Source organism: Opisthocomus hoazin, chromosome 18 (assembly GCF_030867145.1).
Source record: "Opisthocomus hoazin isolate bOpiHoa1 chromosome 18, bOpiHoa1.hap1, whole genome shotgun sequence".
Classification (NCBI taxonomy): Eukaryota; Metazoa; Chordata; class Aves; order Opisthocomiformes; family Opisthocomidae; genus Opisthocomus; species Opisthocomus hoazin.
The window spans coordinates 11174436-11297579 of record NC_134431.1 but is presented as its reverse complement, the minus strand read 5'-3'; the positions used below and the strand labels follow the sequence as shown (position 1 = coordinate 11297579).

General features: G+C 44.5%; 1 protein-coding gene across 3 annotated transcripts; it reads left to right on the top strand.

Moving 5' to 3' along the window:
- The first annotated feature begins 1539 nt into the window (after window positions 1-1539).
- Window positions 1540-94728, top strand: NFATC2 (nuclear factor of activated T cells 2). 3 transcript variants are annotated; one of them, XM_075438732.1, is made up of 10 exons: window positions 1540-1690; window positions 10027-11053; window positions 12426-12594; window positions 29545-29747; window positions 31888-32060; window positions 42561-42701; window positions 57375-57430; window positions 58345-58471; window positions 60060-60755; window positions 88627-94728. In XM_075438732.1, exons 1-10 carry the CDS (start codon window positions 1540-1542, stop codon window positions 88680-88682), a joined length of 2799 nt encoding a protein of 932 aa, XP_075294847.1. In that variant the 3' UTR covers window positions 88683-94728. The 3 variants fall into 3 exon arrangements, with proteins under 3 accessions (XP_075294847.1, XP_075294846.1, XP_075294844.1); XM_075438731.1 differs by having other exon boundaries at window positions 1676-1690; window positions 10030-11053; XM_075438729.1 differs by lacking the exon at window positions 1540-1690 and adding an exon at window positions 84115-84202 and having other exon boundaries at window positions 10106-11053; window positions 88627-88692.
- Window positions 94729-123144: the final 28416 nt, after the last annotated feature.

Sequence of the window (123144 nt, the reverse complement as noted above, 5' to 3'; positions counted from 1 at the left end):
ATGTAGAAACTCATCTCAAAGCACAGGAAAAGTCCGAGTTCTTGCCCTCTGGACTAGCAAAGGATGGAGCAAAAGGGTGTGATGAGAAGGTGATTTGTCATTACTTGGCTGGGCACATTAATGACAAAGGTGACAAGGTATAAGCCTAAATGTAGAGATTCTGGTTCATGTGTGCTATAAAACAGACTTTCTGTGACCTTAGGCAAGCAACTTAGGGTCATATTTGTGATGGAGCTAATGCTGTCATGCTAACAGGCTCAGCAAATAAAAAGAAGTTGATGTAAACACCCAAATTCTTTTTTAATGATCTTGGTCCCTCTGCCTTTGCCTCCCTTCCCTGTCTACAGACTAAGAGCTTTTTTCAAACTCACAGACCCGGTGACAGCCATCCGTACGCTAATAAAGGGGAGCATACAAGCAGGTAAGAGAGGGAACAGAGTCTGCTGACCACAGATGCTCTAAACACACACATTTAGGATCTCCAGTTGCCCACAAGTGAAGTCATTGCTGGTTGTAGCAGCCGTCAGAGGGGTAGAAAGGAGTTGGGAGGCAGCAACCAGCACCCTGGGAAGGGCCTGGGGAAGACGTTGATGAATAGAGTCAATGTGGCGAAGGTGGCCGAGGGGACCCGGGGAAGCTGGCAGCACGGGCAGTGTGGTCAGCAGGGAACGCAGCGAGAGCCTGTTCTGTGAAACGCTGTTTGTAAGCAAGGCAGGAGGAGAACAGAGGCCTTGTGCCCGATGGACTTGATGTTCCTGAAGGTGCTCCAGTTAAGAGAGCTTGGCCAGTGACTGCAGAAGGAGATGCACCCAGAAACCTGCCTGCTGCTGCCTTAGCAGCAGCCTGCGATGGGAAGCAGGAGCACGTGGCGCGGGATACACAAAGCCTGGAGAAGGCAGGGGCAGCACTGGGGCTGCGTGGAGCTGGTGGGCACCCTGCGAGCCTCAACAGCAAGGGGCCCGACCGCGGAGGAGGAGGAGGCTGCGTTCCAGACTGCGCGCCATGCTCAGCCTGGGGTAGCAGGGCAGAGGCAGCGCAGCGGGCGGGGTTTCTGGGGGCTCTCGTCCCCGTGCGCGGCCGTCACTTCCCTCGCAGCCCTGCTTCCACCCTTCCCGTTCCTCTTACCCCCGCAGGCACCCTCTCCCCCCCGAGGGCCGCCGCTCTCTCCCGGGCCTGCGGGGCCGGTGCGGTGCGGCGCGGCCCGGCCGGGCTCCTCCTCCGCGGGGGCGGCCCCGGCGGCAGGTGGCTGCTCGGAGCAGGAAGCTGCCACCGCTCGTCGCGCCAGTCCCCCTCCCGTGCCGCCGTCGGGGGCAGCCGCGCCCGTCTCAGCGACCCGCGGGACAGCTTTTCGGCTCGTTTCCCCCCGGTTTCGGTTTTGTTTTTTTTTTTTCCTTTCCTCCCGTCTAACTCCTCGTCCCCTGCGCTCGAAGGATACCGGCGGGTTCCGCGGCGGCTGTCGCGCTCAGGGCTGCTTTCGGCAGGCGGCCAGCCCCGGGCGAGCCTCCCCTCCCCGCCGCTGCCCGGCGGGCTCTGGCCGCGATGAGCGCCGCCGCCCCGGCTCCGGAGCCCGACCCGCGGGAGGGCGGCCCCGGGCATGGCCCCGGCCCCGGCCCGGCCCGGGAGGGCAGCCCGCAGGAGGAGTTTGACTTCTCCATCCTCTTCGACTACGACTACCTGAAGCCGATTGAAGGTTGGTGAGGAGCCGCCGCAGCAGCAGCCGGTGCCGCGCCCCGACGGGACGGCGCGGCCGCCTCTGTCGGACCGGGCGGCTCCGGGGGCCGGGCCGGGCGCTGCCTGCGCCCTCCGGCAGCCCCTCGGGGAGCGGTGGAGACCCGGGGTGCTGCCGGGCCCCTGCCCTGCCCGGCCTGGGGCCCCTCGCCGGGTCTGCAGCCGGGCGTGTGCCCCGGCGCGGCGGGGGATGCCGAGCGGGGTCTGCTCCACGGGCTGCGCTCGGGGCTGGGCTGTTCGGGTTTTGCGGTGATGCTTCAGGCATCAGGCGCTTGAGAACGGGCACTGTCGCTGGTGGCAAGCAGCTTCGGTCCCCTCTGGTGATGCAGCGTCTGAAAGCAGCTGTGGGACCTTCCTGTTGTTTACCGAGTTGGATACATGGGTATCAGAGCACAGCTGGGAGAAACGAAGCAAAAGAACTTAGCTCGGTTGGTCTCCTTGTGACCACCATCATCGTGGCAGAGGGTGTTGTGGAAACTCAACAAAGCAGCTCAAGCAGCAGGTCTAGGAGCCCCAAGGAGTTGGTTACCTGCCGTGAGTCTGACCGTCCTGCTTGGCCGGCCAGGAGCTGGGGAGAGCCAGTTTCCACTTTGGGTCCAAGCACCATAAGCTTAAGTTAAAGTGAAAAAAGGGAAAGATTTGCAGACTGTTCTACTTTTCTGAGTCTATGCAAGTCTGTGATACTAAAAGAACTGTGACAAGTGTTCCCTGACTTTCTAAATGAGAATTCTATCTGTTGATGATACTGAAAAGCAATACTTGCTATCTTGTAAAATACAGATTGGTGTAAACTAGACAAAGCTAAAAGAGACAGGACCCAGAGGAAAGAATTGCTGGGATATTGTTTCCAAGATACATTCGTTTTGATTCCACACACTTGAGAGAGGTGGCATTTCTCTAGGGCGTTTGAAGGAAGAGGTGTTGTGTTCCTAGGGAGCAGTGTGGGAGGAGGCCTGCTAGGCCTGAGTTGTGGTATCATTAGCGAAATGGAGAGTTGTTACTGAGTTTTGTTCTTTGTACACTTGTTTAGATACAGAGATGTGCACCATCATCAAAGCTGCGTGAGGATGGTTAATATCAAATGTACAAAGCTGAATTTTCTTTCAAGGTTTAATGTAGATCAAACCATGCTAAAATAAATCCACGATGGGGAAAGGTCAGTGATTTTAATGAAAATACATTAAATCTCAGCGAAAGCTTCAGATGCTGGATTTTTTTCGCATCTTTAGAGTAGAGAGTACTGCTGTGAAGCCTTAAGTGAGAAGTTCCACAGAATATAATAGTACGTAGGTGGGGGGTAGAAAGTTTAATCTTCAGACCACATAAATGCAGAGCAGTGTGTGCTTATAGTAGAAGTAACTTCCTTCTTGAGCCTGCTTTCTCCGCATTTGAATGACTGGAAACCATAATTAGTTGTAATTTTGTTTGTTCCAAAGATGGAAATCATTAGCATAAAAAAAAAGATCACAACCATATATACCAGCACAGTAATCTGGAGAACATTCTTGCTCACTTTGAAAAGGCACCAGCTAGAGTCTGTAAGCAATCCAGCATACATCCATGACCTTTAATGTACAAAAGATTAAAGCATGTTTAGACAAGAACAGAAAATGTTCAAATTTTGAGAAAGGGCTTTATCCACATGCCGGTGGTAAATGATGCTCGTTGTTCATGTGTGATTCTGGCCTCGTCTGAACTGCAGTTGGGAAAACAAGTTCTTTTCAGTGCAGGGTTCAAAATGGAACCAAAACCATAGGAGTGTCTGTGGATCCCAGCACTTCAGTCTGGTTCCTACATTCAAAGCTCATTTGAAAGAGGCTCTGGTTTCCTCAGAGTCTGTCCGGCTCCACCCACCGCTCGCAGCTAGTCCTATAATAACAAATCTCTGTAAACATGCTAAAGGTGATTTTTAATTTTTTTTTAAAATTTTTTTTGGGGAAAAAAAAATTTGGGTCTCTAGTTTATTTCTGTTTATTTCTGATAATTTTTTAAAAGGTTGAGATTTGACAGTATCCACCTAAGCTTGTGTTTTAAAAGTAGGATCTATATCACAACTTGTTGCCATGGAAATGCCAGAAATACCCTTACTGAAAGGGGCTGGCATTCAGTAGTGCTTATGTGTGCCTGAGACGACAGGATCATGGACTACTATAAAAGCAACAGGGGAAAAAAGGGTACATAAGAATCCCACGGTCAATATTATTAATATTAGATACTCCTCTCTGAGCCAGTCATTTCCAGAAGCAGGAGTGCTGCACAAAGTGCCGTTTTCCATGGGACTTTTACTTTACCCTTACTTGCTGGACTTTAATTAGCTATCTTCTGCTCAGCATTTGCAAACCAGAAACATCTGCCTTCAGCAGACTGTGAGCTCAGGGCAGCAGACTGTGAGCTCAGGGATGTGCCCAGGTGAACAGGCTTTGGGAAGTGTGGGCAAAGCAGGCATCCTGCGCTGGTAGGTTGAAACTGTGATTTCACTTGGCCATTGAAGATGTTTTCTGTCTCCTTTTGGAAAAAATACGTTGGATGCATTCCCTAGGGAGATGCGTGTGGAGGTATTGCTAGTGGTATCCCAAGTTTTGGCTGATTTCAAACCTGAAAGGCGCTGAGTATCCTTGTTTCGTGATGGAGAAAATGGACAGAAGGTCAATGAGTATTTGAACTAGCTCCTACAAACAGGACTCCCAGATGAGTAAGTTCTGATAACTGCTTTGTGTAGTATTCCATAGTACCTGTTGTTGGCCTTTATGAGAGACAAAATACTGAAAAGCCAGACGACGGCTCTGCTGCAGCAGCTCACTTTATGTATTTTTGCTCTGTGGTCACTGTGTGATGATCCACTGATAGGTAAAGCTGCCACATAATTTTTAATATTTGAGGTTATCCCTTCGGAGAACTGATCCTCTAAGGGATGTTTTGAAACTTACAATCCAAACAAAACCCATCTTTAAATAAGATTTCAGATAAAATCCTGCCCTAAGACAACAGGTGAGAATGCATATGGGAAAGAGTACTTTCTCGTAGGCTCAAGCCTTTGGTGTAGCTCAGCAGACTCTTACATTGCATCTGGTGATACGAATCTACAAGGTCTATGTATGCATAATATAGAGAGGGAAGGCGGGGAGCATCTATAAATATTAATATTCCTCTAAATGCTTGTTTTTATGTAGACAGGCTTGCAGGGACAGTGCCACGTCTTGTAGGTATCAAGTGCTGTATAATTTGCCTTGTTCCTTCTTTTTCTCCCCAATACAAAGCTATTAAAAAGAAAAAAAAAGAAAAAGCTTGCAGCTCCGTCCCTGGGACTGGCTCAGTAACACAGGAGGCAGTGTTCAGCGGCAGCCCTGCAGTGAAGAAACAAATATGCACATGTAACAGAGAATACCAGATTTCACTCAGGAAACCAACTTTCACTTTGAGCTTTCAAGCAGCTAGTGTAAATAGCAGACGACTTGGCTTTTGAAAAATGCAAAAAAGCTCTGGACTGGCCCCTTCAAATGACAATAAGCAAATTAATTACAAAAATTTGGACTCTTTTACTTAAGCAAATAAGGAACTCCATTTAAATCCCAGGAGCTGCACTGTAGCAAACGGATGTGAGGTCAAAACCAAACTTCTCCCCCTGCCCTCCCTTGGCCCGCACATGCTGCCTTTAGCTTTTCCTGGATGATGATTTGTATAAGCCCATTGTGGAAAGCAGTTGCTGGGGTAATCTGTTATGCCCTAATTTCATGCTAATTGGCAAGGTCACATTTGGCTGACTGAATGGCTTTGAAGCTACTGCCTTGTTTAAAAAACAGCGGAGGGTGGGCCCTCGCAAAGCCATGTGTGCACACACTGGTGTGTGCCTGTCCAGCTTGGGAGATCTCCAGAGCCCAGCAGGACCTACTGTGGGTTTTCAGAGATGTGTGAAAAGGAGTTGTTTAAAGCAAGGTTAAGTCCTTTGAACTTAAATACCTTGATCTTTTTCACCTGTGTTTTAACTGGTCTAGCTGACCAGTCCCAAGGGCAGCCCTGAGCATTCCCACCTGGGGAGGCTGCCCAGCCCCAGATGGTTGGTGGAGTTGCCTGTCTGCAGGAGCTGGATTGCTGTTTCTTTGTAGTACGGTAGGATGCAGAGCCCTGCTTCCATTCCCTGTTGTGGGAAGAGGAGAGATGGTCTTGTGAACTAGTAACTGGGTAAAGGCTATGGAAAAATGGGGGGAGTAAGAGCTGTCAGCTTGGAAGCAGTTTGGGTGGGATCCTAGGGGGTTGGAGGTAGGACTTCCCTGGTCATGAGGGTTGGGTGAGGCAGGGGAATAGGCTGTTTGCTGACAGTAAAGCTGACTGAGAACGTGAGGAGGTGCCAGTGTTGCTGGGTGTGAAGCTTGCTCTCTTTTAACCCCCTTTCAAACAAGAAGGATCTTTTGGTACTGAATCAGAGGATGATTCAGCAGTGAAACCTCAGGCTGGGAAATGCCCGAGTGACGGGAGGGGGGGGGGAGCGCTGTGGCTGCACGTGCAGAGGGCTGTCAGAGGAGCTGTGCTGGAGCTGCCGTGCTGCTCGCCGAGATGTCTGTCAGAAGAGCAGCGGAGAGGACAGTCCTTTGCAGGAGGATTTCAGTCTGTGTTCTGGGTACAGCATGCAGGGACACATGAACTCTTAAAGGTGGCACAACCTTGGGTGCAAAGCTGTACCTCTGGGACATCTGAACAAAGGTTTCAGAGCTGCTTCAGTTCTTGAAAACACCTTTGCTAGGCTGATCCATCATGTAATTATTCTCTTGTAAGGAGTACAATGGCCTCTCAGCTCCTTGGGGAGCCCAGCTGGTGGGCTGTGGCAGAGGGCGAGCAGTGTGAGGTTTGCTGTCCTCAGCTCCTGCCGCCCTAAACAAACTCACCCCGGCAGCTCAGGGAGAAGCATGGGTGTTGCTGCGGCCATCTGCCCGGAGCCATTCCCGTGCCCTGGGCGGCTCCACGTTCCCACAAATCTCTGCAAATGCAGAGAGAAAGCAGCTGGGCTGCTGGGGAGCAACCTCTCTGTGTCCCCCGCTGCCCTCAAAGGCAGCTTGACATTGTTTATAAAACCAGACTCCCGTGGTGCTTGTGGGGGGACGCTGGGATGTTGGCTCGGGTCTGCCCCTTCCTCGAGCGGATTCAAACCCCAGCCTGCCTTAGGCAAGTTCGCTTGGAGCGGGGTAGCCAGTCCCGTCCTACTGAAGCAAAAAGCAGATTTTCTCCTGATTTTGAAGGAAGAGCCATTTACTTCCAGAGAGCAGCACTTGCTGCTTCACTCAACCGCCCCTTTTCCCTTGCGTTGTAGCATCACCGGCATTCCCATGGTGACAGACCGTGACGTCACCGGCGTGGGCAGTAGCACCCGGGACAGTGATTTCATTGTGCCTCTGAAGTTAGGCAGGGCTGGGGCTCGGTCAGGAGAGCTCCCCAAACCCCCGGAGCCCCGGGTCCTGACGAAGCCGTGCCGATGAGTCAGGGCCGGCAGCCTCTGGGCATCTGTGCCCGGCGTGGTTCCCCGGGCACTCGTCAAACCCGCCGAGGTTTTCTTGTCTGCAGTCTTGCCCGCTTTCCTGTGCCGCTGCCTGCTTTCTTGATGATTTTCCATGTGGGGGGAAACTAAATATTTTTGCTCTGCAGAAGGCTGTGGGTGTTGTCTGCTTGGCAAAGGGCGCCTGCGAGCGCTGGGTGAGCAGTCCCGGTCTGCACGGCCAGGGAAGCGCTGCGGAGGAGTGCTCTGCAGGGTGCTGCCTGGAGGCACGGGCACGCTGCGGCTTGTTGTTGGGCGCCAACGTTGTTGTAAATATCTGGAACATGGATCCTCTTGGAGGGTGAATGCCGGGGGTGAAAGTGCTCGTTTAAACACAGTGTTTCAGGGAAAAGCAAAGAAAACTTGGGTTGTCTAAAGCCCAGTTTTTAATAGGCAGAAAGTGCAGGTGGTGCTGTGTGTCTGTTATTCAGAAGACTTCAAAAATTACATGTTCACGTGCAAATATATGTTTGCTTTCCCCATACCCCTCAACGCAAATCTATACGTGCCACCTTTGCTGCTCAACACATGTTGTGAGGAATTGTGATTTTTTACCTGTTGTCTGTGTGTCTGGCACAGATAATGCGGTTTAATGTGTACAGTGGGGGCAGCTCTCACTGTAGGTGTGTTGAGTGGGGAACCGAAACGGTCCCCTATTTCTTGATGGGATGCTGTTCAGCCTGGAGAGCTTTTCTGTGACTGCTGGTCACTGTGTGAATCTCGCCTCAAGTCCTGGCATCAAGCCGCGCTCTGCTTGGTGCTGATTTTGCTCCCTTGCATCAGCTTAGATCAGAGTGATTCTTCTGAAAGCGGTGGGAGTGATGTTTTGTGTGACTGTGGAGGGGTGTGTTGCTCTACTGAATGCAAAGGAGTGATGAATCATATTCAAAGTGAATTGTAGCATCAGTGTCTAGGCTTGATGTGTCAGAGTTTGAGTGATGTGAATGACGCGATATTCCTGTGAATGCCAAAGCTCTGATATCTGAGATCAACGATGCTAAAAATATGTTCGGCTCAAAATTTGGTTGCTCATTGCTGTTTTCCCCATCCCCAAAACAGCTGTGTGCTGGGATTAAAAGCCAGAGGGAACCTTAAGAAATCTGCAAGCTGGACTCTCCTGGTTGTCTCCCATCCCATCACATTCTGTGTGTTGGTTTGTTTGGTCAGCTGTCGGGGTTTCCTGCTAAACATGAAGGCTCGGCAGTTCCTGCTACATTTTTTCTTTTTGTGGAGTTTTCTCCAGATTGTGCAAAACATTGAGCACAAAATGTAGTAGTCAAAAATCAGTGGAGGATTTTGTTTTCACACTAAGAAGTGTTTAAAACTGTAAACAAACAGAAACCCCCTGAAATTAATTCACAATGTCTCTGTGTGCAAAAGTTCCACAAAGACCTTTTGCTGCTTTTGCAGAAAGCACAGTCAGCTTCTACCTGGCTTTACGTACAATATCATTTGCTCATGGGAATGCTGCCTCATGTAGTGTAGGAGTTGGAGAAAATGCCAGAACAGTTATTTAAATATGTGAATGAAACCCTCTGTGCCCAGGGGTGAGCAGATAGTGCGAATTAATCTCAAACTGTGGAGCTGTTTCAGATATTTTCCGCTGGATACATGGAAATCTTTAATAAGATAGAAATCCTGATAGTATTTTGCATGCTTATGTGTAACGACAAATACTATTCAGCTCCCAGGCTGGGGAAGCTACAGGAGCTGATGTACATTGAGGGGCCCGTCCCAGGGATGCCTGGCATGGCTCTGCTCTCTCGGATGCCGCTGGCATTAAGTACCCGATGGGCTGCTGGAATGAGGTCAGAACTGGGCTCAGCGATACTGGTGGGAATTCTATGTTGCTAAGAAGTGTCCCTGTACTCTGCAACCTGGAGGTAGTTTGCCAGACTGAGAATCTCTGAAAATTGAGGATTTTTAGAACTAGGAGAGAGGGTTGCACTGAACATTTACCTGTAATTGTATTTTTTATAACCTCCCTCTATCCAAAACGTTCCTTGAGCTGAAACTGGGAAGTGATTGCCTGTAACCGTGGGGCTGGATCCTGTCTGTCTGTCTGTCTCTCTCTTTTCTAACAAATATTTGTCAATGTTTTCTGATCATCTGGTGCTTTCTCATGTGAAACCTGTCACCAAAACTTGTTGACATGATATGGAGCCAAACAAATCATCACACAGAACTGACTTTTTAATTTGAGAGCTTGAGCGCAGCTTTGGTTTCATGAAGCCTTTTCTGGCTGGACTTTGCTGTGTGAGAAGGGTTTCTCTCCCTTCACCAAAAGCTGTTCCTCAACCTTTTGGTTTTACACAGACCTATTTGGAAGTGGTTTTGTGATGTGGTGGTCTCAGTCCAGCTCCTAGTTGACAAAGTTGACCGAAGTCACAACACCCCAATTGGCACTAAGGGGTGTATTTGGCAGAAGGAGCAGGAAGGCCAACGCTGAAGCAGGCAGAGGGGCTGATGTGTCGCCGATCCTTCGAGGTGATCCCTCTAGCTCAGGGCTCAGGTAGAGGGAGCCCAGCCGGGTGGTGTGGAGGTGTTTGCAGTGCTTCTGTCCGTGCTGCGTCTGCTCCGAGCACTTGAGCTTCCCTGGCTGTTAATCCGGTACTTTTCACAAGCATTAACTGCAGTTAAAAAGAATTAAACAAATATTTAGCTAATATCAGATCACAACCAGTTTAATAAATATGCTTTTTTTTTTTTTAATCCGTGATTGCTCAGCTTCTGTAATAATATTTATAGTCTTAAAGAGACCCTTCTTTTTCCAGAAGAACCGACTCCACATAAAACCAACAGCCCACCCTCTGGAGTTACATACGCTCATGATGTCTTGGACTGTGGCCTCAAGCCATGCCCCCTGCCTTTTTCTAGCCTTTCTGCAGATCCCATGGGCAGATATGGACAGCCAGATAGCATAGGGACAACACCTACGCACCCTGCCAACGCTGCAGGGGCCTCTGCTCCAAGCCCTAGGATTGAAATTACTCCATATCATGAACTGATTCATTCAGGGGGTCCCTTCCGCAGCAGAGACACAGATGTTCTTTTGGTAGAACATCAGTCCAACTCAGCTACCACTAGCCCAAGGGTTACCCTGCCTGTCCCTGGCTTTGAGGGCTACAGAGAACCACTGTGTTTGAGCCCAGCTAGTAGCGGCTCCTCTGCAAGTTTCATTTCAGAGACAAATGTATCTCCTTGCACATCACCATGTGTTTCACCAAATAATGGTCCTAGTGATGACCTTTGTCCACAGTTTCAAAACATCCATACTCATTATTCTCCTAGAACCTCTCCAATAATGTCACCACGAACAAGCATCACGGAGGAAACCTGCTTGGGACGACATTCACCATCACCCTGTCCCAACTCAAGGTCTTCATCACCAGGTGCAAAACGGAGGTACTCTTGCACTGAGCTCTACAGTACTCAGCTGCCTTCCACTTCTCCACGACAGTCAAGGACCCCCTCTCCACAATCCTCTCCTCGCATCCCCTTGAGAGAAGACAACTCTTCAGTTACTTACACGCAGTTGCCCAGTGTTTCTCTTTCCATGGATGCTATGAACAGCCTTCCTACGGATCCTTCCTGTGGTGTTCCCACGAAAATTTGGAAAACCAGCCCTGATCCTTCATCAATGCATTCCCAAAAAAACAGCATTTCATGTCACGTCTTTCAGACTGTTGACTTCCACGGGCCTTGCGAGCAGGAGGACAGGAGAAATTCAGCCCCGGAATCAATTTTGTTGGTACCTCCATCCTGGACAAAGCAACTGGTGCCTGCAATACCTATCTGCAGGTATGTAATGCTTCTTGTGGCTGTGTATTTTCTCATGGCGTGATGTTCTCTGTCATGTGTAGTAATCCCTAGGGAGTGTTTTCTTGGGCAGATCCTGCTGCAGACCAGAGCTAAGTGCTTGGGGACAGCACTGGTCAATGGGAGCCCAATCCATTGTGATTCTGAGAGATGAAAAAAATCTAAATTTGGAAGAAACATCAGCAAAGTGGTTCATTGATAGCACAGCATACAACAAATTCATATTTACAAATTATTTGTCTACAAAGCAGATTGCAGACAGCCTTCGACAAGGGCTAAACACGCTGGTTCCATCCTGCTGCTTTTAAAGAAAATGGTTTGAATGCATTTCTAAATTCAGAGAATGTCTTGATTACAAATTTCCATCAAGGACGAAAATGCTTTAAATATTTCTGGATTCAAAATAGAGCATGCTGCTCCAAGGCAGACTGAGCATTCGGTCAACACCAGATGACTTATTGTTGGTTGTTAATTTGTTAATTGTTGTTTGAGCCAAATCTCAGCCGTTGGCACTACCCTCATCAACTCCCTCCATTGTCTGGCCCTGGCAGCACGCAGGTCTGCACCCCGCGCGGTGCACGTGTGCCAGGACGGAGGTTGCCAAGTGCGAGACAGCACTGGTGGGCATGGCTGGCACCCCGTCAGCCCTGCCGTCCCACTCGGCAGCAAGGCTGTCCCCACGCTGACGCTGTCCTGTGCTGCTCCCGACCTGCTAAACGCAGATTGGGAGTGAAAGAATGCGGGCCATGACTTTCCTTGGCTGGTTAGATTGGTCCTGGCAGCAGTTTGTACTGACAAAATAAGAGTTGTTTAAATTCCAGTTCAAGCTCCAGTTGTACATTTCAATGTATTAATTTCATGATATAAACCCTTATGTATTTTGGTAACAGGAAAACTGGTATCAGGTAAGAATATTTAGCATTTTGTTCATGTGCATTTTAATATTTATGGGAATCATAAAGATTATTAATTTACTTAACTGATAAGTAATAGTAAATGGAGTTAATATTTCACAAGATATGTTCTGTGATCAAAGTTTAAGATGCACAGGAAAAGCTAGATGAAAATGAGGGATCTTTGAAAAATTATAACTGCTACAGATAATTTCTGTTTATGAAATAGAAATATTCTGTTCTCTTTGCAAGGAGATGAGCCCACAAAAATTAGTACGTTCATCCTGAAGTTCGGCAGGGTTTGTAATCAAGCGTGAGCAGGACAGCATATTCTCACTGAAATTAACAGCAGACTCCTAAACGTTCCAGCGAGAGCAGCCCCAGTGGGGCACTTGAAGGAAGAAGTGATCGGGGCTTTGGGAAATAAAGCGCTAAAGCTGATGTCGTCTCTCCCTGCCCAGTTTGCCAGTCCAGTCGCTCCCGCCCCTTGAGTGGCCGCTCTCCAGCCAGTCTGGCTCCTACGAGCTGCGCATCGAGGTACAGCCGAAGCCCCACCACCGGGCCCACTACGAGACGGAGGGAAGCCGAGGGGCCGTCAAGGCGCCGACCGGAGGGCACCCCGTCGTCCAGGTAAGGGACTGGGGAACGGCTCCGTACAGGCAACGTGTGGCGTGAGTTTGGTTTTGAAAGTCTTGCTGGGGGCTGACCCTGAGCGAGGGGGAGCGTGTGGACCTGGATGTGCTGGTAGATGTGCGTAAAGTGTCTGGAGTTGAACCGTAGTGAAGTCTGAGACGTTTGTGAAGTTGGTTTGCATTAGCTTGTGAAAGCTCAGAACTTCAGGAAAATATTTGCCATCTGTTCTGTGCTGTGTGTTAAGCTGCCTGTGACCCGACTCTGTCGTGAGGTGTCCAGCTGTCCTGAACTTCAGCTGAGCCCAATTTATCTTGAGAACAGACTAGGGTTTTTTGTGAGGATCAAAATGTACAAACGTCAAGCCTGGCTTTCAAACTCGGTGTGGCTCAGTGACCTACCAAACTCAGATTTAAAATAACCAGCAGATCACGTTAGATCTGCAGCACCATGTCCTGGTGCCGGCAGTGAGCGAGGGTTTTGGAGCCCTGCCCCCCCAGTTCCCGCAGAGCTGGTCCATGCGGCAGGGTTGCTGCCTGCCTTTCTGGCTGTATCTAACCTCAGCTCCTCTCTGTTCTGTACGTCCAAACTGTGCACGACTCCTACACGTTCACTTGAGGTTTGAAGAAAGGCAAAGCCATCTCCATTAACCTCGATGGGAGCTGGGTTAGGAAGGTATGGATGTTCAGCTGGAGTTTCCCCCAGAGTTGACAAGTTGACAGCTGGCTTTTGCCAGAAATGTCTTTCATGACTCTGCTTTTTCCTTTGCAATTAGTTCCGCGCCACCCCCCACCCCCCCCCCCCCGTCGTCATCTGGTTACGTGGTAGAGCTTCTAAATTTAAGCCCGTTTAAATTTAGGTCAGAGAATTTCACCCGCGTGTAATTCAAGCACTCGGTACCTCCAGTTCAACCTAATGCCTGGTTTATATGTAACGTACTGACATCGTGTCCCACCTTGCATGCAGTTCTGCTCGTCATCTCTGGCAATGCTGCCTTCTTTTTGTCCGGGATGCACAGCACCACAGGGAAACATGTACTAGCTGTAGTAGCTGTGTGATAAGGAGGCAGCAGGGCGAGATAATTACATAGTAGGGGGAAGGATTTCAAGAAAAAGTTTGGCCTCTATAAAGCTGTGAATATAGACGTGTTTATCAGCTTTGTAATGCTATAAAGTGTCAGTGAGTTTAGGCGGGATCTCCCTCATGATTTGGGCTAATGTCATTATAGAAACAAAATTTTCTGTCTCTTTTGAGGTATCATTTATGTTGCCCTAAAGAGTCCGATTCTGGTCCTAGCTATGCTTGTGAGAAGGGAAGTCACTCTGTTGAAACGGGCGAACCAAATCCAAGCTGACAGGGATGGAGGTGACAAAATTTGGCCCTTTGCTGACCTGAGGGGTGGATGAGCTGAACCCTCATTGTGCTGTGGAGGGTGAAGGGCTTTTCCTTCACTGTTCAAAGGGTGATGTAAAGTAATGGCTGAGTAGCTGCGCTGGAGCCATTCAGGGCCGCATCAGTCTTCTCACTCATTTCCTCCTCATTCCATCCAGAGCCCTTCAGGAAGGAAAGCCAGGCTTTTGGTCGAGGTTGCAAGGTGTCGGGGAGATATTGCTGGTGAGGTGGTGTGGCAGCTGCACAGATGGGCCACAGCTGCAGCTTTCACTGTGCAGAGCCGGGGTGCATCCTGCAGATGTTCCTGTCACACTCGGGACTTGCTATGGCAAGCAGGAGCCAGGAAAATGTCGAAGTTTATGCTTAATTTTAAGCATGCGATCAGTACCACTAAGTTCACTGGGTTGGCTTGTGCTTAACTTCGAACATATGTTAGGTATTCCTCTGCAGGCTCAGCCCCTTTTAAAATCAAGCCATAAATTGTTAAATCAATGAATTTGTTTACTTCGGTTGAGCTGGAGTTACATGTATGGACTGGATATTAGAGTAAAGGATGCAGGATAATAATAAATAGCAATCACATTTGACATACCTTAATATGTGCAATCATTTTCGTTTATGAATTTGACAAACTCGTAGCCCACTGTCGTGTGTTTGAAGCTACATGGATGTATGAACTAGGTGGCCAATCAGCACTTGCTCTTTTCTCCGTTTGCTTACAGCTGTGGTATCATTTGCCTTCCCGAGATATTCCTGTCAACCGGATGTTTATTGCAGTGAAGGAGTTTCTTGTGACATGGGGAAATAGAAGTGCTTTGTTTCCTTCCTGTAATCAATATCAATCAAAGAGGGATTTATATTTTCTGTTGGAGACAGGAACTGGTATTCCTAGTTTTATCATTATTTGCCATCAAGCTTAAGGATCTTAAACTATAAATTCAAAGATCCATGTTAGTTTCCCAAGCAGATGTGCCTTTGCACAGCTGTGCCTGCATATGGGGAAAATATGGACAGCTTCTTTATGAAGGTTTATTATAAACCTGGAAGTATTCGTTGGATTTGTGTTCGCTTTAACATAACGAGGTTCATATGGGTGCAGAGCAATGAGATGGTTGCACCTGTATGGTTTATGACATCTGAAACTTGGGAAGCCTAGTAAAATCTAAAGCTCTCATGCCATAAGTTATTTGGCTTCAAGGGTTGGTTTTTTCTCTTTTTTCCCCTCAGTGAATTTTAACTTTAGTATTCTTCTCAGATGCAAAAAGTACAGAAAAGAGAATATGAAACAGGAGAGACTTTTAAAAGGTAGATGCTGTAGGGGAAAGTTTGCGTGAGTTAAAGGCAACTTGTTGTAAGGAAATGAAATGAAATTAGTTTTCAACAAGTGCTGTCTGTGCTGGAGCAGGAACAGCGGTGTTGACCCAGAGGTGACAGGGCTGGGGTTCTCCTGCCGGCTGCAGACCTGGCGCAGGCTTCCCACAGCCCTTCTCCAATGGCAGACTGGAACACACCACCCTTGGGATTGTTCTGGAGCACCAGCACCTCTCCATAGCAACTTTTCTGAAACCAGTGCTGTCTCTCAAATGCTTGGACTTAAATTCTGAGAAGCCAAGCTTGCCCGGAGTGGGCCACCAAAGCTGTGGGATTTATACTGAGGCTGAATGTCCCATTCATGTCCCATACATTTTACAACCATTTTTGATAGACTGCTATTCCGCTGTTTTGATTACCTTTTCAAAAATATAATGTGGTTTTAAATTTTTTTCTGATTTTTCTAATTTTCCATTAAATTAACCCTCCAAGTGACTAATTATCCAGCTGAACCTTCTGGAGGAAGAGATGCTGGCTAGTTTTTGTAGCATGGTGTCAGCCTGCAATATTTATTTTTTGAAAACTGTGTTTTGCATGCAAGTTTCTTCTTTTGGGTTCTCTGAAGCTGCAGACCAGCAGATCTCATATCCTCCAGGCCTTATCTTGTGGTTTATCTTTCTGATGCTGCTTCCTCTTCTTCACGTGTCTAGCCCCGAGAGTTTGTGCACAAGACTCTGCACCAGTTGTGCACTCCGAGTATGGCAGGAGAAGAGTCTGGTTAATCAAAACCTCTGGCTAGATGGGCCACACGGAAGAGGGCACTTAACTTTGCCTAGGGGAGGAAGAGAGAAGCCATGCATCTCGTGGAGTGTTCACACCATCTAACTTCAGAGACCATCTACAGCCATGTGGAGAAGCGTAGGCTCCCAGTTTAGGTGTTCTGAGTCACACGTGGGAGGAAACTGCAGCTTGCTGTTAACTATAGAGAAACTCGGGCTTCTGTTTTAGGGATGTAATTTGAACGCCAGTGTTAGTATCCCCTAGATGTTAAGTCACTGAGAACAGCGAGGAAATCCTGTGTAGCAAGGACAAAGCTGAAGTTTGCATGCACCTACCACCTTGCAGGTCCATCCGGTCACTGCGGAGGAGGGGTAGGTATGACTATCTTGCTGCTTTCTAACTCTTTTTCACTGATGTTGAAGGACAGCTGCTTACTTGTACCCAACTGCTCCAGTCCAGGCTTTGGAAGAGACTGTCCGTCAGGAAAGGCAGTGACTGCTCCCGTGCAAAGAGCTGATGGATGTGATTGGGGTAGAGGTGACAAGCCAAACACAAACCTAGCTCTGTCCAAGTTCACCCCACGGCCCTGCCCAGAGGGGTAGAAATCTCCATCTTTGCATGCTTTTAGGCAAACATCTGTTAGGAAGGATGTGGATATATTTGAATTCTGCTTGGGACAGGACATGTGAACTGGGTGATTCCTCAAGATCTCTCCCAGCATTGTTTTCAGTAATCCTTCCAGGAACTCCCACCTCTTAGAGGAAATTAAACTCTTTGGGTTGGCGGCATTGCGCGCTATCCTGTTGTCAAGGGGAAACAGGGCATGTGGTACTGCTTGTGTAGCACTGGATGCTGTCATAGGCATCTTTCACCTGCTGTCCACGGTGGCAAAAAGAACCTCTCAACTTCAGGAAGAGACAGATTTTCAGCTCTTCAGCAAAGATTGTCCTGTCTTTGAACTCTTTAAGGCAGTGATGAGAAGGAAAGGCCTTTTCAGTAGCAAAGGTTGGGTTTCGATGAGCTTCACCCCATGACCAAGCAGAGTCTATGATCTCTTAAAAGCCCTAAAAATATTCTTTTGAGGATATTCATTAAACTGAGTAGTTCTGGTTTTGTCCTATGGCTTTGCATGAAGCCAGATTTTTTTTCAAAATGGAAACGATATTTCGCACAACTGTGTGATATTTCAGGGAGTGGTAAGCAGAACCTTTGTCCGTCCTTCAAGGGAAGTGGAAGGGCAAGGAAAAGCTTTTAGGGAAGATGAGCAGTCAATTTATGCAAATGATTGTCTACGTACTCTGGGTAGCAGATCTGTGCTGGTTTCATTAGAAGTGGTTGCATTTACATGTGTTGCAGCCCGTGGGTATAAAGGAGACAAACCCATTTCATATTGTAATCTTCCTGTATTCTGAAGTCCTCTGGAGTCCTTGGAGGTAACTGGTGCTAGATAAAAGGGTGATTTACTGCTGCATTCACTTCATATAATTGAGAGCAGTGACACAGGGCGTCGATTTCAGATGTGTGTCTGCCATGGGCTGTAGAGAGGCTGGGGTGTATTATTTTGTTAAAAATCTGTTTATGAGAACGCAGCTAAGTCTTGGGGTCAAAGAGTAAATATAAGCCTTTTTCCTTTTTTTTTTTTTTTTTCTTATAATTTCTATTTTTTTCCTCAAGCGCCTGTGTGTTTTGAACTTACCTTTCTGTAAACAGTCCTTGGGGAACCTGTTTTTTCACACGGCCCTTCAGCACAGTAATTTGTAGTCATTTTCTCAAAGAAGGATGCCTAACTGGCATTTTTGGTTTTTTTTATTGGCATCTTAGCAAATCCTTCTCTTGATATATTGCTTCTCTAATTTAGCCTCACAAAAGGCTCAAATACTTCTGAATGAAAACCAGCCCATAAGTAATCAGTAACTCATTTGCATGTCTCGCTTTGTTTCTCTCACTTCCACTGCGTTATTAACTCAGTTCTTCATCAACAAACCTGCTTTTTTTCCACTGCTCGTGTCAGATAGTCAACTCTGTTCAGCGCAACCTGAGGCTGCAGTGTTTGAAAGCAGCTGAGGTCATTGGTCACTTGGACCGCAGTTTTCCAAGGCACCACGTTGCCCAGAGCACACACTGCATCAGTGGTCCCTGACATGGGGTGCGGAAAAACTCACTCCTCAGCCAGAAAGGCTGCTGCTTCCTGCAGTTGGAGGTTTGGGATGCTCGAGCAGACGGGCACCGAGCCAGCTGAGCCTGCGACCGGGGGCAAGGGTTGTTCAGGACCTTTGCAGAGAGCCGTCTCGGTGGCTGGAGTGGCTGCTGCCTTCCACCTTCAGGTAGCAGCTTGGCTGTTTGGGCACTTCCCTGAGAAGCGGAGCCCCGTGCTCAGGCCCTCCGCTGCTGGCAGGGCTCAGCCTGTGGCTCGCAGAGGCTCCTAGACACCAGGCACCGATGTGTGGCAGAGATGTGGTCCCCTGCGGAGAGGAAGGCAGCATCCCTGTGACCTGCCTTGGCTGCCACTAAGTTCAGGGTCTTCGTTTAGTCAAATGCGGTGGGTTAAAATGAGTAGTTGCTTGAAGTCAGAGCATAAGGGACTCGTCCTTCCCCATCTCCCCCCACAGCAGGAGGGGGAGGTATCTCAGGTGGACCGAGGCTTCAGTCCCTGCCTGCTGCTGCTGTCCTGAAATCACCAAGGAGGTCCACAGGGTACCCCTGGTCTACCATGCACCTGCATGTGCTGGTCCCCTCCTTGCTTCTCCAGTGCAGGGCAGCTCTACAGAGAGGGGCTCCTCTTCAGCAGAGCTGACCCAACTTCCCCCTGGGTTTTAACTTTCAAAATTTGGATGACTTTCACTGCCTGTTTTGTTGTTTTTTCTTGTTTGTTTGTTTGTTTGTTTAATTAAAAAGAAGCTGGAATGGTAGAGTTGTTAATGGAGCACACAGGAGCTGCTTTACAATAACAAATGTACGTTCCACTTTCCTTTTATATTTGAATTTTGCTATATCTGTTTTCCTGTGGTTTCTAAGTCAGAGGAGATATTGTTCTCTCGGCTAGGCCTCCCATGGGGGCCTGACTTTTATCTGGATATGACTTCCAACATTCGACTAATTCCCTTGCATATTAGTGAAACCAGAACCTTTGATGGAAACTCAATACCAAATCACAGCTTGATGCTGTGATTCACACTCTCACAAGTAGGGCTGGGCTGGAGATGTGCTCCTGCGGAAACCCAAACCAGCCTGCCCAGGAAGATTTACTGCTGAGGGCACGTCGGGGGAGTGGAGTTTGTCCTTTTCTGCCCATCTTCCTAACTCCCCCTGTTCAGCGAAGGGGAAGTCCTAGGTCCAGGATGAAACCCTGTGTGTTTGCACTTCCGTGGGCAGGCTGTGCTGGACTTGTGCTGTGTAACATCTTTGTACCATTCTTGTGGCCTTCGCTTCCCTTTTCTAGCAAGCGGGAGCCTTGCGCTTGCTCCTGACTGCTTTTGGCCCTTTGTCCCCAGCTCAAGAACAGCGTATGACAGGTTGACTGCACATTTCATGCCTGGTTTACCTGCAGGACTACCGGGCTTGTTTGCGCAACTGGGATGATTGTAGGTGCCTCGTAAGCTTTGGGCTGTTGGGTCGCGGATATATTTACTGTGGTTACGTGTGCTATAGCAGGGATAGAAGTGCAATTCTGAAAATGCAGATTTTAGGTACAGCTGAGAAATTCTCTTCAAAACTTATATGCCACGAAATGTAAGGGTAGGTCAGTCAGTACCCCTCACACTGCACTGCTAGTGTACTGGTAGCATGGCTGTACCTTGAGATCTGTCTATCTGAAAGCTCAGTGGAGCCACTGAAGAAATGAAATTACTAGATAAATCACAAGTAGTGTAGGAAAATGTGGATGAGCCTGAAATTTGCTTTTGTTTAGATACAAGACTGGACTGAAAACCAGGGAATATCAAGTATGGTGTCTAATAAACCAAGATTGGAGGAAGCGCTGACCTGTATGCTTTCTCTAACTAATGCAAGAAGAGAGCTGCTGGATAACAGTGAGGATAATTAGCTGCTGGGAGAATTTAACCAGAGATAAGTTTCATCCACTGTTGCTTAAAGTCTTTAACCTGGGTCTGCATCCCCATGTGTGAAAGGGAAGATGTTATGCAGACGTTAAGGCTGAGCGAGTGCAGCTCACCCCTAAGAGATGGACAGGCGGGATCGCTCTGTGGTGCAGTTGGGATGCAGCTGGGGTGCAGAGGTGCAGGGCAGATGATCAGTGAACCGTGTACCTCAAGAGAGCTGGGGGATTTTCCCATGGGCCAACCCACTTTGATTTAGAGATGAATGAAAAGTTCTCATTGAAACTTTTGAGCCCAATTCAAAATACATTGCTTGCGATGGAAAGTAATTTTGGCAGAAGTGAGGGGGGGGAGAGTATACCAGCTGTTTTGAGTGTGATGCCTGTGAGATGCAGCCAGCCTGTTTTATTCCTTGGATTAGGAGTATGCCTGGATTAGGCAGATGCAAGATTTAGGCTACTATTTCGTGTGTGCTCTCCCTGCAGGACTGTGCATGGGGGAGTCAGTGCACAATGAAACAGAGTTCAAACTTACGGCTGTTTGCCATGAATGTGGACACTTCCAGCGCAGCAGTAACGCCTGCCTAACTCATCCTGTTCAGGGCGTGCTCAAGTGTCCGCAGGAGAAGTTCACGCAGGGCGGATAGCGTCCTGTAAACTCACATCTGACCTGTCTGTTCATTGGCTTCACCATCCAGCTAAGCCTCTAGTTCCTCCCTCCCTCTCTCAAGACCGATGTCTGTTGAATTGGAGGAGCCTCGTGCGGAGCAAGGACATGCACCTGGATCTCCTGCATCCGGGGGGAGCATCGTGCTTGCTGGGCTGACGGCTGCTCGGGGGGAAAGGGGCTGGACTCCTCCTGCCTGCTGTTGCTCGGTGAAAATTTTCTAGGGCCTCGTTTTCATTCTGAAGCAACTGTTGAAACCCTGATGCTTCCAGCAGTCTGAAGTTATTCTCCCTCTGAGCATGCCTGTGGGTTTCAGCCTGAGAAAGAAACTGGGGAGGAGAGAGGCTCCTGGGATTTGCTTTTCTTTCTTCTGTCTTTTTTCCTTTCTTTTTTTGATTTTTCCCAAAAATGCTTTTTGGGCAAGATCCTTTCCAGAATCTGGCTGATGTTCAGTCAAATAGCCAGTGCCTGAGCAAAGGCATGGTACAGTTACTGGACCCAAACCTGCCTCTCAGGAGGCCCGGCACTAAGCCCTGGCAGAGGGCTCAGCTGTGGGGATTTGGTTCAATGCAGTCAAATCAATCATCTCGGGCTCAACTGAGTAACTCCAGGATGCTCTTGCTGCTACCACTGTCCCATCCTTGTCAGTGTGGTTGCTCTCAAGCTGTGTGCCACATCTCGGTTGCACAGTGTGATGCTCCCGGGGCAGCACCTGAAGCATCGCTGCCTCGCCTGTCTGCCGGGAAGGATGGACTGACTGCGACAGGGGAAGCTGCAAGGTTAGGTGATAAGAAAGCATCTTCGCTTGCCAGTCTCTGTTCTGCCCCAGCTGGGCTGAGGCCAGTGCCCACGGCTGGCCAGGGAATGACTTTGCGAACTGGTGGCAGAGCCCTGTGCCGAGAAAATCCCCCAGTGCGAATCTGTCAAAATCAGCAGATTTGCACCCTCTGATATACTTGTGGCAGAGAGAGTTTTGTCATGCTGGGGGTAGTTTAAATCTTTTGTTGTGAATGTGTGTGGAAGCTCTTTAATTACACAGCTGGTTTTCTTAGTAGGAAAAATTCATATTTTCACCCAGCTATGAAAATCTGATCTCCAGATCCCCATGTCTGTACATGTGCAGTAGTCAGATGTATAGTGCCGCCTCTTTTAGTTTTTCAGCTAAGATAATCAAAGATTCTTGAAAACAGGATCAGTTCTTCATAGGGGTAGGGAAACTGAGGCACAGAGAGGAAACGACTTGCTTACACTGCAATATAAGGTCAGTGTCAGGACAGTTGGGGACAAAAACCCCCCAGCTGGTTTCTCCCAAGAGCTGCCTTCTCTCTTCAGACCTGTACTTTCACCCCATGTGGAAGCAGAAATCCCAGTTAGACACTGAGAGTCTGGTTGTCATTTACTGTAAGGAGCAGCAGAGCAAAGGAGATTCAGCCCTTGGAATTTTGTCAAAATTGTCACCAAAATAAGAAACACTTAAAACTGAATATAATAAAAACTCGTCATTTAGCAGAATCAGATGTTCAAAGGATTATCTTTGGAGTCCTTTGTAGACTGCTTCGGTAAGGAGCAAAAAGAACTGAGGCAGAGATTTCCTTCTGGTTTGCGTTCTTTTGCTATGTCCCAAGTACGTTAAATTGAACAAAAACATGTGACAAGACAACTTGGTTGCTCAATGTCAGCTCTAACTGAAGCAGGCGGGCAAGTCGCTACATGATATGGTGTTTGGATGAGGTCTTAATTAGTGACAGCTATTGATACGCCACTCTCCCTGAGACAATACAGTGACATTTTCCATCTTGGTAGGGGTATCGTTGAATAAAGGCCTCCCCCAAATCCTTGAAATTATTGCAGTTAAAGAGTATTAATGATGAGAATTAATGATCAAATCCAAGGTGCAAAATTGCTTCCTACCAGGACAGGAGCTGAACAGGTGGACAGAAAGGCTGTGCCAAGCAGGGACTATTCCGACAGGCACATCTTCCTCTTGTCCGCTGTTGAGTGTCTGAAAACGCTTGCTGGCATGGAAAACAGCCTCGGGGCTGATGAAGAGTCTGAGAAGACGAGCAGTTTGTGGTGTCAAAAAAAAGCTTTGAGAGACAGCTTTAAGGCTGCAGCCTCTCGCCTTTTCTAGAGGAAGGTGGGCGTTGGGCGAGCTGGGGCTCCATCCTGGGGCAGCCGGCGCTGCAACCGCGTGCCGCTCCTGGCGAGCCTTTCAGTGCGTTCTTATCTGCTTGTGTACAGCAGGAAAAGGGAAGCAGTAGGAGGAAGCGATTTCTCACGCGGCTTTGTATTTGCTTCTAATTAAACATTGCCAGCCAAGCCCTGTTTTCCCACTTTTCGCTGCTGGCTGTGGCTGGGCTGCCTGAATCGCCCCGGTGCTGTTCTCAAAGCTGACCACACACATGCACACCCCGATCAGGGGGAAGCTGGAGTGACTTCCACAGGGAGATAGCAAGTAATATGCAGTGGTTAATGGACTGAGCCTTGTGTTACACTGAGCTGAAACAAGCAAGCGAGCTGATTACTTTCAAGCAAATAAAATCACCAAGACTAGTGGATTCCTTCACCAATTTTATACTTTCTTTCTGGCAGTAGCTTGTGTTGTCTAGACAGGAAGATGTGTGCAATCAGCTTTAAAGATGCAGCTTTATATCTCCCAGGGGAGAAAGATCTAAATTCCTGACAAGCAAAGATCTGTTGGGATGAATGGGAAACAAATTATTCCCTTCTACTCTCTAAGGCAGTTGGCGTCTGTATCGCACAGGGCAACGTTCTCTCTGGGGATGCAGTGTTACCACCTGCTTGTGCCGTTTGCAGACCAAGGCAAGGCACAATGCAGAGGTACAGGGACCTCGAGTTTCTCACTGCACTTTGGCTGCTCGTCCCCTGTGGGACCCAGCAAATCACTGCATGTCTCTGCACTGGCTTCCCCATTTAAGAGTAAAAAAGTTATCATACTTATCTCCGGGGAATCCTCCTTCCTCTTGCTAATAATGGAAGTCTCTATAAAATATAATAATCTTTAAACTTCAGTAAACATGTCCTAATTGCAAAGATCTGAATTCTGAAGGTTTCACTAAATTCCCTCTGTATGTACATATGTTGTAACTGTAGGTGACCACCTACAGAATCTTTGAGGAATTTGCCTACCTTTCTGACTCTGCTGTCAGTGTACCACTCGGTTACCAGACAGCATAACTAAGCAGTGTTGCAGGCTTCACTTGTGCAAAGAGATTTGCTGTTCATGCAGCACAGCAGAGGTGAACCTGTGGTTTTAAATCCTCACAGCCAGAGGCGATGTCAGCTGCGCAAATACAGGGTTTGGTTCGTCTGAACACTGGGGTAGGGACTAATTTAGATTTGAATTTCAAACTCCCACGTTAAGTTCTTGTATATTTGGAGCTTGGGGCTCAGTTTGCAAGAAGACCTGAGTTTTCAAATAGTGCAGGGGAAAAGAAAGTGTTGTTGCATATGCCTAATGTGTGGTCTCGATGGCTGTGGTTGCCGATACCGTCACAGGAGTAGTGTTCAGGCAGGTAACTGGGCTGCTGATACACAGCCGCTAAAGGCACATCTGCTTCTTTTTTTGCATGCAGAATCACACACGTGCCTTCCTGAAAATGGCTTTTAAATACCCCTCCCTCCAAAATTTGACTGGTATTCATGCACGAATGGAGTGCAGAATGAATGAATTTTATTTATGCAGAGGTGAGCCGATGATTTTAGTCATGCCACACATCGCCATTTTGTTTAGAATCATAGCAGCAAACCAAACAAGAAGTCTCCTTGTTTTCTGAATGATGTTATTTGTTTATCTGCCAAAGTGCTTTGCATTTCTTCAGGTCACAGACCAGCCCATGTCTGGCTATGTTAATATTATAAGAGTAACTTTGCAAAAGCGAAGTTTAAGAAAAATCTTTCAACTGAAAGAAATAGGATCTTAAAATCCCAAAATAGACTATGGAAAGGTACACATCATGTCTGGCTTCTCTTTCCCTGTGTGGCAAATGTGACTCAAAGGAGTTGGGTTTTTTCCAGCTCGATCTGTATACAGTTTGGGGGAGTTTTATTGTGAATAGGTCACCTTATAATACACAAAAATATTTCCTCCCAGAGTTCTGTATTCATAAATCTTTCTCGATTCTCACTCTCTTGAAACTGAAATCCAGATGATTTCATTTTCTTCACGGAAAGAGAAGTGAAAAATAGTGAAGGAACACCTTGGCGTGGGGCTGGTCCTCTGTTCCCGTCCTTGCTGGAACTCCTGTTGCAGGGCATCATGCCCTCGCCGCGGGCAGCTGCAGCGCGAGCTGCCCTCTCCCTTCCCCTCAGATGAGCAGAAGAGTAGGACTAAAAAACTGAGACTTTTGACTGGCGTGGTTGTTGCTAAGGGAAGAAAAAATGTATTTCAAAGTTATTATTTAAAAAATGATGAAGTCTTCGCTTGTCCATAGGGTTCTTTCAGGGTCACTTTTGCTCCTTCTTTGAGCTGCCAAAGAAAAGATCAGTTTTATGGTTAAATCCTAAACTAGCCGCCTCACGTAGCAGAGGTGAGTTTTTATCGAGATGGACAGTCTCTCATAATTAAATTTTGAAACAAAGCCTTTAATGTGTTCTTTTGTTCTAGCTCACAATGAATTTTTCTGTATAAAAATGCAGGAGGAAATATTAACTCATTTAATAGTAGGGTTAGCATCACTCCTCACCTGTTATAGATGAACAGAGAGGTTGTATGACATGACCGAAGCTATGTAGTAAATTAGTGGCAGGGCTGAGTGTAGAACTCTGAATTTAAAGTTCCTGGAGCATTTCTGTAGCTGTCCATCTTCATTTTTTGTTCCTAAGTCATCCTGATGTGTTCTTAGCAAGTGAAGGTAGATGGAAATGCTTACGGTAAATGATCACTGGTATTATCCTTTAAAACATAATCCGTTGACTCAAGATAAGGACACTGCCTTTTAAATGGGGATCCTTGGCACTTTGACATATATTTTTCTGTCTGTGTTTGCATTTTATAATGCTATTTTGATTTCACAGTGATGTCATCCCAAAGCATTGCCACAATGTCATAAATTACCAAATAAGTATGGTACTTTCTTCCACTGATCAAACAATTGCTATAAAATCCGGTCCTGTGGAGGACCAGAAGGCCTTTTACTATGTGTTTTATACCCCCTTGTCCAGCAGACAATACAAACATTGCCATGTGAACAGACAATCCATTCCTCTCTCCTGTAAGTATGTATACATTTATACAGGCACACACCCACGGACAGACGTATTAGGCCATGAATAGTTTTATCTTGGGAACTCATTCTACACATGAGCAGAAACACCACTTAAAATTGCTTTTAAAGGTGGCCAGTGTTAAAAACTCTGTACATAGCCAAGTCTGTTACAGCTGCTACTGACTGTGCTCACTGGGGGCAAATTTTCTTTGGTAATTTATTATCTGTTTTTCTGTTCCAGTCTCCCACCTATAACTCTGGGATTTTGTTCTGCCCGGACAGAGGGCAAAGCGAGAGCTGCTTTGCTCTTGCTGTAATGACTGTTCCATTCCAAAGGATCCTCTTGTCAGTTTAGCTGGATCCACAAAGAATTACTCTGTCAGGCATGACAATAAACATGCTCAGTACTTAAAAACTACTCTTATCCCTCTCCCCTTGTAAAGACAAGATGGCTTTTGGTCATACAATGGCTTTTCACTGAAGGCAAGGAAATCTTGGATTTTGAAAGTACCGTACTTAGGATGAGTTTCAGTACGGCTCCCAGAGGACCTGGGCTCAATGGGCCTCTGTGGATAAACAGGGGGTGATTCCTACGTTCTTGCCTGTTCCCAGTAGATCTATCATTTTGACCTCTGTTGCTTTTGATCTTCTATACACTCTATACATTTCTAAATCTCCCCGTGGCTGCCATTGTATTTATCACATTCTTGGCAACGCTGCTTCTCCAATACCAACCCTTGTGCTTGGAGTCCAGCTCCACTCCTCCTCCACCTCACTCCCAGAGCCAACTGGCATGTTTGCACAAAGCCTCATACCCTGTTTTCCCTCCTCACAATCTCCTGAAGCACTTGTGCGAGTGAGTTATCGTAGGTGTCTGAGCTGCAGCTGGGCTGGATTCTGTAATTCTTTCTTGCACAAGCCCTGCTTAAGGCCTGTTGACTTCAATGGAGCCATTCATGTAAGTGGAGGCTGCAAACTCGGGCCCTTCGGTTGTAAGGTCTCTGGGGCATAGACCCTGTCTTTGTATGGCTTGCAAATACGTGCTAGATGAGTAATGATAGCTCAGAAGAGTGAGTGTCGCTTTACATTTGCCATACTGGAGGAAGGTTGCCAGGATTGCATTGATGCTGCACGTAGTCCCCTTCCAGGGGGGAATTAATCCTTCTATGCAAAGATACCTCTTGGTGGCTGGTGAAAAGGAAAAAAAAAAAGAAAAGGTTTGGTCATGAATATCGTTAGCTTAATCTTCCTTTTCTCTGATCTTCCAGTACTATTTGCTTTGTATGGCTTCATCAAGGTTTTGTATGTGGACGGAATAATTGAAAACAAATTTGGCATGTCTTGGACCATAAAGTTCCCGTTCAGCTAGACCATTGGCTGTGTGGTAGATAAATGTCTGGTTTTCATTTTTGGTTATGTGAGAAATTTAGAATGGTTTGATTTGTAATTTTGAGTGTTAATGAAAAAGGAGAAATTTCCATCTCCTGGCCTATGGAGGCATTCTGGATTTCTTGCTTCTTTGGCAGCAAATGCTGTTTATGAAAGTGTTATTTAGTACAGAATAGTCTGTTTATGTCCTTGAACCCTAGAGGCCCCAGTCTGTAAGGTCAGCTAAGACTTCCTTGTGCCAGGCACTGTACAGTCACACACCAAAAATGCCATCGGTACCTGTACAGATAGTATTTTAATGCAATGCAAGAGGAATGATGAGTTTCTAAGAGCAGTGAATCAGCACCAGTCCACAGAAGTGATTTCAGGAGAAGAACAACATATTTCCTTTTAAAAATGTTTAAGAATTCTGCAGACAGGGAGATTTGTAGCGAGGAGATGTAGATATTAAAAGGGAGCATCCTCCCTGGAGGAAGAGGCTGATGGGCAGAAAACACGATATTGTGAATATTTAAGAAGCTGATGCTGGTGTTTGGGGCTGGATTTGGGAAGTTTGGGAATAGATGTTGATAAGTGATTAGAAAATGAGAGGTGAGAGGGCAAAGAGAAGAGCAGAGCATCAAAGATGAAGGCAGATGAAGCTTATGTCTGGTGTGAGGGATGCAGAAAGCTGGAGAGATGTTAAGCTTGGGATGACTTGAGCAAAGTGGGGGGCTGGAAGGACCATACTTCCAGCTGGATTTGAAATGGATGTGAGCTGGGCAAGACTGCGTGTGCCAAGGCCAGAGAAAGGGATGCGGCAGGGGTTATTAATTTCTGAAATGTTTATACATAGTTTAACATTTCGGTTCTCAAAATCACAGAATCACAGAATAGTAGGGGTTGGAAGGGACCTCTGTGGGTCATCTAGTCCAACCCTCTTGCCAAAGCAGGGTCACCTACAGCAAGCTGCACAGGACCTTGTCCAGGCGGGTCTTGAATATCTCCAGAGAAGGAGACTCCACAGCCTCCCTGGGCAGCCTGTTCCAGTGCTCCGTCACCCTCAGAGGGAAGAAGTTCTTCCTCATGTTCAGACGGAACTTCCTGTGCCTCAGTTTGTGCCCGTTGCCCCTTGTCCTGTCACTGGGCACCACTCAAAAGAGTCTGTCCCCATCCTCCTGACACCCACCCTTCAGATATTTGTAAGCATTTATAAGGTCCCCTCGCAGCCTTCTCTTCTTCAGGCTGAACAACCCCAGCTCCCTCAACCTCTCCTTGTAGGGGAGATGTTCCAGTCCCCTCATCATCCTCGTAGCCCTCCACTGGACTCTCTCCAGTAGCTCTTCATCTTTCTTGAACTGGGGAGCCACAGACACATTTGCTAGATACTTCATGTTTAGGGGGAAAATGCCCCATATTTTTTAACTGCAGTCGAAGTAGAAAGCACAAGCTGAGCTGAGGCAAAGTCATTTCACTGAGCATTAGTGTTTGCAAGTTGGACATCACATAGGGCCTAATCCAAAGTCCGCTATGTCAACAGACATTTCCATTAGCTTTGATAAGGTCTGGAGAAGGTGCATATGGGAGCACCACGTATACCTGCAGAAATGCAAGCAGGAAAATTTCTTCTGTCATTACTGTGTTTCCTGCTGACGGGAAGCAGGAATCGCTGCCCAAGGCTGCAGGTGCGGGGAGTCATCTCCGCTTGGCAGCTTTTTCCACCTCACAGAGAAAAATCTTTTCAACCCCATTTGGGCATCAATCACTGCAAATTAAACAGCATACTCAAAAATGTACCTTTTGAGGGGATTCATCAGTCTGTTTTGGAGACAACCAACAAATTTCTGATAATGGAGAACTTGTTTGGAATTTTTTCTTCTTGATATATTCTTTTTTTCTTCCTGATACACTTAGTGTTATAACTATTTATTGCATGTTTTCCATTAGCTGCCTTCCCTAGGTATCATGGATTCCAACAAATACACTTAAGAGGATGTCTGTCTCTGAGAATAGGAAAGAGTCTGTTCTACACATATCTTTACGTCTCTGTGTATCTCCATATCTGTATATATGTGTAGATCTATTTCGCTTCCTGACATGAAGGCATTGGAAGCCCAGTATGTGATAATAGATTTTTAATGTCTTGCCAGCTTCACGGTTACATGGAGAACAAACCCTTGGGTCTTCAGATCTTCATTGGCACAGCAGACGAACGGATACTTAAACCTCACGCTTTCTATCAAGTCCATCGCATTACGGGAAAAACTGTCACCACCACCAGCTATGAAAAAATCATTGGCAACACCAAAGTTTTAGAGATCCCACTGGAACCCAAAAACAACATGAAAGCAACGTAAGCATATTTCTCTTTATTAGCAAAGTTGGGGAGGATTAAATTGGCATGTGAAGTTCTTTCTGTTATGGAAAGGAGTCACTTAAATGAATAACGATGTCTGGTCTGGAGGGACTCCCCTTTCTAGTGCACCAGGATGATATATGAGTGTAAGACCCTTTTTACAAAAGCATGAGCAGTTACAAGCACCTGGGTTAAAGATGCTTGAAGAGTTACCATTCGTTGGTTCACCATGCAGGTTTTTTTGCTCTTTACTCCAATTGCTGCGGTGACTATATTGTAATATTTGTCATCTTAAAAGTCAGAATGGTTTTGTAGGGCACTAAGGAACATGAGACTTGAATCTGAAGTCCTTATGCTGAAGTGATGCAATGAGACTCAAGGAGCAGTAGACAGCAGAGGAAAGGTGTACGGTTCATTTCACGACATTCAATGGAATAGAAAACATCTCTGCTGAACTCAGCCAAGTGCTTTGGCCATGAAATCGCGCTCTCTTATTGTAATACGTTAACAGAAAAGCAAGTACAGGCACATCTTTTCTGTATTACTCCTTCCAGTTTTATGGAGGCAGAGGGATGAAGTGGGCACCAGTCTGGAACTTCAGGCTTGAATGTGTGCCAGGCAGCATGAGAGTGATTGCTCTGCAGAGGGAAGAGCTATATCTCCATCCTTCAGAGGATACTGACAAAATTGGCAGAGCAGCTATGTTTTTAAGCCCCCCTACTTCATCGCAAAATCCACATTCTTTATATATCTTTTTTCAGAAAATGTACCTCATTGCTCCATTTCCTTCAAGCCTCTCCTTCCCTCTGCACCCAAGGAAATAAATAAATGTCCACATCTTAAACATAAGCAGCCAAGTGCTGAATGGAACATGATTGTCTGCTCCTAACGAGTAACCCTGGAGTAATAAACCCCTGCACACATGCAATGGCAAGGAACAGTGGGGGTGTAGGAAACAGCTTGGGGTTTATGCCTCCCAGAATGTGATTTTAATTCATATTGTAAGAAAAAAAGCACTGTGTCTTTAAAACTGATGTCAAAATGGGTTGACAGTGCCCATGTAATAACAGTGCTCCCTCCAAGGACTGTTGCTAAGCTGAAGATCTCAGATTCTGTAACTATTAATTGGCACATGCTCTAATGTTGACAGACGTGTTTGCTAGATTGCACTGGGTTCTTAAGAAGTTAATCTGCACTTACACACACCAATATTAAGCCGCAGTGCTGGTTTAAGCAAGCCTAATCCTTTCATTGCTGTTCAGGCCCGTCCTGCTCCCTGCATCCTCCTTTTGCATAGGGACACGGTGAATGGCAGCAGAGAACCATTTTCTGCACTGCTATGGCCTTGGCTGGGAGCAACATCCCAGAGCTTCAGAGGATGACCTGGTCACCTGGACCAGGGCTGGAAAGCCCAGTTCTAGCAGTAGGACCTAACTTGTCTGAAAGGAGGGGAGAGCAGTTTGTTTCCTGCTTTGGAGTAGAAATCAATGCTTGTGTTACAACCTGTGGGGAAAACAGGCCGGGGTGGTGCACACAATTGGCTGGTTCAGCTGCTGTGATTCCCCGCGGAGCTGAACTAATTTGCCCACGTGCAGGCAATAGCTGCTGCGCAGTCTCTGGCACTGAGCTGTTGCAGAGCTGGCGGTGGGAGGCTTTAATGCTCTCTAGCTCGCGGAAGGCTCCGGCGCAGGCTCAGCTTATTGCCTGCCCCCGTGTGCACTCCTGGTTCACTCTCCCTGCCCTGGGGGGCCGGGGCGGGCTCTGCCGTGTGCACTCTCGTGCTTAACACAAGAGGGAAATAAAACTTGGGGTTAGAATGTTTGGAGAGTGGCTTCAGCTGTCCCCAGAATAAAGGCCAACCTTAGCCCTCGGCTGGGACGTGCCTGGGACACGCTGAGCCACCGGGCCCAGACCCCTCAGAGAGGGGTCCAGCAGCGTCCCTCACTCGCTGTGTGTCTGGGATTTCTTCCCCTGTAACTGCTGAAATGACAATATCTAGATCCTCAGCAGAACAAGTATTTGGAGCTGCTCTTAACCCGGAGATCAAAGCAAAACAGCTTAATCCTCGCAACTGTTGCCTATTTCCAAGCTGATTGAGAGCAGAAATGTTAAGCTAAATGGTGTGTGTGTTTGGCAGCATTGACTGCGCGGGGATTTTGAAGCTGAGGAACGCAGACATCGAGCTGCGCAAGGGAGAGACGGACATTGGCAGGAAGAACACCCGCGTCCGGCTCGTATTCCGCGTGCACATCCCCGAGTCCAACGGCAGGATCGTTTCTCTGCAAGCAGCGTCGAACCCCATCGAATGCTGTAAGTATCCCCTGAGATTTGCTCCTTCTCCATCTCTTGCAGCAATGATCATCTTGTCCCTCTGCTCCAAGCTAGCACAGAGGGGAAAAACCTCACATGCTCAGACAGGCAAACGCAAGGTGCTCTGCTCTGCTCCTCCTGCGCTGGCTGGGTCTGCGCCACCGTTTGAGTGACCTGCGGCTCTTGCCTATATACCCTCCCTTTCCTGAAATAAGCTTTGGCACCAGGTGGCTCTTCACGGTGCTTAGAGCTTGGGAGGACAGTGAGGGACTTTGGGGCTTTTGCAAATTTTATTTATTAGTGTGGTGCTGCTGGGTCTTTCTGGCTAACAGGTCTTGTCTGGGAGCAGGGAGCCCACGTGGGTGTGCGTATATACATACATTCTTCCTGTTTGTGCATGAGCATGCAAGCCGCCTGCCTTCCTGGGAGTGTTTTTATTTTGAGTGGAGGCATAACCAGAACTGCTTATCCACAAGCTGGCAGGTGGTGGGAGATTTTGAATTCAAACCTGGACTGGAGCCTAGCACTGTGGCCAGTCCTGTCTGCCAAAGGAGTCACCGCAGTCCTCTGAGCTGAGCTGTGGCAGGAGCACAACTCAGATGAAGAAACAGGTTTGATTTAGAGGCTCAGGCGCTTCCTGGTTATTGTTTTTTCTAGATGTCAGTGCTAAGGGCTGTGCAGCTCAGGAGGCTGCAGATGAAGGAGGGAAACCCCGGGTTGTTCTGGTATTCCCCTGAGGGAAGAAGAAAACTTGCAGTTTTGATTTCTATGGGGCAAATCCTATAAGCTGTAAGCTGAGAAACCTGCACCTCCCACTCATTTTAACGTACTGGATCCTGAGAAAGAGAGGCCTCCGAGGTGCCCCCCGTGTCGCAGTCATTTCTGGAAGGGCTCCACCCACTTTGCTGCTTTGTGTGCATCCTGTGATGCTTTTTGTTGGTAAATGGTGCCTTTTCAGCGGTTTGGGGATTTCACAAATACCAAATGAACAGTTTTCCTCTGCCTTTGGTGAATGACTCACCCCTTTAGCAGAACCTGTCTTGCCATAAATCATGTGAAGAAAGTCATTGAAGAGTTTCTCATGTGTGAGTTTTATTTATTGAGATGCAGACTTTACTTAAATAACAACTGCTTAGAAGAAGAGAGGAGCCAATTTTGGATGGGAAATCAAGAGAAATTGTGACTAGTGAATTATTGATGGCAGCTTTGGAAAAAACAGTAGAAATGAATAGACAAGGCAAAGCGAAGGTGAGGATGATGGATACGTGTGATGTCTTGGCAGTGTTTATGAGAAGATACCAACTATCAGAGCATTTTGGCGGCTGAGTGAAGTCTCTGGGCACAGTGATGAGGAGGGGAGACTAGCGGGAGGAGCCACCACCTTTCTCCACAGGAAACAGTTACAATCCTTTATGGGACCAGATGGCTGAAAGAATAGTGGCCTCCACCCCAGACATGTCTCTGCTGAAACAAAGGCCCATTTGCTAAAGGAAACGTTCAGCAAACTCCAGCTTCTGTGAGTAGGGAGGGAGTTGCGGCAGAGAATCACCTGGCTTCTCCTTCAATTTCTTTTCCGAGTGGAAACAGCCCATTTTGGCCAGCAATGGGGAGCTACTGGGGTGGGGAAACGCACAGTGCAACTCATCCATCCACTGTGCAGAAACATGGCATGAGCCCAGAGCAGAGGGTGGATGGTCCCTGGGCCGTGCAGCGAGCCCTGCAGATCACACCCCACTTATGCAAATGCTCCTACAGGAAAAGCAAGTATCTCTTTCAGAAAGAGTTAGCCTGGCATGTCTAAGACTCTTCCACAATTGCACATTGTATTTGTGCCCATCACCAAAGAGTGTTCAAGCAGAAGTCCAGTCATGGTTTACAGAATAAGACTGCATTTTCCCGAATTGTATGCGCATACTTCATTTGCCTGTGCAATGACTGCTATTTGCAAGGCTTGTTTAAGATGTCTAGGCATTTATTCTGAGATATGTTTGCTTTGATGACTCTTAGGGACATAAAAAAAAGCAACAGGGGAGATACCAGTATAAGTAGCTTATTTTTATGTTTTTTATAATTAAAATATGAAAATATTGGCTGCATAGCAGACAGCAGAGCTCCTACAAGAAAAAAAAATGTGTTTGTTCCCAAGAAAAAAAAGAGAAAGAGAAAGTTTTGGGGTTTTTTTTTTTTTTTTTTGAATATGGGATATACTGGCAATTTGGAGAGAAAAGTTAAGACTGTGCTTTTCTGAACTCATGGAAGCAGAGTATAAAGTGATCTGGAGTAAGAAGCCTCTTCCATTTAGAACGTATGTTGCATATTTAGCAACGTTTTTGCATTTCAGTAGCACTTACTGATCTCAGCCCAGTTCTGGGAAGATGGTTAAAAAACATTAGTTGGCTGAGCCAGCATTAGTAATGCAGACTAAATCACACCAGAGATGATAATCTCAGTTTCTCCCAGACAATCTGCACATGTTGCAGAGCTCCCAGTCTCAGGTGAGCTCAGGTGCCCTGCCGAGACGGAGCACACTGGGGCTCTGTGACATTTTCTCCTTATCTCCCACTATCATGTGCTGCTGGGATTATCTTTTTTTTCCTTTGTTTGTTTTTAATTTTTTTGACATGGCCAGCTGGGAACCTGTATCCTCAGGGACTCTCCTGTAAGATCTCTCCTGTCTGGTAGCTGTTAATAATATCCCGCTGGGAAAGCCTTAGTAAGTAGCAGCTTTAAGATAACTGGCCATTTCCCTACCAGTGGGGTTCCCATGAGAGCACTGTTGCTACCAACAGAATATCTGAGTGCTCTCCTCAGCAGAAGCCGATCCCAGCTAGAAACTCCCACCGGTGTCAGCAGATCATTAGCTGCAATGAAGCAAGAACTGTGAAGTATCTGCTTTTCATGGGGCAGTTTGATTCCACCTCATCTGTGTCACATTCAGCACTTGACAGGTTTTAGGAGGGGATTTCACAGGTTCAAAGCATCATCCGGAGCAAGTTCCTCCCCAGGCAGCTGTGTGGGAGGACCAAGGAGGTGATATGGTGTTAAATGATCAGTTATGCCTCAAAATGGACCTCATATCCAGACAAGCCTACACATTCAGCAGCTTGCAGCATTTTTCTCATTGCTTGTTGATTCGTTCTGAAGCCTGAATAGGCAAAGGCGTTTGAAAGTCCTCTGGTAATTGTAGCAACAGGCCATCACTTACTTAGGGACAAAAAGTCACTGTCTTGTAGATGTGGTGCTGGGAAGGCGAGAAAAATCCCTTCTCCCGAGTGTTGCTCCATGCTGAGTCTGTGAAATGGCAGCAAGCCCCGCAGGTGCGGCGGTGTGAGGCGTCCCTGGGATCCACAGCCAACAGGACCACGCCGCAGCGTGCTGCTTCGCCCGGCTCCCTGCCTGCACACCCCGGTGCCGTTAGTCATGCTGCACTTCTGCGTGCCCAGATGTCCATCCCTGCTTGTGCAGGTCTGTGTTTTATGCATAGGCATAAGCCGGCTCATGTGCGGCTCTTGCTGGGCCAGGCAGGGCTCTCGTAGAGCTGTTGTTGCAGAAGGTGGTGAAATCGCTGGCGTGAGGGGTTACTGAGTTAACTTGTCTCTTCGAACTCAGCCATAACAACAAGCCACTCGAGGGCTTTGGTATTTGCAGACCCAATCACCATTTTCAAACTGTTTAGGCAGTTTCTGTAGCATTAGTTCTATTCATTTGCTTTGATTTACCTTTCACTGTGAGCTGAAACTCTTTTCTTGGTGAGTGATCCATCTCTGGAGTCATGTTTCTACTCCTTGGCTGAAGCATCCATGGAGCAGAGAAGGAGCAGTATTGAAGGGAGTTCAGAGTAGCACCTGTGAGGCAACTTGTTTTACTCCATGTTGTCGGCAACCAAAAAATGCTTTATACAAGTGTCTGCAAGGTGTAAGTGTTCGGGGTACCATTTGCTCTGTGTCACAGTTTTTATTCTGATAGATCTTGGTTAAACCATCCCAAAGAGTCTCACAGTTCTGGTTTCATATGATCCATGTTTGCTGATACCAAGCTGTGTTCATGAATCCCGTAAAATACAAACAATTGCACTTGGCATGAGAGGAGGAGTCTAAAATCTTGTTCTTATAATAGATATTCCGATGTGGTAAAAAACAAAACAAACAAAACTTATTACTAAAGAACTGTGTGTCCATCTGAGGTATTTAAATAGTTTCTATTATTGACCATATTTTGTTCCATTAATTTGGGTCAAATATCTTATTTCCCTTTAATCAATTTCCCTGGAAGTTTCCTTTATTTTTCTCTCCTTCTAGTAGATTTTCCCATAATATTAGACAATCTGAGCCTATGAGATGTGACACATTAATAACTACAGGGGAAAGAGCTAGTCATGTAAAAGAATGTTGTCTTGGCAAGCCAGCAAGCGCTTTTCCTCAGCCGGGAGCTGTGCTGGTTGGAATACGATGGCAGGCAAGAAGAAGCTCTAGTTTATGGAGATAAAAAAGCAGAAACAAATGATCTCTTTGCACTGGGGAGATACTCATTTGCAAGTTTGACCGTAATCATGATTATTATGAGGGTAGCATGGCTTCCAGTTGAATTAAAGGAATTTCCCCCCCTGTCATTTCAACACGAAGACAGTCAGGCAGCTGACACAAAACCTGGTGCTTTTTTGAAAATAAAATTTTTTCTCTCTCCTAAGGCACAGAATTTAAAAGCTATTTCTGGCAACATTTGATGCTTTTAATGTACAACCAAAAGATTTCAGTCTGGAAAGTCTGAGTCAGACAAGGAAAATGCCCGTCCTTTTTGCAAGCTGCAAGCCTTGCTATGACGATAAACTCCTGGTTACTTTTTGTCTTTGCAATGCCACTGTTGGTATAAGCAAGTGCACCAGCATATCACGCAGACCATGGATTGCTGAGCATAATTTAAACTCAGCAGATCCCCTCCACAAGGAATTAAAGGGAAATGTTATGCATACCCGCAGAGATGATCGACAGAGAAGTGAACCGAGGCCATGGTTTTCCTGTCATTAATCACACGCTGGTTTGGTGAGCTGGCTGCAGTTCATAGAAAGTATCATACTTATCTGACACTGCTGCCATCAGCGCTTGTCACTCCTCCCTCGCAAGGACAGCACAAAATAAATTATGTGCAGAGAAGGAGGTGGAGAAAAGCCCTCTGTTTTTGGTGCTTTTTTTCTTGGATGGCTCTGCACAAACTGCCGATTGAGTCTTGCTGGCAACAAATTGGAAACTCATGTCATTCATACCGGGTTCTTCTTTTCAGAGTGTTCAGATCACGTTTTCAAGGTTTCCCATCTAGACAAGAGGGCTGGAAATCTGTTTTATTTACTTCATTCTCACTTAAGCCTTCTTCTGCCCCATATTCCTACCAGCAGGTAATTCATCCCATCCCTCCCATTAGAAGATTGCTGTTCTCTAGGGTGCCTTACTGATATCTGTCTGCCTGCCAGAGATGTCTCTTGCCCTTGGTCCTCCCCTGGCTCTCATACTGCAGCTCCTCAGCCTTTGCCTCTCCTCTGGCCAGAGGGCTGAGGGTGCTTCAGTGTGTGATGAGTGGGATCAAAGTCTCTCGTGACATTAATGCATTGGATAAGCACTGGGCACAGGAGCTCTGCTCCTATCAATCCTACCACAGGCAGGCAGCTCGTGGTAAATAAACACAGTGTGACAGGAGGAATGAAATATTTATTTTGGCTCATTAAGGTTAGCACTGAGGTGGAAGAATTAATCCCACAACAAATTACGCCTCTGCTATTGCTTCTAGAGTTCAGGATTTTTTTTAAGCACCAGACACCCAGCTCTGTCTGCTCTTCTCAAATCCAACAGAAATCAAGGGATGGAGCCAAGAGCCTTTGGGGGTTTGGAAGGACATGTCAGCAGTGGCGAGTCACGGCTGAAGGTTTCCAGCAAGCTGGGGTGAGCTAGGGCTGTTGTGGCCAGGGTAAGGACAGGGAGGGTCCAGAGAGGGACCTGGACATTTGGCCTGGGCAAACTGTTGCACTGGGGGTGCAGGTTGTGATACCACCTCTGCTAAGTAGCCACATTTTTTGGTTTATTTGGCTTGTGATGGCAGTTAATTAGAGGTAACGCTAGCTTTGTCCTCACCGAGCTGCCGGTGAGCCTCAGTCCTGCTCCTTGTGATCACCCATGATAAAATCTCTCCTGAACTGTGGTCTGCTGTGGGGACAACGGGTTAACCTGAGCTCTGGACCCAGAGTTGGAGGTGTCAGAAAGATGGCATGGAGCAGATTTCACTCTGCAGTTATTCTGTGGCCTCTGTTTATGCAGACATTTGGATGGAGGCCTCCAGCCGCTCTGCAGAAGGCGGCACAGAGACAGTGCGCTGATGCACGGAGGCTGTAGAGTATCTCCGCTCTGGAAGTGATGGTCAGACCCGCGCTGCTCTGCGCAGAGTTCAGAAGCCTGCTCCTCCCGAGAGGCAGAGCACATTAGTGATTTGCTTTGCGTGCATTACCCGATCCAGCCCTTGCTCTTATTGCACATGCAGGGAGAGAGAGTGCCGAGACAGTTCCTCTCCGGAGGCTGTTAAGAGACATTTAGCTTCAGTTAAGACTCCTCATAAAACGAGTCAGCTTTTGCATAAGACAAGGCAGCGCTTGGAAGCCCTCCAAGCCAGTGGAAGGAAACACGATGCTCAGGCAGGGCTAGAACTGCTCGTCCCGGGAGATGCATGCAGGAGGAGTGCTGATGGGGAGAGCTGGGCGGCGTGGAGGGAAAGGGGCTCTCAGGAGGAGCTGGGGTCGCCTCAGGAGCACAGTAGGGAATACAACCAAGTTTGTCACTTTGAACCTGCTAGCAGTAATGGGTAACGCTCTCCTGGGGGAGATCTGGAGCCGCAACAGACTTATCCAGGTAATCAGTTGTCTCAAAATATTCCTGTTTTTTCCTAGAAACCAGATAGCCTCTCTGCTGAAAAAGGAGCCGTTATGGGTGCTTCAGGCAGGTGGGGAAACAAGAAACACCTTCGCCCTGCCTTGTCACGCTTCCTTACGGTCAGCCTCCAGGCTTGTGCATCCCCTGTGAAGCATTCACCCTGCCAGCCCAGAGATTTAGGTTGTCTTAATGTTTACTCCACCCGCTGGCATAGGGAAGGGGACAAAAGCCCCCCCGCCACGAAGCACCTGGTGCCCGTGAGCCTGGGTGGGCTGTGGGCACAGCCGAGCGGGGCAGGCCGGGGGGATGGCGGAGGGGCTGCTTCCCTCCCAGGCTGGGGCTCGCCGGAGGTGGTGCAGCGCTCCGAGACAGCAGCTCCCTTTCTCTTTTGTGTCGCTGTGTGCATTGTGTTTCTTGGCACCATGCATCCATGACATCTTGATTTGCAGACAGTCAAATAAAATAGAAAAATAATGTCCCCTGTTAATAGATTGACACACTGCTTCAGGCCAAGTGTGAGTATTTCTATAGCATTTGCTTTGCTGCCTTATGTCAGTAACTGTTGCTATTGAAAGTAAACACCCCGACTGGCTAAATCAACAGTGTTTTGTTTATTCAAAGCTCATAAACTCCAGTAGCTGTAGGTCACTTTATGAAGTGCCAGCCCCTGGGGGAAGAGAAGGAATAGTGTGAAATTATTGCATGCGGTCCACCCATCATGAGCCTTAGAGGAAGGGGGTTTATTGGCAATTAATATTTCTTGCAGAGGAAAAAAAAGTAATCCTATTGAGGCAGCTCCACGCTGAACCTTGAGCCTCCTCACTGGTGGAAATGGGGAATGGGGTGAAACCTTCATATAGGCCTTGGTAAAAAAAAAAAAAAAGATAGATCTTGGAAAATGAAAAGTGGGTTTTCCTTCGAAAAGGGTTTGCAGACCACCTAGTGGGGGGAGAAGAGTGCAGGCAAAATGGGGCAGAGGAAACTCAGCACTCAGTGGGTGCCTGTATTCCTCCACCTTTCCCTTTAGCACTATATCTGCATTGAGAAACTCAGCTGAAACACTTCCAAATGGTATTATTCTGCAGCACATATAAAGCACACATGGGTTTTGTACATTTACAGGGGTGACCAAGTCTGGGTCAGGACAAAGGGAGTTGTGGAGATGCTCATAGCCTGCTCATGCTGTAGCCATGCCTGAATGTAGCTCTGCATCAGCCTGGCTGCTGCTGGCTAGGCGGCCCTGGCAGCACAGAGCTGCATCGGGGCACCCACAGAATATCTCTGCCCATCGCAGGCTTCCAGGCAGTGTTTTGGGGTTTTGGTATTTGCAAAGAGCAGGGATGCACATGCCTGGTGAACCAGCTGTCCTCCCCGGCTCCCTGGTAGGTCGCAGTGTACACAAACACTGCGCTCTATGGAAGTTGGACAGAGGCTTGGTCTTCAGCAGTGATTTCCAACTTGCCGAGATCCAAATGTAATTAAGATGAGTCAGACGGTTATTTCCAGGCTAAAATTTGTCCTTCCTCGTCCTGAAAAAGCCTTGAGAACCACTGATCTGTGGGATGACAGTTACAAAGCTCTCTACTGAAGGAGACATAGGTTAATCTGGAATTTTGGTAATTTGAGATGCTTTGGAAGTGAAATTTGGGGATTGAATAGGAATAAACAGTGTCCAGGGCAAAGCTTAAGTATATTTTCTCTTGACTCTTGTAGACATGTTTTTGATGATTACTATTTATTCTTAAGCCTTTAAGGTTACAAATCTGTCTTTGTGATCAATCCAATTATGAACTCATAAAAAATTTGAGTATTTAGGGAAAGGCATTAATAATACAGCCATGCAAAAGAAATTAGCAGCTTCTGTGAAAGTAATCTGAATATATATTCTTAATTGGCAGTATCTTACTCCAGCTGTTGTTATATATTTGAAGGGAACAATGAGTCATAAGGTTGTTTTAAATAGATTTTTAAAAATGCCTCTCAAACAGCACAAGAAAGACATTGAATTGTCTGTGTTTTTAATAAGAGCAAAAACTCTGTGTCATAACTGGCAGAAAGGGTACAGCTGAGCTTGTATTAGCTAGAAAAGTTGCTCCCCTCTTCTGCAGACACCTCTCTCTGAAAGGTTTAATGCTTATGTTTTCCCACCAAATCCTCTAGCATTTTCTTCATGCAGTGAGAGAATCTGTACAGCTCTTGCTGCAGCCAGGAGCTGTTGGGTTTTTGGCTTTCTGAAAGTTGCACAGCAGTAAAAGGGTGCCGGGACCAGGTCACACAAAGCACAGCCTTGCCTGTGTGCGAGTGGAGGGCCAGCGCTGTACATATAGGATAATATTTCCTTATTTTTGGTTCAGCAGCCAACGGTGTTCAGTGAAGGGAAGACACAAGTGCTCAGGGTCTCTTGGGAGCAGGCTCTTTGTCAGAGAAAGTTAAAATCCAGCCAAGGCAGCTGTTAAATAGATGAGCGGCATCCTCTAGAGGCCCGTACGTTGGGGTGGATGAATCTGGAGGAGTTTGAGTGCAGGTCATGAACTCGCAGTTCACCAGGCCCGAACTGCTGCCCACCTGGTCTGGTCATAGGGAAGCTCGTGATATTTTCCAGCTGTCTGCGTTGTAGGGAACAATTCTCGCATCTTCACTTTCTTCGGCTCCTGCCGCTTGTTAGCAAACAGTTGGAATGGGCTTGCAGGGATGGTGACCAGGATTCTCCGAAGCTTTTCTGACCATGTAAATGACTGTTTTAAAAGGACGAGAGGAAAGTAGGTGGAGAGATGGTGCTATGCTGGTTGTCTGGCTGGGGAAAGAGAGAATAATTTGCCAAAGTCATGCTCCAACTTTGTGGCCAAGAACAGTGAAGACCTTAGAAATCCTTGGTCACGTACATGCCCATCTGGATTGCACCCTAGCTTTTCTTTCCTTGCCTTTTATTATAAAATCTCAGTTTGCAACACAGGGCCCTGCTCCTCAAACATTCAGGCCTCTGCAAAAAACATGCTTGCGAAAAGCCCAGGCTGTAGCAGTTCTGCTTGCAAACACGGCTTCGTGATTGCCCCGTTGTTGTGTGCACAAGGCTCGGTGCCTGCACATGGAGACAGTGCTTTTGTTGGCAAACAGACTGTTCCAGGCCCAGTGTAGTCCTTATTCTGTAGGAGGCAGTGGGCTTTTGTAGAAGAGGTTTATTTTTATTTTTTTTTCTGAAGGAATTCAGTGTTATTCAATGGAATCCTCTCTGCAGGTGGAATTTTTTGGGCTCCAGGGCTGTAGTGTGCCTGCACTTGAAAATTTGGCCATTTATTTGGAAACAGACATGGGCAAGTTCCAGCTCATTCATCCAAGCTGTCCTTTCTCAAGGACAAGGAGTAAGGCCAGCACAGCTGAAATGCTGCAGCCAGCTCCTGAATGTTTCCAAATAAAATGCCTTGAGTAAGTTTATTTTTCCCTCTCAAACCTAAATTTAGCACCCTGGAGAAGCTGCTTTGGCAGTCAACGGATGGTAACGATGACAAGATCAATCTGTGGATAGTTCTGGGAAGATTTGGAAAGTCCTGGTAAAACAGAGTTGGTTTCATTCATGTCTGCAATTTGTCCACAGCCCAAAGGTCTGCTCATGAACTTCCAATGGTTGAAAGACAAGATATTGATAGTTGCCTTGTTTATGGAGGACAACAGATGATCCTGACCGGACAAAATTTCACAGCAGAGTCCAAGGTGGTGTTCACAGAGAAAACATCAGGTAAGACAGTTTTTTCCCAACTTTCCCTAATGGGATAAGGCAAATCTGTAGTGCTGTTGCATCTCGTGGTCTCATCCTAAGATTTGTGCTTGTGCATAACTCTGCTTGAGTGAGTAATCCCATTCAAGTTCATGTAAGGAAAACCAAATCACTTAACCATGTGAGCAAAATTAGACTTGGGAGCAAATATTTGTGTTATTGGTTCACAAGAATGCAGACACTGGGAATCAGCAGGAACAGGATATGTTGTCAAAGAAATGGGATGACCATTACATGTTTCTCTATGCTTGTCCAGTCTCATGCTTAGAGAACGCTACTGTAGAAATCATAATTGAAATGAACATTTTTCATTGATGTGAGCTACAGGCAAAGATTGTGTTTTCTTCCGTTTAGAAGTCTGTGGGGGAAAATGTGCATAATGTATATTTTTATATCAAAGTAAAATTATTTTTGTACACATACTGGGATACAAGAATACATCACTTCGTCTTCCATATCTTTTTGGATATTTTTATACAGGCTCAAACTATAGCAAATCAAATTCAATTCAGAGAGAAAAGCCCACTGTTACAGCCTAATGCTACTTTTTTTTTTCCAGTAGAGCTGCTGCTTTTAAAACACGTTTTGCCAAAATTTTCAGGTAATCTTGCTAGTTCTTGAGCAGCCATGAAGGAGGAATGAGTGGCAGATTGTAGATTCACTTGTTTTTGTTGTCATCTTGTCTGCTTATTTGCTCGACTTGCACAGAGCCAGTACAAGATGGTCCCAACCCCTGACTGGTGTTGGATAAATCTAAAGAAGTAATAGGATAAAGAATGGTTACTGGGAGTTATTCATTGCCTAGCATCACCTTTACTGCCTTTCTTGAGCTCCCTGTATTGTGTTTTCATAATGGCATGCTATAATAAACATCACTTGATTTCTAACTCAAAGAATACCTGACCCCAGAAAATATCCTTAGCATGACTGAATGGTTAAGGAGGGCAGCAGAAATCCAGGTTTCTGTGTTTACTGGAGGAAACGCAAACCAATGCATTCTGCTGTAGTTCGTTACCTGTCTTTTTAGAGCTGAATTGTTTCTTTTTAATATCATACGCATGCAGGCATTTCATCTCACCTCACTAGGCAGTATGTGTATTTTATTGTGTTTTCTAAGGCTTTTGCAGAGGGACATTTGTTACTTTGTAAATGGTCTGGACTTGTTTAACTTACCCTTCATTAGGCTTGATTTTTGTATTCTAAATACTGTGCTCTGCAAGGATAATAACAATGTCCAGGGATCAAAAAACCACTTTGCAGATACAAAGGGCCAGACTCTGCCGTCCTTTACTCCTGTTGATTTCAGCGAGACAAAGGACTGCAGTACGAAAAGCGTCAGCCTGTTTTATGTAAACTTTATGTTCCCTTTGTACTATTAAGAAAACACGTTGCTCCTAAATTTTCTGTTAGTAAACTAAGGTAGAGGCAGCTTAAGCGATATATCCAGTGACTTGCAAGGGATTAAGCAATTGCATCACCCAAGTGAACAGCATGTGCGTGATTTATGCGGTAATGCCTTTGGCAGAAAGTAAGAATCAAGCCAAAAATTAATGTACATGGGCATCAGCTGGTGACATTGGAGGGGGGGGAAAAAGCATGCTGTGGGTCCCAGTTTCTTCCCACACCACCAGCAAGCCATGCAGTTTTACAGCAAAAATGAAAGGCTCTGGGCCTCTGAACTTGAAGGTTCAGATGAGCCTGTACAGTCAGAGCAATTTTCTTGGCACCCTGGCTTTCCTTTTAAGCCCACATATTAATTCCTTCCCGCTGTGTTGCCACTGTTCCGTCAATGTCAGCGAATCATGAAGGTGCATGGGAACATGCTTGGCAGCCCATGACAGTACCTGTCCCAAGAATGTTTCGCAGTAACTAAAGGAGATGGTATACTAAAAGGAGGTAGCTCTTAATGCCATTTCGAGGAAACATCCAAAACGTCCTGCCCCTATTTCCATAAAAGAGCAGAGAAGGCTCTGGCTGGAATAGATGTTAGAAAGTAAAAAGAACAACAACGTTTTCCACACTAAATCTAAAGCTTTTCTTCAGTGCTGGGGAAACTGCAATTTTTTTTTTTCTTCTCTTTTTTTACCGCCTGGTAGTGGAGAGGCATGACTTATCCCAGCAGTGGTGCCCAGTCTGGAGCAGGGATTTGAGTGCTGGTGTTCCATATCCTGCCTGCCCCACCGCCCCTCAGCCTCTGCAGGCATTCGAAGTCTTCTGGGCTTTGAATAAATGATTGGCGGAGGGGGAAGCCGAGAGTGGGAGGCCCAGAGTCAAATCTTTGGTCTGAATCAGAAGTCTGTGTAGTTTGCGGTGGGTTAGCTGGGGCACTCTGCTCCGTGCTGAAGGCAAGCTTGTTCTCTGTGTATCCATGCAGTGTTTTATAACGCAGCAATACCTCTTACACATATGCCACAAAGTGCTTTTAAGTGAAGATGGCTTTCTTTAATAGGCATATCTTAGGATGAGGAAGGTTGAGAAGCTGAGCTGGATATGCAAACCATGCAGGGGCTGATCAGACTCTGGCTGACTGCAGTAGATTGAGAATTAAGCCTTGGTGCTTGGCTTGTCAGAGAGTAATGAGTGTCCCAACCTGCCTGAAAATTAGGATCTTATGCACCTGTGACTTTCAGCTTCCCTCTGTATAAACTGCAGGTAATTATAATTATCATTACCGTGTCCATGCTTAGTTGTTGTCGCGTTAGGCTGCATGAACACAGAACAGAAAGGCCGAGTTCTGCAGCCCGATTTACCAATTAGAAATGTCACTGGGTGGAAGGAGGAGGTGGATCCTGCACTCGCCTTGGGGAGCTCGCTTGCTGCAGATCCGATCTGCACAGCACCTTGCAAAAAGCGCTGATAAGCCTCTCGGAAGCAAAGTAAGCCACAATAAACATGCCAGTGGGTGGATAGTGCATCGCTGGCGTGACCCTGTCATCGTTGTGGTGCCCTCTTCCAGAGCGTGACGCTGCCCCGGGGAACCTGTGAAAGAATCGCACCTTTGTGAAGGCAGGAAGATGCACCAGCTCGCAGGGGAAACATGGTTTTCTTTGAGTTTCATTTTAACAGCTCACAAGTCTTGTCTGTGCTAGCAAGTGGTATTCGATTTCCCACTTTTGCCACCAATTTTAGCTCTACTAGTAACAAGAAGGGCGAGAGCAGCAGTGTAGATAACCATCTAGCAGCTTTCGACATGCTGAAGAGCTCCGTAGAGCTCCTTGACTTTGCTTGTTTGTCCAGTGTTTAAGATGAGAGTAGCAAGACTCTTTTTTTCCTCAAAAACCTTTTTGCAGGTACCTTTGTGCAGCGAGATATTCTACTGTTAACTGTTTCCTAGACTCCAAAATCTGGCGTACCTTGAGATCTGGGGTCTGGATCAGTGTCTGCAATGAAGCAGTCTCTGAGAAGGTGGCAGTCGGTGTGCCTTACAAAACTGAGGAAACTGCTGGTGGGGCTCACAATTGTAAATTAGGTTTTATCCCTCAGGAGGACACTCAAAACCTATTTCAGTTTCCTCTGGATCTTGTAGGCGATTCTTCATTTGCCACTAGGAACACAGAGAAACGTAGAACTGTTCATATTTGTGACCAGAATACAACATGCTTCTAAGAACAGTAATTAATAGTTTTTACTTCTCTGTTACGCAGCACTATAGATATGTGTAGTTTCCCTAGAAATACCTGCAAAATAAAGAATATTCGACAAATTAGACTGGGATATCATTCTGAAAATAACTGCCTCGTTGTATTATGCAAACTACAAACTATTGCAGTGAGCTCGCCAGTGAGAAGTCTGTCGAAGTCTCACATTTTAGGCTTGCAACAGGAAATGGCAGCAGGAAGCGAATTGAAAGGGCTGGAGCTCAGTGCCCTGTGTGCGAGCGAGGGGATAAAGGACTGGCGTTTGAAATGCTGGTGCATAAATAGCATTCATTTTCTTAATGATAAGGCTTACCAACATGCAAGCATTATAGTTTTGAATTCTTTTTAAGGTTATCTCTTCCTGATGAAAGATTGTAATCTGTACCTGCTGTAAGCCTGGGGAATTCATTCATTTGGTCGAGTCAGTCCAGCACACAAAAGCAGAGTTTGACTGACGGAGTTTTAAGATCTGAACCTGGAGACAAATAACTGAGCCCAGCTAAATAAAAATAGGTCAGGGGAAGCAACTAGATTGGATTGTACAGATAGAAATTTTTGAAGCACATATGTTCTTTTAATTTTGATCTGGAACAGAGAGCTTGCAAAGCAGTCTTGTGGCTGTCAAGGATTTGGAATACGCTAAAGGTCAAGGGTGTTGGGGTTTGGTTGGGGCCCAGATCTTACAATGCAGTTAAAAAAAGGTTTGGAATTCCCCTTTTTATTTGTTTTAATTGTCATGTAATAATTTGCAAGTCAGATGTTGTTGGTTGCATTGTTTACTCCCATTTGTGTACTGGTTACTGCTGCTCTGCCGTGAGTGATAGAGAAGTTTCGTGTTTCTCTGGGAGAAAAGTGCAAATGGACTGTGCTTTCCCCTGCCAAACTCTTATGGTGGCCACATGGACATCATGAATCATCGCTAGGACAATGTGGGTGGTGGAGGAACAACCCAAACAGAGAGTGTACATCTTTGGAGTATATCCACCATAAATCTTTCAAATCGGCAACACACTAATGAGAGGAGGTGGTGCTCTCAGTGCCCTTTGAACCGATGCAGCTGTCAAGGCCTCTGAAGCATGGATGCTGAAAGTCCTTTTGACAAAAATATATCTTTTCACCTCTAGATTCAAGCAATGGAGTTCTAGTTTCTTCTTCCCTCAAGTTTCTGCATGTCTGTCACCTCGGTGATATTTTTGTGATGGTGGTTTCTTAGGACACTCTCATAGCTAGAGCAGGTGAGCTTGAACGTACTTGAATGTCTGCTGCTTTCAGGAGAGCTCACCACAGGGCAGGATCAGGACCGTTGTGTTCAGCGCATCGGTGTCAAATTGAGCCTTTCGTCTGCACGGTGCCCAAAATGTTGTGTCTGAATGAAGGCACTTGCCTCTGTACCCCAGAAACAAGCTGCAGAGCCTGTACCAGTGCCCAGGACACCAAGACCTCCCCCCTTCTCGTTCCATCTCCTACCTCCTCTGGCTCCATCCTGTACCCCTTTTGGCATATCTGGCAGCTTTACTGTCTGAAATATGGTTCACAGAGTTTGTTGCTTCAGGTCTGGCAGTAGGGTTCACACCTTTGTGCGCAGCAGGAGCGGTATCACGCTGCTCGAGGTGTGCGTCAGGCCTCCAGCCTGTGCCCATCCTCTTCGAGGCGGAGGGTCTCTGCTTCGCGGGTGAAAATTTATGTGTTGCTGTCTGTCGGGGATCGCTGTGGGAGACGGGCTCTCAACGCACATCCAGCTGTGCCAACTGCAGTGGCTTGTGTGCTCAGAAGAACCTGTGGGCATATACACCTGTTTTATCCCAATATATTCATTCATATCCCTTGCGGTGGCTTGCCTATCTCTGGAATAACAAGAATGCTAGTAACTATTCTGATGATGGGCAGAGTCTCTCTGATTTCCAGCACTTTTATACATCTCTTATTGCAGACGTGCTTTATTTTAACTCTGGGCAAATCATTTAATTTCTTTGAAACATATTACTTTCACTCTTCTAAGAAGCAAACAAGCAGGCCTCATAGAGATTTTGCTCTCAAACTTGTACTTTTCAGTATTCCTGCTGCATTGCAAGCTACCAAATAAGCACAGCAGCGCTTTCTGGTTTTGGAATTTCCACCTTCATGAAAAGGTCTTGTTTATAAAACACAGTAAGTTGGACCCAGTGATGCTATCCATCTTCCTGCACCTCTCCCTGCAAAAACTAAAAGGAAATTACCGCTCCCTAGAAAGGTTTTATATTCACAACTTAGAGTTGGGGAGAGTGATAATGTATTAAATATATATTTAGATAAAATGCACAACAGATTTTTTAAAAATTAAGAATTTATAGCTTCTTACGTCATTCCCTTCTGCCCTGGAGCTGCAGCAAGAGCTGAATACTTCTGAGTGTTTGGGCATGGGACTTGCTTATGGAAAGCAGCCAGAGAATTCAGTGAAACAGGGTAGATCCTTCATTAAAGGGGCATGGGAGTCCATAGTGTTCGGTTCTGGAGCAGTGAACAGTTGTACACTAGCAGGCCACAACGGGAAGAGCGGGACAGCCTTGACAAGCAAGGAGGTAAAAGGGGTGATGTTTCACTTTGAGCTGAAGCTCGTGGGGAGGCTGAGCCCCCAGTAAGTGTTGCCCCAGACTCATGAATCCGAGGCACATACTGGCTGACATTTTATTATAAGTAAAGCCATTATTGCAAGTGCTCTTCTATGCAGTACATGCCGTTTACAGCCCATATGTGTTGTAATTGTGTAAGTTGATATATATCTGCTCAAAATCAGCCAAATGACTTGAAACATGAAACAGTCTTCTGGCCATGACAATTCACAATAGAAAACTGTGATGGTGTGGCATTAGGGCATGGATAATGTGAATAGAAATGGCATTTGTATTGGTTTTGATGATAGTGAGGAACCAGGGCTAAGGATCATGGTCTTTGTGGGAGATGTGAAAGGAATTTATAAGACTGTCTACAGCAACGTTCCCCTTTTCTGTTGTGTCAAGTCTGAAATTTCTCACCGTGCCGCAAACAGGGAACTAAATGCCTGTTTGTAGTCTCTCAGTTTCATGAATGATCAACAGACTCCTGGGGAATGCAAAAAATAGCAAACTGTATTAAACAATTATCTCTTTGAAATTAATGGTACAAAATTAATGATGCATTTTTCTCAGGCAAATTAAAGGTAAAAAAGACACCCAAAATTTTTTTAAAAACTCAATTTTTTCCCAGATCCATCCAAAAGAGATGCTTGCTATCTGACCCCAGTAAACAACTTGAAATATTTACTGCAAGCTCCAAGCTCCAGTTCTCTCCTGACTTGCTAAATTAATGAACTGAAATAGAGATTTAAGTTATGGAGAATTGAGAGGAATGGGACTTATCTTAGAACTAGGATCATAACTCAGTCACAGACACAATCCACTGCTGAACATGCATTACAGTGTAGGTTTTTAAGGCATCTTAACCTGAGACAAAAGCCCAGCATCTGGGGAAAAGAAAGCAAACTATTGTTTGGGTTTTTTAATAGGAAAAGCTAAGGAAAAAAGCACAAATATCTGGGAATAGTTATAGAGTTAGCAAAACTGAGAGTGTTACTGTAATCTTGAATGATTCGTTTGCAACATGTGAGGTTCTACAGAGAGTATATGAAATAATTTTCCTATCTTTTTACTTCCTTCATAGTTTGGAAAGAGCACTTTCTCTGCTCCATGCAGTCTGTGGCTGGAGTCTAGCATTTAAAGCTGGCTGCATAACTTCTCCACTCTAAACCTGCAGAGCAATGGGATGAACCAAGGGAATAAATTATAGATGTCTCTGTCGGGAGACCCATCTGATTTTTGCATTAGCTAAAGGTGATCACCTTCCAGGTTCTTCTCCCCTCCTCATGCATTGCAGTGCACCAAAGGAAGACAGCAGCGAAGTGGAGCACAGGGCCTGCTTGGTAGTTCTCTCTGCAAAAAGATGCCAGAACTAAGGAGGATCAGGGAGGTTTTCTTCTCTTTGAGTTTCTGTTTTGTTTGTTCTTTCTAAGCAAAAGAGGAAGGTGTCTCAGCAAACCCCACCATTTGTGAACCCTGAAGAGTAACAAGTATTAACCAGGAGGATTAGAGTTTGGCCTTTTTTGCTGTGCAAATTAGAAAGTTGCAGGGTAAATGGGACACTTTCTGCTTTTCCTTGCTTCCTTGCTGAAAATCCAGCAGCTAAACCTCTCTGCACACAGGTTTACCCCCTGGCTGAAATGTGCTGCCTGCCCAGGTGTTCTTGTAATCCCGTGGGGCAATTGTCAGACATTAAACTGGGGATCCCAGAAAAACACTGCAAAACAGGAAAAAAATCTAAGGATCACACACACAAAAATGCAGAAGAGTGCGGCTGCAGAAACGGAGTTGCCATAGCTGTTAGAGACTCAGCGAGACAGGGTGGAATCCAGTGTTTTGGAAGGTTTCCCCGTATGACACAAGATTTTGGAATTTTACAGCTGGTAAATCCTTATTAACACAGGCAGCCACTACTGGCCTGGATTCCCTGGCTCGCTGTTTACTATGGGGGCGCCTGGTGGAAGTATGCCTGGTCCTGATTATTCAGCTTTGAATCTTAATTGTTTAAAGAGAATATAAAAAAATAATAATTTTTGGAATAAACAAAAGGCAGAGAGACAAGCTCCCATCACCTGTTGACAGAAAATTGATCATGTAGAAAGCTGGCATGGGGAGTGGAATTCCCTATTCTCCCACTTAGTCATCGCATCCTGGTGTGACTCATTTTATTACATGGAGGTTCCCAGTGGTTTTATTTTGAGAGGAGCTTTTGTTTAATAATTTATACACACACACACATAAACACACGTATAATCTTAAGAAAACAACAAATCTATTTTGATGAATTGGCACAAGGAATCATTTGGAAGAGCTCTGGAATGACAGACTGCCCCTGCTGCTTCACTACTCAACTACTGTATTTATGTTTTATTTTAGCGTGAACTGAATTCCTCAACAATAGATGGGGAGAAGTCTCCTCTAGACTTGTTCTCACTGTGCAAAATGTCAGATTTGGGGCTGGGCTGGATGGCGGATGACTAATCCGTTGGCCTTTTACCTCCCAGACCTTGACTTGTATCTTTGGCCTTGGTGACTCAAACTTCGGTCCTCAGTGAAATGTAGGCACTGGCCTCAGCTCATCATAAACAGAGCTTCATTAACTGCAGCGGGCAGTCTTGCTTCAGAAAGAAAAAGAAATCCATGGAAATCAAGCTCGGTGAAAAATTCTGTAGCTCTACTTTTTGTGAGGTTTAAATTCGTTCATGCTGTATTTGCTCTAAAGTTTGAAAACTATTCTGAAGTAAAAGCTTAGAAGGAGACAGCTGCTTAGGACTAGATGCTGAACAACCTCGCACTGACATGAAGCAGAATAACTTCCCAGCTGAAACCAGAATTCATCCCCAAAAAGAGCCACAGAGACTTTGTGTGAGTTTTCCCCTGTCCATAAGGTTTCTGCATCCCAGAAGTGGTGTCTGTTCTGCTGGGAAGCATTCATTGTTGTTTGCTTTGTTCTTGGGACGGCTCTAAAAAACCTCGACTGTTTTCCAGAGATGCCTGTCATCTGCTGATAAAAGCTGACAGAGATAATTGTGCTTTTTTGGAAGACCTTCCAAGAAACAGTGAATAGGGACAATTCATTGCAAGCCCAAAGGGAACTCTGCAGAAATGTGTAGTTGGGACAGCTGTCCCACTAGCTACCAGGCGCAGTTTCTTTGGGGAGCAAGCGTGGTTTGCTGCCTGGGAAAAAGGTAACAGGTTGTTCATTAAGTAATTTGTGCAATGCTTGACTGAAAAGCAATGCACATTTTCAAGCATAAAATCACATGCAGGCACAGAATCACATAGAAAATTGGCACAATAGTATACTTAGCCTTCAGCTGGAGAGAACTGCAAAGAAAATTTCCTGAACCTCTCAGTCCATCAGTCATGCTTGTTCAAATAAAGCGGTGAGTTTGTTTCTCTGCTAGTTGCTGACCCTAAAGTCGTGAGTAAGGGATTGTGAATAATGTGTAAAGGCTGTAACTGATTCAGAAAACCTTTAATTGGCTAATTAAAAAAAGCCCTATAAGGGGCTGCAGAGAATCACCCAAAATGTTCCTAATGCAGACTGACGTTTTGATTTTCCCCAAAGTTTGAAGCAAGACTTTTGGTATGATCACAGTTTGAGTTGAGAGGGTAGAATTACTTTCTTCCAACAACTCATTCATTTCTCCAAAGAGTGCTGACAAAATCAGATCTCTCATCAGGGTTTAATGCTAAGTCTCATAGCCCTGAAGCAGCACAAAAATCTCTATTTCCTGAACATTTCACTGACCTGTGGTGTTAAAGACTTGCCAACTAAGACAAACCATTAAATGAGCATGGAACCACAACAGTAAAAATGCTGCATGAAGCAGCCATGGCTGGTAAGACCTCAGGGTCTAAATCCAAAAGTATTTTATCATCTTTAGTGGAACTACTGCTCTTTTCAGAGGTGTGGATTGAATTCCCCAATGTGGAGGTAGAATTTGAGACACACCACACACATGGACCTGGCAGCAAGCTCCAGTGTGATCCACGCACCTCCTGGGACAGTCTTGCAGTGCTCGGGCTGCCGCATGTCGCTGCCAGGACAGCCCAGCACTGACAGCGACTTGCAGAGCACACGTGCTCTGCATCAGTGCGCTCGTGCTCTTACAGTGCTTCAGCAAAAATGGTGCTGTTCCTCTACTGCCATTTTCTTACCTCTCCACGGTCGAAGCAGGTTTAATTATATGCAATAAACAGCTATCTGTACTTGCAGAGTTTAAATTATTAGTCAAGCTGGGGCTTAATCTTCTCGGTTTGCAGGTAGGGAGGGGACCAGTCATTTGTCCTGTTAGCAGCGTGACAGAATTACAGGGTAATTAAGGCCAGAAGGGACCTTGGGAGATTGTTGAGCCCTCCTGCTCAGAGCAAAATGCCTCTTTGGTGTTTAGGCAGAATCTGGGTTGCAATGCTGGCACTGGAGAAAGGGCCTACTTTGGCATACCCACATCACGATGCGTGTTTTGTATTGGGACTGTGCCCTACCATCATATCAGCATTATGATTTTTAGCACATCCTTACAATAAAAATCCCATTTTTGCTGATCACTTTATTCAAATAACCAGTTTAATTTCTTGCTAAGAAAATTCTAATTTCTGCACATTCTAAAGGTGATAAATGTGTTGATAGTTTGGTGCAAGTTTTCTCTGTCCAAAATTTCCTCAAATTGTCCTACGGATGGGCCTTAGACTTCTCAGTTTATTCCTCCTGCTCTCCATTAACTTTCTGAGTGTGCAATCATATCATTTATTTTCGTTACCAGCAATAAGTATAGGTTAAAGTAGAGAAAGATTTCTGAATGCGGTTGTGTTTTTCATTTTATTCACAGCCTCCCTCATCCTTCTGCCAAAAGCTCACCATAATGTGCATATCCAGAGGGGTTAAAGGAAAAGCAAATATTGATTGTCTTGAGCTAAAGTTTGTACATTCGCAACTAGAGAAGTGAAGCAGTGAGACAGATGGAGCCACGTCACGATATTTAAGCATAAAGGTCAGGGAGTGAGCTGCAGAGTGGTTATATTCAGCAGGGCTTCAGTGCTTAAAGAACAGGGATTGCTGCTGCTGACAGATTTGTTAGAAACCTGTTTAGCTGCCACGAGCATGAATATACCCAAACAGAAGCATCTATCATTATTAGGATGGTAACCCCAAATACATTTATTTCTTGTTTGGTTGGGCTTATTCTCGTTCTTACTCGTAATTCCCACAGACTTTGGACTCAGCCTAAACATCATTCGATTTTTATGGTTGGTTTCATTAGCTTTTAGCGCAATTTCAGTGGCTTGGTTACTAGATCAAATGCGTTGTGATTGTGGTTGCATATGCTTCACAGGCCTCTTGAATACGACAGATGACTTGGAGGCCCCTTTCTCCTTTATTTTATGCATTTTGGACCAACAAATCCTTTTGATTTTTACCTTCTTTGTATCTGCACAGCCTGTTTGAATTTAGCAGTGCAGAAATAAAGATGAAAACATTCTGCCTGGAGGAAAACCAATGTCAAATATTCCTGCTTAGCTGTCCTTGTTGTCAGGACATCTTCATACTGCATTGCTTAGACAGTTCCCGGTGTATGTCTCTATGAGGGCTCTTATTTTATGACGTATTTTGTTGTTGCCTTTTCCCTCCTCTTTTTCTCAGAGAACTACAAAAAATTATCTTTTGGGTTTTTTTTGGGGGGTGTGGGGAGGTTTCTTAACACACACTATGATGGTTTCCTTTCACAAAGATCACCTAAATGAGGAATCCCTCCAGTTAGTATTTACTGCCATGTCATCACACAATGCATTTAGTATTTGCTGGATTAAACCCCGAGTAGTTGTTGGCTTCCTGCTTCCCCAAGGTGTTTAACCATTGGAAAACATGGTGAAGAGTTAGATGTGTTAATAGGGGTAGAGATTTAACCTGCAACAGCCCAAAGCGGTGGCCAAAGTGAATGCTGCTTGTTAAATAATGGAGCATTTTCCATTCCTTTGCACAGTGGTCCTTGGGGATGTGAGGGCTAAACAGCAAATCGGGCGAGAGTCTTGCTGGCTCTAATTACACAGCTTGCTTAGGCCGTCCCCACTCCCGCAGTCCGTCACTAATCCATGTGTTAGCATGGAAAAGACAACTGACTTGCTGTGGGGGAACTTGAAACACTTAAAGTCAGGATTGTTTAGCGTTTCCTCCTTGCAGCCGAGTGCCGGGCAGTAGTGGTGTGAGGTGTTGGAGGGCTCTGTCTCTTCTCTCCCCCCATGAGGCGTTTCCTCTCAGGTGGCTGCGGATGGGGCCAATGTCGGACGGCGCCAAGCTTCCAGCCATTCCTCGGCTGCCTCCCCTTCCCCGGCAGGAACGGGGTCAGAGGGCGAGGAGGCCCAGCCAGTGCCATGTGCCCACTCCTGCCCCACCACAAGCCCGGCACCCTGCCCAAACAGCCCGGGGAGCCCGTCCAGAGGGAGGAGGGGGCTCACTGTTGGCAATGGGCTCAGGGAAAACCCTCCTCTCCCTCGTGTGTGTTTAGGGGCAAAACCACAGCAGAGGTGCCTAAGGTGTAGGGTGCTGGGGGAGGCGAGGTCCTGCCTGGTGCGGTGGGCACGCTGGGAGGGACCCCCGAGCTGGGAGGACGCGGAGCTGGGGCAGGCAGGGCCCTCCGTGGGGCTGAGGGCCCGGCCCAGCCGCCGAGCAGCAGCGTGAGTCCCTCTCGAGGAGAGGCTGCCCGGAGAGCTGAGCACATCTGTCAGCTCATTGTCTGCGCCGAGCGGAGAACAAAGAGGAAAGCAACAGAAAAAATGCAAAATGCATTTAAAAATACTCTTTCATTTCCCTTTTTGCCAGAAGCAGAAGTACTTAAATAACAGAGGACAAAAGCAGCTCTTGCAGAATTTCCAAGAATTGGGAAAAATAAAAAGTCCTGTGAGAAGGACTGGTTTTAGGAGACTTCCACCCCTGTCCTGCCGGACCTGGGCGTGCAGCCTGGGGAAGGCCCGCAGAAACGCGCCCGGGAGCTGCCTCCCCCCCTCTAAAGCAAACGCCAGCCTTGCGGCTGCAGTGTTTCAAGTCACGTTGGTTCGTTTGGAGACGTGTCCCCTATTCATTTTAAAATTGAGCTTTCAGAAAGGTATGAGGCAAATTTTTTTTTCCCATCGGTATTTTTCTTCTGCATATTGCTTGGTTAAAAGGCCCGGTGGAATACAAAAATCAAAGGAGTAGAGATTAAAATCTAAAGAAAAAAAGTAATAAGGAAGACGTTGCTAAAAGATGTTTCTGGGAAGTGTGGGTGACAGTAGATTTAAGAAATATTTTTAGCCAGATCAAGCACTCAGTCTGTGTACAAATGTCCTGTCACTACTGATGTATTCTTATAGCACGGGGGTTACTTTGATGGTATTCCACACAAGGGGATCAAATGTTATTTTCCTCTATAAATACAATTTTGTGTAACTCAGAACGGAGACGATCTGCATGGATGTAATTAAGAGCAGAAATGCTTCCAGTCGTTCAGAGACTGTCGCACATGCAATGAGGTGCTTTTACACTAAGTGCGGTGAATATATGATGCTTTATAGTGACTTTAGGACACTGTCACAGCCTGCAGTGGTGGCAGTGCTAAGGCCAGGATCCACTGTTGGAGATGTTGGGCTTGTTCCTTGATTAGGGGAGATGTATTGCTAGATATCGTGTGCTGAAGTTTCATATTGCACATATAAGAAACGAGTATAAATAGTAAGAGGGCATGCATAACAGAAATCAAGCACCATATGTAGCTGGTTTCCCAGTTACGGTAAGAATCCGTCCCTATTGAGCTACTTCTAGAAAAGCCTGCGCTCCCATGAGAATTCAGAGCATCTGCCAGTTTCACTGTGCAGCACCTCTAAAATTCACCCCTGAAGTGGCTCAATTTGCTTGCTTCCATCTCCATGCACCCCATACAAGATCGGGATTTTTAGCTAGTCCTTCTTCCACCTCCTTGCCCATTCCACCACTTACCACACTGGTGGGCAGCCATGTGGTCTTAGCTTAAAATAGCAGAAAGTTTGCTGAGCTGCTGACTGAATGTGACCATTAACGAGTTATCTGACCTTCTGGTGCCCTCCGTCAGTCAAGCTGCCTGAAATCAAGTCTGGTAAAAAGCAGTTGTTGCGCCTGTGCTAAGTATTTCATTCCTCAGTTTGGCTAATTTCTACATAAACATTTAAATTTAATATGTACATAAGCTTTTTCCTGGTGAGAAAAAAATGTTCAATGACGTGTTTAAATTAAATGCTGTTGCATTTGGTTAGGGCTGTGAAGTTGCTCAAAATGAAGTCCCTTTTAAGACCTTTGCTAACATGATGCTCTTAATTTGTCTTCTTTTTTTAAAGTTGAGCTTTAGGATTAAAAAAAATACAGTAAAGTTAATATTGTGATGTTCTTCTAGATGGGCAGCAGATCTGGGAAATGGAGGCAACAGTGGACAAAGATAAGAGCCAGCCTGTAAGTATGCAAAACATTGGATGGCCTCTCCTTGAGCTTCTCAGACAGCAAGTTGTATTCAAGGGGCAATTTTCAAAGAGCGTCTCAAAAGCAGAAAGAGCAGCTATCTTACTGCTGTGATGAACAAATGTCAAATGCTTCAGCAGTAAGTGTGTTGCAAAAAGAAACTATTCATTTAGCAGTAACCCACAGCAAATTGAATAACTGCTAGATTTTGTGTTCTCTATTGTATCAGCCCAGTCCTCTGCAGGATGCTGGCTGTCCTGACTTCCTTTCGCCTGTATGGAAGTCTTGGGTGCGCTGCACTTTGTAGGACAGGATTTGCACTATAGTATTTAAAATGAACATTGATCTTTCAAGGGAATGAGCCTCTTTGTTCACTTTTCTTAATGGGACCTTACTGTAGGCGTTCAGTGCATTTAGGGACTAGCTCTTACATTGCCATGGGCCATGCCTGCCTTTGCAGAAGAGAACAGGACACTCGCTGTTAACTTCCATGGAAGCGGGATCCAGCTGTGTATAAGTAAAAAGCCTACAGAATAATCAAGTTTATTCTAACAAAAAGAGAGAATTCTGCAATACGTAGTTTTTATCAAGCACAGTGTGACTAACAGTGCTGCTGGATTTATCACCATTCTGTGCATTTTGTTTGTAGCTGAAACTTCTCTTTCCAAGTTCAGGACAACATCAAGTACAAAAGAGGATGTAGTACATAGAAACCAGCTTCCTAGTTTCAAAAATCTTCTGATCGTTCACCATCTGCCCTTTTTTAATGTTCTTCTCAGACCCTTATTTATAGGGACGAATGGGAAGATTTCTCTTTTATGCCTGGATGCGTAACAGGGGAAATGCACGCAAACATCTCTGGTCAGCCTCAGTTGCTGATTCTATATTGTCACCTTTTGTTGTTTCAGAGCATGCTTTTTGTAGAAATACCAGAGTACCGTAACAAGCACATTCGCACAGCTGTGAAGGTGAATTTCTACGTCATCAATGGGAAAAGAAAAAGAAGCCAACCCCAGCATTTTACCTATCACCCAGGTAATTCTCAAGGACAGAGCAAGTCGCTGCCTAGTTCTCATGAGCAAGATTCTGTTTTCTGCTATGTTGTTTTCTTGCTGTTATTTGATGATCTAAATTTTACTAATTTAATTCAGCTGAATGCAGCTAAGCACTCAACAACTGTTAGGTTTAAAGGATGCAAGTGATTTATCATGAGGAATTTCCACAAATTTAAAGGGACAGTTATCTTGGCAATGGGCTGGTGCTGCCCCATTCACTTAATGGAAGTTTGCCAACAGCCTGAGTGGGAGCAGACTCAGTCTGTGACATGATGTGACCCTGTGAAAACCATGAGCATTGCCTTTCCCAGCTGACGTATACGACAGTAAGATAACATCAGCTCTGGGAAAGTAATGAGAGCTTGGTATGGAGGAAGACAAGCAATATATATTCTTCAGAACAGGCCTGGTTGAGAAAAATATGAGTGCTTTTCTGATGTTCTTCCTCTTGGGAATTGGTGAGCCATGTCACAATAAATGCAATAGGATTACTAATGAGATTCCCAGGATTTCTCAGCTTTGGCTGGGGGAAAATATTGTGAGAAAATCGGAGTATTGTGTTTGTGGAAAAAAGAAAGCATAAAATAACAGTACCAGATTTTATGCAAGCTTCAAAATGATGTCTTAATTTGACTAGTTGCTAAGAACGGGCAAGCATTCATTCTGATTCTTATTTTGGTCTCCTCCAGCCTGAAAATCTCTGGTCCTGTCCCTGAATTTAGGAACTGTATAGGGTGTCACCAATGGGAAGGTTTTCTTTAGTTGCTGAATTGTTCTGCTATGGAATGATATTGAGAAGTACAACACTATCTCAATACGATCCCTAAAATAGACCACTTCAGAGAAGGAATCCTTATGCTTCCAAAAAATAACCCTGTTACATGACTATTATGTGGTTTCTATTGTATGGTATTTCTGTACTTTGTTTTGGGGAAGATTTAACAAAAAGAAAAATCATTAAAAATGTGAGAATTTGTCTGTAGAGGACCATCATTTATCCACACCAAGATTTACACAACTCCTACTAAATCATGGTCTTTTAAATGATGGTGTCAGAAGGGTCTTCAGCTCTCGGTACTGAAGAAGTTACATACAGCAATGGAACTAAAAAGAAAGCTCTAAAATAGTTCAGCTCTGCCTTTGGTCACTAGTTAAATGTTTGATGAAAAATGAGGAGTTGTATGTGTCTTGGGATTTGTATTTATTCAGTCTTCCTTTGAGATAGAAGTACTACCTGAAACACCTAGATATGGCTTCTTATTTTGCTTATGTTCTGGAATGGCTGTTAAATGAATTAAAATGTGAGCTAAAGTATTGATTTATTTTAGTTTTTAGAAATTTGTGGTGAAGTAGTTCATTAAAGATTTTCAAGAACTTAGTACAGAGTGCTTTCAAGAGAGACTCTGCCGTCATTGCATATATGTGATTTATTAAACTCAACGCTGGCGAGATAACAGCTCACACATGTAAATCTTGTAAATAGCTTAAATCTTTTATTACTTCAAGGAAAACCGCTCTGTTTCTTATCAGCTTGTTACGAATAATGTCCTTTGCATGCTTTATTCTAGTACCATCAATCAAAACAGAGCCCATTGATGACTATGATCCAGCCTTAATCTGCAATACAGTACACAGTGGTCTGGGAACAGTAACACAGCCTTACTATTCGCAGCATACAATGGCCACCGAATCCCCTTCCTGTCTTGTGGCCACTATGGCTCCTTGCCAGCAGTTGCGCTCGGGCCTTTCTTCTCCTGATTCTCGATACCATCAGCAGAATCCGGCTGCTGTAATATACCAAAGAAGCAAGAGCCTTAGCCCGAGCCAACTGGGCTACCAGCAGTCCAATTTGATGGCTACACCGGTTGCTATTTCAGATGCCCATAGGTCAGTGCTGGTGCACGCTGGTTCTCCAGGGCAAACTTCAGCGGTGCTCCACCACTCTCCGGGCAACCAGCAGTCTTCTCCAGTGATTCACTATTCTCCAACCAACCAGCAGCTGAGGTGTGGAAGTCACCAAGAATTTCAGCACATCATGTGCTGTGAAAATTTTACTTCCAATGTTGCAAGATCCAGCCAGCCCCAGGTCAGTCAAGCACAAAGGTTAAGTCCGAGTTCATATCCTACCGTGATTCAGCAGCAGACAGCCTCAGGCCAGCGAGCAGCAAAAAATGGACCACCAGTTAGTGACCAGAAAGAAGTGTTACCAGCTGGAGTCACTATTAAACAGGAACAGAACCTGGACCAAGCATATCTGGATGATGGTAAGCACCACTCTTCTGTATGGGTTCATTTGTTGAAGGGAGGAGGGAAGTTTAGGACTTCTAAATCCCACCTGTTCCTCAGCACAAAGCCAACATGGCTTCCTTTTGATGGGTGTGGACATTTGCTCTTTGCTCATGCTGCATTTTGGTCTTTCATCAACTGCATTTTTGGTAGATGGCAATGCACTTTGGCAACCAAGCAAAACACAGCATTCTGCAGAAACCCACTGTCTTGCTTTATGCTATGGAGTGAGCTGTCAGGTTTCAAGCTGTTGCCATTTTGTTTCCATTTGCCAAAGGTTAGTTTGGAAAATGGAGAATCTGAAACAAAATGCACTTTTAAATTATTTTATTATTCATATCAGGGCAAAGTCCACTTTGTAAAATGCTTTTGTACGTTTTGTACCAAAAAAAAAGCGCCTATTGAACAGTCTATCGAGGCCTGTAATGAATGGGGTAGTGCTGCAGGCAAAACTATTGCAGATGTTCTAGATGAACAGTAGGACATTGATAAATGAAACAATGCTGTTTCTTTGTTTTGAGCCCAGCAGATTTAGCCTTTAGGAATGAATATAAGCTAGAGTAAAGCTTTCTTTGAACATATCCTGCTTATTCTTAGGTAGGCAGCTATTGGCAACCTGTTTGATTGGTTCTTTTATTGAAGTATGTTCCTTGCAACAGGAAATCAATGCAAAGTTAATAGTGCAGCTGGATGCTGCAATCATAAAGGCCAGTAGCAAAACTGACGTTGATTTTAGTGGGAGCAGAGTGAGGTTGCTGAATATATTGCTGCAGATATAGGGTGTTCTTATGCATGAAGTACAGACATGATTTTCACATATATTCACTGCTGCTGTCCTCTCAGTCTAGGCAATTGCATGCGTGGTTTGGTCTTGTGAATGTGCACCGTTATGGGCACACAGTAGTTTGGGATTTTTCGTGCAGTTACTCACACAGAGTTGTGAAATAGTGCCCGTGAAAGTTCTGTTTTCTTTGACTTAGGTACTGAGTGCTCTGTGGCCGTATCATGTACAGTCTTCATTGCTGCTTTTGTGGGCAGAGTAGTGCTTAGTTTTCTCTGTTAGTCTGTGTTTGAAATGTGGTTGATACAGCTTTGGTGCCACCACAGTAAAATCTGGAGGGTTTTTACTGGTCCCCTCGTCTGAAGAGGAGCGTTGAATTAGGTTTTAACAGTGAATTTCATTTAGGAGATTTGCTGGATCTGCAAGAAAATAGCTAAGTAAAATCCACTTCCCATTCAGGGAATGGGGCATGATAATAAAGCAGGATAATCTTTCTAATAGTAAAATTGAGCACTATGTTTTAAGGTACTTATAATACGAGAAGCTAAGAGATTCTTCCGTGTTTCTAAAGATACTTGGTACAAACCTTGTAAAACAGATAAAAAAGAAAGAATCTTAAAGTGAGCAGACTTTAGAGTTGAGCCAAAGTCCGCTTAAATGAACTCCCCAAATGGACTGCAAAGTTAATTTCACTGAGTTTTGAATCAGGCCAGTAACATCTAATTGTAGCATAGCTCGTAAGGGATGCGCTCGACCTCTGTGTTAAGCAGAACCGTTAGGCAGAATAGCAGCAAGTTAATAATGAGATTCCAGGCTTCTGCTTAGCTGACTGGATCATCCTGAATTGATTTCAACTAGAGATTCATCTGTCGATTACGCCACCCAAGTTAGGCCAGGCGAGATGGGTCACATTGCAGTCGCTTTACTGACCTCAGTGAGTTTACATTAGTTAGCAGTGTGACTTGGAGAATTCTGATTTACTTTGGGACTTTGCAAAACATTTCATTCTGAAATGTTCAGGACTTGAATTGAAAAGCCACTTTGTTTGCTGCTGGGGAAAAGTGACTCAGAAAATAACAAAAGCCATATTTTTCCTAACTAGAAAGTTTATTTTTGTGCTTCATAGTATTAAAAGACAGCAAACCCAAAGGATTATGGAGGCTTCACTCTCAAATCCCTTTTATCCAGAGAGCTCTTCTGAGATAAAGTGAGCTGTTAGGTCTTGCTGTGATTTTTCATGGATAGATACTGAGATGATGGTTCCCCAGCCAGGCTTGGCATGAGTGCGCTGCACTGCCAGTGATGCACAGAGTCTTAGGCAACACTGTTTCGGCGTCTCTCGCTTCCCTTCTCTCTGCTTCACTTCCCCCATCTTCCTCCTCCCTCTCCTTTGTTCTTTCTTCTTATTTCTGCTGACAGTCCAGCTTTCGGCCCTTTCTATGGTTGTGACCTCCTTTCGTCAACTCTTGTCCTCTGCCTTCGTGGTTAACGCGCAGCCTTGGTCTTCTGGATTTTGCTTCTATTCTGAGCTTTGGCATGAAATTCTTGAGTGACCTGGGACAAGCCCCGCTTTGTCAGTTCCTCATTCCTGAAGCTGTTGCCTCTCAGAGTGGCTGTGCTGTCCCAGTCTTTCAGCTCTCCTGGATGTGCCCAGAGAAGAACGTCTCATTGCTAACACAATTGCTACTTCTCTTTACCTCTTCCAGCTTTCTGCTGCCACTGCTGGCAGAACCCTTTATTATTTTCTTATCTTCCCTGCTGTAAAAAAACCAAGTATTTGTCCTTCTTCTTGAGATCGTGATTTGCTCTTTGCTCAGAGCCATCACTGCTCCACAGGGACCTAGCACACTTAAGCTGTCCTTACCTTGTAAAGATAAGAGCTGTTTCCACCTCCGCAGGAGGATTGCAGTCAAATGTTGTGACCATAGCTCACAAAGCTGTAAGCTCACGAGGTTGAATAGCACCAGCAATGTAGCTGAAACAGCATGAAACTGAAGGCAGGAGATGGCAAGCATTTACCTGACTTCTCAGGTTGGATTTGCGATGTGCTATGACCTCTTTGTCCAGTAGCTGCACAACTGGTACCATCCGTACTGGCTACCTTAATGGTAACTTTGCATATCTGTAGCTCATTTCTGACTATACTGCAGATGTAGAGACCTGCCATGTGCTTTCTCAGCAGGAGATATTTGCCCCTATTCTCCTCTTGTGGGTGCTACCTCAAAGCAAGAGGTGCCCAGCCCAGCCTATGCAGCTGCCTTGCAACTTCAGCTTTCCGCTCCCAGACAGAATTACGAAATGCATAGTTACTGGAAGGAAGGCTCTAGCTGTAAAGTCACAGAGGTTGGATTTGGAAATGCAGCCATTAAGGAGACTGATGCAGGTTAGACATTGCCACACATATGTATACCTTCATATACACATTCCTCCATATACCTCCATATTTCTCTGTCAAAAAAAAAATATCTGTAACTTTTTGATATCAAATAGTGTAAATGAATCCCCAGAGGAAGGGACTATTCGTGAAGAATTGGCAGAGAAACCTTTGTTTCACATCTCTGCCTCAGAAATTCATTACTGTTGGAAATACTTTGGGAGTGAAGATAAGCCATGGTCAGGAGATCCTTCAGGATGCATCAGGTGTCTGGGCTAATGCTGGCAAGCAGTGATTAGCTTCAAATGCAAGTGAAAGCCGTAGGGTGAGACAGTGCTCCACACATTTCAGCTGAGGCCTCATCTTATTATCATTCATAACCAAAACCACCCACAATGGTAAAAGTTCCACAAACAACCACAGAAATATGTTAAAAACTAGAACTTAGACCTTTAGAGCAACTAGATTAGCTCTTTAACGCACAGTTAAAAATTTAGTTATTTGCAGCATCATCCAAAATCCCTTGGTGTGGCAGGATTGAGAGAGAGGGGGACGCAGGGCTTGGGGCACTGGTCGTGCCATGGGCTGCCCATGCTCATGCTGCAGAGCCAGAGGTTTCTTTTGTAGCCCCGGGGAAGCCACTCAGCTGCTGTGTGCCACAGTTCCCCATCTGCAACACAGAGATACGAGGATCGTGTGACAAGAGCAATAGGGGGATAAATACATCACAGACTCTAAAGCACTCAGATGCGACAGGATCTAGAAGTGCCTTGTGGAGATTAAGTGTCAAGTGTGGTGTTAGGCTCTTTCCGTATACAAATGATGGATGTGTAGCTGTTGTCTTGAATGTTATCGACTTGCCTGCCTTAGATTTAGTTCTTTTTGGTTCAGCTGTCACGTTGTGTGCTTTTTACTTTACAAAGAAAAATGGTTGTCATTATTGAAATAGTAACTATCTAACCACATCTGACACTCAGAACTGTCTGCTTGATACAGCAGCTCTAAATTATTTTTGGTACACCAGTTATCTTTAATGGGGAGGAGAAAAGCAAGGCAGATGCTGGTGTAGTGGTTTATCAGACTGCCGATCAGCAGAGATGTTTCGTAGTGAACTCATGTATTTCACAGAAAATTTCAGACACAGTAGATATTTCTTTAAAAAATGGACCTGCAGGGTGTGCAGTGCGGTGCTTGTAAATCACCCAGCACTTTCGATCACCTTCACTAAGAGCAATGTGCTAATTTGTGCAGTTTTGCTCCCCACCACAGTAACCATTGCCCTGACCATGGGTCTCATCCAAGACCATTCAGAGTGCATTAGGTCACTACGTTTTCTTTTTGTGTTCTTTTGTTCAACAAAAAGAAAATCCATAGTCTGTCTCCACAGTGGCATGAAATCAAATGCAAATCCCTTCTTTCCTCCACGTTCAGGAATAATCTTTCTTTTCTGACCAGCTTTTTTCTCCTTAGGCCAGTAGCTGTAAGGCGTAAGCCTGAGCAGAGTGTACCTCCAGGAAACCCCAGGTCTCCTGGGGACCCAAGAAGCAAAGCTACTGTGTCAGCCCTGAGTAAGCGGCAGTCGGGACTGAGCTCTTTCCTGCCGTTTTTGCTCTCTCGCCGCCTTCGCTGCAGTGCGCAGCCCACTCTGCATCCGCGCTGGCCCTGTGTGCTCCTCGGGAAAACCGACGTGCGTGTGTGGGTGGGAGGAGAGGGTCAGTACGGCCAGGAGGAGAGGCAGCACACAGGGTTCCCCCGCACAGCCGGCGTGGTCCGTAGGGCTTTGGCTTGGGTGCCAGCACCTCGTGAGCATCCTGCTCGCCCTCCCCAGCCCCTGCACGGCGGATGGCAGAGGGGGTGGCAGGAAGCCAGCTCTGTCAGCTTGCTGCCAGCTGGGGATTTCCCTGTGCTGCGGGAACCTCAGCTGCATGGTGAAGGCAGTTTTAAGCCCTCTGTGCATTACAGAGCTGCAGAGCCGCACTAGCAGGGGCCAGGGGTCCGGCCACCTGCCTGCCTGTAGAGAAGCCCTTTTTCTCTCTTAACACCGTATTGATTTCATCCCCAGAAAGCACAGAAGATGGTGGCTTTGTAGGAGTATGTTTTAGTTTGGTTTGTAGTTTTTTTCCTCATGTGTCCATGCACAGAGTAAAATAGCAGTACAGGGCAGAGGGGGATACGTTCCTGTTTCCTGGCATTTTAGACAGGAGTGAATTTGAATGTTGCAAATGGGCTGTGGTTTAGTTAGAGCAAAAATTTGCATCAAAAAAGCCATGCTCTGCTTTTAATTAGAACTACTTTTCATAGAAGGTGTGGTCATTTCTGCTCAGGCAGAGTTTGACTAAGAGTGAAGCGTGTACATTCTCCAAAACATTTCGCTCAAACACTCTAGCAAATTCATGTATTCATCAGACTCATTCTTGAAGCTCTGACTCACTTTATTCCAGATTTTCTGTTCTCTGTTGGGACCTTACAGCTCTCCATGAGTACACTACATGCTTTATTTTTGTATTACTGCTATTGTGGGCTTGTCTTGCGTTACGATCTGAGTGCCCCAATCATATGCCAGAGTCTTGCTTTTCTATGGGCAATATGAAAAGAGAACAAAAAGGTGGTTCTGCTCCCAAAAACCTGTAGCCTGTTGTCAGGAAGTACAAAGACCAGTATGTCAGGAGGAAAGTCTGCTGGGTTGCAACTGAGCTTGGCCTTTCAGCAAAGTATTTAACTTCCCTGTACCTCAGTTTGCCATTATTGAAAAGTATCTGGTTATCCTTCCCTCTAGTACAGTTAAACATTTAATTCATTCATGTTACTAAACCTCACATGCATTCTCAGAACAAAACACTGCATACCTGAATAAGAACTAAGTATTTGTATTGTTATGGCGGGCTGGCATCTGATGTTCTTCTTCACCACTAGAAACTATTTGCTCTTTGAAAATTCAGACAAATCCAGCTCCTTTTCAAGACTGCTCTTTCCCCAGCAGTCTTTCTGAGCAGCTGTCCTGCTGCCTAAAAATATGCAAAACAAAGCAAAGCAAAAAAAAGAAAAACCCATACATCTAAAATCAGCAGTGGAGGAAGGAAGAAAATGAATCAAGTGATTAAAACCATAGTTCCACTGGCACCTCTTTGTTCTCTAGCTCAGGAATCTTTAATTGGTGCAGTAAGTGCCCACAGGCAAGTTGTGCTACAAAGCATTTCCTGTTCAAAAGAACATGCAGACTCCATTAGGAGACCACGGGCACTGCCGCCAAGAACTGACACTGCAGGATGGATACGTGAACACACTCTCAGTGCCTCGATGGGCAGGGTCCCACCACGAACTGATGCACCAGGGCAATAAACTCCAATTCTAGCGATTTGCTGGTGGAAGGCATGCCACCATTTGAAGGCTAAGCCTGTGGACTGCTATCAGCAGAAAGCACCCCGTTTTCGGAAGGCATCAAGCAATTTTCAATGATAGTTTTGAAATACTGACAAAGAGTTATTTGAAAAAAAGAACTTGTTCATGCAGTTGGGAATTGAAAGCTTCTAAACCACAATAAAGTCCTTTCCCAGACTTGCTGTCCATTTACTCCACGCTCATGGCATTCCTTAGACAGTCTGAATCACAGACAGCAGACAGCTCTTATAAAGACCATAGACACCCATCTGTTGGAAGACTTCTGCCAAAATAGATCATACATTTACTTTTATTCCTTCAATCCACTTTCAGTTTAAAGGGATAACAACTATAACTTTTTCAGTCCAGCGACACTATTTATCCAGTGCAGAGAAAAGGTAATGAATTAAAATAATTCCACTGCAAAAAGAAGCAGACAAGCTTTTTCCCCATCTCCTACAGATGGGTGAAATGGGGCACAGAGCTTTTAAGGGACTTGCAAAAAGTCACTGGCAAAACTGTAACTTGCCTAGGGGATCCCAGGCTGCAAGGTCCCCCCCAGCTGCGTCCCTGGCACAGACATGGGGGTACCAAAGGCACATGAAGCTGTCACCTGCCTGTGCAGGAGCTGGGGCAGCACTGGCTGTGCTGTAGGTTGTTAAAACACGTGTTGCACTAAAGGGAGGGGTTGTCAGAGCTGCTCTCTCCTTTTTCTGTCTTTCCACCAGACTCATTCCTTTCATACTATACGTATCAAAGAATACTACCTGCTTTCTAGAAGTGAATGATTGATTGCTGGCAAGTAATACGCTACTTGTCACCAAGAACAGGTGTGTCTATTAGAAACACCCGCATTTCTTAGGGCAAAGTCTGGAGACACAGCAAAGCTGTCATATGAGTGAGTACAGAATGTAAGGAAAATGAATCAGTGGTTGTCCTGTCAGCTAGGGATGACACAGGGTGTTTTACACAGAAATTCTTTCTGTCCTGTCAAAATCATAACTGTTTTGATCAACATGTTTTAAGTATTTGAAGATGAGAAGCAAGAAATGTGTGGATAGGAAATGGCTTATGACAAAACTGTGCAAAGCAGGAAAGGGGGTTAACTCCTTCTAGAGCTAAATTCACCATTTTGCGTTGAACCAGAGAAGCACACTCTGGAAACCTTTAACAAGGCTTGTTTTACACTTAGGCAGCTTACCACATAGCTATGCTGGTTAAGGTGGTTGATTTTTTTTTTTATTTTGCTAACACAGCTATTATGGTAAAAGCCCTTGTATAGACACAGTTCTGTTGGTGTAAAAATGCTGGAATCAGCACAGCTTATGCCAGGTCAGGGAACCACCACCAGCTGTTTCACTGGAAGGCTTTTGTACTGGGATGACTATGTCTGCATTGGAAGAAGGGTTTCACCAGCAGTGCCAGTGCCACTAAGCTAGCTAAACTTGTAGGGGTAGCTACAGCATACATCATATAAGGGATTTTCACAGGGGCGACAATTCCGTGAGCTCAGCCTGCTTGCTTTGTATGTTGAACACCTTAAAATGAATCCTAGTCTTAGTAACTTCCAGCAAAGATGATGCAATCTGCGGGATTCATTTATTAGAAAGATGCGTTGCTGAGGGCAGTTCTACCCTCCCTGACAACTATAGACAGAACCTGCAGTTAGGTATGTATTTGGCCTGACAGTTTATCCTGTTATCTCCCCTTTAAAATTAGCACAGTGTAATTGAGTAAGTGTAACCAGTGAACTGGCTCACATCCACATGGCAGCTCAAAGATTTTGCTAATTCTTTGCACAATTTCATTGTGAGTCCTGGAATATTTATAGCGATTTAAAAGTCCCTGTGCAGGTGACTGCAGCAAAATACGAGTTATTTTTTCTTAATGATCTTTTGAAGTCCAATCCAAGAAAAAACAGAACATTAAAAATATGAACCTTGGTGTTTTGGCCTTTCAAAATCCAGGCAGACAAAAATGACGCAACTTTGGGGGCGGGGGGTTGATTGCATGATTTTAAAACCAATCTCATGATTATTAATGGCCTGACTCATGAACCCTGAATGCCTGGGTTTGGCATTGCTGCTCTTCACAGTTTCATTTGTTACAAATGGTGTTAAGAATGTGCAAAAGTGGGAAAAGGGTAGGGGTCTTTTCTCGCTTTAAAGTGCAATATAATACATGGGAGGACTCTGCTCCTGCTGCGATGGCTAGCAGAAAGGCAGCTTGAGCCACTTTTGAACTACACTTCTGAAATCTTGCAAGCAGCTGCATAGAGCCCTGCTGCTTTGAAAAGTTTGGACAACATCTGCACATTTCTTTAACTGTTGTGAAATAAAATGCCTGGCAAGAATAACCATCTTAAAGATATACAGTCTATTTATGGTGCAAACTGAAAGCCAGTTATAAAGTCTTCTACTATAGAAAAATGGCTGGATTCTCAGCATTATTTACACAAGCAGAACTTTTCCAGTTAAGGTCACAATCCTGCAAGGCAGCATGGACAGTTGATGGAGGACTTTTTGTCTGTATAGATCTTTTCTCTCACAAGAATGAAGACTGTAGGTGATTAATTTAAAATACATTTTTCTTCCTCCTGCTTTTCATACTTTGTTTCTTATGAAAATAGAATAATAATTATTATTTATAAATCCCTGGACATTTTAAAATAAAAACTAAAAAATTGAAGATGAATCATCCGTATTTCCCATCAAATTTAGTTTTCTTGCGAGAACTCGAAATAGTGCAAGCTGCTTTTTTGCCCAGCAGAAGCTGGTATGGCCTTATACTCTCTGGTCATTTTACAGTGCTGCTTACTCACCAGTTCCAAGAGACTTCTGTGCTCTAATTTGGATGCAGAATGTGTTTAGAGGAATTTTAAAAGCAGACTGGACAAATGTACAAGAGGACAATCCTGCATTGGCTATGAGAGGTAGCAGATGACCTAATAGGTCATTCCTACTTCTGTGATTTGAAAAACAAGCAGCACATCTGTAGTCGTGCCAGCAGGAGAGTCAGAGGTAGCAGAAGAAGAACAAATACTTGAAGATCATAAAAATCCCTTCCCAGCATATTAGCTCCTAATTTGAATATTCAACAAGCTGTTGACTTTCACACTCTTTCTTGTTTTGTAATGTAACTTTTTCTTTGTTTACCAAGAATAAACCAGAGGAAGGTAAAAGCCAACCTAAAATGTATAAACAATGCAGTTTTGTCTGACTCATCGCTCCAAGTCCCCATGCTTCAATTTTGCAAGCACAGGAATCTGGGCGTACATCCAGCTGTGAATTTCACAGATGGATCTTCTCTCTGAAAGGGTCTGCACAAAACCCCTAAATCCAAGTACTCCCAACTTTGCAAAAATTCATATTCTCCAGTTTCGGTGCACATCTACTAGAAATACTACAGTCTGTTTGGCAATTAAAACTCTGATCTCTCTATATTTGCATGACTAATGATTTGTAACAATGGCTTTGAAAACTCAGTCATGAGTTGGATTTAACCAGTGTTAGGTATAAAAGACTTAAATCTTCAGCTGCTGTTAACTAGAGTAAAACCACTGAGGATCAAAGGGCTTCAACAGTGGTGCCCATGTGACTCAGCAGGGCAACACTAATTCACTCAGTGTTAGACCAGTTCCCTCACTCTGTCTTCCTGCAGGTTCTCCTAATCCGCAGTTCACATTTTAATCAAGCCATGTCCTTTTGTGGGTTTTAATTTGGAAACTTTGCACTCCACAGGGTAGACTCTGCCCTCAGCTGAACAAACGCGGTTTCTTTAGAGTGAAATTGTAGTTTAACTCAATTTAGTGAGAAAAGTGTTATTGACTTCTGCCTGTAGTCACTGGAGTGAGTGATAGGTTTGCATCTGAAGGAGGATTTTTCCCCATGGATAATTGTCAGGTGTGGAAGTAAAAGTCAAAGCAGACTTTCCCTTGCTTCCACCCAACTGTGTGCATTTGGGCACACTTTGACTTGTGGGTGGTGGGAGGGAGGGTGCTGGCGGTGTGGCAGTCGTGTGCCAGACCTGTTGGTGCACCAAAGCAGTGTGCGCTAGATGACCAGAAAACCTTGAGGCCCTGCAGAAATAGCCAGATGGTATCACAGCGAAGTGACAGCATAGTTTAGTCCTTTTTCAGTGCTTACATGTTGACTTGCTCTGCCTTTGTGCAAGGACTCTGAACCTTCACTTCTAAGGTGCAAAGAATAATTTAGGCCAGGGCGAAAGCAGCACTAAATTAGAGGAGTGTGAGTTTGCAATCATTCCCTCTGATCATCTCTGCCAGGGGAGTCTAGTCAAAGATCCCAAATTGTGGTGTGGTTTGGTTGGTTTCTTAATGATGAATGACTTCATCATCCATGAATGAATCAAGTCAAATGTAGGACAAATAGTGAGACACATGAATGACTCTTATGACATTTGCAGTGTCTCAATCCGTGCTGGTTTATTTAGGTGGTTTCTAAGTTTCTTTGGAAAGAGTGAGGATGACTAAATGAAGGGGGAGCCACTTCAGAAGTATGGAAGTCAATGGTGAAAGTATTGTGACAGTTAAACCTCACTGGGTTAAATATCTGTCATTATGAGCAACACGGCATTGGTTATTTTGTAAGAGCGAGCTCGATTCCAGGAGACTGTAGCCACAAGGCCAGAGGAAGCTGGATGATGTACCAGGCATTGCATTCCGTTTATGGTCAGATACCTCCTGGTGCTCATGCCGGGTCTTCATCAGCCACTTTTGGGTTTCCTGTTCCTACCGGGAGGCAGGAAGACTGTTCTCCGTCAGTGTCTGCGAAGGTCCTGGTTTTGAAAGGCACCTGCCTTCAGATGCTCTGTGTGGTTGTGGTGCATCCAGCCTGCCCGCAGGCAGAGCCTTCAGCTGCTGCTTTCCAGGGGAAGGGCTGCCAGTGGGGGCACGCAGGGCACTGCCGTACCTATTTCACAAGTTTGCCAAACCCACTTAATATAAGGCTCAGAATTTCTACAGGTAAATGGTCACCAACCTAAGAAGCTGTCCTTAGGACTTGGAGAAGTCCCCCAGCTCAAGTCACTGGACTTGGAGTAATTGTAATTTTGTACAAATCAATGTTTGCAAGGGCTGGAAACAGTCTGCAGACACTGGCCACTCTAGGCATTGGGCCGGACCAGTGAGCAAATTGGCTTGGCTTAAACCCGAACTGAGACAAATCGGAGGAGGACTTTTAGGAGCCGTATTTTTTAATTACATTGTGTTTTGTGGGTCTTTTTTTTCTTTAAAATTACATTTAATTTTTTCTTGTCTGATTTATTCTTCACACATATCTTTTTCCTTTGAGTGAGGTGCTGTCTTCTTCCTTGGAGCACATCCGAAGATACTGATTTCCAGCAGGTAAACCTTAGGGTGAGATTTTTAGCTAGGTAGGCTGGGTTACGTGAGAGCTCTTCTGAGGTCATCCTGCAGCTTCATGTCTTCAAATAACTTCTACTATGTTCTCAGATATGTTTCCTTTTTAAACAAATGCTATTGATTTTAATACAATTTTTTCTTCAGTATCAATTTTGTAGGCTATTATTAATATAAAAAGCACACAAAACTACTACTATATTTATTTTAGAAATTAATATCTGTGGAGCTTTGTTTTATACTTGATTACATTTCATAGCTCTTCCATCTTCAAAACTAGTGCAAGTTATAGACAAGATCAAGACTTTCCAGAAGTTCAGGCTGTTCTGATAATAGTCTTGTTTTAGATGTAGCATTAAATGCTCCCCCACCTTTTTCTGTCATGCAGAAAAACATCTCTGCTTTTCAAAAACCACTGCTGAGCGCAAGTGTCTCTGCAGAAAGCCTGGAAGAAACCTCTCCTGCATGTGACATTCCTGTGCAGCTCTCGCTCTCAGGGAGCGTACCCCGGCTGTGTAAATAATCTAGCCCTTAATCACAGTTAGTCTGTAATATTTACTAGCATTTCAACAAATTGTGGTCAGTGTAACAAGACATTCATTTCCTCCTGTGTATGCAACGAGAGATGCACACAGTTGATGGCTGGTTTATGACAGGAAGCTCGTGTTGCCGCGCACAAGCACACTGCGCTGGGGCTAGCTCAGCCCGGGAGGATCAAAGGCTGAGGAACGAGACTGATTAGCCAAGGGCAGCCCCTGCCCCAGCCTCTGCAGCAAAGGTAACTCGCATTGTGCCAGGCACATGGACCAAAACCTTTCAAGAATTTTCCTTTTCAAGATGTACGCTGCGTTCAGCTGACAGGCAGATGCGCTAGTTATCTGGGGAGTCCCTGTCTGTGGCACCTAGACAAAAATGCTTTGGCAGACAAATAAGCGAGAAAATTAGTTTTCTTGTCTTTAGAAAACAGTGTGTGCCATCACGCCTGGATAGATCGAATTTGTTATGATAGCAAAGCAAGTTCTATGGAAACCATTGTGAACCCTGGAGTGAGGCTGCCCAGGAGAGTTGGGGAAAGCCGCTTTTGTTTGTTGTGCTTGGCATCGTTTTGCTCTGGATGAAGATGCTTTAATTTTGTGGGGAGACCCAAGAGAGCATTCCTCTTTTTCCATACCAGCAAGCCTTCCAAGCTGGCATAAATGTCCCCTCTTTCCAGCTGCTCCTTTCCAAACACACTGTGCCTCCTAAAGATAGTCTTTACAGTGGCTGGGGCTGGTGGAAAACATGAAGCCTGTGTGGATTAGCACAGGAATTCATTTGGGCTGACGAATTGGGTTTCCCTCTATAAACAGCACTAGTGTTTTCATCTGCTGGACAGCACAGCAAACTTCACGTCCTCTTACTCCTCGTTCCGCCTCTCCCTCACTGTGAAACGCCTGCGTCCGAGCCAGCGGTGGTAAGAGACACACTAAGGCCTACTTATGGGGGATGGAAAACAGCATGCATTCAATGAGGTGTTTTCAGCTATCTCCCTTCTCAGACAGGCTTTTTCCAACTCTTTAAAGAGATGGTGGGGTTATTTTGTTTTTTTCAGTTTATTTTTCTTTCCAGGTAAAAGGGAAATAAATGTAATCCCTTCTTCGCTGGTTTAGTGACCTTACAAGCAGCCCACACCACATATTTTCTTTTCTTCTTTATTTAACTTCAGCTACAATGTCCTTATCGTCTGCAGGAGTTAGGGATTCTCTAAAGAGGATTTTGCCTACCCCATTCACCCCAGGGCTTTGGGCACGCAGAGGCTGGATCGCAGGAGCATGGCTCTGCACAGCATCGTTGCCTCCGGGATCCATCCTACCCCTGTCTGGGAAGCACACACCCAGCATGTCACTGAACGCCTCTGCTGCAGCAAATACACTTTTGTATCACTTAGACATTTTTCTATAGCTTACTTGGAAAATATAATCGTTAGGGATTATTAATCGTCTAACATTGTTTCCATCATTGCTCGGGAGGGGAAAGATGTGTAAAGGCCAATTATATGATCAGGCTACATTTAGTGGTGGTTTGTATTCACCTGACTATTCAGTAATGGATAATTTTGTCCATGTCACTGAGTAACTGAGCATGGAGTTAGGGTTTTGTGGATAAAAATGGGGGACTTGGGATTTAGCTGTCAAAGAATTATTTAAGTAACAAAGCCCTGTCCCCTAACTTTACTTAATCACCATGTTTTCATATGTATAACCCACACCCCATTAAAAGTTTGTTCCTTGCAGTTAAGTCTCATCAAGCCCCCACCTCCTGATAACACGCTGCAGCCTCTCCTGCGCTTTCAAGGCACTCTGGATCCGGCTGTTCCCCAGCTCTCACACGGGTGTCTGCGCTGGGATGGGGCAAAGAAGAGGGGATTATTGTGGCCTCGAAAGAGAGCAGGCAACTGAAGTGGGCATGGGAGAAGCATACTGTAAGGAAGATGTGCTGGGGTAGAGGCATTGCCTTCATTCGTGCATAACCTGCCCTGTTGCTGAGTCATGGTCTTTTTATAGATAACAGATTGTGCTCATGTCAATATAGGTTTTTAAAAAACAAACTCTACAAAAAAGCAGAAAACCTGGAAGTGGATAGCAATGCAAGTGTTTTGGAAGTTTATCGATTTACAGTGTATTTATTATGCTGCAGTTCCAGGTTGAAGTATTGCCATGCTTTCAGAAGGAGCAGAAGGTGGGATCAGATATTTTTTCTGCCACTTGATTTGATGTGCATACCTATTTGTGCAGTTCCTGATTACCACACTCTCGTCTGGTGTGGTTCTGATGGAGTCAAGCACGGTTCCCACTAGAGTGGTGAGGAGGCTGGCCCTGGGACCCAAGAGGAGTCCCAGGGTGCTCCCAGCAGAGGAGGTGCTGGTCAGGACATGGGCTTTCATGTGTAGTTGCTTTAAGCAAGTTCACTGGCTGCTGAGGCTTTTGCAGCTGGAGCATTAGCCGTGCTGAATCACACAAGGAAAACAAAACCCAGCAGATTTCCAGAATACTAACAGCTGGTTGCAGATGACATTTCTGAATCAAGAAAGTGAAAAAAACCCAAACCAAATCAGTCGCTCTCATGTTGCTCTCTGCCCCCCCTTCCAATGCCGCTCCCACGCAGCAGCAGGGCCAAGCCAAGCGCCTTGCACAAGCGGATGAAGAAGAAATGCAGTGGGGGGATGTTTCTGGGGTGCTTAGCACAGGTGATGAGAAAGGGGGAGTGCCCACTGGAGATAGTCACCCTCTTGAACCATAAAAATTGCCTCTGTCTTTGTGGACAAAAAGCTGCAGCCCTCTTTATCCAGATCATCCTTTATATCTCAGCCAGGGTCAGCAGTGACCAAACCCTCTCTGGAGACTCTGCTGGCTGTTGCTGTTAACAGTAATGATCTGCAGTCCAAATAAAACCTACGCTATTATTTTTAGTGTTGATTACAGTCATATCGAGGGGACCCCTGGCAGGAAGGGCCCATTGTGTGACCCATGGCTCAGGGTCCCTGAGGTCCCTCCCCACCCTCTGTGCCAAAGGGCCCAGCAGGGATGCTGCATAGACACACTGTGATCCTTCCTCATGATGATGCTGCAGGAAGCATGCAAGGCATCAGCCCTTAATAGTACAAAACCCTTCCCATCTCTACTGGGCATCCCAAAGGATGACCCCCTGTTCCTAGTGTAAGCCATGCTCTGTTGGTGTTCCCCAACACTCGTTCCATCTTGTCTGTTATGTATTGGGCCAGATTCTGAGAGGTGATGCATGCTTGTCTTTTTGTGTATTTGATGTTTTTCAAAGTGGCTAGGTGTCTAATCCACAGTGATTTAGTGGAGAGTTAGCTACAAAAATACCTTCAAAAATCTGGCTTTGTGTAAGATATCCGGTGGGTTCATACGGTTTCATTCTGCTGTGTGTGTTAGCTGGGGCATTTCATTCGTGTAGGCAGTCGCTCTCCTTCCAAGACCGCTCAGAATGAGTTACGGTGATCTTGGCCTTCAACTTTGCTACTGCTGTGTCTTAGCTGTCTGTGGCTAGTTCCCCAACTGCAGGACAAACAGTATTCCCATTCAGTCCACGTTCCTAGCTGAGGGGACAGCCTGCCAATTGCTTCTGAATGTGTTTTGTAGTCAGATGAGATCATATAAAATGTAAGCAAATTTTATCTGTATTTTAGGCAAGAGGGTGTTTTATCATGATGTGGTTCCAAAGCCTTCGTTGTTTGGTTGGAATTCACCCAGGAAGTGTAGCAATGGGTGGTTAAATACAAACTAATAGGTTCAATATGAGCTACAAATGCAGAGCTCGTGAGCTGGCTGTGTAAACTCACATATAAAGGGGAATGTTGTCATATAGCTGATGAGAATTGGGAGTGATTAGGATGGTCTTGCTAGGTGCTTGCAGCATCTTGCAGCATGCCCCTGGGACGCTGCAATGAGCATTGCGTTTCTCCTCCTGCCTGGGTTGCATGGGGATACACACAGCGCTCAGACCTCACAGCTGGAAAATTTGGGATGGCTCATCATTACATCCTGGGAAGGAGTCCCTGGGGCAGTCTCTTTGGGTGGTTGTTCCTGCATCTTGATCTGGAATTGGGGTGGGAGATCTGCAAATAATTGAGGGCTAATTTCTGAACAAATGTAGGTTATTGCTGTTGCGGTGAGGTTGGGAATTGCCCAACCTCAGTAGCTCCGGCTGCACTTCAGCTAAAGATAGTCACCTCAACAGCTATTGGACATCGAGGAGCTCAGTTCTATTTCTGGTAATTTATATCCCCCCTTTTCATACTGAGAACAAAAGTTTTATCGTTTGTGCCATTGAGTCAAATTGAAAGTTTTAAGTCTTTGGATGATGCATATACATTTTTCTTATTCTCTCAAGCTATTTACTGTCAGAGATTGCTGGCCTTCTTAAGGTGAGATGCAAAGTCAGTTACAGTATCTGCTCCCTGTAGTTGTTTGCACTCCGTTTTGTAGTTATAAGTGTCTCTTATAGTTAGCTCTCCCTCTTGATTCTTGGTCTCTGATTTATACATATACTCCATAGTATTATGCAGTATTTTTATTATTACATTATTTTATGCTAGAAACCCCTGCATGGATGAGAACTCCATTGTGGCAGATGCTGTGTTGACTCCAAAGGAAAAAAAGCAGTTCCTGCCTCAAAGAACCTACAGTCAAAGTGCAAAATAAAAGCAAACAGATGGATGTGGGCAGACATGCAGTATCTTGTATGTGGCACCTCCTTGACATTGTTGTATGTGAATTGTAACACTCTGTCAATAACCACTTAAATATTTAATGGTCTGGCTTCTTTCCAGCTGACTTGGGACTCATAACTCATAGCTCCAAGGTTAGGTGCTCAGCTGTCCTGGGCTCCCATTGCCAAGACCCGCAGACCTCACTAGTGGTGCCTGTCCCTTTCCATCGCCTGCAGAGCCAGCTCCTGATAACCAGGGCTCCTAAAACAGCGCTCACCATTCAGTGCCTAATGCAAAAGGGGGAAGAATCTGCCCCCAGTCATTTGCTGAAGGATATGGAGTCATGATAGGAAAATAATCTGTGTGCGAAAGTGATTTCATGTGTTCCCATGGTCAGTGTTTTTCACTACGAACAATGTGCCTACTGCCCATAATCCTCTTTAAAATAAAGCACATAAGAAACATATGCCTTCTTTGCGCTCACTGTTGCAAGGTTGTTTGTGAAAGCAGAGTAATTGCAAGCAGAAGGTTATTTGCATGCCTGTTCCGGAGGAGAGCTTGGTTTGTCTGGCAAAATTGTTTGTAGGCTGCTGGTGCATCTTCCCTGTTACCTCAGGACAGTGATTTTCTGCTGGCTGTTTTCTCCTGAGAATCAGGCTCAAAATTCAGTTCAGACATGTTCGGAGGGAAACCCAGTTTGCTGGAGAGGCCTGAGTTCTGCAAGAATCCACAAGCCCTTCAGCAGGGACGCTTGCAAAGTTAAGACACGGCAGAAGATAAGATGCCAGAGAATTAGAGCCAGTAAATAGTTTTGTGGATTAATAGACATAAGCACTAGTACAAAGGGAAGAAAATAGATTACAGTATTGACTGTCCACTCCTTGCAAAACTGCCTGAAGGAAAGGGTAATATGGTTTGTTTCCCCTTAATTAAATATTTGTTAAATGGTTTGTTTCCTCTGAATTAAATATTTGTGCTAGTAGTTTCTTTGTGACAGAGATAAAAAAAAGCAGCAGCATTGCCTATTCTTATTGCTTTCAGTTTATCCTGAACATGCTGTAACTGTTCTTTGGTTCCTAGCCCCCAATTATTTCCTGTAAAAAATAGCTTTCTCCCATCCATTCTCTCTTCTCTCTGTGTTTTTGAAACACCTCACTGAATGACTCATATTGCCTCTTAGTAAATAGGTTAAGTCTGGGAGAATGATGAAACTACAAAGTGACACTGGGGGTTGGACTAGATGACCTCTAGGGGTCCCTTCCGACCCAAAACTTTCTATGATTCTATGATTCTATGACATGTGAATAAATAGTGCTATCGCTTGTGTGCTTTTCCTGCCGGCAGTTACTATTTTAGAGGCATTGTGGTATTTATTACCAATTTCATTAGCTTCTAAACCATGAGGTGCAAGCTACTGTAGGAAAAAATAATCACCAACCTCCTTTGGTTTTACTGGGCTTAATCTAAAAGAAATATGTCTTAATACCAAATGGCACTGCTTATCTCAGCAGTTATGTAGCTAATTCATAAGGTCCAAACCATGCACACAAAAATAGATGTGAGCACAGTTCACTCTTGTGCTTTGCAGCAGCAGCTGCCACTGAGTTAGATCAAAAGTTAGGAGTGACAACGTGAAGACTCCTGCCTTGTGTTTCTTAAGTTTAAGTCTGTATTTCTGTATTGTTTTAGCCAGCTAATGTGGTTTAAGAAGATGAACTCCATCCCCTTCTGGTATAAGTTGTTGTGTATTTATTTATTACATGCATATTCTACTTGGATTTTTTTGCTTGGTCTCATTGCATGTTAACTAAGACTAAATACAAACTTCATCTTTTCTCAGTAACTTGCTAACTATCAACAGAGAGAGCCAACTGCATGACTCAAACACATGTCTCTTCCCTTACAATTTCAGCCAAAACTATCTGGCATCAGAGTACTGCAGAATGAAAGTCGTATCTAAATATATGTGAGCAGAAAGAAAGTCAGTTAAAAAAAGACTTTGTTATGGAAAGCTACTACAAACCAAATCCACGGTGGCCTGGAGTTTCTCATCACACCCAGGCTAATCTAGTTTTCCACTTTCAAGGTACGCTTCCCAAAGTGGCTGCTGAGACTCATAGAAGAACTGCACAAAGCTATCACATCCAGTCCCTTTATGTAGTGACTAAACAGATTTAAAGGATTTATCTAATAAATAAACAGAATATTTATCATTGTCTTAGCAAATTTAATAATGCAAGAGTTTTTGGTTCATATTCATATAGTTCCTAGCAGTGTCAGCATTAATATTCAGAGCCAGTCCTTTGTCAGGCAACCCGTGAATGAGATTGGCAGTGCCTGGCACTGGGTGCCAGCTAAACGCCATCCCTCGGATTCGGTTTCAGTATGTGCAGCCCTGTGGACTGGGCAGGAAAAGAGTGCTGAGAATGAGAATTGAAGAAACACCCCCATTCGATGGGGTGCCTCTCCCCACTGTAGTCACACAGTGACTAAATTGCAGCTTCTCTAAATTAAGGTTTTTTACACCAGGGGGACTGACTGCAGATGAGCTCCAAGGGCTTCCCGCCGTGATACACTGGAGCCTAACGGGGCAGGGGGGAGGGCAGGAAATTGTGCCTGAAGGTGCCCTGTCCAGATTGCCAGCTGATGCGGATTCTTCCTCCAGTCGATGTGTAGGCAGGGTTTGCACCTATCTTAGAATCTTCTGATAAAAAAATTGATGACTAAATACTGAAATCCAGCAAACAAATCAGAAATCACACTCTGGAGCAAAAAATGCTCTTTCTCTTACTCTTCCAGTCAACAACCTAGGATGAGAAAGCTTCTAAGTGTGTGCATGTGTGTCCTTCAGATATCACATAACCCCAGTTTCCTGGTTCATGGGGAAGGTACCTAGAAAACTTAACTCATTGATTTCCAATAGAGTCAAACAGGGATCAAATGGATTAAATAACTGATAGCACCCACAAATGGCACCTGCTTAGCTTTAGAGTTTGTCCATTCAGCTCACTTTAGGGCAACATTTGGCACCTATTTCTCCTGGAGGGCATGTCGTTTGTAAGCAATATAATTCTCCCATATATTGTTTGCACATAAGATTTCAGTCCTCTTGCTACTGGTTCTCAATAAACTGGCCTTCCAGGGAATTAAACAACCAGTTAGCACCCGGTTCTTTTCTTAACTGATTAACTGTGTGAAAGTCCTCTGGCCATGGAAGTGTAATGATTTTTTACTAATCACTTACAGGTTCAGGTGCAACTTATTACTGATTTACAAGATTGTAACCATTTGTGTAACAAGCTGCAGTGAAGCATGGCAAAATAGGACAGGCACCCAACAGCCCCATGCATGGCAGGTAGTACAGGGAAAGCAGCGTGGTTTCACGTTATCTCCACTGCTGCAAACTGCTCGTTTTTCCTTCCTTTGTAAATGGTCACTTTGCTTTGTGTCACTGAGGAGATCTTGGCTGCAGGGAACAGTTTGCAGAGTAACAACTTCAGTCTGAGGAGTATGCGTGAATAAACAAAAACAAAGGGTTGCTTGTCTAAAAGAAAGCGTTCAGGCTACCGAGTGTCTTCTCAGGGTACCAGTACCAGACTTCCTGCACAGTCAGTGAAGAGAGCATCCGTGCAGCTTCTCACAAGTGGTAGCCCAGCGTCTCCCAGAGCCAGGCAAGAAGTTGAGGGGTGCTCCTTATTATCCTAACTTTAGATGCTGTACAGTGAAGTCAGAAAAGGTCACTGTCTTCAAAGTGCTCTCCGTTGCCTGTGTCGGCTCAGTTTCCTAATAGAAATACTTAGGGCCTAATTTTCAGAGGTATTGAGCACTCCAACGTTGACTGACATTTATGGATTAAAGATTTTACATTGGTAATTTAAATTGTTGCCTATTAGAATTTTTACAGTGCCAAAGTGAGCTCAGCACCTCATGTCTTTGGTAGTTTGGGATCTAAACTACCTAATGGCTTTAAAACATCCCTGTAGGGACTTTTGAAAATGATTGCTCTCTACTACATCCACACACTCAGTATAGGCTCATTCTATGCAGGTCGTCATCATTTCAGGCTTTTTTTCTGTTAGCTAGGCATGTATTATTTAAGTTCCCTGAGTGTGACCTTCAAGGTCTTTCTGCATTTTTCAGACCAAAGCAAACCTGTAATATATCTGGTCCTTCAGGGATATATTAAACTTGGCCAGGGCCATATGGCAAGATGATGATGTAGCAGAGGTCCAGGCTCTGGAGTCCCACTGTCCAGTCTGCTGCTCTAACCACTAGGTCACATTTTTTCCTGACAGCTTTGACACAGTTGTTTTGTAGTGGTAGGCTGTTGATCTTCTCTTGAAGCACACTGACAATAATGAAAATACTTAGAAAATCCTTAACATTTCTGGGGTTGTGTCGCAGACAGACTTGTGTTTTGAGTATTTCCTTCATGATAGTTTTGATGTGTAGTGCGTTTTGGACACCAATTTTTTTTTTTTTAGCAGAAACGCTGCCTTTATTTTCTGCTCTTTTCTTACAGGCACACCCAGCTTCCTGTTAAAGATTTTGGGTAGGGTAGTACCACAGATACTGATTGTTTTATTTTTGCACCTCACTCTGGAACTATATTGCAATAGAAGAGAAGGATATTTAAATGTCGTGAGTGAAATCCAGATCCTGTGAATCACGAGGAGTTTAGACATTGATTTCAGTTGGGACAGGCTTTAGCCAAAAATATGCATTTTATTTAGAGTCTGTTTTCCATCAGATATCTATATTATGATGTTAAATTCATGGAAAGATGCCGATGGGTTTTGAGCCTATTGAAACTATTATAGAAAAAAATGCATCATGGGACTTGAATTGTCACTTAGTTTGAGATCAGTAACTTCTTCCAAGAGTTTGCTTAATTAATGGAGATGACCTGATTGCTTTTGGGCTCAACGGTGTTAAAGAGGTTTGTAGTTTACACAGACTACATAGAATACAAGCAGGACAAGGAAGAAAAGTTGCAGGGTGCATTATTTCAGTAAGGAATAAACCCTTTTTTTGATGTGTAATTTGTTGGTGGAATTTTGATGGAGTTTTTTTTTTTTTGACGTGTAAAGTAAAGCTTTACAACTAAGAACCATTTAGTACTTATGCGTCCCCATTTTCCAGGAAAAAGCCTTTTATTGCTGTTGATTTATAAAACAACCCCCACCCCCCCGGGTATTTTTTCCCAACACAGTTTGTTGGGTTTGGGTGCCTTGTGCCTGATACGCCTATGTTTGTATTTACCAGTCAATTAGTTGCTCTGCTTGCATGTGCAAAAGCTGATTTTCCAGGATGCAGAATATAAAATCGGCTGTGTACTGAGTGGTAGGTTCCATGTATGATACGTGGCTGCACAATCTTAGGGAGCCAAGTAAAATATTTCTTTTCTATATATAGTCACCTGAAATCCAGCAGCAAAGACACTTCTGAATCTTGTACTTAAAACTAACTTAGTTTTTAAGAAGCACTTTTTCCTCCTTAACACTGCAATTATTTTTTTTAATTTCCACATGGTTTTGCAGAAGTGCCAAATGGATGAATTTGAAAGAAATCTAAAAAGATCAGACAGAAAAAAATGAAGCAGAATTTTAAATATTGCTGTTTTATGAGAAAAAAATTTCACCTTATATGTGTTTGAAGCAAAGACTGTAACTTTCATAATTTCTTTGCGCGTATTGTTCCTGTTCTTTACAAAGAAGGCAAAGCCTAATTTATACAGCCGCTGTGGTTAGATCTCCTATTTAAAAGGGACTGACTTTTGATCTGGCATAAATGTGTCATGTTTTATTTGGGCCACTAAGGTGATAATATAACTGAATTTTGCAAAAGGCAGTGACTAGTCTTTGACCTGACTTACAAGACACATGAACCTCCTGTGCCTCTGAAGTCTCAGATCAAATTATCAGCATTTTGCATGTTTTGTGATGAATTTAGGAGTATAATTTTTTGCATACTGATTTTTAGATAATATCAGTTGAGAAAAGAGGGGGAAAAAGTAAAATCTAGTGCTGGATCTGAGCAAACAGAAAGGTCAGTGGTTAAGTTGTGCCTTATGTATTGTATATGCTGAAATGTCTTTTTAATAAAGTAAACCACAAAATGAAAGAGTAGCTGAAAGCTGTAACATTTGGCCTTGCAACATAGGTCAAAGGTTACCTTTTTTTCTCAAAAATGGTTTTGCAAATCTTTTTCAGAGCTGATAGATACACACCTTAGCTGGATACAAAACATTATATGAAAAAGAATGACTGTGATCTTTGATCCAAGCAATCAAAAAGAAAGGTAATTGGTATTTTTCTGCCTTTTCTCCAGCTGTGTGTTTCTCTTAATCTTTATTTATTTATTTTTTCAATTAAAAAGTCATGCCCCTTTTTATTTGGCTTAAACGGTTTAAAATCTTATTTAATTTTTTTTTTCATTCTGTTTCTTCCCCACTTGTGTACCACAGAGCTGTCCTGAAGTAGCTGGGGCCTGGTGGGCAGGGAAGGAGAGATGGGGTTGTGCATGCTGGGCTGAAGCATCCTGTCATTCCCAGGCAGCAGCTAGAACCACGTTGGGACCATGACTTGCCTAGTCACGTTCAGAGGGCACGCTAAAAATTCAGGGTTCAGCTTTCCTCCCCAGTCCCTGTTACGCCGTTAGTGCCTGTCTGCGTGTCTTGTGTTTGCTTTGTATGTAAAAACGCCTCTTGGCCATGTCAGCAGAGCAAACATGGAACATGCAGGATCCCTGCCCAGTGCAGGGAGGAAGCCCACTGGAGCTGAGTTTTGCCTCCTCTGAGGAGACCCTCGCTCTTCCAGGATCCCCAAAGGGTGCAGACCCCGGTCACCGCTATGGGTATAGTGCTGTGACGGCATCAGCTTCATCGGTGCTATTCCGGACATAGACATGGAATAACGCTAGTAAAGTTGTTATTCCGATGCGTGTGTGAATGCGTGCGCACGCATGCATATGAGTGTGTGTGCGTGTGTATAATGAATTACAAGGAGCCTGACTCATTGCCAGCTGAAATTGGAGACTGTTTTCTGCCTCTGGACTACTAGTTGAAGCTCGGTATTTAATACAACCCACTATCATCCGCAAGTGAATATACTCCAGATTTCTATCTGAGAGGATGTGAATTAGAATCTTAAATGTCTTTGAGGACTGGAGCCTGGGAGACTGACTCTAACCCATCAAAGCTGAGTGATTAGAAGAAAGCAGACATTCTCCCATGATTTCAGCCAGCCTCTGACATTCAGCTAACTTGGGGATCTCCAAGCACCGGAGCTGCTGTAATACTCATACAACAGCGTATCTAATAGAGGATATGCTGAAGGGATTCAGGCCTAACCAGGCATTTCCTTGCTCTGGATGGCTGACGTCAGCTGTAATTTCAATATCTTTTTTTAAATGGTTTTATCTTTCATTAGCTTTGCAGAAGTCCTCATGGCCCCATTAAATCAGTTCTCTCTCATTAAATGGATCAATAGCAGTGTGCTCCAGAGCTGCCACATGCCAGGCACCTTGAATAACAATATTTTATTTATTAATCACATCAGCTCCATTTCCTCTCAACTAGAAATGAGCAAATAGTGAGAACTGATACTTGTGATGATACATTTTAACCATGCTACCAAAAAAAGATAGATGGGAGTTCAGAATAGCAAGTTCAGCACATGACCTCAGCTTCCTCTGAAGCTTAGATATGTCTTAAGTTTGCTGATTTTATTCAACCTACTATTGAAACCCAAGTCACTGAGATTACACCTGGATCTGGATCCATGTGCTCCCCAATCTGGAGCAGATCATCAAAGATGGGTGATTTCACTAGGCTTGGTCTGGAGGTGGCTCCAGGCTGGGAGAGAGATACTTGCCTTGGGATCCATTCCTGTTACATTTATATACTCACTGGGATTTAGGGGCTCTGATTGTAGGTTAGGACTTTTTGTGCTGGAACAGTCATTGACTTGCACATCTTATCTTAGAGCTCCCAGACTAGTGTTGCCCAGCCTAAACTGCACCTAACTCCCCTCGCCACACGGGTTTAGGTGAAATTCAGGGTAATTACAGGCATTCACACCAACTGATAACAGGAAGCTTCCTTGTCATTCAGATACTTCCAACAAAAATCCAATTTGCCACCAGTAAGAGCTGGAACAGAGAGAGCCCAACTGCACCTGAGCATGGTCCTGCAGCCCATCTCTGGGCTCAGTATTTCATACTGTTCCCCTGCAACTTTTTAGCTCCTTTCAGATTGTAGTCCCCCTATAACCTCAGCCCACAAAACCCACTGCTGACCTCCCATGCAGCACACAGGAGGGAAAGTGAAGTTTGCAGGCTGAGTAAGCCCTTCACCGCACCGTCCAACCTGCTCAGAGCCGGCGAGCAGAGATCCCTGCACTGGCCAGGCTCCGAGCTCGTGGTCTGCTGGTGCTGCATGAAAGATTTCACTTTGCTTAAGGCTCCAGCTGGGAAACAGAGCCAAAACTGGACCCCTCAAAAGACTGTAGGTTTTGTAAACTCCATTTCGTTATCTACTCATTTTTCATTATATATTTAACCCTTTCTAGACGAGGATGACTTGGCTCTGATATTTCCACAAGTGGTGGCTGTATTAAATGGAAGGAAACTCATACACGGTATTTTCGGTACACTGGCTGCTCGAACAAACGTGTCGATAAATAAATCGGCCCGCAGTCTCAGCCCACTTCTTTCTAGAAAGGAAATGACCCTGTAAGAGTGGGTGCCCACTTCTTTTACCTCACTGCTATTTTTAGCTGAGGCTGTGAAAAATTTCCATTCAAGACCTGCTCCTCTCATTTCCTGGGTAGAGCAAACAGGAAGCTCTTCTGACTGAGCTGAAGGAGGTTTTTTGCCTGAAAGCAGATCAACCTCACCTCCCACTGGTTGCTTGCTTGCACTGCAGAGCAGCAACACACCAAATACCCGACATATACGCTTCATTTGCAAGAATTCACCCAAAAGGCTGGTAGAAGCCAGCAGGTGACGGTGGCAGGTAGAAAGTTGGGCAGGAGGAGAGGGCAGGAGTTCTGCTGTCAGCCATGCTTGGTTCCTGTGTCCTCTCCAAGAGGCACCAATCTGGTTGAAATCAGGCATTTCCTGGCTGGAATTAGAACGAGCTAGACACTGGGCTGTTAACAGTGGGATTTTTGAGCGTGGATGAATGGAGACTCGCTTGTGTGTCACAGGCTGTGGGGTCCCTTTGGGAGAGTTCACTGTCCCTGGAAATGCAGAGGGCTGGCTCCATACTACTCCTGCCAAGCACCTGTGCCATGCTGTGTGTGAATGCTTAGTCCTTGAGGAGGATAGCCCGCCACAGCAGACATCTGTACACTAATAACATGGAGCTTTGCATAAAACATAGGGTTTTTTTTGCTTTCTCAGAGAGAAATTCCATTGCATATAGAGTGGAGGGAGTTTTCAAACAACTAGTCATAACATTAAAAATTAATATGTGTGTTCCACTTCCTAGAGACAATAAGAGATTTTTTTTTTAATGGTGGGAAGTGGTGAAATACTATGTTAATTAATTTTTTTCATAAACATTTGTTAGAAATGGGCCTAAATATTGGGGAGTCTTGCAGCTGCATACCTGAGGATTAATCAGTCTTGGTTGAGGGTCTTCTTTGGTTTTAGTTAGTCCTTGTCTTAGCCATTAAATATAAACAGGGAGAAATCATTTAGATCTGGGGGCTGAAACCTTAGAAAATTTGGTCTTTTGATTTTAAGGCAAATTTGTCAAAGTAGATAAACAGTTTCCGAACTGTGAGTCTCCTTGGTGAATACAGCACTGAGGAGCTGCATGGGAAATGGAGCCCCAAAACAGGCAGTGCTGGAGTTCAGCACCAAACCGCTCATATTTTAGGTCTCTCCTAATGAAAGTGCAGCCTAGAGAATGAATTGTTGTTCCAGGAGGTACCAAAGGGTGCTTTAGGCAAATGTGTGAAAGGTAGACAGGAGAGAATGGCTGTTGTATATAACATGTAATAGAGTTCTGATTTTTTAAACAGAGTTCTTCTGTGTCTTCTCTTGAGCTTTATTAACAAGCCTGTCCCAGCCTCCTAGAGTATCACAGTGGTGCATGGAAGTTTGCTTATGCTACAATCTACAAACAAACTATAACAAAAATATCAAGCAGATAGAGTCTACAGCGAAATGTAAAAAAAAAAAACAAAACACAAAACCCCCAAAAAACCCCAACCAAGCACAAAAAGCCAACACTTTTTCATCTGAATTGCAATCTCTGTTTTCAGCACCATCCACTATATTTCCTTCAAATCTGACCTTTCTCTTTTCAAAATATTCTTATTTCAGCCTAGTGAAAATGTTAAAATGCTCAGATACTTACAGATATTTTTTCTTTTAACTCGGGTAAAGGAAATGTCTGTAAAAGAGGGAAAGTGTTGTGTATGTAAGGGATGTAGCATGTACTGGACGCAAGGTACAGCTTCTCAGTTGTGGTGTTGTGGTACTTGAAGCATGCTGAACACAGTGTGAACCCCTTCCCTCCACTCCTTCTCCCTTGCCTTCCAAAAATACGTAGTCTCGGTAAAAAGGATTAAAAATTTTAGGCTTAAATAAAATTATGTTATAAATATAGAGGGGGTGTTTTCAGCTTAACAGCAAACTGCCCAAGGATTGTTTTTACTTTTCGTGATTTTGCAAGTGCTCTAACATTTCTTCCTCTTTCTTTTATTTCACAGTTAACGAAATTATCAGGAAGGAATTTTCTGGACTCCCTGCCAGAAGTCAGACATAGAAGAGATTTGTGCGACAACTTTTACCAAATCCTTCCATAACTGACCTCTTAGATCCTTCCAGTGCCCCTGCAACCTCCTGCTTCCTTAACTGTTCATCTCAAGGCACCAATTCAATGCAAGGAACAATGTATTGGCATCAAGCTGACAGCCTTGACTAAGCAACTTGCCACCTCTCTCTGTAAACATCGAGAAGGACACCCTTCCTTTTGTTCAAAGATCGTATTGTTCTCATATAACAGAGTATCTGTCTGAGGAAACTCTTCAAGCCTGCTGCAAAATATCTGTCTATGTATCGATCTATCTTAGTAATAAGGGAGAAGTGAGATGTCCGTCCTGAACAGCGCAGAAAGCGAGGGAGGTTATACATTAGTGCTTATTTGGGTGGGGTGGGAAACGGGAGAAGAAAGAGTAATATATTCCATAAAAGAATAACAACATTTTGCAGTTCACTAACAATGATTTGTGCTCCAGGTCTCAAGCCCTTTTGAGAAATTTTATTGTTGTAGGAAACTGAGGCAGCCCAAGCTTGCTCGGTCTTTAGCCAACCTGGGATCAAAAAGCCCTTTTTTTCTGACTCAGAGCACCGCGATCAGTATTTCAAACAGGAGATGTCAGCTGAATCCAGGAGTTTTCTTCATTTTTCTTGTCAGACTGGATAGGAATTTGAAGGAGAATGATGCTCACAGAGAACCAGTGATAAGAGCAATTCAGAAGTTGCAACACCAAGGTAAAATAAACCCAGAGAAAACAGAGATTAGTATATAGGAGTCACAGTAAATCCAAAGATTTTATGATTGATCCTTCTGAAAGTTTAGGCAGTGTGTGAACACATCTTAGATATTTTCTCTCTAATAAATAGTTGCTGTTTCTTTTCATATAGAAACTGCTGTTGGCTCTGAACTTGTCTCATTTAGCAGCTGTAACATTTAACCACACAAGCTGCAGAGGATAATAATAGCATCTTACGTAAGTCATATGTTCCAGAAAAAGTATACACTTAGTTATATTCACTTTGTCTCTTTAGCTTTGCAAAGCTACCAGCAATTTCTGGAAAGGTTAAATTTCCATGTAAGTTAGTATGTTTGTTATGTTTTGCTTCATGTGTTAGAATATACTGTACAGATAGAAGTTTATCATGCTAAGAGATACCCACTGCCATCTGCAGTTGTACAGCTAGCAAGTTTATAACATTTTGGTGTGTCACTGCTACCTCTGTGTGATAAAAGGGCATCATGAGTGGATAATCAATGCACAGTAAAAGACAGCCATAATATTGTAGGAAATCTGTAGCAATCTTTCCTGGTTTTCTAAATGAGGAACACTGATATTTTTAAAGAGTGCAGAGCCTGAGCTAGAATTCAGTTCTAAAAACACAGTGAATCTATCCTGTTCTCAGTTGTTTCACAGTCAGCTTTGCTACATACCAGTGTGTCCACATGCTCACGGCAGGAATTAGGTTCTATGAATACAGCAGAACAGCTGTATAACTGCTTCCCCAGTAGTGCGAGAAAGATCTTGCACAAATCCTGCAGAGTACGTGCTCAGTTCAACAGCAGTCTTCTCGGGAGTGTTGAGAAGATTATATTTTCTGGCAATAAAAGCTGGCACTTAAACTCTAACAGGTCTTCAGATTTAGAGATAGAAGCATTAGACTTTCCAGAACACCTGGCCTAGGTCTCACCTATAATCTTGGATTTTAAACCGAAATATGAATTTCACAGGAGCAGCTCTAAGCTCTGGATTCAACCAAGCCTAGATCCAAAACTAGAGCAGAGCCCATCCCAACAGCAAATCCCGAACTGGCATTAATAACGCAGCTTGGGGAGTTTGCTTCTCTTCCCCCTTGAAGTACTGCTAACACACACTGGCAACGCTAGTGTAAGACGGCGAGTGGTAGCAGGCATTAGTCCGCTTTGTGAGATTTAAATCTTTTGCCACAGAATGAGTGCTCTGTATCCCATTTCAGCAGCACCAGAAAGTTGCTGGCTGAGGATGGCTCATTCTGTTGCTTCATATTGTGAGCTTCACGTGCACACCGGTATGAATGTCGAGAGAGCCAAGCCTCAGCCGGTTGCCTGCAGAGGTGAAAATGGCCTTTTTTATTACTGACTTTTACAGAAACAAAATTGAGGCTTGGACTAGCTGAAATTACTTCTGTGCATGGGAACTATTGATCATTAAACAGCACTTGTATAGTACTTCAACTGGTTCACATGCCTCAAATAAGGTATTTCGGATTGCTTTATAACTGCCAGTTGGGAGGAATCTGACATATATTATGGATTTTTTAATGCAGTCTGACTTTTTGGACAATTTTGAAAAATTCCTCAGGCCAAAAGTTGCCTGTCAGAAGTTCTTTGCTGCAGCTGAGTAAAAGAAGAGACCAAATAGGTCTCCCGGTTTCACAGAAGTCACGCTTGGAAGTATCAGAAATGACCATCTATTTTCCCTGGTCCATCCTGTAAAGTATAGGAGAAATTTAAAAAGGAACCCAAAAACCCATTCACAGAAATCCGAAAATCCCCAAATAACTGACAGAAACTTTTCTCTTGCTGTTTTTAAAATAGAATAGCAAAGAAGAACATTAACTTCTTTTCAATTCTCTAGACACACTGATGTAGTCTAAAAATATTGCTGCTTATTTGGTGATTGTCCATGGCAACTGCTTGTCAATAGTCCTCTGTATACAGATGAATGGCTGATCTCGACGTCAGATAAGCGTACACCAAAGCCGCTAGCAGCTTTCTCCTGCAATGTGTGATTGCAGCATGCGTGCTCATGGTGCAAACTGATTTTTATTTTTACAGTTTATTTTGATTTTTTGTCCCCCACAGATCATTTAAGCATCTTTCTCCCCCTTTTACTATAATGCAGGTGTAAAGCAGACAAGAAAAATGTGGACTCATAGCAAAGGCTTTTGAGCCTTCAGAGGGCCCCAGGCAGGCAAACCCCTGAGCCCTTGCAATGCTCCGCTGAAGCTCCTTATCAGGGTGCAGCCGTGAAACATGCGGTCTTTAATGGAAAGACAACATTTCCACTGCTTTTGTGTGCTCTGTCGGACACTTTGCTGTAGAGAGGGGGAGAGAATTTTTTTTAATGTGCTACAAGTGCTTTACTCATGCCTGCATTAGCTGTATTTCCTCCTCGTTTTTAATGCATAGATACTCATCTGTATGTGTGTTTGTGTATGTGCATATGCATGTATATTTATATAATATAACCATATATATGGATATATTATATACATATGATTATATATGGATACACACACACCATTACAAACTTGGGTCACAATCCTGTAATTGGCTCCAGTCAGGCAGACCTGTGCAGGCACGTGAAGCCAGCTACTGGATCGAGGGTTCACAAGATGTGTATAATATAGACTACATTTTAGTGGTTTTATTTACAGCTACATGAGGTCAGGCTGTGCTACTCTATCTGCTTTTCCATGCAACTGTTAGTTAAATAATACAGCTTTAACCAACTTTGTATTTATTTTCAGAGAAAAGGAGTATCCTCAGACATAGTGTTGTGCATTCTTGTCTCTTTTTAAAAAGAAAAGTGATATGTTAAAATTATATAGCTAGGCTGAAGAACTTAAAAATATACAGTACTAAATTATTTCCTGGTCTTGCTGAGCAGTGTTTTTCCAGTATTAATATTTTGTTACTTAATGCAACTTGCTCTCTTTCTGTAGAAGCATTAGCTTAACCTTGGAAGAGTTAATAACATTTTGTGAGTAATTTGTTCTCACTTTATCTGGAAGATAGCCATATTTGCACATGAGGAAATTCTGTCTTTCCTCAGTTATCTGAATGTTTCACCACAGTGCCTTCCTGCCATTGTACCAAAGGCCTCCAAATATATTGTCTACGGGGTGAACAACTCTAATGCATTTTCCATCAAAGTTATACCATGCGAAGTACATGGGGCTCGTTGGAACTCAAAGTTCATCTCTTTCATTTTGTGTGTGTGTGTGCGTTTTTTTTTTTTCTTCCATTTTTCCGGCCAAGCTTTGGCTGCAAATACAGGATGAGCTTCTGTAAACTTCTGCATCAAATATGCGAATACGTAGAATAAAATCATCATTCATGATATGTAAACAGCTTGAGAGTGGAATGGGCGTGGACAGATAACAGGAAGATTTTTTTGGTCAGTTATGAGTGTTGGAAGTACTTTTGCCAGGTTTGCCAGGAGAGTAATTACTCGTGAAGATACTTGCAATGAAGTATGAAGTCCCGTTTTTGTTTTTCTCCATGAGAATGAGCAAAATGTAAGACCTGAACAACAGCGATGGAATGAAAGTGTCAAATGTATGTGTTTTTATTGGTAGAAAGAATGTAGAAGAACCATGGTGTTTGCACTTGCTTTATTTGTATCCATGTAAATATGCATCACTTCCATTCTTCTCGTAGGAATACAGCATTTTCTGAATGTAGAATATTTCCAAAACCAGCACTATGTTATTCTCTATTGTATAAAATGCTGCTGCTTAATAACATATCTAAAACAGTTCTCAAATTAGCTAGCATGTTTTTTAAAGTATATTTTGTAATCCATATCTTTACAGAAAAGTGTCTATGCTTTTTGTCTGACCAAATATGCAACACCTTTTGGATTAAGAATAGTATTTATAAAGGATCAGTTTTCATTTTCTGAGTGTATTAATTTTCTATGCAATTGTTGTTGAATTGTTATTGTCCTAAAAAAGATGTATTTGATAAATTTTCCAAAGACTTCAGACAGCTTTAAACACTTCAGAAACGTTTCTAAATATTTCAATCTGACTTTTTCCCCTGTGTTTCTTTCCAAATTGCTACTTAATAGGGAACAGTTATCTGCCAGATGGGGTTCAAGAAAATAACTGTCTTAATTTCAAATCTTAAGTCGATTCAGATCTTCATAAACTTTGCACCAGTTAAGATAATCTGATGTTCAAGTTTATCTGCAATTCTGAGTTTTGTTATTTATATTACATATTCCTGTGCAATAGGAAGAGACATCAATGTTGGGTTTAGACTGGGTGAATTGCAAATTCTTCAGAAATCAACTGTTTTTCTCATTGTTTACATTGCAGTGATTTCTTACCTGTAAATGTAAGGCATCTACCTGCCATCACGCACGGAAAATTATAATTCTTTATTCATCTCAGTTCAGAATGAATAATCCACTTTTTTGAATGTTTGACACAAGATTGACATCTGTCTTTTTAGATGTCTGCTACTTTATAACTGCAGCAGGTGACAGCTGATAGCGATTTGTTGAACTACCAATCAGTATCTAATCTATTAGGGTCTGTTTAAGATTTGTTTAGCTATTTGCATTGTTCCTGGGGTACAAAAAAACCCAACAGGTACCTGACCCACATTGCAATAAATTTCAAATGAAGATGCTCATACCGTAAAAGATCATTTAGGCTGAAAATGTGTGGTTATCTCAGGAACAGTTAGCATTTTGAGTTTCTTTTCAGTAACTCTCATGAAATAGCAAAACTGGGCAGAAAGTTCTAGAATAACTGAGTCACAAAAATGAGTAATGATTTATGTGTTTGTAATAGCCCAGAAATCCACAGATATACTGTTGGAATAATCAGTTATTCCAGGATTAAACTGCCATCATTTTACTGATGCTGATCAGTACCTTACTACACAAGTAGTGTAGTGAGACCTGGGAACAGAGAATCAAGGTACAGTTCAGTCTTAATGACGGTGGCTTAATTTGGACTTCCGTATTTGTGTGTGAGTGTGTGTAATTATGAAGTGTTCCCTGCCCTGAAACCCAAGCCTCCTTGCTGAAGCCCTACCCTGTATGTTCAGATAAAACCATATGTTAATAGATACATGAGTGAGCAATTGTCACACAAATCGTCCTAACAGATGTCTTTTTAATCAGACTGTTTATTCAAAAGCCTAATTTTAAGAACTGAAAAGGGGTTTATATCATTCACATTCCTACAACAACATTGTTAACCTCCAATGTAATAATTTTTTGCTATCTGTACAATGTTTTTATATATTGCCTGTACTATGGTAGTTTAGCAATAAATGAAAGGATATCATCTACTGCATGAGCGTTTGGTCTATTAAATATCTTTATTGCCTTTGACAAACTAATATCAAGTGGGTGAGTCGTCCACTTGATACTCTTCTTGTCCTCATCACCCTCCTAAATACTCACAAATGGGATGTGCATAAGGGTTTCAGAGTATGGCGTACGTCTTTGTTAATGGGATGCCCGGTACCTCTTTGCCTCAAGATCCCATTCGGTTTCTGTAGATGAGACTGATGGATTCATACAGCAACAATTTTATGAACTTCTTCATTTTCTCTTATTATCTCTCATAATTTTCTGTTCCCACCAGCCTCATCCCACTAAAAAAGTACGAAACAATCCACATCAACAGGTACTCTGGAGTTTTGACTTAATATGGCATTAATTTCCATGTGTGTAAATGTTCTTCTGCATCAGTGTATGCTTTTTAGAGACTGAGGATGTACTCCATTTAATTTTTGTTCATCTAAATCTTAATTCTGCATTTCTCTACTGGAAACACTAAAAGATACATTTTCGTACTGCTGTGCTGGAAGAATGCCCAGAGCCCATTATGTCTCAGTAAGAGTTGAGTTTATATAGTGTACAATGAAAGACATTTACCTTAACAAAATCAATATTATCCTTTGCATTTAAAAACAGAGAATTCAAACCATATTTGATGCATTAGTTGGACATATAGAGCAAGCCCTTTGCTTTGCTTATTCACAAAAGCCTCAGAGCAAGTGCCATGTGGAAGTTCTTAACTCCCAGTACACTGCACAAAGGCTGGGAAGCTCATAAACCAGACAGGCTTCGCCAACAAAGAAGCTGTTACTGGCTAGGAGAGAACATTTTATGATGAGCAAATATATGGCACACAGGATTTTAGCTTTATTCAGCAACAGGAAAATTTAAGTAACTTAACCTGGAAATTCCACAGCTAAGGGCTGAGAACTTAAGCACCTGACCTGATACTCTGGCTTTAATTTATACCTTGGGTCCAAATTAAAAGACTACAACAGTACCCCAGATTTTTAGTCTTAATGGGAAATTTCCTGGATTTTGTAGACTTAATTCACTCCTTTATACCCCTTCAACATAGCTGACTTTTTTCCCAGTTTTACTTTTCATGGTAGCAGCAAGGAAGAAAAATTCATGTTTCTAATGAACATCTGGGTTTCGTATGGGAGCTCACTTGCTCGCGTGCTCCATTGTGTAAATATGCGATTTACAAGTTCTTTTTTTCTTTTTTTTTTAAATACAAATGTAATTTCCTCAATTTAAGAAGCTGCCTTTCAGCTTCATACCAGATTCTTTTCTAGATACATCACCACTGGCTTGCTCAGGTGGCCACGCTCAACTGGGAGCATGCTCATGCTGCTAAGGGAGCTTGGCAGGAAAGATGAGCGCCCACTCCGCAATGCTCTCGTCTTCCCCAGCCCTGCTCACCTCCCGTGCCTCAGCTGGACCTTGCACCAGCAAGCAGCTAGCATCTCAGTGAACTCTTGTTGCAGAGGGGCTTGAATTATTTTTATTTAGGGATGGGAAGGCCGCAGCACAGGATCTGAGCTCCTGCTAAACTGAAGGGCAAAACTGCTGGCACAGCAAAATTGCTGAGGTTGTGAGGAATCACTTACCCTAAGGCCTGGGAAAGGGCAGGTGGGAGAGGCTGTCGGAAGCCGCACCGTGCGTGAGTTGGCTGAATCCAGGCACCAGCGGTGACTGCAGCACCAAGGCACTGCTTCATTCAGCAGGCAGCAGGACCCAAATTGTGGCTGAAATCAAGTGGGAGAGCACGGCAGCAGGTCAGAGCAAGGAAGACAGACACATAAAATAAAAATGATCTCTATCTGCCGCTCAGATATAGCTATAAGAAATATAACTAGTAAAAGGATATTTGCACATTGCAGTCTATTAGCTGTCCAACTGCCTTTGGAAGCCCAGCTCTGCTTGGGGATTTTGGCTGAAGTGGACTTTCCAGACAGGGATGGGGCACGGGGAGCAAGCAGCCAGCATTCACCACACCAGCCTTGTTTTCTTCAGAAACCAGGCTAAAAAGCATTAAAAAAAAAAAAATTTCCTCAGCCAACTGCAGCATTTATGCACAGCTATGGGAGTGTGTGCAACTAAAGACATTATTTCTAGGTGATATTAACTGCTCTAAGGGCGAGGCTGCGCCCTGGGCTCCAGACAGTACAAACCTGGCAGTAAGAAACTGCAGCTTAACTCCTCGGACCTCTGGGCTTGCCGCTGACACATACCCTGGCTCTCTGCCCCACCGCTGCCCCGAGCCCTCTCCTCCAGCAGCGCCATGAGGAAAGAACAGAGGAAAAATGACTCGAAGGTCCCCCGGGAGCACTCCAGGCCGTCTGCCACCTCTAGCTGAGAGCAGCAACTGTGCCTGTTCTGAAATACTTCTGAAGGTTCAGAGTGGCTTAGGCTGTCTGCATTCGGAAACCTCCCTCCGGCAATGCTGCGGTGACTGCCTGCACCAGTAAGCCCTCCCGGCCCTTGGTGGGAGCCATCGGCGTAGCAGCAAGCAGCAGGACCGAGGGGAAAATATTACAGCCTCTGTCCCTGCAGAGCAGAATGCTCTGGTTTTGTGGCAGGCCTTTAATGATAGCCTAGGAGTAATCACAGAAGGAGTCAAGTTTGAGTCATATTAGTTTTGACAGATAATATCAATGACTTTTTTGCCAACTATGTGCTCCCCCCCGATTTATATTTTTTTTGCAATATCAGAAATTATCACAAACCCACGTGCCTTAACTTTTCACACCAGATGAACTCAAAGCATCAAAAGCCATGCAAGATTCAGCATTATGTGTGACTCCCACCCAAACTTACTCACATCTTACTGCCTGATGCCTTGCAACATTTGCCCTAATGTGTACTACAGCATCTGAAGCCACTTGCTTTAACATTGCCCTGCATATACCAAAATACATATCTGCTTCTAGCTGAAAGAAAAATTACAAACTGGCTGGGGAAGGATGAGAGTCAGTGCTGGTGACCACACCTGTGCTGCATGGCAGGTGATGGAGCTGGCTGAAGTTTTCATCCATTCTCTGGGAAGCATGTGCAGGAAGGATGAAGATGCTTTGCAGGCTTACTGCAGCTACCAGCAAACTTTCCCCATCTCAAATTATAATTAAAGGGTTTCCAGCATACAAAAAACATCCATGGGAAATGAGGCCTCATTTACTTACCGTGACAGCCACGGGGTGTTACTGTTAATTCCCAAAACTTTCCAGGCTTATCTATAAATGGGCTTCACAGCAGAGGCATTGCTAATGTCTCCAGCCAGCAGCACAGCAGTCTGCTCAGGTGTTTCATACGGGGACCTCAACAGCAGCAGAGCCGCTGGGCCCCACTGAGTGTGACAGATTGGCCATACGCGCTCTGCACCATGGTAGGTAAGAGTACATGAACATGACAGTGATGGGAATTTGCGTATTTTCTGTGCCATTGGCTACAACTCAAAGTGAAGCTTCATTAACTGATTTTTCCTTAGAATGGCAGTAAGGTATCAGCTTGGACCTGCTCCCTGTGGACACTCTCAATATATAAAATACTTGGTAAGCCTAGGTCACTTCTGAGTCCTGAAAGCTTAAGTTGGCCTGAGCAAATTTTTTGTGGACCCTTTATTTAAATTTATTGAAAGACAAGTATTATCATGAAAGGCTTCTCATGTCTGATTATATCAGCACGAGCAAGCCACTGAAATGTAAGCCCAACAGATGTTTAATTTCTAAGCTTTTTCATGTTAGGATTCACTAAAGGAAAAGGGGAGGAGAGACCTTTCTTTTTTGAGTTGAAGTCCCTGGTGACTTGCTTAGCCTACCGTTAGCACAGGAGTGCCTTTCTTTCCTTACGCTTTCGCTTATTCGCAATTCTAAACTCAAACATAAATCAGGATTCATGCTAGCTATGTATACAAGGCTCTTGCAAGAAACTGTATTGGCTTCGTTTACCTTTGAAAAGGCCATATAACATAAGAAATAAATGGAAGGAATAAATGTAATTGAACGATGCCCATATATCTTACATTTTCTAGGCTTTTATATGGGAATGGGCTACTTTGCCTCACAACGGCACTGCTTCCTCTAGGCTGCAGTCTGAGGCCAAAGCAAAATTTATATAAAGTTTGCTGTTCAGGCTGCACGGAGGGTTGCATGGGTTCTTTGGATCCCTTCGCAAGAGCAGAAGTCTGGAAATAGAGCTCAGGGTTTGCACAGCACAGAATGTCACTGCCATCTGCAGGGGATGCATGCTTCACACCGCCGCAGCCGTGCTGCAGCCCTTCCCACTGCCCCACGTGGGAGACCACCCCACGGAGACCACCCCATGGCCCCGCGTGGGAGCCCACCCTGCGGAGACCCCCGCGCCGGCGGGGCAGAGCTGCGGTGCCAGGCAGAGCAGGAACTGTCCCGGCCATGCAAAACTCTTCCCTGGGGGGTTCAGGCGTCGCGGGAGAGGGAGACAGGGCCCCGCTGCACCCTCGTGCGCTGCACCCTTGAGTGCCACGCGCTTGCACGTCACCCTCGCACGCCGCGTCCTCGTGCGTTGCACTGCTGGGCTGTGACCGGGCTGCGTTCGCTGCCTCCGCTGATCCTCCCCACCCTGAGAGCAGAAGACAGCAAGCAGCGCTGTCGGGCAAAGCAGGGACCCCCCCTCAGCAGCCAGCCAGCCAGACGCATGCTCTTTTCCAAGCACGGGGTGTCTTGGCCAGCCTTTCCTAGACCGAGACGCAGGCAGGCAGACACCCCTGCCCTCCCCTCCAGGGCTCCCCAGCCATCTCTGGCAAGGCTACGCCAAGACTAGGAAGTGTTTCATGATCGTGAAAACCATTTTGTCTGGAAAACTTTGTTTTCCCAGTCTCCTGTGCAGCTTGGTTCACCTTGTGCTGCTTAGTTCCCTCATGAGAAAGCAGGGAGTTTCGCTGGGCTGATCTCTGCCACCGTGTTTCGCATACCACGCAACAGATGATGATCATAGACGACACCTTTTCTGTTAATCACAGCAGCTCTGTATTAAACCTGCGTTTGCACAGCTGCTGCGATGGCTATGCAACTTCCCGGCCTTTTTCTTCATTCCCCGACACTGCACACCCCCATTTGAGCCTCCAAGAGCCAAGCGCCCCGTTTCACAGCTGGGAAAACCGCACTAAGCCCACGCAGCAAAGAGCAGGGGACCAGCTGGCTGGGGACCAGCTCCAGGGGTGGTATGGACACCGCAGTGAGGATGCAGCCGCTGTGCCCTACGTGAACTGATTGTCTCTGACAATTTCTCTGGTTTACACAACAGGGAGTGGGTTTGGCAATAATTAACCTTTTCTTTAATTATCCATCGAGTCTTTAGAAACAGGTTAAGCTAAACAAGTATTTTTCATAACTAAGGAGCTGCATCTAAACAAGATCCGTTCTGTGTTTAGTCCATTCCTGGACTAATCCACTTTCCTTAAATTGTATCAGACAAATCCAGACCTTTCTGGCCAACCTGAAGCCCTCTGAAATAAGACTAGTGATGAAGGCTTAGCTGTTTTATTTTTCTGACCCATAGTGAGATTTCCACCAGAAGCACTTAAGGAAATAAGAGGGATTTGGTGGATGAGAAGAAAAGCTGAGGACAAGGGTGGGGGTTTTTTTGAGCAACAATGCCTGATAAGCATCATGACTTGAGGGGGAAGAAAAAAATGCAGCGACAGAAATAACCATGAGGCTTCTCCTTCCTCCAAACCTGGGTGACAAATTTTGGTTCAAATATATGACATATAGGGTTGAAAGTGAATGTAACTTTTTAGAGGCTGACACTCCATGGCTCTGCATTCAGCAGCTTTGGCTGGTTGAAACCTTTGAACCTACCCCTGACACAGATGCAGACCTGCTTGTGGACTTGGAGCCCGTCAGGCGTTTGATGACATGTATGTAAGTGGATTTTTTTCAGTTTCCAAAATAAGCACATTTGAAATGAGCCAGGACTTTTTAGAAAAGGTGTCAGAGTCCTCCGAGACCCAAAACAGCTCTAGTTTGCAAAGAGCAGCACTGATGGTGGCTCACTGGCACCATCTCTCAGGTGGAGGTAGAGGTTGAGGAGCAGAACCAACTGAGGGTGATGAAGAGGACAATTCACTTCTTCACCATAATCACCAGTCGGGTGTTTTATAAACAATGAGGGTCAGAGGCTGACCTGGCAGGAGCTGAATATTAGACTTACCCGTTCCGGCTGGCCTTCACTTTACCCAGAACATTTTTCAGTGGCAAAAGAATCCAAGAGCAACAGAAATAGAAGAGTACTGAAATAGTATTTGTAGACACACTACTGATGGAACGGCTGCAGGTTAAGATGTCTCCTTTGAACAATATGAACAGTCACATGCTCGCACCTATTCAGCAGGACAGTCCATCTGGTTATGCTTTTGAAGACATATGCTTTTATAGGCAATAAACTCCTACGCATATCAGTGTATCCAGTTTTCCACGTGGGAACCTAAGTCAGAAGACCCCCTGCGCTTGCTATCAGTCACACAGAAATAAAAACATTCCAAGATTTTTAACATTTTAAAATTACAAAGTCCTTTGGTTTTATGCAGTGTTTTTTCACCCACACAGCACAAATTTCTCAAGGAAATATTATAATCTTGTTTGTACAGATGGTGAAACTGAGGCACAGGGGAGAGACTCATCCAAACCCCAGCTCTGGCAACTGCAAGGATAACTGGGGACAGAACCCAGTTATCAGAAGTCCGAGCCCAGATCAATATCCATGCTCCCGCTTCCCCAAATTCATGAAGTTTGAGGTGGCTGCCAGCATCTCTTACTGAGGAACAAGATTGGGTGCTAGCAAGTAGGGGCTGGCTCTGCGCACTGGGAGGTAAGCAACTGCCCTGCTCAAGTCCCATAGAATCGTCTGGCAAAGAAACCGCAGATCACATTGACATTGTTGCTGTTGGCATGGGGTATCTGGTGCTCTAGACGGAGAAACACCACCCTGTTATTCTGCTGTCCTTTGTTTCTGATTTATGGATCCCTCTAAAGCACAAGTGAAAGGTATTCACTTCATTTATGGTATGTGGTAGAAAGTGGGATTTCAAGAATGGCCAAAATACCTTCTACATTTGCTGCAAAGACAGCACATTCCACATTTATTTCCTTTTCTATGGGTACAAAATTTGCATATTAAGAAGAAGTCACTGAGTAGTTGTTATGAGTAGAAATCCAACGTTTATTTCCCACCCTCTAATAGCGTGGTTTTATTAATCGAAGTTCAGACTCAGATCTCGCTATTTTAGAGGCTGGGATTACACCCTGTGTATATTGACAATATACCTGGCCAATTGATTCCCTCGCTGCTCCCTGCTGGTTTGGGGATTACTGATTTCTTCTAAATTCTCCTCTGCAGGATTAAAGCTACCTGAATGGAAGCATGCACTCAGTATGGGAGATGCTTTGCAAGTCTCTGGTTTGGGTTCCATAATATAAACCAAATTTCAAAAGAGGGTATCCCATCACACTGTCATGCTGGAAAACATATGGTAGTAGGCAACATACATTAGGGAGTAAATTTGTATTGGTGGGCTCATATGAGCAAGACATGTCCTTACACAGACTTGCTGATTCTGATCCCCTTAATTTTCTTTAGCTCCTGTTAGAATTTATCTCTCTCAATAATGCTCCACAGAAGGCATTTTGGATTTCTGCCTCTGCAGTACTGCAGCTGACCAAGATGCAGAATGTCTAGATTTGGATGCTTGAGTTTAAACCTGTATGAATTACAGGGACTTCTTTATTAGTAAAATTGGATTCTGAATCTTCACATGCTTAATGCCATCTCTTGGTTGCTACCTGCCTTTACACTCGTTCTAAGTGAGAGTACTTGGGTTGTTTCCATCACAAAATTTTATCCATCCTGTTGCCATCGACTCACTCATACAGTTTCCATTTGATTTAATTTTATTTCAGGCTTAGCCATAGGAGAATTTTTCTTTTCTCTCATATGGTATTGCGGGCATTAGTTCAGTCCTGCATGAAGAAACATCAATGTCACCAATGCATCAGTAATCCCAGATGGCAGCAAATGCAGCAGCCTTGGCAGCAGGCAGGAGTGATGCCCAAAACAGGGGAGTCTTGACACGGTGAGGCAAAAGTCTCTCACCTTGCTGCGGATCCAGTTCCAAACCTATCAGCACTGGAGGCAAATTGAATTTTCTACCTTTTAGGGTAGGAGGCTGGGTCCAGCTGGGTTCCCACTGTTGGAAGGAGAGGAGAAGGCTTGGGGGCGAGAGGGACACGACAGGGAGAATGGCAGCCGAGCCGGCTGTGCCACAGGCTCTGGGCAACCTGCCTCGCTTGGCTTTGCCCAGGACCAGGACCAGTCCTGCCCAAAACCATCCCTAAGAGAGCCACTGGTATGGAGGAGTATGGAGAGCTGCACCATCCATGTACTGGCAAATTTTCTCTCTCTGGCTGTCAGGCTGGGACCCCTCATCTGTGCTGTGCTTACCTGGAGCATTGTTTAAAGCATAATTCATTAACCTGTCCCATTTTTTCCTGTTTGTGCAATTTGCAATATCCTCTCTAGAGCACTGAGCTCTGAGATGTACAAACCCCAGGTGAACAGTCAATGCCGTCTCCTCAGTTGTGGCGTTCCACATCAGCAGGCACAGAATCCGGACTCTGATCGCATCAGACCAGCGTTTTCCCAAACCTTTTCTTTCCCTTAGCTGTTAAAATACAAAAGGGTGGAAGAGAGAGGGAAAGCTCATCCCACGAAGTATATTTCCTCGTTGCTGAGAGACTTCAAGTCTCCCTAATGAATAAACACAGCACACTTAATTTTGTTTATGAAAACAGACTTATTGTGATGGCAAAAAGCATGAGTCAGTGCCCTGTGTGAAGGGGAGTGCAGCAGCTGGAGACACTCACCAAAAAGCAACGCCTCGGAAACCAGAACTATCATCTCGCCCAGTGCCAAGAGATGCAATTTCTCCTTTAACAAAAACCACCAGGACACCGGGAGTGGGAGAAGGCTTCCTTGTGGCCTGGCAATTGGCTGTTGAGCAAGGACTGTCATTGCTATGAAGAACTGAGAATTTGTGAATGAGCGGTGGGTACCAGCTAACACCGTGCACCCTGCATGCAGCCCAGCAGCATCCTGATGACGTCTTGTTTAGTCGGCCTGAGCCTGGCTTGCAGGTTTGGGCTCCTGGGTAACAATTTCAGAGCTGCTGCTGGTCCCTCACTGAGGCACAGCAGAGAGACACGAGGGAAGGTACATATTGGAGCCGCTCAAGGAGGATGAATTGCTGACTCAGAGAAGAATGTTCTCCATTCATCTCTGCATCCCCTCTGATATTTGCTGGTATTTGTTTTGCTTGGACAAAATAAGCAAAGTGGGATCTGAAACTATGGCTTCCTGGCCTGGTGAAGGTCCTGAGGCTTCAAGCGCAACAGGGACACTATCTCCTTTAACTCATTTTCCTGTCTCTACTCACTGTTAGACTTACTTCCCATACGTGTGCCCCATCTTCTGAAGGGGAGAAGCTAGTGTGCAAAAGGCACACCACAACGTGCCTCTAAGGAGGCCGAACAGGTGCTCCTCACGGCAGCATTCGATGGCACGTCACCCTGGCACCAGTACCCTTGCAGAGTGAGGCTGAGTAGATCTGCATATAGTCCTCAGCACATTACTGGCGCTTCATAAATAATGCCAGCCCTTCCTTCAGATCATGGGTCTTTTATTTTTCGTCCTCGGTTTCACTGATGTAAATCTGCCATGTATGCACGAGGCCGTGCCATGGTGATGAATGATCCTGAATAAGGACCCACTTAGCCAGTTTTCACTGTACAGAGTTTCATTGTGCGGGAGAGAGTTAACACACAGGGCTCTGTTCAAACAAAATGAGGTAAACAGAAGTTCAACGCTTTTCCTTCCTTCCTTCCAAAAAAAAAAAAACAACAACCATTTTCTGAAGGCCAAGCATGGAGGAAGGAAAGAAATTTCAGTTAAAACCCTAAAATTGCTCACCCTAGGTCAGATATGCAGGTGAATATACCGGGCATAAGCACAAACTGCGAGAAGAGTAAGGTTGGTAAGCGCCGCAGGGAGGGCAGTGAGAGATGGCACCACACATACCGTGGAAGGCAGATGAAGCTACCCAAGTCCCTGAAAATGTCCCCCAAAGACTGAAACAGGCAGAGATTTACAATTCCATGTGTTTGATGTCCCAGGTAAGGCGGAGAGGAGCCTGTCACCTCCGGCCAGCGGCAGCCCCCAGCACGCTCGCCCGGCCCCTGCTGCGGGCAGCTCCCCTCGCTACTCAACACCCCGCACAAACAAGGCTGCCAGCTTCCACCAGCTGGCCAGCTAAATGAAAACACTGCAGCTGCATACTCGGCCTACAACTACTACATATTTTTAAACATACATCCACTGGGATTGGCTGAGAAAATTGAAGGTAGGTGAGAAATTAGCAGGTTTTCCATACAGAGACAGTAGTTAAGATCTTTGCTAGCTAAAAGACCACTAACCAGAAAAGAACGCTATATTTTAGCACTGGGCTGTCCATTATTAAGGAACCTTTCACAGTTTTACCATATAGCAGAAGAAAGCATAGACTGCTGAAGGTTGTATTTTACCTTATAACCAGGCAGTCATTTAGTATTTTCAACTATTCAAACTGGTTCTCTAACGAGCCGGAACTATTGCAGCAAACTCATCATGCCTGCTAGCAGAGGAAGGCAGAGGAGGGATGCGACCTGTAGATTTTCATCACTAAACCTTGCACTTCTAGTTGAAAATCACCAGCTATACAAAATATGCATAAAATAATAAATAAAAAGGAGCATAGGTGCTACAGGCTGAAAGGTCACATGCACCCTACGGCACAGACGCTGTTAGAGGGAGCAGGCCCGTAAGGATGCCCGGGCAGCCCGAGCTGCCTAATGCTGCCTCATTGCTCATATTGTGGCACATTACAAAGCTTGCACAGGCTCAGAGGTCTCGGCAATGCCATTTCTGGGACCCTGCGAAGTGCCTCAGGCTTTCAGTGCCATGCTGGTGTGGTCGCAGAGGGTATAACATACAAACAGGCTGACCGAGGTAGATTTTTACACCAGTTTTGCACTAGCACACATTCACATCCAGGTACAAAGAGACAAGATGTGAGTGTTAATGGTTCACAGCACTACTGCTGTGTTATATTAGTTGCTTTTACCTTTCACGTTTTTGATTTGTCAGTATGATTAATTTGCTCTCTTCCTCATCCAGCCAATGCCCCCAACCAGTTTTCCTCATGTTAAGAGGAAATTGTAGTTTCAGAGGGGTATTCAGTCAGCACCTTTCAACAGTAACTGTACATTCAGCTGAAAAAATTCCATTAAAATTGTGTTACATATCAAGTGGAGCCTTGGATAAATAAAGGACAGCAAGCAATGATAGTCCTTCTGTAGACTGTGTTAGTCACAGGTCAGTGCCTTCTGTTACTGTAATTCACAGAAAAATTGCCATAAAAAGTGAAAAGGCTGTGATCCAAGACCTTTTCCTCTGTTTGTTCCCCAAGGCTTAAGATGGTTGAATCTCAAATGGATCCTTTTCCAGATCCTTTGAAGCTGTTGATTAAACAGCGGCTTTTCATGTATCTTCAGTACAAACCCAATTCCTCCTCTGCCACCACAGCAGCAAATGGAAGAGAATGTGACAGCAGCCCAAACAAAATGCCAGGCATTTCATGCAAAACCTGTGCAAATTCCTCCCCTAGTTCTCACAAAAGTGAAACTTCTCTGCTTCCCTGGCTCCAGAGCACGAAGCCAGAGGCACCCCTCTCCCCAGCAGCACCCCTGGCACCACAAGGGCCTGGCTATTGGATTTGCCAGTAATGCACCTGGCACAGAAAGGTCTTGGACCTTCGTAAGAGTCTTACACAAGATACTAATGCAAAGATATAATGGTGAATAATAATTTCCGCACAAGATCCATTTGAAATAGTCTGTATCCAAAAGTACTTCTAATTCAGAGGAAAAAAAATCTATTAAAAACTAGTTCTGTGGTACTAAACTTGGCTCAAACCACCCCCTTAAAAACAAACAAAAAACCCCTAAGCACTGTAGATTAGTTGGCTTTTCACCAACCAAGTCTTGATTGAAAATCAAACGCAGATGTGAACAGAAAAAAAGCAGCAATTTCAGCCCTCACAGCAGCCGCTTGTTGTTGGCATGCTCCAGAAAAATATCAGTGCAAACTGGTACTGTCTGGACCATGCTGTAGCCTTCGTGGCAATTACGTGGCCAGAGTGTTCTTGCTGTCCCCATTAAGATAAACAGTGCTTTCCACAACAAAGAGAAAGGGGGGATTAAGGCAAGCAAAAAGAAAAAAGGACTCAGATGGCAAAGCTTAGTTTTCTTACAGCTCAGGGGTATATGTGCAACTCAGTGGTAGGAGTGAAAGCAGAAGCCAAGAAATTAATCCTCCAGCTTGTCCCTGACAATGCCTGGACAGGAAGAGTCCTCGTGCACAGGGTAAATGGAGGCTCCATCACCCCAGACCATAACCACCAGCCAGTCTTCCCCCTGGAAAAAGGGAAGACGAGAACACTAAGCAGTTTTAAACTCCTTTAATTTAAAAAAGAAATGAAGAAGAAAGAGAGAGTGTGATGATAAAAGATGTTTTGTGCTGTCCTGGCAGAGGAGCAGAATTGATGATGTGATGAGTCAGTTCCCTCTCCAGCATTAACAATCCTCAACATGCATCTCCCGAAAGCAGCCTCTGTTTGGGGGCCCTGACTCCAACATCAGCAATGCTTTCCTTGGGACAAGGATCTGTCTTCTCTCACACTTAACTCTTCTTTCAGGGGAAGAGAAAACTACCACTGCACCATTACAAATTCCTTCAGGGGCAGAGGGGCTGCCTGAGTAGCTGGTTGTCTTCAGCGCAAGAGAGAACATTTTGTATCAAAATAAATTTCATCTGAATGATGCTATTTGTTGTACAAATTTCAGCCTATTCTAGTTTGCCATACCCAGAAATACTAAGAGAATTAAACTTGAAACCCTGAAAATCGTATCCATTTCCACATGCAGAACTGAACTTTGCAGGATTCCTTTTTTTTTTTTTTAAGTTCATGCCACTGGATACATTCCCTTGTGCACAACCCTTGCAGTGGCTACCACACAAATGACACATTGCCTGTTGGCAAAAAGATGTGCAAAATGAGACTTGACTCAGAGACCTGCTCACCAACAGCAGCAAAAATTCCCCTTGAAGTTTCCTACAGAAGCGGAGCCAGGGGTAACTCTCTCTTTCTTGATTAATTCTCTCTGGAGAGAGAGAATTTGAAATATCTCTGCAAACTGTGTAGCAGTGTGTTTTTTAAAAGAAAATAATTAAGTTTTTAATAACAGATAGGCAGAAAAGCATTAGTTTTCTTCATTTTGCCTTGTTTATGTACAACAAAATAATCCGAGAACAGAAATAATGTTAAAGTAGAGAGATAGGAAATAAGGTCCTTGCATTAGAAAACCATTCACCAGCATGTCCACGGATAGAATATCAGCTCTGCTTCATGACTCATCTCTGAATCTGTAACTATTTAAATACCAAAGTACTCTGAATTTTATGTGGTCATGATATATAGCAACAGGCGATTGAATTCACATCCTCAATGTACAGAACTTTATAAAGGAAAGCTTTCCACCTAGCCACCTGCTTTCTCTTCCCCTTTTTTCTTGGTTCTTCATCATCCTGGATTCCTACCTCCTCCTTCTCCCAAGAGACCATCCAACCCCAAAAAGCACTCACAACATTGCAGAACCATCTTGAAAGAAATGTGGAAATATTCTGTGAATTTTTACAGAAGCAGCTTTCATACTCTTTACACAGTAAGATGCTGCATATTTCTTATTATGTAGAAATTCTTTGAAACTCTCCATATTGTTCAACCACCACTGTTATCAGCCCCAGTGAAAGAACAAAGATAGCACTAATTAATTGCGATGTCACACTGAAAACGAAGATTTTCTCTGCTTTTGACTGGCATCTCCTGGAGCATCTTCGCATAGTACAACCACATGAGGTCCCTGCGGGCTCGCGCTGGTGCCTACTGCAGCTACCAAAGCAACTCTGACCCCTCTGTGCACTCGAATCCCACCTTGAAACTTCCTTCCCACCCACACAGGTGAATAATAAATGAATTGTTCTACTCCAAAATATTGGTTACAGTGGCTGTACTCTCAGAGCCTCCAGGCACCTTGCAAGTCTTTTGTTTCGAAACTGTCCAGATCTCCAGATCTGCTTGAAGGAGCAATGTGCTACTTGTGTCCCAAGTGCGGGGCTGCCTGCGGTTGGTTTGGTCCCGGCATCGGGGTGCCAGGGTGTCCATGCCTTCTACCAGCTGCTGTCAATGGCCAAGGACATGCCTTTCCCTACACGGTACCCGGGAATGAGAGGGCAGAAATGGACATGGAGATAGCTGAGGTGGAACTGCCCAATGCAGAAGAGCTGCTGAGGTGGGGACAGCATGCGGAGCGTGACAGAAGTGCTGCCAAGGTGACCCGACATCCTCCTCTGCACCCTGCGGCTCAATTTTGCCTGCAAATGTTGGATACTGCAGGCAGAAACTCAGTATACTATGGTCCACGTTGGTCCTTCCACCAGCAAGGAAACATGCTGGCTTCACTCTTTTAATAAAAATAACTGTTTTAACATTGCACAATAAGCACAATCCTACTGCAGAGAGCAGTTGCTAAACCAGCTTCAGATCTTTACAAGCCTGCAATCTTCAAAAGAAAAAGAGAGGGAGTTCAATTTGCAGTTAGGGATCTATGAATACGCAGTTTCCTTTCTACTGGAGAGACCTGCAGGACATAGTCCCAGGAGAAAAGCTCCTTGAGTGGAGTGAGGAGGTACTGCTGGAGCAGGGCAGAGGTGGTTTGCGCTGGCTGCAGTTCAAAGCGAAATATGTCATAAAGAAAACAGAAATAAATGGACTTTTTTTTCACCTGTTAACTCTTCAGTGCTAAGCTCCTTCTCCAGTTAGCACTTACAAACTTACATACACCCAGCATAAATGAAAGATTTAATTCATCATCAATGACATCCCAAAACGCAAGCACTATGGCAACGTTCATCTGCGGGGCTGGAAGTCCTACAGAAACATTTCACCTGCAGTAACACACCTTAGTTATTTGATCTCAGTGAAATAGGATGGGACCATCCATTTTGAAGAGCAAACTGGTGTATCAGTAGGCAATCCACTAATAAGGCTTGTTAGAACAAACTAATTAAAGCCAGGAATCCTGGCTCACACTCCTTGCTTTCCCATCTGGAATCTCTGCCTAATCAGGTTCTTTCCCCAGATCTTGACACTGGAGTATCAAAGATCTTTCCCAGCCCTCTAAGCAAGCATTACTGCACGAAACTTGCATTTCCAAGTTTATTCTTTCTGTCTTATTCACTTTGTGCATGGGACACATTCAGACCATGGCAGCTGCAATACTCTACAAGCCCCCTTTCCTGCCCCGCTGCACACAGCTGGGTTCTCTCTCTGACCCACCCCTGAAGCCCGAACTCAGACCAGTGCTAGTGTCAGGAAGAGCCTCAGATACCCAAGGGTTTAAACTGTCACAGAGAGCAGATCTGGATTTCTAGTCCTATGGATTATGAGAAAAATCTCCTCCCTCAAAAGACGACCCGAGAGGGCCTGATATCAGAGCCTGCCTGCAGACAGAGGCCGTGTGTGTGATAAGCACAGGCACGTGGGGACAAGCCCCGTGGCATACAAGTTTCTGTCCATTTGGCTAGCTATGGGCCTGGTGGTGATTTGGGTCTGGTAACATACACTAAGGGTTTCAGTCCACGTTTGGGATTCATGCTGGAAAACTGAACTCCTGTATGCACAGCCCTGCTTTTGTCTAATCCACCCAGACTGCACTGATGAGAGCCTGGGTCTGTACAAAGACACCCATTTTGCTCAAACTCTTCCCTCAAGACAAGCTACAGCTGGACTTGAGCCTCTGCCAGAGCTTGTGTGAAAGCAAGCTGCTCATGGGCAGGTCTGTACTCGGAAATGGACTTGAACATATGGTCCATTAACAGCATAACCATATCCTCAAAGCTGGGGGATCTGGCTTTTCTGAGCTTGATGGCTGTTGACCCTGAAACCTAAAGATTGACCATGATTTCAATGGCAATAACTTGAGCAAAGCCTTCCAGCTACTCTGGACCTGGATTGTCAGCCCTTCTCCTGTTTCCAGAGAGGATGTTAGCACATGTGCTAAACCCAAAGACTTCCGTTTCCTTTGTTGTGGAGCTCTGTCCTGCACTGGGACAGCCTGAGCTGGAAACTGCTTGCCAGCTCCTCCAGCATGGCTGGGGCCTCCACCCACAGAGATTTAGGTCTTTTTCTGTAACATTCACCAGTTCTTACTTGTTTTCTTTAAACCTCCAAATATCTATCAAGCTCTGCATCTCCACCAATTATCTCCCGTGTGTCAAAGCGTGCATCCAGATGGAAGCACCTGCAGTATGCCTGATACCAAGGTCGCTGTGAGAGAACACGTGTGGGAATTTGGTCAAATGAGTGCTGTTTCAGCATTAGCCCTTATCAGTAGTAACCACCCGGGTTACATCCCAGCCTCCTAGAGAGGGATGCAATAAGTACATTGCTCCCTTTATCATTCTCTAAGAGAATTCATGACATCTGCAATACATTACAGTCTTTTCAAAGAAATGTTGTCTACACTAAGTAGAAGTATTTAATTAGCACTTCATCTAGAGCATGTGGTACAGCTCACAGTTCCATTTTGGGCCAGAGATGATTTTTAAGGGTGGGTGGAAAACAGCCGAAAATGCCAGGAGGCCAGCGTAGTTTGCAACAGCCACTTACTGCTTATTTCTGTTTTCACATTGTTACAGACTTTGCAGGGAAGCTGCCGTAGTTTGAAGACGCGGTGAACTGAAAACAGACCCTGAAAGCGAATACACAAAAAATGGTCATAGGAACGACTTTCACAAATGCCTTGTGCCACTTTGATCCTGTTTCTCACCTGTGGCCACCCTACCCGTGTAAGGTCCGTCAGCAGGGAGATTGCTCCGGGGCTGCAGGTCTGCGAAGGTAGAAGCTCCTTCCCCATCCATCCCCCCTGCCCGGACATGCGGCAGGGCAGTGTGCCCAAGTCCTGCCTCGCCCAGGGGAAGCCCGGATGATTCAGACACCCCTCTGAGTCACCATCCCTCCCCAGGGAGATGATAACGCCTTGCTGGCTGCAGCTAGCAGCAGTCTGTAAACCCTGGGCTGCGGACAGCGTGCGTAGGGGTGGTGTCCCCCAGCTCCAACCCAGCTCACTCACCCAGGCACACAGGTTCCTAACTCCCCCCCCCCCGGGATACCCAGCCTGAGTCCCACGTGCACAGCCTAGTTCTAAGTAACTTTGAAAACAAACCTCTCCAGTGTCATTCGATGGAACTTGCCCATAGTTTTATCAGTTGCTACGAGGGCTGGGAGATTCAAGTGTCCGTATTGGCCTAAATATTCCTCCCTGGAAGAAGAGCCAAAGCCTCAAATGTGAGCTTCTTGCCAAGATTGAGAGAAAGTCGAAAGACATCTTACAGTCAGACAAGAGCAAAATCATTGCACTAGAACTGCTGGAGTGATTTGGCTGTATATTTCACACTTCTCAAGATGAAATCTTGATCTGACCAGCCCCAGTTTTTGCATCTGCTTGAACCCCCTCAAACCAGTTACCTCTTACCTGCCTGGTGCTTACAAAAAACTCCAAACAAACAAAAGAAAACTTGGTACATGTGGCAAATATACTATAATACTATAAGAGAAAAATCTCAATCGGGCTTTTTAAACATTACAGCAAAAGGGCAGGATCAAACAGCTGTGTTTTTGTGTGGTTTTATACATACATGCACACACATCTATCTATCTATCTATATAGAGAGATATATAAATACACATATCTACGATAAAAACTCTTCCTTGGCTGTGTACATACAACTGCTATTAAAGTTAATGTGACCTTGCAGTGAATACACACATATAATCGTTGATCACCACTTAACTACTTTAATTGCAATGTTCCACCAATTTTCTGTACTGTAGCAATATACTATGCCATCTCTTTACAAAAGTTTTCACTCTTGCAAGTGACACCGGTAATCTATTTTTCACATTTAATTTTGTTAGCATATTTCCTTCAAGTATCAAACTCTATAAGAATGTAGCCATTATCATTCAGTTATCACTGCAGATAGTAAATGACACAATTCATGGACAAGCAGAACTGCTGTCATTTTGATGACGAGAGATTGACACACAAAATTTAAATGCTAATACTAGATGGAAAGCAACACACATCTCCAGAACAGATTTCCGATTTCCAAAATATATCTAACAGAATACAAAAGCTGCTGAAAATCTACAGTTCAGGCTATAAAACAGCCTTCTGAGACTCATATTTTATACGCTGGCCCTCACTGCCAAACAGCATCTAACTATCTCCACCCTGCATGTGTCTAGCAAGCACTTCTGAAACCCCGGAGCTGCATTTGTAAAGTAGACACTCTGCAGCCTTCCGTTCTGCGTGCACTGATGCTTGTCTGTACGTAGCTAGCCAGACTTCGGCAGGAAGTTCTGAACACGCTGTTATTGTGGGCACAAACTTGGATTTCCTTTGAAAACGAAGTCTATAATATTTCATGAGGTAGAAATTCTCATATCATATCTCACACTGGAAAGCTTTGTTCTCTGCAGAACATTTGAGCCCAGGCCTCTTCGAAGGCTGTTGTATTAAGGAGCTGTTCTATGTCTTGTGGGGTTATATATCTCACAGCAGCGTGTAATTTAGTGACTCTGCGCCAGCAAATTGCAAAGCTCATGTCAGAGCCTGGTCAGGCATGGTGCAGTGAACAACGTATGCCACCAGGAGAGCCCTCCTGGGGTCTCTTAGCAAATTAAAAAGTTGGTCCAAGTTTGACAAAAAGTAAGTGCAAATGGTGCTTGTCCTGATATTTGCAATTACTGTGACTATGCGTCTGCCACAGTAAAAGCAGTTGGAAAAGGCTAAATTTGCTTTCGAAAATTACATAATTCAAATTATGTACATTCCTGGAAAAAGCATAGCTGTCTGGCTCCAGCCTGCTCTTGCAGAAGTCAATAACCAAGTACGAATGTTAACAGGATCAGCACTTCATCACTGAGCATCTCTGTAGCTGCTTCCTTGCAACTGCAGGACAGGGAGGAGTTGAATGCTGGGGAGAAGCAGCACATGGAGCCGTCTTCATGGGGAAGCAAGCACGAGAAAAGTGAATACGAGGGCACAGGGGCTCGTGAGGAAGAAACTTTGGTTTACATTCTCTGAAGAAATAGAGATAGGACGTAATGAGGAGAAGGAAAGACATCATAATCTGTGATTCTGCTGGCTTTTCTTCTCCTCCCTGCATATTCTCTGGAAGGTTTCCTGGTGGCACAAACTGCTTCATGTGTATCTTGTTTATTTTTGGCCTGGATAACTTCCTTTGGAGCCCACCCAGCCTCTGTTGGGAACATAAGATAAATCTGGATTCATTCGAAACTCTCTTTTGGAATAGGCAGGGGTGTCCTTGTCAACATGTCAGATTAGGAATGCTCCATTTGGTTTAATGGAGCTGGCCTTTGGTTTAATCCAAAAGGCTCCATAAACTTCCATTGTCATTTATGTTCCAAAACTTGCAGTCTTAAGAATTACAGATTTTTTTTTCCCTCCATTTTTTTGAAGGTAATGGCTTCCTTGTTAGATTGTATTCCTTTGCTGTTTGATTTGCTAGTAAATCAATTCAATCGTATCCACCAGAGTTGTTCCATTTATTGTGGCACAAGGAAATGTTTTTATCAATCTGAAAATGATACAATTTTAATGATCTGCAGAGTTAAAAAATGCATCAAAGAATGGAGGAAAACTGAGGAACGAAATATTAATGAAGGTTACCTGAAAATCACTGCAGTACAGAGTGGAATCAGAATTATTTCTTCTAACATAGACTTCTCAGATATTATTGCAAGTCACTTCAGACATGTGCTGTAACATCCGCTTCTGAAAAGCTGCTCTAAGAGTTATTCTCTTACCTCGTAGAAAGCTAAACTCTTTCATTCCTAAAGGAGATGAGCGAGGTAGTAGAAATAGTCTTTTACAGGTCTTTTTGCAGGGTTCTCTGAAGTATTGCATTATAGCAGCCAATCTTTTCTAAATACTGAATAAATCAGAAAGCCTTCTTGCACTTTTGAGAGGACGGATAACTATGAATTTAGTGCGCTGGGCTGGTACTCGGGACATCTGGGTTTAAATCCCATCTCTGGCATCTACAGCATCTGGCACCCACGCGTCTATTGTGTGACTTTCAATGAGCAACTGTCTTCCATCTCCCAGTCCATGGAACGGGGATAATGACCCTTCCTCATGCTCCCATTTTGTCTGTCTGATCCAGTTAGGTGAAAAATTCATCAGATCAGAGCCTGTCCTTTCATAGATGCGAACCAGTCAGTGTCGACCAGCCAAGTGGGACCTGGTCAGCTTGGGACTCAGTGTCAATGGGATTTGTCCAATATAACATGTTTTTCAGAGATTGCTCAACCCTTTTAGAGGAGGCATCTTGCTCCAGTTTGAGACCCTATAAACCAGGCTTTGCCGTGCAAAGATCTTGCTACCAGTTGTGTCACAGTGGAAAGGCAGTTTCTAATGGGAATGCTGCTGCATCTCTACCACAGCGTCGAAGCCAAGCTGCTGTAGTGTGAGATAATGACTGTTCTAAGAACAAATTGGCTCCTGCGATGGACAAAGCCAATAAAACAATGAATTTTCTTAAATTTATCTGGAACCTCAGCCCTACGTACAATAAGCGTAGAAAATGACAGTGTAAAATAAAGTAGGTTTGTTTCCTTTTTTCAAGTTGTAGATAGATAGTTTCCATGACTGCCAATTTTTCAGTCCAAGGTATTTGAAATTCATAATTGCTGAGTTCTAGGTTGTCTGACCTAATTTTTATTCATAAATAGTAGGCTCAGGGTTCCCAGGGTGCTGATCCTGTACTGCCCAGTCGATGAGCTTGGTACCTGTAAATGTAAAATTTCCACTTACTAGAGTGATTCTAATTAAACTAAAGTAGATCCTTGCTGTTTTGAGAAGACAGGAAAGGGCTGAGATAAAGAGGCTCCTAAATAACACTACTTAGACAAACCTGACTTGCTGTTTTGGGGAGGGATAAGAAAGCTCTAAGATAGAAAGACTCCTAAATAATGTTATTTGGACAGCTCAGCCTTGGGAGGGCAGATGCACCAAGCTACAGAGATAAAGAGGCACCAAGAGGGCAACAAGATCGGAGCAAAACAACCTGGAGGAACACGGTAAACTGATCTTAGAACTGAGTTTGCGCAGAAACAAAGGTCAACCAGTAAAAACACTGTGATGAGGAGTATAAGCCTTCATCTTGGGACCACCAAAGACCACCCGAGGATGTTAACAGACATGCGTAAAAGACATTAACATATGCTAATTAGTTATTGGAAAAGTCATGAATACTCTAATCATTTCTCGGAAATACAATGAATATGTATACTGTGATTGTATTTAACCTGAAATGACAGGGTGTTTGGTGCACACGTTTGGAGGAGAGATCCCCCGTGTGCCCAGCGCTGTGACAAATATCTGCTTAATAGTCTGCCGACTATGCAGTCTGCAATTCTGGCTTTTCACAGCATCAAGCTGCAAGGCAGAAATATTTGTTTTCCTTTTGTATGTACAAAAGTAATTACTGGAAACCAAATCCAATCTAAAGAAACCTGCATCACGAGAGAGAGGCTTTTATACCCTGGCTGACTGCAGGCGCACTTCTTGGTAATTCAGCATGATAGATAACGTGACCTCAGTATAAGCTGTGCCCCAAACTCAATACCAATGTAAAAAACCAGTAATCCCTACAGAACAATAGACTACAGAGTAATTTTATATCTCTGTTTCGCAGTTTCTTGAGCCTGATACTTATATTGAGATGAAAAAAAAAAGCATGCAAAAAAGCCCCACCAAAAAACCCCCACCCAAACATGCGTTTTAAGCTAAATTCTCATATGATGGGCTCTCCAACAGACCAGTGTTCAGCTGATGGTATTAATTTAGTCCTCACTGGTCATTTACATGGTAAAATTATATTTTGGTCTTATGCGAAGATTGCTGCAACACAAGCAAATCAAATGCTGTACTCTTGTGCTAGCAAAGCAAAATACAGAAAGTAATTAGAAGGAGATAAAAAATAAATTACATACTTTCCCTGTAATATGAAGCTCTGTAGGCAATTTAGAATTTGTAAATTAAACACCTTATTAAGGGCAGCAAGACTGCTGATCATCTGCTTTCATTACTGCACAGGAGTCCAGAGCACAAGGTATAAAATTAAAGGTGAAATGCAAAATGAGTTATCAAATAATTCCAGCTCAAATACACAAATTCCAAATTTACTGGTAAGATAAGAAATAGGGGGAAGCTATTAGGAAAACATTATCCTTAACTTCACTTTTAAGAAATTCAGTTCCTAAAAATGCATGTACTAGAAAATGACTTGGATATTAGCTAGGCAACGAAACATGTTGTCACAGAGACTCTAAAATCCACAGTGCTGCAATTTTGTCGCTGCTGGTTTTGGAGGGGCACATGGCCTGCATTTGCAAGGCGCTGCAGGCAGGTCTGCCCGGCAGGTGCAGCGCTGGATCGGGCTCAGTGCCCTTCTTCCCTCTGGTTCAGGACGGGAACGACACCAAGAAAGCTCAGCACGTTCAGGCAAATGTTCACCCATAATCCTCAGAGCTGGAACAAATAAAGCTGTCATACATTTTTAATATTTCTCAACTATTTAGAATGTGAATATTCATCATTCTTGCAAACCAGAGCCTAATTAGATTCATAAATTATTATTGCTTAAATGTAGAGCGGAAAAGCAGCACTCACTTCTGAAACTCATTTCACCCGGAGGAGCCCTAGTTATGTTATGCACAATAGTGAGATACGCATAGTATTGACTCTTTGTGAAGCATTAAGAGACAAATACAAAGCTGAACCCCACACACCATGCCAAGCTTGGGCCTCCCTGTGCTCCCAGGCAGCAGATTCACTGAAGTCACCGGCGCCTTGGTGTCTGTTCACACAGCTCCCGCTCAGGTTTTGGAGGACATGTGCTAAGGCCTGGCATGTGCTGGGAGCAGAGCCACTGGGTCAAAGCGAGAGCAACACGTAGGCAGGACACGATGGAGAGGGGTAACAGGATAAAGGTTATCATGCACCTCCTGCAGCCATCACCTGCTACATCCTTGGCATTTTCATTGTCTGGAAGTTTCTTCAGAACCCATTAACTTATGGAAATGTTATAGACATTTCCAAGTTGGAAGGTTTAAAAATATCAGCTTACTGCCAAAAAAGCTTTTGAAGGAGATGCTAAGCAGCAGGAAAGAGGGGGAGGGATGTGCTCTGCAGGGGTGGTGTGCGTATCTGCTCTTCCCTGCACAAAGCAAGGAAAGGACATGGCCCTTGTTTTAACCTTTTGCGTCACCAAATGCTGCTGTTTTCCATTTTCAGTGGTGATTACAGAATTCTACAAGTTGCTTCTTAGAAAAAAATAAAATCTGCAGAGGATCTGAGAAGCTCTTAATCTGGATGGCAGGGGATTAACATGGGAACTTTGCAGCTCTCCATGGTGAGTTGCAAGCCACAGAAACAAAGCCCTCAAGTGTCCTTCACTCCTTGTTGGAGTGTTTGCTCAGATCAGGCTGAGTGTTCAAAGGCAGCCGGCTGAAATTGCCTTCTCTGGAGTATATTTGTTTATCAGAGGGAAGAATAAACAGTTGGCTACACTGTGGTTATAGCTGTGGTTGTATGTACATCTCCTGAGAAGCCCTCAGTGTAACTAAGGACATGCATAATGCATGCAGACTAAACAGATCGTATAAATTTGGGGATATTTCCAGCTCCAAAAGCTTCAGATTTTTCTGTTTTGTAAGCAAACGGAAATGCTCATTTCCATGGTGGCACTGCCCCGCGAAGGTACCTCAACTCCACAAAGACACCCATGAAAGGCCAAACGATGTCGATCGTACCATGCTGCAAAATGGTGCTGTGCGGAGCGTTGCCAGACAGGACACAAAAATAGAGCAACCCCGATTCTCGTCAGGTATGAGAACTCGCACTCATACAAGTGTCGTGGCTGCTTCTGTTCTTGCCCTAACTCATAAGTCAATTCTGTTTCCATCCCATTCTCAGGTCTTTTTGAATAAATCTGCGCAACATAGGGAAAATGACAGGGTTTAGCATCACAAACTAAGAATTAGAAGTGAACAGTTCTACTATATGTGCCACAGTGTTGGGCCAAATGCATCTCATTTTAAAGATAATTCTTAATAATAATAATAAACAGATGCAGCAAAGTTGAAAATCATAACATAGTTCTTCCTCTATAGAGAAATCTGCTTTAGAAATCAAAAAGGAATTGTTTATATTTGGATTTCCATTACGTAAAAGACTTCCCATTTTAGCTTCTTTATAGTATAAAAATAGCACCAGGGCTAAACAAAAATCTAAATCTGTTGTATTATTTTTGTATTAAAACACATTCTAATTTCAGGCTGCCTTTTTCCTGAGCTACATTTTTCTATATTTCCTTTTGAGAGTTGTCCAAGATCATAGCCTTGAATCCAGAACTTTTACTGTTTTATCACAGGTCCAGTTCAAATCTCAGCATCAAATTATTTCCTGGAATTTAAGTGTCTCTACAACAGATGAAATACAGATTTCAGAAAAAAAAAAGAGATTATTTAACATCTGTGTTTCTCTTAAAAATACACAAATTTTAAAAGTAAAACTGAAATTATAACAACTTATATTGAGGCATAAATATAGGCAGTTTTAAATTTTATATACATTACTTATATACTTTTCAAATAGCACGTTTGCTGCTGATATTGTAAAGAAAGTCAAGCAAGTGTCCTGAAGGAAGTTATTCTCCAAGAAGCTAGAGAGTTAAACGAATAAATCAGCTCTACTTTGGGTAGTAATTGTTTCTTCCATAGGAATACAGAGAAAAGAAAATTCAGTGTATTCGAGTTTCAGTTCATCTGTGTTCAATGAGTAGGTCATTCAACGCTGAGAAACCAGCTAGGAGTTGAAAAAGCAAGAAAGTTTGTTTTCTTCTTCCAATTTATACACATGAATGAGGTATGAGAGGCTGAATCCCGTTAGCTCCAAAACTTTGGCCGACACACTGTGAAGAAACAAGTGCTTCAGTTTACTGACTTTGAGAAAAACTTCCCTTCGTTCATAAATCCATTCATTTTAATTGACAAACATGCCTGTGTGAACTAACTGCTTTTCTTTCTAATGCACCTAAATTATTCAAAGACAGTTTTTAACTCATGATTTTAAGCTGCTGCTTTTCTCACTTTTAAATTAAATTTCAGGTTTTATTCAAAAGAAGTTTCACACCAACTGGAAGTGAAATCAGCCATCCTGTAAATAATATATGTTTTTCAGCATTCCTAAGGTAATGAAAATAGAAAACCTGATAATATGAATGAACGCCTACTGAGTTACAGAACGGTTTAAACATTTATCAATAAGGTCTTCTCTCCAACAGCAGACTTTATAGAGCAAAATAAATCCAACACATAAAAATCAACTTTACAAAGAAAGTATTTTAAAAGTATAAAATGCAAAATAGCTTTAAATCTAATGTTTCTGACTGTTGCTACAGATCATGACTTCTAGTTATAGTTTAAAGAACTTCAATCCGTTCCCCCAAATATTTCCCTTTGCCCCAAAGCAAACACGGCAGCTATTGAGCAGGCTGCTGAAGCACTGCTACAGCACACCACAAGTGGCAAAACTCCATGCTGTGGTGTAAGCAGATGACTGGAATTTTCTAACTTATTTACGTTTCTCTGCAATTAAGAAAGTGGAGAACACAGCGCAGAATGTAATTTTCCCTGGCAGCCACAAGAGGGGAGCCTTTTCCTTCTGTAACTTAGGGAAAGGCTGTTAATAAACTCCTCACGCGGAAACCATTGCAAGAGGGAAAGCCAGCTCCTTTGATTTAGCAGAAAGGTTTGGCATCCCTTTCAAAGTCAATAAATACATACATACAGTCAATTAAAAAGAAACCAGCCAACTTATAACCGCACTAATTATTTCTATATGCATGTCGAAGACTCATTGTTCTAGAGCTTTTACATGAAAAATTAATTTATATAGAAGTCTGTATTGCTTTTCCCCCCTCGTGTGTGGCATGTGTAAAACCCACATTGCTGTTCAGCACACTGCGGTCACTGGGGGAATCCACTGGCTTCTGCTGAAAGGCCAAATAATTTGAAGTCAAATCTTCAGTAACAAAGGATGGGCTTGCAGTAGACTGGGAGCTCATTAGTTGTAGGCTCAAATGTCACGCCTGCTATTAAACCTCGGCAGTTTATTGTGAATGTTCTTCTTCTTTTACATGGCCAGGTTAACTATTTGGTGAGTGAGACTTGTGCTTACCTGCAGGAATGAGCAGGTGTTTTTCTCTTGCTGAGTATTAATGAGTTGGGGCTGGATCCATAGCAACCAGGGCCACCTGAATCTTTCCGTGGACCACAGAGAGCTTAGAGCAGCCCTCAACTGACCACCGCTGCAGAGGGATCCCAGAGGCTAAACCCCAGCACCACCAGAGGAAGCACTATGGCCTGTGCTGGCAGCGTTAGCCAGCAAATTCTGTGCCCATCCTGGACCCCACAAAGGTGCTGGGTGGCCCTTTGGAAAGAAGATGGGTGGCAAAGGAAGACTGACATCCAGCTAAAACCAGCTCAGGCTCAAACCCAAAACACATGGTTCAGGTCAGAGGAAACCTTGCAAGGTTGGAAATCAGAAACACGCATGTTACTCTGCTATCATCTGCAAACTCACCTTTTTTAAAAAAATCCACTTGTAGGAAGCCCCAGGTAATTCCTGCCTAACTTCATCTAGCAGTCAGCGCAGCCTGTCTGTGCAAGCCTTCCCAGCTGCAGGGCCAATACGCTCATCCAGAGGGAGGTGAAGGAGGATTCAATGGTGACCACCGGCTGCCCAGGAGAATGCAAAACTAAGGCCTGAGATGAGAAATGAAAGATGCTCCAAGGTGTGAATACAGAACACTAAACGTGAAAGAAGGAAGGAAAGTGTGAGCTGTATTGTTTTTCTAATTCAACAAATAGTCTGGAACTCAAACACATCTTCATTTTCCAGATAGAAGAAAGCCCAACTCGACATTTGTATTCGTGACCGTATCTCCGAACAAGCCTAAGCTCAGTCCTGTGCTGGGTACTAGTCATGCTGCAAATGCATTTCTTTCCAGCTACAAAAGAACAGTCTATTCTCAATGAAAGCTGAAACCCTCAAATCAAATGAAGCACTACTCAGACAGGCTGCAGCGAGGCAGAGGCAGCAGTAGGGGCTGGCAGGTTCTGCCCTGCTGCTCGACCAAGGACAGCCGCCGGCCCTTGGGAAGCACTCAAAGCTCTACACCTTCCCCAAGGGTTGGGCCAAGGGTGAGACAACCTGCGTCCCGCTGTCTGTGCTGCCATCCGTCCTCCGCGGAGCCAGGCAGAGGTTAAGGTGGCCGAGTGAGGGACCATTATCCTCTCAAAATGTCTAGGGAGGCTCCAGGCACAAATTTTCCGCTGAGTGTTTTCACTCCAGCTGTGTCCCTGTAATGGGATTATCTGCTGGCTCTTCAAGCACTCTACTGTCAGTATCTGGATATTATATTCCTTTATTCTACTTACAAATCAATCTCTTGATTTTAAGGACAGCTCTTCTCTCTCCTCCCGCTTCCCGCTGCCTCTCGATGCTGCAGAGTCAGAAAGCAGTCATGTTACTGTAACATTTGATAAGCTCAGTAAAAGAATCAGAGTATGCGTAGTACAGAAGGGATACAATGCGATTTTCATCTATTGCTCTGCAGCTATTATCTATAAAGCACCGATCTAGCACTAACAGACACAATAGTCTGACTCTGGCAGCGACAGGTTTCAGGTGATGCTGCCTCCACCATGACTATCTAATGCAAAGCCCATTACCTCTTAATATACACTGCTGGTTGTTAGAGAGACCAAGGGAAGGCATGGCTGGCTGTCAATGGTGAAATATCTGAGACCTCGAGTTTTCACTGTCTGAAATTTCAAGAGCATAAATTATCTGAAGTAATTTAAGCAGTCTTTCGAAAGCCAGTTCCTAGCAAAAGCCAACTCAGCAGCCGTTTTGACAGCTTTCCAACGTCTCCTTGGGACCTCCATTGTCTTCTTACTGCAACATCATTTCTGTTTAGCGAACGGGCGTGGGACATCGTTGTGGCTGTGCACTTGTACAACCCTTTGTGTGGAATAAACCGTAAGCCTGTGGATGAAGA

Excerpts from the sequence above, each read along its gene's own strand:
- NFATC2 (XM_075438732.1), top strand. The coding sequence starts at position 1,540 with ATGAGCGCCGCCGCCCCGGCTCCGGAGCCCGACCCGCGGGAGGGCGGC. Across the intron at positions 12,595-29,544 it reads GAGGGCACCCCGTCGTCCAG|CTTCACGGTTACATGGAGAA; the intron begins GTAAGGGACTGG and ends ATGTCTTGCCAG. Across the intron at positions 42,702-57,374 it reads GTTCACAGAGAAAACATCAG|ATGGGCAGCAGATCTGGGAA; the intron begins GTAAGACAGTTT and ends ATGTTCTTCTAG.